This window comes from Populus euphratica, unplaced genomic scaffold (assembly GCF_000495115.2).
Source record: "Populus euphratica unplaced genomic scaffold, PopEup_1.0 scaffold49.1, whole genome shotgun sequence".
Taxonomy (NCBI): domain Eukaryota; kingdom Viridiplantae; phylum Streptophyta; class Magnoliopsida; order Malpighiales; family Salicaceae; genus Populus; species Populus euphratica.
This window is the reverse complement of record NW_011499875.1, coordinates 115,035-256,010: the sequence shown is the minus strand read 5'-3', so window position 1 is coordinate 256,010 and position 140,976 is coordinate 115,035. Positions and strand designations below refer to the sequence as shown.

The following is a 140,976-nucleotide window of genomic DNA, read 5'->3' as shown; positions in this document are numbered from 1 at the left end:
CAGCCTCACAATTTGGTTGAATAACTGAATACCGAATATGCAAAGACCTGCCACCAAGATCGGCACAAGGTTTCCCATTCAGTGCAGTAAGAGCTTGTTGGGCAGAATTAGCTTCGGAATAAGAAACTATAACACGTGTTCCGCTTTCATCTGCTGCGTAAATTCCTTTCACCTCTCCAAAGGTGTTAAACACGGAAGCAATTGTGTCATAAGAAATCCCAACCGCTGGTCCACAGTTGGCTACGTAGAGATAAGGACTCGGTGAATCGGTTGCCGGTCTTTTGGGCCGTGTGAATCTTGGGACGCCCATGTTTGGAGAGACGGCGGATGTCACGGCGGCTGGTGAAAGAGGAGACGGCAGTTTAGGCCAGCTGACGCTGATGTATTAAAAAAAAAACAGCTAAAAGAGAAGCCAAACTCTCACTATTTACTGTAATAGTAAAGTGAGCAAAAAATAAATTGTCTTTTAACTAGGATTATTTTTGTTTTTTTTAACGCGTGACATTGTTCATTATATATTTATTTTAGATTGTTTTATTTGTTATTTTAATGAACAATAAAATTACCAACAAAAATAAAGTTGGAGGGCATGGGTGTTCTGAACTTTTCCTTTTAATATATAATAAAATTACAAATATAACTTTGGGTTAGAGAGTTTAAGTCATTGAAATAGGGGTCTTGACATCTTTTAACTTTGGTTTTCTGTAATTGCAACGGTCAAAAATAATAATATAATTTATTATTTAATTTTTTTTTAAATTAAAAAAACACGTATCATGTGGACGGCATCGTGTGCTTGGGATGGCATACACGGTGTTTCCACTCCATTGATGGGAAATATTATTATGTCATTTTAATTGATTCCTCGTCGAGTTCTTTTTTTTTTTTTTTTCCTTGTCGAGTTCTTTTCCTTGTCAAGTGATGTATGTCATTTTAGGGCTTGTTTATTTATTTTTTTTATTTTTTTCTTCTACTCCAGGAAATGAATTGGTATTTTAAATTTAGTTATTTTAATTTTAATTTTTGAATTTTATCTTATTTATTTTTTAAAAATTTCATTTATTTTTATTTTAATCATTCAATTCAAATTTGTATTTTTTAATTCTGTTCTTTTTTTTATTACTTTTATTTTTTTCTTAGTTTTTTTGTTAAAGTTTTTATGATTTTTAATTTCATCCTTCTAATCAAGTTTATTTTCTTGATAAAAATAATAATAATTTTAATTTGATTTATTTTCTTTTAATTTCTGATTTTTTATTTTATTTTTTTGCTAAAGTTTTTATAGTTTATAATTTTATTCTTTAAATTAAATTTATAACTTTTTTTATAGCAACAACAACAATGATAATAATAATAATAATAATAGTATTAATAATTGTGATAATAACAACAATAGCTATAATATCAACAATAATAAAAATAATGATAATAATATTATTAATAATAATAATAATAACAACAATAATAATAAGTTAAAAGTTATATAAAATTTGAGTCGGTTCGTGTTTTGTTATCCAATTTATATATTTAATGTGTTACTTTAAATTTATTAAATCCTAATTATTATTATTTTTACCCAATCATATACCTTCAAATTTTTTTTCCATCGTATCGTGTTTTTTTATTTTATTTATTTATTATTTTTATCAATTTTTTTATAATTTAATTAAAATAAAACCAACTTATACGTCAGGGTTCTAATTTAATTAATTAATTTTCTAAAACTCAGTTGCAGAATCCAGGAATTATTTTTTCAACTGAGAAGAAAAACGAACCAGCGCGTGCCCATATGGAGTCCATCACTATAAAATAGACTAGAACAGCCATGTCCAGACTGACAACGAAGCTGAATGGACCGATGGGTTGGTTCCAGCCCATTTAGTTTTACTGGGCTGGGCTTTGTCATTAAATATGTTGGTGTACGGGCTGGAATTTTTTTGTAATTCTCAAATTTTCGGTACTTTTTATACACAGTATTCTTGTTTTATTTTCTACAAAAACAATTACTGCTTGTTTAGATTATTTTTTTCTGAAGCATTTTATGTTTGGAAATTGAAGAAAATGTTCATAAATTAATCAGATATAATTCCCTGAAATAATCGGTTTCTCAAACAATGTCAGGTTTTTTTCATGCTTTCAAAACAAGATCAATACTAATTAATACATGTATTTCATGATATAATATCAAATTATCATGTAAGAGCTTCTAGTTTAAATTATAAAATTTAAGTGACTATTAATTTGAAATTTTTTAATTAATTTATTTTAATTTAAGAGCTTTAATGTTTTTCAAAATAGTTTTAAAAAACCTAAATTATGATATTAAAACTATACTACAAAATATCAAGAAATTAGAAGGGAAAAAAGGTATTTTATTTTTAAGATAGTTTTATTTTTACCAAAATAGTTATAGATAAACTATGACATAATCTTAAATAACTTAAAGTTCAAGTTGGACTGCTCACAATCTAATAATTAACAATTAAGAAAAAAAAGTATATATTATTTTACTGTTGCTTTATTGGTGTTCATGACACAATTGTACAGTGGCTGTGGATGTGAAACTGTTGTTCATAAACAGATACCTGTAGCTTTATTTTATCTAATTATATAATTAGATATTAACTGTTTTTTTCAAGTATTTTTATTTAAAAATATATTGAAATAAAAAAAATATTTTTAGTATCAACACATTAAATACTATAAACATTAATTTAAAATGAAAAATGAAAAAATTAAATTTAAAAAAAAATTATTTTGAATCAAAAGCAAAGGGTTAATTTTTTTTTAATATGATTGGTTATTTTACCTAAATCATTTTTTAAATTGAGCTATCCTTTTTTACCCTTTTGTTCTCCCTCTTTGTTGTTTGGTTTTTGATTAGTAATGGCTTTTTGGTCAATTGACAGGCCATCTCGACAGTGCATTTAATGGACTGCCTTAGACACGTGGATAACGCAGAGGTTTTCTTTGATTTTTTTTTCCCATTATTTCAGTCCTTTGAATTTGCAAACATTCCAACTCGGTTCTTTTTCTTATAATGTTCTTATGACATAAATTATGAAGTCATATGGAAGCATGGGATGCTGGCATGACATCATACAAATGCAACGCAAGGTATCAGTTTTTTCGGATGTCGGGTATGTTAATAAAAACCACTTATTTTATTAATTTCAAAAAATGTTTATTTTAATTGTTATATTTGATTTTTAAAAAAATAATGATTGAGTTCTTCCAAATAATTAGTCTATCAGAATTTATTATATTTTTTTATTATTATATATATCTTTTGTTGATGTCTTGTTAATAATGTATAGCACGGCAATAAAACTAATATCACTTTTTCTCCTAATCAAGTTTAACTTGTAATTCTGTTATTATTCTGATTATTTTTTAAAGTGTTTTTATTTAAAAATATATTATTAGTTTTTTAAAAAATTAATTAAAAAAAATATGTAAACACACAACCAAAGAAATAAAAGGGAAAGGGCTCCTAGCCAGGAAAATATTCAAATATTTTAGGATGAACTACGCTGGAAATAAACCAGGTTCGGAATGAAATTGTGTATATTAATTAATTTCTTGAGTAAGTCCAGGTCTTGATCTTTAAAAGAAAAGAGAGAGAATAATAAGAACAAAAAAACGGAAGGGGGTCGACTTGCTTAAGTTAAACTATAATTAGATTTATCAATTTAGCTAATTCGCCATGGTTTTCCCTGGCAATTCATGTTCTTCGACAAGAGTACACTCATGACTGCCAAACCAACACTGATTTATTCATATGATTAATTATGTTAATGCATGAGGGAGAATCAAACACCTCTCATGCTATTTCAGTGAACATTATAGCAACACAATTTACAGAAACCTGCATATAAATATCAAAGCTTTCTTTCCTTTTTTAATTTTTTGGAGAATTTGTAGGGGACAGACTTCTACAAGCATCTCCACCAATGCACCATACTCGAATTCGACTTGGTGTTGCAATTACCGAGCTTGTCCTGGCTTCGCTACAAGAGAGTTTCTGATCAGAAATATGACTAGCATTGGATTTTCGATGCTTCACATCCACCTTATTCATCTGATTCGATGAGTGAGTGTCGGACATGTAGGACATGGCTGGAGTCTCAACATATCCTGATGAATTTATTCCTGGAAAGCAACAAGTAGCCGCAGGAGAACTGGGATTGGTCAATGAATCTTCTTGCATAATGTCTGCTATCCTAGACAGTATGCTGAATGCCAAGTTTCCAAGAACCCGTGAATATGCTTCCAAGATTGCATGTCCCACGTCCTGCAGAATTAGCAACCACATTCATACACATTATTGTCAGGAAACAGTGCACTTTCTAATCAACTGGAGCTCACCTTGCCAAATTGGATTTTTGTAGAATCTAGAAATGTTTGAGGAAGATTTGGATATCTGCTCTTTAGCTGCTGTAGAAGGGATTCTGTTCTGTCCAACAGTGACTCCATCTTTTCAAACTCTGACTCTGGGTCCTTAACAAAGGACCATGATGTTAGAACAGGAGATTTACCACCAACTTGTGCAGTCATTCTATCTTTCCATGCAAAAACGGCAGCTTCCAGCTTGTTGATGGCTTCAAGAGCACTGTGTTCTGATTGTAAATTAAGAGAATCGAGCATTTCCTCAGCTGTGTTTGGCTCTGCAGTCAACAACTTGTACAGTTCCTCACCAAGGTTTGCCTTTCCAGACTGTAAGAAGGACAACTGAAGTTATAGCATACAAGGATGGCATCATTCAAATTGTCAAATTCATCCGTCACAGTGCTAAACCAGAACCATGCCGAACAAACTATTTGTCAAAGGTTGACAGTTGACTAGCTCATAACAGATGTCCCAAATTGCTATATTTGTTTCACTTCTATTTCAGGTTTCTAAGCCATTCATGGCATGGTTTAAATACCAAAAATAATTAACAAATAAATGCCTTAATCGGTTATATGACAGGCAATCCAAGATTTAGTGAAAATGGCAGGTTCTCTTCAGCTAAAATGACCTGAAATTAAACTTGGATTGGAGCTATTTTTAATTTCCACCAACTATAGCTTTCTACAAGCTTAAGTATCACTTTTGACGAAATAGAGACCAATCTCACCTTTGGTAGTGCATCCTTAATAATGGTTGGCACAGGCATTTCAAGCAAAACAGTTTCGTTGATTGATTTGGCAGCCTTGAATACTTGATAGACCACCTTACTCTGATTGAGCAGTTTCGTTCTTCCCGAGTCAGAAAGCCCATTTGTCGGTACTTGCGGCAGTGGGAGCCACCACCTCTTGCTCTCCTTTGCGCTCTTGGTTCTGCCTTCTGCCCGGCTGCCTACTTCTGAGTACCAAAACTCAGTATTCACCATTGAATCCAGCGTGTCCTGTTTAAATTTGAAAATTCAATGCACTTGATAAGAACAATCTCTCTGCAAATGAATCTCAATTTTAAGAATGAAGAGATGGCCTACAATAAGCATAGAGTCCAACTTTTGAAGTGCTGGAAGATTCACATGGATATCTGCACGGGCTTTTGGTGTCATTATCTGCTTCAATATCAGGAGATTAATTATATATCTCACCAAATAATACAAAACATAGTATTTTATTCCTCATATTTCAACAAAAACAAAGAGTACCTCTAGCGCTCGACCATTGGCACAATTTTGCTTAGCAGGAACTAACTCAACCATGTAGTTTGTAGGGGACAACAACCAGTCCATTTCTCTTTGCCACTTGGTCTTCCTTTCTTCAGGCAATGGCTGCAATTTCCACAGCTCCCCGAAAACCGTCGCTACAGCACATTTTAAGCATTTTAAGAGTTGATTAATGATAAAAACAAATAATACACAAAACACGATCCGAGATTATATCAACAAAAATCAAAATCTGATTAAGTTTAACCGAATATTATTCACGACACAATATAAGATTTAAATCAGACTCGGAAGTGAATGCTTGTATGTCATGCATCTAATCCTGTAGCAACAGCACCAACATAACCACGTTTCTATTTCATCTCATAAACTTAATATTGTATCACTCTCTTTATGTGTACATAAAACATCACTATTGCTTCTTTTTTTCCCTCACTGATTTAAAGACTCACAATGAATGAAATCAGTATGGATTGAAATTTTGACACGTCTTATTTTACCAATTCTCCATGTATCTCCCCAATTAATGAAAATCAGTATGAATTAGTCCCTCGCAGTTTTAACAGAGAGTAAGATGGCATGCTCAAACATTAAATGGCCTATTCAAAAAAAAAAAAAAGATTGTGAAATAAAATCATAAAGTGAAAGGGTTACAGAAAGCAAGCAAACCAAAATAGGCAACGCTTGAACAAATGGATATATATTTTACCTGCAAGATTTGTTATAGCATTGGATAATGCCAACGCAGGGCTGAGGCCATTACGCCCTCCTGTGATATCTTCACCCAATAACAGCTTTGCAAATTTCTCTTTCATTGTCTCCACATCTGAATATTGCAGGGAGTAACATGGTTTCTCTTTAGCATAAAAGTGACGAGGGCCTCCAGCGACCTCCCAATCATCCGAACCATGCTCATCCCTCTTCGTTCTCAACCATTTAGATGAAAATGACCCAAAAGCATCTTTGCTGGAAGAACAGCTTGAACAACCATCATCATCGAGAGATTCGCTTACACAACCCTCTCCTCTGCTTGTCCCGCTTTCATTTTCGTAAGATTGGTTGTTTATAACGCAACTCTCGAGGCCATTATACGTCATTATCCCTGAGATGCAGTTTACTATGTAGTTATCCACTAAAATGCATGATCAATAAGAAAAACATAGAACTGAAGCGAAGTGCGCTAAAGATCAGCACTTTTGGAACATGGGTGTTGTACAAGTTTCATGGATTTGGACATGTTAATATGCATCCGACAACTAATGATTCAAACAAGATGATAAACTCTTGTTGAGATACGAGTTCCCTGGTACAAAGGATAAAATTATATTCAAATTTCAAATATAAACAATATTTTGTAATATTACCTAAAAACTTGTTTATCTAAAAACTTGAAATTTTAGATTGATTTAATTTTTTAATATATATTAATATCTCAATGACCAACAATTACGAATATGATCCTTCATATTTATTTAATAAAAATTAAATATAAAATAAATACTATACTTATATAAGTTTTAAATCCAAAAATATTTACTTTAAAAAAATATATTAGAAAATAATATAAATTTTATTTAAAAATTTTAATTATTAAGTTGAAATAATTATTTATATTATAAAAACGGTATTTAATACCATATAAAAATTTATTTTTCCTTAAAAAGAAAACAAAAAAAACACGAATCCATGTCTCGTCATGGGATTTTCTATACGTTCAAATATGTAATCAGCATATATAATGCCCGAGATTTTTAGCTTAATTAAATTCCACTGACAAGATTGATCTTAAGATCCAAAATCTAAATCATTTCTTCAACACATAATACTATAGTAGCATCCAAATAAGGCTTCAATCAATCAGGTTGACACATTTATATACCAGGCTTTAACCAAAGTCAAGTCTCTTATCAGAAGTCACATGCTACTAGCTAGTTCTGCCAAGCTATTCCATTTTTTATCTTGTCATAGCTCAAAGGGATTAACTATTCACTACATTGTATGACTGTAAGCTGGACTCGCTACCAAAGAAGTGGCTATACTAAAATCAAGCGGCGTGCTAAAAAAATACACCATCTCTCTCTCTCTCAATCTCTAAAGATCTAGTAGCAATAAACCTTGAGATCTAGGCATATGAGTGGGGCAGGTAAGTTGCCAAATTTGTCTTTATTGTTTGACAATATAGGTTTCAGCACATGCAGATGCAAGTGCTTTTATTATTGGCTACAGTCCCTAATTTTGAATCTTTCCTTAGCTACAAGTCAAAGGTTCGGCTTCCACCAGCCACATATATCAGAACTTAATTTGTCGGTATGTAATAAGAGATGCATCAGCTACGTGGCTCGATGATGTTGACCATTTCATCCATGAACCACAAGCGAATTATATTGTTAATGCCTCTGCATTATAATACTGCTGTTTTGTCCATCAATAACAATTGTAATCATAAATATGTTAGCATATGGATGAAGCGTTAGGAAAAGAAGAAGACAAGAAGCATGTGCCTGCTGCGCATGCCGTTCTGAGAAAGAAAAGAAGGAACAAATGTTTGAACTTTTGGGTGGTCTCGTAGGGTGACAATTTTTAGCTTAGACAGGATGAATGAGTTTCTAGGAAAGATAACCACACTTAAATTGGAATTATGAATATGATTTCTCAAATTAGGGCTTTTGAAATTTCACTGACAACAAAGATGCGTAATCACTAAGCAGAAGCTTCCTATGTTATCATTATATGGGCCACAGTAAAAGGAAATTTCACAGAGTATCATTTGAGCGAGACCAATGGACCGCTAGTTTCAAACAACTTTTCTTTCCACGAACAAATCAAGAATAAGAGGACAGGCTCTTGATAGCGATCTGTCACTAGAGACCAAAAATGGTGAAACGCTGGATGGTATGGGTTCACAGGAGCACTGTGCAACATAAGACAGGTAAATATACGTTCATTCAAGCATATAAATAGCCAGAAACCAATAAAAAGGAGAAAAAGAAGGTTTCCCATGTGGATGCTGTCCAAGTAGAAATTAAACCATTTTTTTCCCTTAAAAAAAAACAGTGACTGGACCAATAGACAATGACATTGGTGTCCCCATTAAGTTACTTCATTGTCTCGTTCAGTGGGGATGGCAGATCTAATTAATCACGTAAGGGACTCTTCATATCAATCAAAGAAATAATAATAATAATTTGAGCAAAATATTTATTTTTAAGTACAATTAGTGTTACCAACAAAAAAATACTACTGTAAGAAATTAAAAAATCTTACTCTCTTGTTCATCGAAGTCGAGGCTAATCTCTGTGTCCCTAGCGCAGCAAGCGAGCCATCTTCTCATCATCATTCTCGCTGGAGGCCTTCTTGTTCCCCTTTATCCCTTTGGATAGGAAACAACTTTACTATTGTCAGGGTCGGGGATGGACCTTTTAAAAGAGCTCGAGATGATCAAGGACACAATCCAAAAGGCTTCAAACAAGGCCCTCTTCCTGAAACCATAAACATCAAATACGTTTCTTTAACATGTTCAGAGACATTTGTACTAAAGAGAAGTGATAAATGTTGCTGGGATTAGCGACACACCATGGCAGATGGAAATTGCTCTTTCGACATTTTAATCTCTAAAACAGTCTTGAATTGAGAGAGAGAGAGCCAAGATGCCCTTTTCCTTCTTCTTTGTTTCATTTCACAATAAAAAACCGAAGCTTCTTAGCCTCAGTTTTATGTTTAGACTGTTAGCTAGGACGTAGAATGGAAGGTAAGGGAAAAAACAAGGGAAAAAAAAAGAAGGAAAGAGAGAGAAATAAAAAGCTGCAACCTTTAAGTGAATTTTGGTTACAGTAGAGGTTGAAGAGTAAAGTAGTGATGATCATGTATGCTCTTTTGGATTGGCAGTCAAAAAGTTGAAGAAGAAAAAAAGACAACTGCCATGAACGTATGACTCAAGCTAGATTCACTGCACTGTTACCAGTTATCTTAAAACAGTAAGTGAGCAGAAAGTCTATGGGTATCGAAAAGGAAAGACCCAAATCCAAGTCAAAGATCAGTTCAAATCTTCAAATTGCAATCTGGGAAACACTCTGCTTGCTTTTTGTACACTTATATGTATGAAACCAACCCCATACAAGAGCAAAACAGGTGTCCTTCAAAATCCCAAAATATGAACCAAACAATGCCTTGGATGAAGCAAGAAGAGAAGAAGAAATCACATGATCCATAAAGAGAAAGATGAGAGGATAAAAACCTTTCTTAAAAATCATTGTAACATTGACAAAAACTAATGTGGCTTTAAAAAGGACAATTAAAACGAAGGAGGAGTAAATGGTTGGTAGAGAAACGTACCTTTGTCGAGGTGAATAATTCAAGAGCAACGTTCATGTGGAAGAGAGTTCTTCAAAGCTTCTTCTGCATTTGGAGAAGAGACACAAAACATGGCGCGTGTATGGGAGGCTTCTTGCTTGAAATTATGAGTAGAATAACAGTAATGAGAGTAACTACACTTATAATATGAACCCACCAAGGATATCTCACATTTATTATATGTGAAGAAGGCACATGCTACTAGTACTTATATGACTATTGACTTCAACACCAGAGCTGGACTCTCTTGCAGAGAGAGGAGAGGAAATCGTCAATGGAGACCGAATCATTTTATAACAAGGGAGATGGATAGAAAGAGGGGTTGTTTTTCTCTCTCTTTTATCTGGAGAATCCTTTCTTGTCACCAGTGACCAGACGCGTCCTTAATTGATAGTCGCTTACTACAACCGTTCCCTGACAGTCGCAGCAACATTTACTGTCAATCATAGCTAGCATGTTCCAGCATATTTCCGTGATTGATATAGAAATTAAAATAAATATTTACAAGAAAAATGATGATTAAATTTATATACATGTCAAGTTGTCTTCTCTCATTTACAAGAAAAATGATGATTAAATTTATATATATGTCAAGTTGTCTTCTCTCATCGCCCAAGCGAGCACAGTGAGTGTGTGTGTGTGTGTATATATATATATATATTCACAATAACATGCCTTATTTACTTAACACCATAGTTAATTGGAGGGAAAATTACCCTAATCTTTTTAATATTTAATAGTGATGATATTTTGCTTTAATTTTTTTTAAATTACACCTTAAAATAAAATTTAAATTTTACATATAATATAACTATTAAAGACCAAAACACACGACATATATGACATTTATTTTGTGTCTTGAAATCTTCTCTTCTCTTCTAGGAATGAGCAAAAGTCAAAGGATAACAAACCCTAACCCTAAATAATTGTTTGTACATGTTGAAATCCATGTCTGGTGCCGTTTTTTAATATCCGAACAAAACCCCTATCAAGTTCCTAAAAATAATATTTTTTTAATACCAAGCTGGTAGGAACAAAACCCTAAAAAAAACCCAAGTTTTATGTAAGCTATTTACTATTCACGAGATGTTTTAAACACTGTTTTTTAATCTTTAATTAGCTTTGTTTAACCTTTATTTGATTTTAAGTTAGTTGTTAATTTGCAGGATATATAATTAATGAAAATTTTTGCTGGGAGCAACTCCTACATAAAAAATAGCGGCACTAACCATACGTTGCACATAGACGACGTATTGTTACGACAAGTTTTTAATGTTGATTTTAAGGGATTTTAAATTCAAAACGATAAAGACAATGAATTTTCTTTTTTCATGTGTGACATTGATGAAGACCATAATGATTTTGATGATAATAATAATAATAGTGTTTATATATGGTATTAAGAAGAATATTCTCATCATAGATGTTATGCTTGTGTTTATATATATTTTATTGGTTGATATTGAGGTTTAAAAAAAATATAGAAATGGCGGTGGTAGATGCAGAAAAGTGAGAGGAGGAGGACGAAGATGATGTGATTAAAAGGATAAAGATGATGAAATTATGGTGGGAGAAAGAAGCCCTCCTCTCACTAATATACTACCACTTCTTGTAATAAAAAATAATAGCAATTAAAAAAAACACTCATCAAAGTTTTAATAACTTGAGTTAAAAAGAAACAAATATATTTTTTACAAAATCATGTTTTTATTATGGCTGTGAAAGTAAGTTTTAATAATAATAATAATAAAAAGATTATGATAGATCATTTTTAAGAACTTGTATGAATAGATATAAAAATAATAAATTTAAGAAAATTATATAAATATACTACAGTAAAAAATAATAAAATAAATATTTTATTTTTATTGAAATAAATTAAAAAAAATACATGGACTGATAAATAAGTAAAAGTGTTGATAAATAAGTAAAAGTGTTAGCACTAATTAAATATTAAAGCGGTAAGTTGATATTTCTTTTTTTCTCTCATTATTTAGAGAGAAATGTGAAGAAAAAAAAAAGAAGTTTAGGGCTGAGATATAAAAAGATAAAACAATTGGGGCCATGCAAATACATAAATTTAGACTTTAGGGACTAGATTAATTTTTTAATTCCACAATGAAAAGGGGTGTTTTTGGTTAAATTTGATCGTTGGTCTCTTAACTTTTTTTTAATCACAACCTAAAATTCTATTTTATAACATCAACTTTAAATTTATTTTCAAAATATTCATCGACATTTTGCATGTGAGAGCATGAAAAGGAAGAATTCGTAGAACTATGCTAATACGATTTAGAATGAAGAAAATACAAAAAAAGTAGTTCTATGACCGAAAGAAAAAAAAAAAAGTTGTTCATATGAATAGTGTAATAAAAATCACAAGTGTCTAGTTAACAATGCAAAGCACTTTCCTTTTTTCTATATCTTTTAGTTTTTTCTAGTATTTTTATAATTAATATTGACAATTGTAGGCAATGGCTAGCTATTTTATAATTCCCTAAAATTCTTGAGAGCTCTGCCCCATCCAAGTTGATCAATATTAAACTCGTAGATTTCAAGAAGTTCAAAGTGAACCTTTTATTATTAATATTATTATTATTATTATTAAATAGTAGCCGGCTGCAACCAATGACAGAACCAGTCTTTCAATTCATTTACTTTTTAGTGTATTTCCCACTTAATTTCAAGAATTGTTGTGAAACACGAGCTATCACATACACGAGATTCTGGGAGAAAACAAAAGGAAATATCAGGAAAAACATGAAGGATAAAGTCGCCAAAGGCAGGCGTCTTCTTATTTAAACTTTAGAAAAAAAGAGTGTTAAGAAATTTTAACTTAATTTCAGGGACCAAAGTGAAACTTTATTGAATACATATTGGGAGCTAAATATATAGTTTAACCTTAATAATTGCATGCCATTTGCAGGGACTCTTTTTTTTTTTTAGCCCCTACAAAAATGTTGCTTGTTTCTTTGTGACGTCGAGCACAATTCTCCAGAACAGCGGGCAGATGCATTGCTAGGTGGTTGTTTAGAAGGGAGATAGTTGGTTTTTAAAATATTTTTTTTATATAAATATATTAAAATAATATTTTTTTCAGTTTTTAAAAGTTATTTTTGATATTAGTATATAAAAATATTTAAAATTTTAATTTTAAATAAATATTTATTTAATTTTATAAAATACTATTTTAAATGTTTTTCCAAACACGCGGCTAAGCATGACCAGCTAATATACTAATAAAACATTTTATTTTTGCTATCAAGCGAAGAATTTTTAATTCATACTATAATGTTGCAATCTTGAATTTTGGACCGATAATATATATCCTTCATGCAATCATTTTTTCGGACCGATAAGACAAATCCTGCCTGCGCTCCATCCCATGATCAGAACCAATAGTAAATTTAAATTTCAAATTTCTACGTGCGATGGTGAAGGCGACGGTAAATTTAAATTTCAAATTTCTACGTGCGATGGTGAAGGCTACTGCATCCCCCACCGTTTCAGGGCCAAGAAAAGAGGCGGTAGCTGGGGATGTGCCTCTTGTCGCATCCTAGGCCGCTCGGTGCCACCATTATATGCAGCTCTTAGCCCACTTCCACTTCCATCACGAGCGTCTGTGCTCCCCCCCGCCGTTTTCATACCTAATCTTCAACAACATTTACGAGTAGTAAAATTCTCAAAGTTTAATTTTGTACTGTATAATTTAACTAGTAACATTTTAAATTTATTTTTTAAAAATTATTAATTTAAATTTTATAAAATTTACAGTTATTAAAAATTTATATAATTATTAATTTTAAAATTCATAAGATTAATTAAGATGTATATAAGTAACCTGTGTAACTACATTAATAAAAATAAAATAAAAAATCTGAAAGTCCAAGAGTGTAGCCTCACCCATACAGAATTCAGCCATAGGATGTCCATCAGGGAAGGGAGAAGACGTGCCTGAATTTGAGATTGTTGGAGGGTGGCGAGATGATTTGATCACCTGGGCTTCTTGGGTATAGATGATGTGACTGAATTCAAGCCAGTGGCTAGGGTTTCATATTTAGTAAAGATGAAGTCAGTTTTTTAAGTGGCATTTTTACTAACAATTTTGTTATTTTGCAACAGTCATTAAATGGAATATAATAGTAATGCTAAGAATAATTTTCCATTAAAATTATAATACAGAGAGGAGCCCATCATTCAAGCGAGGTGAAGCTTCAAGAGTATAGTTAGATGTCCTGGGATGTTTGACATTGAAATTTAATTTGTCTTTTGTTTAAATTTTAAAAAAATTATTTTAAATTAATTTTTTAATATATTTTTAGAATGTTTTGATGTTACGTTAATTGATGAGATGTTGAAAATAAATTTTAAAAATTAAAAAATATTATTTTAATATATTTTTAAACAAAAAAATATCATAAAAAACAATCCATATCTATATGATTATTCATTACATTATCCCTGATGTAAGTACCCAATTAACAGAGATTAGTCCTTCCGGAGCATAGATTCCCTAGCTGAAAAAATTACTCATGCTTGAAGTATTTCTTGCCATTACGTGACAAATGTATAACGAACAATATTCAAGCAACTCATGGCCCTATACTAGTTGAGTAACTAAAGTAGATTTGGTTTAGAATATAATTATAAATAATGGAGGAGGGTCACACAGGGGGATCCACTTCATGCTGGTTTAGTCGATTAAAATCCTGGTCTATTTAACAAATTTTTGAGAGACAAAAAAGAAGAAAAGAAATGAATAGGAAGTTTCTTATTTCAAATTTAATTTCAGTCATTTTAGATAGCACTCATTGTCATCAAAATCATAAAATGAACTTATAAAATAGTATGATTTTATAAATTAACATGTATCAATAATGTAAAATCAGATTAAAAACTTAAAAATCAATAAAAATAGACTTAATTCATGCAAAATTGATAAAATCAGTAAACTCAATCCGATTTTATAAGTTTACTAAATTTAAGATACAAATCAAATTATATTAAAATATTTGCTAACCAATTTTGTAAGAACAACATATTTCTCATATCATACATCAGATAGAGCTGAATTTGTATAGGAAAATACTAGAAATATAAAGTTATATTGTGGTAAATTTTCAAGTCAAATGAAGCTTAAAAATATATTATTTTTCAAGGTCAAAGTTATTAGATGAATATTATTAAATTTGTTAAACTAAACATTTATGTACAAGTGAAATTTTGTTGTAATTCAAGTTGAGTTAGAAACTAAACATCTTAAGACTTTCAATCATATATAATAGACCTAATAATTTATCCAGAAAAAAATAATAATATATTTGAAATTAAAATTAAAATCTATTAAAAATATATAAAAAATAAGTCGTATTTTAGTTAGGTTAGTTTCCTTTACAGAATTGAAAGGTATAATTTTATACGAGTAAATTACCAATGGAAATGACTAGTATAACATGTTAAATATCAAACTAAATTAACTAGATATAAGAAACGTTTGAAGAATGGGGAAAATTCTTGAGTTTTCTAAGGTTACATTGTGTGCTTCCTTCTGGAATTTACGTTTCATTTAACTTTTATTGATCAAAAACTCACTGTGATGAGAATAACTAAATTATCACCAGATTCTTATACACTTTTTATCATTCAGTCTGAATTTCCTCCTTATATTAGAAAGTTATATTTGAAATATTTTATTTTTTCATATTATTAATTTCTTAATTTATACTATTTATTTTTCTTATTTTATTTAAATTGTTTATTAATTGTAATATTGTTGATTTTTTTTATTTTAATGTAATATAATTTAATTTTTTAGTTTGAATCGCCAATATATAATCGGCCACAAAAATTTACTTATCATTCTACAATTTAAATTTACATTATATACATATAATTTTTAAAGTGGTGTTAAAAAAATATTTTTGAGAACCTTGATATTACCCACTGTCACAGCATACGACGTGTGAACTCACGAGTAGCCTAGCTCGGACTCAAGATTGAGAGCCCCCTCAAGCTGTAAAGAGGAAGGAAGAATGACAGCATCCAAGACCAGCTCTTCTCTAACGCTATTCAGGGTTTTTAGGCAGAAGAGGTTTTCTTTCTTTTCTTTTCATCTAATTTTATAAAGTTAAAACTTGCAAAACGTACAATAACAGCTCCAGTTTCACTTCTCGTACACCAAATATTTTCAAACTACTGGAATTTCAAAAGCAGAACTCTATATTGTTTATATTCTAATTCAAATCAAGTTCATTTATCGAACTCTTTTTTCTTTTGTTTTATTTATCATTTTCTTCTAAATTTTACCCTGGGTTTATAGCCGTATTAATCACACGGGAATCAAAGTTATGGAGGGGAAAACAGTACTTTAAAAAAAAAAAAAACCATGGGAATCGTAGCATAAAAAATACACAGTGATGATGAACTTTTGGGATCTCATTACTAGCATTTCTGATTCCATGAACAAAATGCAAAATCTTAAATTAAGATTATCCTCATGCCCGCCTAAGTGAATATGTCCTGCTTTCACATGCAGACCAAGATAGCATAATTTACAAAGACTTCGAAGGAATCTTACAGAATTCTGCTCTTGGAACCGCAGTTATGCTTTTATGCCCTTCATACTACCATCATCTGACCTACAGCCTGCAGTTGAAACTAGCTGCTGTGCTCACCCATTTACCAAAGAGAAAAATCCGCACCTTGTCAGGATACTAGATCACCCGTTATCTCACCTGCAGATATTGAATTAGGATTTAACATTACAAAGGGCTGGAAAAAATAAATGAACAAATAAAAATCACCACATGAACTTGAAGTAAAAATTGACATGATGTGAGCGATGTTCTTCATATTAAAGACTTGACAATTCTCTTAATTAATTACCAAGCAATGTGGTGTTGTTTCGCAAAAAAATTGATTCAGTTACTGACAAATCAAGAAAGATTGAACCTTATTAGCTTTCAAGACACGCAAGATCTTCTTCCATACAGGAATCAAATTACATGGATGTAGGCAGAAGATAAAGAGAAGCAACTTTTTTGCAATGGACTGTCTGACCACCCATTGACTAAGTTTTTAAGCAACAGTAATAGCTTTACTTTTCTCACCGTGCATGCATTTGATAAAGTAATCCAACTCTGGAAAGCAAATTGTTCCTTGAGCTAAAGCTGATGGCTGTTGATACACAAAAAATGAAAAGTGATGGTGGTCGGGATCATTCCTTGGCTTTGCCATCTCAACCACTCTCCTATACCCTTCTCTGTCATAACAGGCAAGCATATTTACACCAGCCACTGTCAATCCTCGGTCCCAAGCAGAATTCAGAACCTGTGGGAACAAATGACAGTTCATCAACTCCTTCAAACACATAGAAGTAACTCAAGCAGTTCATGAACATGAGCCAGAAGTTGCAAAGAATATCCACGATAGTAAATAGCCTGAGGAATAAACCAAGATAAGGGATCCCACAAACAACATCACCTGCCAACTCAAGCCTTCTGGATCAACAAGTGCTTCATCCTTCTCAAAACCTGAAACTTGCAATCCTGAGCAGACAAACTTCATTATCACCGAGTGTTTCTTCAAAACCTCAAAAACTGGAGAATATCCGTCCTGGTTTGTTGGGTTATAGTATCCTGCTGTTAGCTCTGCTGCATGGCTTGCTGTCCTGTACCACCAATAAACTGCAGGAACCTGCACATGCATCAACGTGATTGAAGTTCATAAGAAACCACATGTTAGTTTGGATAGAAGAGAATATAGATTCATTTTTTCACATAAACCACCTCCAAATCCACTACCCACTTGATTAGAGTTCTAAAATGCATAAAAAAAATCATCTCCAAAATCTACCATTTTTTATCAACTAGCTGGAAATGAAAGTTTGGTTAAATCTCACACACAACACAAACTTACAAAAACACTAATCCAGTTGGCCAGGGCTGCCCAACAAACATGTCAGTGAAATGTATCAATCCTATAAGTGTTGTTAATCAAACAGACAAAATGGTATACCAGAACACGGAAGCTGGGGAGCTGTGTTTATCAAGGCTAAGAAAATGTGTTTTTCTGGGATGGAAAATAAGGCAGGATGGCCAGGTTGGTGGCAGGCAGAGACTTGTGTGAGGTCCTTTTTGTCATAAGAAAACTGAGAGACCTAAATGATTTTGCAATTGCAGTTCCCGGGAGGACTCTGAGGTTTTGTATGACAAATGAGAGATAAAATGAAAAGGAGACAAATTTATGGTGAGAAAGCTGTCTGGATTTATATGAAAATGCAAGATACAGATACTCATGAAGTCAGTGTTCAACCTTAATACAGAGCCCCATCAAAACCAAAGTGCAATGAAAGAAGAACAAATTCTCTACCAGCTTTGCTTTTTTGGCAAGGCAGATTGGACACGAGTCTAGTTGTTGACAATTTACAGAGGAGACAAAAGATCAAGGTGAGCAAGTTTTGGCACATTGTCTCGGCTTAATTTGACATATAGCAAGGTGAGCAAGTTTTGGCACATTGTCTCAGCTTAATCTTTTTAAGCTCATAGTTGTTGACATATGAGCTCATGGTTTGTTATACAGTTTATTAAATTTTTTGGTGCTAAAATTGTTCAAGATACAACATATCTCAACCCGCCCCAGTGTTTTGAGCATCTCTTTGGATGCATCTAGAATTGATCTAGGACATAATAGAAGTGGAATACCATCAGTGACACTGGAAGCAGGTGGAGCATGATGACGGTGGCAGTAGCAATTGTATCACCATGCAGGTGACGTGAAAAAGCAAGCTGGGCTGATTGTGGAAATTATTTTATATTATTTTATTCATTTACCTATTTCTAAATAGTATCTAGAGTCTAAAAAATATTCAATTTCTATTAGTTAGAAATAGAATATTTTGTAGACTCTAGATACTATTTAGAAATAGGAAAATGAATAAAATAATATAAAATAGAACATTTTTTTTTCAATTGTAAATTTCTAATTAAGAACAATACTTATTAGAATCAGGTATCAGGTCTCGTGTCAAATGCAAAATATCTTCTTCTTTTTTTGTTACAACACTTAATAAAGTTTGGATTGGAATAACTAAAAAAGGGGAACGAAGAAAGTGAATCAGTATACTAATTCCTCATCCCCCAACCAGTCCTTCTCGTTGTGTTATTGTCCTGATAAAAATAAAACGAAATAAAAGCAAAGCATACCAACATGGACCATGGATTTCTCTAGGATTGGATCATAACTATCTTTTAAGTGGATTAGTAAAAGACTAGCATTCTTAACAATAGTATAAAATCATTCTAAAATCCAGTTCAAGAAGTTCTAAATGCACAAACCTTGATGATGATTTTTGTATCCTCAAATGCAAAGCTTGCGAGAGACAAAACATTATCGGCATGGTCTATCAATGACTGGGAATACCAATGGAGGAAAAAGCGACCAAAGTAGCTATCATAATCACCTCGTTCACAGAAGAATCCAGTTTCATGTGGCCTTGAATTATACTGACCAGCATTATCAGGCCCCCTAGCCCAAAATGAATGTCCACGCAATTTAGCTGCTTTGCGAAGATTTTGTTGTGAATATTTATCATAGCACTGTACAGAAGCAATCAGCATTGGTCATGCACGATGAACATCAACTAAAATCAAACTATAATGAAACCATATGCAATAGAAGAACCAGTAATAAAGAGCAAGAATATAAGGAGCAAAATAGATAAACAATGCACAACATCAAGCTAGGGTTTCCAAGCAGGAACATCGCATATTAACAGAATATGGCATCCATGACGCAGCACTAGCTAAAGTTGGATAGATTCTTCTTTCAAAACTAAATCCCAAAATTAAAAACTATACTGCTATACTTTAAATAAACAATATAAGTAGGTAACTCCAACAGGAATACTTGAAGGCAACCAACAAAATGCTGATAGCTCACAGGCTGTTGGTTGCATAGAGTAAGTACTCTTAAGGATCAAGTCTCTTACAGACAATGAGGCCGCTGATAAGCTGATATATTTTCTAAAGGATTATCAAATAGCACATAGCCGCTGATAAGCTGATATATTTTCTAAAGAAGGATTATCAAATAGCACATGACCAATTGCATGAGACAAAACCCAAAACCACTTTCACTTTACCACAAATAAACTAAAGAAGTTTTAAAAAAAAAACTTTACCACAAATAAACTAAAGAAGTTTTTAAATTTTTTTCTTCATTTTTCAGAACTGTAGGTTGTCATCAGCACAAGAAACCTACATGACATATACAGCCTTCATGTTTGTTTTCCATCAGTATTGGTGGATGAATCAAACTTGGTATCTGATCCCATTCAATATGACAAAGATTCAGTTTCTAAATACACAATAAAGATAGACTTCAAGCAGTAGAAAAATCTCAAGATAAAATTTCTCCAGCCAATTTTCCATCACAGTCAATGTACAAGAACCACTAAAAATCAAAAGCTTCGCAATGAACTTCGAACAAATACAGCACAGGAGAGAGACATGCATATCATGGGTTAACATAAAAAGATACCTGAAACTCACCGATGCCAGGATACCTCCATCCTATCCTTTCTGAAAAGGATGGGTACTTTAGTTCCCCAGACGGTCCAAGTCCAATTTCAATAGCAGTAATAAGGCCCTCTGTGAACAAGTCATTAAACTCCGTCCGGAAGCTTCTCATGAAGTCAAAATAAACCTGCATATAATTAAGAATCACATTATGAAATACAAATAAAAAAAACTGTGAAGGTGCCATAAGGTACAGAGAGTAAGTTCAATGGCTCGAGTTTGGTGTACTCAGCATAGAGCTAAAAGGCCGATGAAAGCATGCTTTAAAGTCTTTCTTTCAAACCTTTCTATTTCTTTACTCTTTTCACATAAGTTATGCCTATCCTATCACTCCCTCATGGAACCAGATACGATGAAATCTAGTTAGATTCATCAAGTTAGCTGAAAAGTAAAAGAACAAGAACAACCTCCTACTCTAACATGAAAATGCATTATTTTGCATCATACGACCTAAGGTGGCATTGATAGCACAACATTAGGTTCTATTACTAAAAGCCTACATTTTATAATTACTATTTTGAGAGAGACAGCAACAGTGGCAAGTGGAATAAGAAAAGTATAGAGACAATAATGTAATAGATGCTAGATGAAAACACCATGAAAAAAAAAAAAAGATGGTGGCTACATGGAAATTTTTTTATATATACCTCTATACCAGTTCTTCCCTTTAGAACTCGCTCTTTGTCAATGCCCCAAGATAGACATTCAGTGTTCCTCCTTCCTTCACGATCTGTGAAAAATATATCCTGGTTATCTTTCCCAATTTCTAAAACCCATTGGGGGAGGGAGATCAAAACATCGCCAGAATCAGTTCCTCCATATTCATGAAATGCCATTGCAACCTTCAAGATTTAAGACAGGTTTGAGATTTAAATACCATTCAACAACCAGCAGAAAGATGTTTTCCATATAAGAACAGGGCATTTAATGAGGGAAACAGTGAAGAAAGTTTCTGATAAAATAAATACATATTCTCATAAGAAAAACAAAGGAGCATAAGAATTCAAGGAAAGAATTGATGCATGCACCAGAAAGGTCCTCAAAGCCATGCTTTGCCATAGTGGAAAAAACTATTTGTTTAAAAATGAAGGAGTTTAAGAAATTCATGATCATATAGAATAAGCAATTTATCGATGAATGTTATTTTGATGAAAGTTTCATGCTTTATGATGGTCTCCATTGGATTCCAGTTTCCATCCAAAATAACGGGTCCATTCCATTTTGACAAAAACGTATAAGGTCATTTTTGCTGGGGAAAAGATAAAAATACGTGTTAAAAAAACCAGAATGGAATGGTTAAGTGTGTTAATCTTCAATAACGGGTCCATTCCATTTTGACAAAAATACGTGTTAAGAAAACCAGAATGGAATGGTTAAGTGTCTGTTAATCTTTATTTTATTTTATTGTAGTACACACACATACAAGTCAAATAAATCATGAGAACTCACCTGCAACTTCAACTTGAATTCTAGGATAATGTTAAACAATTCCCTATAGCCAGACCACGCATACTTCTGAGGACTCCATGCTTCAACAACTCCCCACCAGCACTCCACGACCACACCATCCACATCTAAAGACTTCATGTGACTTAACTCCTGTCTAACTCCTTCCGGGTCAATCAACTGGCAGCAATTGTTGATAAACCCATTCTGCTACCATGATTCAACAAATTAGCATCCACGGAAAACATTAGAAGATCAACAAAAAAGAGGAAGCCAATCCTTGCACAAAATGTTAAAAAAATGATACGAACAAATAAATGCCACTACATCAACAATTCAAATCAAGCCAGACACTTACTGCAAGCATTACATAAACAGGGACATAAGAATTCTCCGTGAAATCGTTTTGGTGCATGCCAGAATGAACATCTTGTATAAGCTGCACCACAAGCACACCCAACAATCAACCACACTATCAAACAAACATATTCCGATAACATCAAATTCAATAAATCAATCAATTACCTGATCAGCATCCAAGCATTCAATGACAGAATTAATGGGACTCGTACTTGTGTACTTCTCATTCCTCGAATTCTCTCTCTCGCTAATCACCATCGAATCAAGCGACCCCGGTGACAAGCTCTCATCAATTCTAAGAACCGACGGCTGACACTCTTTCACCGCACAATGCTTTAGCAATGGACTTTCCACTGGCCTCACTCCAAATGATCCCTTTTCAAACACAGTAATTACAAATTATCAATCAAAACCCTAATTTTCAACATCACGAAACCCTAATTCAAGTAAACGACTAGCATACTAACCGTATGTGAAGGAGGAGGCGATTGGCGATAAGTGGTGCCATCCGTTTCAACAGTCCAACCAGCCTCACGCGCTAAAGCAGCGAGAACATCATTCATATCAGCACGCGCAGGGAGAGGGAAATTACCGTATTGTCTAAGACCAGTGAGCATTCTACTTGTAATAGCACGACGGTGTCGTTCTCGAAGCTTGGTTCTCTCCTTTTCTTTCTCTCTCTCTCTCTTACCTTTACCCGAGGCATTCGGAGATGAAACAGCTGAGGTGTTATCAGATGATGCAGCTGCGGCGGCAGTGGCGGCGAAGCCTCGAGGACGGCGGGTTTGAGGGTGAGGGTGAGGACTAGGGCCTGGCTGGACGGGGTGGGGTAGGTGAGAATATGGGTCGGGTTGGGGAATTTGGGTTTGCTGAGGGTTGATTAGGAGATCTTGATTATTGTTGTTTGTGTTCATTTTTGTTGTTCCTTTTAAATTTGGAGTCAGTCCCCGTGTAGATTTTAGAGCTGGAGAAGGTTTGGTTTGGTATTGTTTTGTATTTTTTATTTTTAATTACAGTTTTGGTTCATGGCGTTTGTTTGTTTCTTTCTCAGGCAAGACGAAGCATTCTCTGCAACTTATCTGCTTTATATCTTTCTTTGTTTGTTTGGTGCGCAAATTGGAGTTGGGCTTTTTTATTATTTAAAGATCTTTAAAATGAACGAGGGAAATAATTAGCATTTTTTATAAATTATTTTTTTAGTTATTATTGTATTATTTTTTTAGTTATTATTGTATTATTATTATACTTAGATAGTTGTGTAGCTTTTTTTTGAGCTTGAAAAGTATTTGACTTGTATAAGCAGCATGGTGATATTGGTGCGTTAAATACTTTAAAAGTTTACATTTTCTTTTCTTTTTTTTTTAATTGGATTTTTTTTCTACTATGTAATTTAGGGAATTATTGGATTTTCTAACATAACATCAGCTTAAAAAAAAAATATTAAGAAATAATAAGCTTGTATAACTAATTTTCACATTTTAAGAGTTAGGTTTAGCAACATCTATTCTCATATTTTATTATTTTTGCTTTTTTAATAATTGTATTATTGTTATTTAGTAATTAGTTGTCTTGCTTTTCTTTCAACTTTGAAAATTACTTAATTTGTATAAACAAGATCATAATAATACATTAAATACTTTGAAAAGTTACTAGTTTCTTTTCTTCTACAATTGAGTTTTTTCTTCTTCTTTGTAATTGAAAGAGTTGCTTTTCATATAGGTTTGAAAAGGTTTTTGATTTCCTGAAGGAATTGTTTTGCCGCTAATTGGCTTAGATCGAATATTTTAAGCAGGTGTTGACATTTGATTTACTCATATTTCATTTCTTTTCTAATGTTGTTTTTATTTCTTTTCTAATGTTGTTTGTTCTCTTTTCTATTATGTTGTGAGCCATTTTTTTTAATAATTATTCATGTTTGGTCTAGTTTTTTTTTCTGGAACCAGTTTGGTAGAGGAAGCTTGGTTTGCTGTCATATCAAGCCTTACATTGCAAATTTCTAGAGCCAAGCATGCTATTCATTTCCTTGATTTTCTCATGCTTAAACATCATTTTTTTCTTATTTCTTGAAAATACAAGTGCTCTTCATTGCCTTTAGCTTTGGTTTATTTTCAACAACTTTTCTGATAGCTATGAGTTTTTTCTTTTTTTTTTGTTTTATTTTCCCTGTTATTTTTCTACTTTATCTGGTTTTAAAGACTATTATTGTGGTTTTTGTGGCTTTTTAATTTAATTTAATTTTAACTTATGGGTTGTTTGGTCTCTTCCTAATTAGTTTGAAGGGCTTGCTTTTTCCACTGCACTCAAGAGAACACTTAGTTTCCAACAGCTTTTTATTTGGCTCTTAGTGATCAAAATTGCTAGGTTATGTCATTGTTCTTCATCTTTCTTTTCATGCTTTTTTTATTGATTTTTTTTTGTGCGCATGTATTGTTCATTTAGTTACTAGTGATCAAAATTGCCTACTTATTGCATTGCTCTTTGTTTTCTTTTCATCTTGTGTTTTTAAAGTTAGTTTTTTTCTTCTTCTTCCTGGTTTTAATGTGCTCTCCATATATTTTGTAAGACTGTCTTTTTTTCATTACACCCTAGACAATATTGGATTTTGCTGGAGCCATTTTGGTTTAATTTGTAAATAATCTATAGTGCCAGGTGTTTTTCACTTCTGTTGAGTTCTTTTACTTTGCCTCAACATCATTCTTTGCTATATTTTTTTATAGCCATCTTGATGTTGTTGAAGGATTGTTTTGCTGCCTGTGTTGTATTTTTGGTATTTTTGTTCATATTTGGCTTTGTTGTTATGCCAAGGATAATTAACAATATTTCTTATAATGATTTTGTTATGTAAGGTTTTTGCATGTTGAGGATATTTGTTATTAGTGATTTCATTGTTTTTTTTTAGTTGTTACTGAAGTCTGTCAAAAAAATAAATTAAGAGCAACAACTTTCATGTTTCAATTTTTCTCTATTATTTCATTGTTTTGTATATGTTTGGTTTCATATAATGGATTAGTCTTGATGAATGGCCTTCAAAATATTTTGTTCACAAGTTTTTTTTTCTTTTCACTAGTCTTGGTTGTTGTGTTAAGGATAATTAACAATTTTTTTTGTAATAATTTTGCTATTTAGGCTTTTTTTTCCTTTTGATATTGTTTCTTATTAGTTGTTTCAATGTTATTATAGTTCATTGTTATTGAGTCTGTTAGGAAAAAAATTAAATTCAGCAGCTTCCATGTAGTTTTTCTTTATTGTTTTACAATTTTATGCATGTTTAGTTTTGTGTGAAAAGCTTACCTTGCTGGATGGTTTTTGCATTATTCTATTGATAGGTTTTTGGCTTCATTGTTGCTTGATCTTTTTTGCTTTCTCTTAGGGTTGCTTGATCTTTTCATTGCCATTTTATTTTTTTATTTTAATATATTTTTATTCTGAAATGCAATTGTTTCTTCAGCTAGCCCTATTTTGTGTGCTTATTTCTGCCTTGAAGGGGTATACATATGTTGTATTCTACAGCTTCTTGATTTTTTAAACATGTTTATACTTTTAAGGTTCATTCTCTTTCCTTTCCAATCAATTCCCTATCATGTTTTTGTATGCTTTTCTCTAGTTATAAGCTTTTCTTTACTGGCTTTTCATGCTATTATTTAGGTTGTTTTCTCATGCCACCATTTGAGTAGTGATTTTTGCTGATGTCTCAATTTATAACTTGCATGATTTTTTCTTTAATTTTTTAAGTATAGTTTTGTGTTTTTGTAATATGGTTGTTCAGAGGTAGATTTTGGAACAGTTAGCTGTAATATTTTGCTTTTTTTTTTTTTTATCATGTATTAGTTCCTAGGTTCTTTATCATTTCTTCCTTTTTTTTATTTCACATATAGTTGTTTATTGTTTTGTTGTCTGCATTCCTCTTTTTCCTATTTTTCTATTATTTATCATCGGTTTTTCTTGGTCATTGCAGTTCTTCATTTTCTCTTTCAAATTATCTTTCAGGATATAACTTAGACTTCAAGGTTAGAACATGCCTCTGTTGCTTTTACGACTATGTTATGATAAATTATTGTATTCATATTGTTGTTTACATCTCAAATTATTATGCATTAGTGGGCTGAGATGACACTTTGTAGCGTTTTTCTTCCATAATATTTGATACGTGGCTTTCGACTTTTAACACGTAGAAGCTACTGGTCAACTATTTGTTTAGCGCATGAAATAGCCGTGTTTGTTTAGCGCATGAGGCACCTATTATGACATACAAATGTTGCAAAGATTTTATCTTGCCTAGAAAATGTTGGTCATTTCTTTTGTCAAGCACTGGATTTAAATCATTTATCAGATATAAGAAAAATAAATGACCAATTATAATTTTTCAGTTTAATTATTAAACCAGTATCGATACTAAATTTCTATTCTATTTTATAATTTTTGTAATCTAGATATATAAGAACTTGAGTTTTGAGAGTTTCATCAAAATGTAAAAAAAAAGAAATAAATTAGAATATACCATGTAATGCTAAGATATATTAAGAATTTAGATGCAATAAAATTATAACAACACTATTAATAAATAAATAAATTGTAGCACTCAAAATGGTATAAAAAAATTGTCTACCAACACGAGACAACCCCAACAAGATAAAATTTAAGTTGCTACGTTATTCTGCTTAGATTTAACTAGATTTACTTAACTTTTACAATCTAACACTAATTTTATGAATGCCATGTTTTTTTATGCAAAACATTTCTGATTATTTTATCACTTTTTATTATAATAACTAGAATTAAATTTCACTTAAAACAACCGTAACATTGTGCGGGCATAAAAACTAGTACATAAAGCTAAAACATGCGAGGGAAAATATTATAGCTTTCCTCACATGTTATTGTATATTGCTACAATACTTTTTCTTTTCTTTTTTTTGTTTTTTTCTATAGTACTTTCCCCTTTTTATTTTTCTTTTTCTTTTTGTAATTGTTTTTTTCTCTAAAATTATCTTTGTCAATTTTATTTTTTTTAAACTGCGCTGGTTAAAATTTTAACTTTGTAATTTTTTTCCTTTAAAATACTGTGGATTGCTACTATGTTTTTCCACATAATTTTTCTGTTCTATTTTTTATATACTTTTTAAATTATATGTGTCGATTTTATTTTTTTAATATTGAGCTGATTGAGAATTTAGTTTTGTAATTTTTTTCCTTTAAAACATTGTGGATTGCTAAAGTATTTGTCAACATAGTTTTTTTTGTTTTTTTTAATGATTCTTTTGAAAATTATCTTTATCAATTTTATTTTTAATTAACAATTACAGTTATAATATATGAGGAAAGCACTATAGCTTTCCTTGCAAATCACTGTGGATTGCTACGGTATTTTTACAACATGGTTTTTTTTTGTTTTTTCTCAAATTATATTTGTCAATTTTATTTTTTTAATATTGAGCTGATTGAGAATTATAATTATAAGTAAATACAAATAAGGTTAAATCATGTAAAGAAAAAATTGTACCTTTCCTTACAAAACATTATGGATTGCTACAGTTTTTCCTCGCATGACTTTTTTTCAATTTCCTTTGTGTTTTTTTGTAATAATTTTTTTCAAAATTATTTTTGTCAGTTTTAGTTTTTTAATATTGAGCTGGTTAGAATTTAGCATTTTAATAAATCTTAATCATACGAGAAAAGCATTGTAATTTTTCTCATTAAATACTCTGGATTACTACAGTATTTCTGCACATGATTTTTTTATTATGATTTTTTTAAAATTATCTTTGTTAATTTTTTTTTAATATTAAGTTGGTTGAGAATTATAATTACAAATAAAGCTAAATTATATAGGGAAGTACTGTAGTTTTCATCACAAAACACTATGAATTGCTATAGTGTTTCCAACAAGGTTTTTTTGTCCTATTTTTTGTGCTTTTTTTTGTTATGTTTTTTTTCCAAAATTATCTCTATCTATTTTATTTTTTTAATATTGAGTTGATAGAGAATTTAGCTTTGCTATTTTTTTTCTTTAAAACACCGGAATTGCTACAGTATTTTCTGATATGATTTTTTTATGATTTTTTAAAAAATTATCTTTATTGATTTTATTTTTTGTAATATTGAGTTGATTAAGAATTATAATTATAATAAAGCTAAATCATATGGGAAAAGCGTTGCAGTTTTCTTTATAAAGCATTGTGAATTGTTACAGTATTTCTCTAAATGGTTTTTTTAATGATTTTTTTAAAATTATCTTTATTGATTTTATTGAAAAAAACACTGTAGTTTTTCTCATAAAACATTATCAATTGCTACAATATTTTTTCTTGTGGTTTTTTTTTTCTTCCAAAATTATCTTTGTCGATTTTGTTTTAATATTAAGTTGGTAAAGAATTTAGCTTTATAATTTTTTTTATTTTTTATTAACAGCAAAGCTAAATCATGTAGGAAAATTATTGTTTCTTTCTTCACAGAGTATTATGGATTATTATAAGTTATTTTGTTTATTTTCTAAATTTCTAATCACCAGCATATTTTTTTTTCACTGTATAATATTGGTTTTATCATATTTTTAATTTTTATTATTTATTTAATACTGATTTATAATTATAATATTATTAAATATATTTATTTTATAAACTCATGGTGGCATATAGGCATGGCATTTTTATTTATTTCATGCTGGGCTTCTTAAGTAATAAATTACTGTTATTTAAAGGTCTATGTTGTGGCCGACAAAGAAGGTGTAGCAAGAAAAGCTCAAAGTTTTTTTGTCTTTTTATAAAAATAAAAGGTTATTTTAATGAATTGATATATTATTTTAATATATTAAAAAGAAACATTTTAAAAATTAAATTTTACCATCGTCCAAATACTCCTTGAATATTCAAAAGAATTGAAGGGTGGATGGATGATTAGGATGAAGAAAGTTGAAGGAAGGGCTATATTTAGGAACGGGCACTCTGAAAGGAGATCAAAGACGTTTTCTTATCAAGGAGAAAATTATACCCATAATTGCAACATGGTTTGGATCTTTTCAAATTCAAACCCAATGTATTTGAATTTCAAATTGATTCATTTTGTTGTTATTTAAGAAATAATAATGGATCGTTTTTCTTTGTTATAAAACTATTATCGACTATCTTGTTAGTTCTTGGAGGCCTATATTACCTTGAATCAACCTAGAAATTCTAGGTCTTATTTAATTGAGTCCTTAGTTATAGTTAATTGAATCCTTTTTCCCATTTCTAATCCAGTCCTTGAATTCAATAAATTTTCATTATTATCCTAAATTCAATTTGAAATTTATTCCAATTTGATATCAGAGCCAGGTTTTCCCTGATTTGCAATATTTGGTGGAACCCAAATGTTCCGATTATTGAAACCGTAACCAACTTGGATCATCAGCAAGAGGAGGAACAACCAATTTATTGAATGAGACCGAGCCACCAAAAGGCCAGCAACAGATTCAATGGAGACAAGTGAAGTTGGATTTTCCACAATTTAACAGCGATAATCTCATGAGTTGGTAATATAAACCTAGCCTTCTTCTCAATTATCAGAACACATCATATGTTATTCACGGCAAGCATTCACATGGAGGGAAAGGTGATAACATGGTTTCAGGGGATTAGGGGCTCCAGAGTCCGAGATTGAAAATCTATTGGTTTCATAACCTTCATGGAGAAGATATCTGATTGAATCAAATACTGGGATCACTAAATTTTGAATTACTTTCGAAAATAAAATACACGGTGGTGAACAAGAGAAATCGTTACAAGTTGGATCCCTGTGAGAATAAGCACCAAAAAAATGGAAGGACTGATATTAGATGCTTGACGTTTCAATATGATAAAAGAGCCTCTTTGCTGAATATATCATTTGGGTTTCTAGGCCAAATGAAAAAAATGGAATGAGCAAAAATTCCACCCCACATACAGCCGACCACCTCAAACCATGGTTCAGTCCATTTCAGCCAGAATTCAACGTTAATCAGCTTGCACTGAAACCACAGAAAAATCAACTGTGCTGTTAGAAAAGGACTGAACTTTTGAGACATTTGTCATGCTGGAGAACTTGGTGATGGCAGGAGTTCCTGAGGTCATCAGGTAGCTGCTTGTAAACTGGTCGCCTTAGTTCTCAGCAGGCGATGATTCAGATCTACAAATATCACCACGACAAAGTGGACATACCCTGCAAACCATTAAAAAGTAAGTCAAACGACTAGATAATACACTGCCAATATAAAATTAAAACTTAAAAGACGAGGGAGCAATCTGACATTACACCAGCAGCTAGCATGCAAAGCATTCAATCTGCATAATAATGTTCTCATGGGGACAGACAGCCAGTGGTTATAAGTCGTAACTTTTAAGACCCGGTGTTGTCATGTTAGTAACAAATTTCCTCTTGCGGGTTACAATTTGCACTCAATTATACAAGTCAGGCAAGCCATTGGGTATAAACAAAGATATAAATCAGGCCAACCTCGAGGTTGCTATCAAACAAATCCCAACAAAAAATCTGTTGCTGCATATTTGAAAGACATGCAGAACTCACAGCACCAAGAAAAACCCAAAAGCCCAGATCCATTTTAAGATTTCTAGTGATTCAACAAGAACAAAGTCAGATGATACAAATTTGATAAGCCTTATGATATGAGGAGTTATGTAGCGCTTCCAGTGAAGAGCACCTTCTGTTAGATCATTTGGGACCTACTTACAATAGACAAGGACCCCACATGAAAGTACAAAGAGTGAAAATATACTGGAGTTCTGCATAGCTGCTCTGATCTAGCAACAAACGAAATTTTGGAGCCATTCTGATAGTTGTGCTTGGCATTCTAATCAACATTGTGTAACCTTCGGTCAGTTTTATCAACTTATATTAGCATCACTAGTCAGTGACCCAACACATGAGTCATGTGTACTGCAAATACAAATTTGACAATCTCAAATTTTCTGCAGAGCTGTCCTTTAACATTACCAAAAAAAAAAAAAAACTTAAGCAAGGACAAATAAGAATTGTGTACTTTCACAACAGAAGAGTTTATTTTAAACATGCATGTGTAGATGCATGTATTTATTGGCTGTTAGTTATAAATTCAGGGTTCAAAAAGAATACCTGTGAATCTCCTTAAGCCACTTGTCCACACATGTTCTGTGGAATTCATGATGGCAAGGCAACACTCGCATGCTGTCTCCTTCCTCATATTCCACAAGGCATATGTAACATCTGTTATTTAAATGGAAAAAAGGGAGAGGAGCACAAGTAAAAAGACAATCATGATAAAGAGACAGTGATGCAATATGAAAATTCAATCAAACTTCATTGACTTGGATAAGAAAAGCATAAAACAATGTAATGAAAATAACAAGATTATGAAAACAGAAGAAAGACTGCTAGGTGAACCTTCTAACCTGGAACAAGCATTAAAAACTTACACAAAAGATTGCAGATAATAAAAAATAATGCTTACACACAATATGACACCTTTTCATGACAAGAAGAAGAAGAAGAAGATCACAAACTTTATTTAAGTGAGCTTTATGTGGTACTTAATATGAAGGTAACTAACTGTACACTGAATATGTCGACTGCTTAACTACATAATACATTAGATGGTTTCAATGTAGCTGCCTGCATGTAGAATAGGAGATTTGAGGAAATGGAGAAGCAATTATATATCTTATCACAATACATTGCTCAGAGTTGGCAATTTCCTCAAGACACCTGCGTGCCCATGTCAACACAATCAGACATGGAACATGTGTGAAATCCACAAGTTGCAAAGTGGAGGATAAGAATAAACAAGGCATCCCTTCAAGGCATTTATTCAATGTACCATTCAAATCAGGTTGAAGGGTTCCTATTAGAGCGCAAAAGACATAATATTGGCAAAATTGAAACTGGAGAAAATCAGTGCTTAATTACTGGGACAGCAGGCTGATTAGGAAGATTGAGGAGATTTAAGTTACCACGTGGAGGAGCTAACAGGAGATATGGTTCACAAGGTATTAGACTAACACTTTGTCGCAGCAATGGGATTTCTCATTTTGTGAAGGTATGCTCAGAGCCTGGCAGGCACTTTAGATACTTGATCCAAAACAGTCTTTGCAGAATTTTTCACCAGCAGTTAACCAGATTGCAATTTTTCTAGATGTAGCTGATACAAGCAGTTAAAGTTTGTGGATTGAGGAAATATATAGAAATCCTCACTGTCAACTGCCAACCCTAAAATGTATCTACACAGAACCTTCACTATATTGGCCCTGATGTAAAATCAGAAGCCAGGAATACAAATTATTTGCATTTAAAAACCCTATACATGCATAGATACACATTCATTGTTGTATTTTAGTTATTCAAACAAAAATTTAGTCACTTCCATTTGAGAAATATAACACACTAAAATCTGATCAAATATGGCTACTTACTGAGCTGTATCCTCATTCTGATGTTTCTGGGACTTGGCATATAATTTAACTGGCAAAGATTCCACTATTTCATTAGGAGCAGGTACAGATCCAAGTGAAGATATGGAAGGACGAGAGGATAATACAACTGATTGCTGGTGAATTTCATCCAGAACCTGATTATACAGTATGAAAGATTCAGCTTACAAAGATCTAAATAAAAAAGGAGAAAAAATGGAGATAAAAACTGGAGGATAAACAGCACAAAGTTAACGGTCTATTACCTCAAATAGAGCTTCAGCTAACATGACAATTCTTGATATGCTAGCCCTTGCACTTGTGTCATCATTTAAGTTTGCGTCTCGATTATTTACACGACATGTACAGCGACCTGTTCTGTGTTGACCAGATAAAATACAAGACCTCTCATGTCCAGAGAGGTTTTCGAAACGGCTTCCCAACCTCTGAAGAGCACGAACCTAAACCCTTCGATGCGATGGTCAGTAATTTGTTCAATTTCAAGCACTGGAAAGGTAAATGAAGTACAAAGGAAAGCAAGGCTGAAAGAGACATGAGATTTAGCCCAGATATAGATGGGTCCCTTTTATTGCCTTTCAGGTGAAAACTGTTCCAACAGCAGGTAAGCACAATGCAGGAAATGTTAATTTTATATAAGCAACAGGAATGGCTTTGGCCCAAGTCAATCCCAAACAAGACCATCAAATGGTCTGCTCTACATGTAGAAAGCATTCACTACTTCACCACATACTGTTCGACAACATATATAATACTCAATGTTCAACATAAAAAGGTACAAGCCAGGCACAATGTGTTCTTTAGATGAAAATATGTCCTATGGAAACTTTCAATAATTATAAAGTATAGGGAATTTACATACCTGAGATCGTATTCTTCTCCTCCGTTCAAGGAAATTTGATCTATGCTCCAGCAAGTCACGATACCTGGCTTCTCTTGTTCTAGAAGTTTCCAACTCATGATCTTGAATGCTGAACAGTGAGCTAGACATGCCAGATGGAGGATAACCCAGTGCAGTTGTAGAGGTTTGAGTATTCCCTTCAGATTCTGACACCCTCATCTCCCCACCCACTCCCTGTCTCCCACTATCCTGGCTAGAACCTCTCATTTCTCTCTCTTGTTGCAAGGGACAAAATGTAAGTTCTGGCAGTGATGACCGACGAAGAACTCTATCACGAAGTCTTCCAACACTTAAGGTTCGGCTAAAACGAACATTACGCTCAGCAGGTTCTCGTGCTCCAATTCGCCTATCGGAAAGTCTGGTCTCAATCCCATCCATGTCATTGAACATTCTAGGAGAACGTAAGTTTGCATCAACCTCCACTCTATTTCCACCTCCATCTCTTCCTGTATTGCGAATTGAAAAAATATTCTGGTTTTCTTGCATGTTGTCCAAGAGATCAGGTGCTTGACTATGCAACTGCAAACCAGCAGCCGTATCTTCATGATGATGTGCAGCAGTTCTACTCACCAGGGATGTAGCCAATAAATCACTAATTTGTTGTATTTCATTTCCATTTCCATCAACAACAGAATTGGCGGACTGTGGATGATGGCGAATCTCATCTTCACCCTCAAACATTCTGGGACCGGTAGAATGGGTGTGATATGCCCTTGACGATCCTAAACTCACTGCTCTGCTCAACCTAAAACTCACATTACCGGGAATAAAACTCAAGCGAGAAAGAAGCCGACTTGGAAGGGTCAATGACTGTGTAGGAGCAGCAGCTCGAGCAGAGCTGCTACCTGTTCTAGAGGAAGTGTTTGTGATACTTGCGTGATTCCATTCATCAAGCTCAACATCCGACGATATACAGGGCGTTTTATCAGATTGCTCCACTTTAACCTTTCCATAACACTCAATTTTAACCTCATCGGAGTCTATTTCATTCCGGTTAGTAGATGAAGCATTTCCTTCACAATTTTCTTTATTCCCATCATCACAAACCTAAAAGAGCATGGGTAAAACAACTTTAGTCCTTCAAAAACCTATAACCAGTAAACTCTCGCATCATTCTTACAAATCAATGATAGCACCATAACAACAACAATGATGATACTTAATAAACACAAGTCCTCAAAAGATACGTTAACACATTTTCCACGATTCGAGAAAAGAAAACATGCATTTTCCATTGACATGGCACACGAGTGAGTGAATAAACAGAAGAACTAAAATGCATTAAAATTTAGAAAACTAAAAGTAAGACAGCCAAAGAAGTCAAAGATGGAGCAATGATAGAGCGACTGACATGGTCACCACTAGTACTATCGCGAGATCCACAAGAAGTACCCAAACAAGAAGACTGGAAAACCTTACTCCTCCCTTTAGATTTTCCCTTCCGTCCACTTCCACTTGATGACGACGACGACGAGGCACCAACACGATATGCCTTGCTTCCACTGGATCCCATCGCTCCTCTTTAAATATCACTCGCAACAAAATGCCACCCGAATTACATCACTGGCCCCTCAACGCTTCAACCTTTCAGATCTCAAACCGAGAGGCATTACATTTATAGGAAACTAATGAGAGTTTGGTGAAGTGGGCTTTTAAATTTGTGTAAAAAAATGAAATGGGTTCTTGTAAAGTTTATATCTTTGAGAAATTTGTAGATCTAGAGAGAGAGAGATAGTGAAAATCACATATGGTTCTGTTTTCTGAGGGATTATACTAGTATTTGTTAGTAAAGGGCAATTTAAAATGCAAATGTTGATCGAAATTAGATGCAGGAATGAGACAAAGTAACTACTTGCAGAGAGAGTGGGGAAGTAGACTGGTTTTTCAAGGAAGTGCGTCTGTGTGCGTTTCAGCGAGGGTCTTGACTGTGCATTTTGAAAGGAGAGAGAGGAGACAAAGGTGAATGAACACGGGCTCCTTTACTGATTTGCATGCGGTATTTTAGGTATAAAGTGTTTGACGGGAAGCCACGTGGGAATGATGAGGCTTCTTTTATATTTATTTATTATTTTCAATTTTTGAGAGATAGAGAGAGAGAAGGGGGTGGGAATGATAGGGTTTTTTTGGGTGGTAGGTATCATTTGAAATTATAATAGCTTGCATTTTAAAAATATTTATTTAAAAATATATTAAAATAATATTTTTTTTATTTTAAAAAAAATTATTTTTAATATTATCAAATCAAAATATTAGAAAAAAAATAATTTTAAATAAAAAAATTAAAATTTTTAAGACTACAAAAACAAATAGTCTACAAGTAACTTCATGTTTTAAAACATTATTATACTAATGCATTTTAAATTATAGGATTCAACTGCCACAAGTTTTGATTTTTTTGTGCTAAATTTTTTTAAAGAATATTTTAACAATTGTTTTTTTAAATGATTTTTATTTAAAAATACATTTACATTTATAAATTATAGAATATTCATGACAATTATTTGAAATATAAATCTTTTGCTAGAGTCTAAAATACTAGACTTCACAAAAAAATAAAAAATAAAGAGATGGCTCACCTTAAAGTCCATTACCAGAACGAACTGGAAGACTTTGAGAACAATATAGCTTTAATGACTAGTTTACTTGAGCAGTTATTGTACAACACCTTTTTTTGGAACATGTAAAATAATCATTCAAAAGCTAAAATAATATTTTATTTATTTATTTTTAGCCTTTTCATTTAACATTGACGATGCTCTTAACACATTATACTTATACTTGATGGCGTTGACCTCACTCAATTAATTTGGATTAATTTAAGTTTTGATTTTTTAAAATAAAAAAAAAAGTTTGCAACAATAATGTTTTAAAGAAAATGACTTTTAAATAGGTTAATTGGCTTAGAGGACCATGAATATGAACTATTGATTAAACCCTTGACTTTTTAATTTCCGAACTTTGATCCATTGAACTACCATATGTCGTAGCAATACACCACCACACCGTCTTCATTGAAGTTCGTTGGACTTCCATGTATTAAACTCTGTTAAATAGCATGTGGCCTTCACGTGTGTTGTTATTACATCTCAATTTTCAACTGTGGTAGCTCAAGGAACACTAATGAAGATGATATATTGCATCGACATAGACATGATAGTAGAAGATGTGAAGGAATATATAGCTATTTTGTTTTGTTGTTTATTCATGATAGAATAGACTTTATATTTTTATTTTTTTTAGTTTCCTTTGTTTAGTGTATATATAGTTTTTTTGTATTCAAGTTAAATGTATTTCTTTTGATTATTTTAATTGCATTATACAATATCAATAAAACTCTAGCTTTTTTTATTTTTTTTATTTATTAGAATTATTTAAAATGGTATCAAAACCAGGTTTTATGAAATGAGACTTAATTTTAAATACAACTTTCACAAGTTTTTATATGAAGTGACTAAAAAATTTTAAAAAAATATTCGTTTAGTTTATGCAATATGGTATTTTGCTAAAAAATTTAAGTTCTATGATATTTTTTAAGTATTAAGGTAGCCTACCCACTTAGAAGTTATTTCATTTTCCAGTCAAAATATTTTGTAGATATTTTTAAATGGGTTAAACTTATTGATAATAAGATTGTGGATACTCTCATTGAGGTTAGAGTAAAGTATTATTCTTCTAATGATTTACTTTTGTCAAATCCTACTTTATATCGTACTGTTATTGAGAGTTTGATATATCTCATTATTTCATTCAAATATTGCTCTTGTTGTTTATGTTGTTAGTTGGTTTGTTTTTTCTTCTATTATTATTTATTAGGTTGTTGTTCTTGCTATTTTACAGTATCTTCGGAATACAATCTTCCAGAGTCTTTTATTTTTATCCATCTCTTCCTAGAAGTTGTGTGTATATTATGATGCTAATTATGACAATGATCTTACAAATCATAAGTTTGTTATTGGTTTTTGTATTTTTTTGAGTGATTTTCTTATTTCTTGAAAGAGCAAGAAATAATTTATTGTTTCTCGATCTTCAGCCGAGACAGAATATTATGCTATGACATCTAATACCAAAGAGATTATTTAATTATGTTGGTTACTTGCACATATAAGAGTTTCGCTTTCTCATCTCACTCCTATATATTGTGACAACCAGAGTTCTATTCAGATTGCTCATAACTTGATTTTTCATTAACAAATTAAGCACATTGAGATCGATTGTCATCTTACTCGTCATCATCTCAAGCATCGTATCATTACTTTGCCCTGTGTTCCTTGTTCTTTACATGTTATGGATTTTTTTTACCAAATCGTATTCTTTTTCCCACTTTTGTTTTTTACTTGGCAAATTATTGATGCTTATAGTTGCCAGATCATGAGTTTGAGGGGAGATATAAAGAAATATAGAATTATTTTGTTTTATTGTTTATTAAGAGTAGCATAGTCTTTACATTTTCTTTTTAGATTCCTTTGTTTAGCCTTATATATAATCTCTTTATATTTAGATTAAACCTATTCATTTTGATTATTTTAATTGTATTATGCAATATCAATAAAACTCTAACCTTCTCTTTTCTTATTTTCGTGTTTCTTTTTAATTAATTGGAGTGTGTTTAATAGGAGAAAGCAAAGCAAATAAATAAAAAAAGACAGGGATGTAGTTGGATTTGACCAAAACTTCAAGGGTCTCTCAACCAATTAACCTTGTGAGCAAGCATTTCACTCTCCAAGCAATGGATATTGGATAGCACGTTGTTCTTATTAGTAAATATAATTTGTAGCAAATCGGTTAATTCAGCATTAATTTTATTCATGTAAAATATATTTATTATGAATAAAAAGTTTTTTTATTTTTAATATCTAATCATATTTAAATAATAAATCTAATGCTTGATTAATAAATCTAGAGTAAAAATAAAGTTCGTGCAACAAAAATACTTTACATAAGAAATTATAAAATTATTATAATTATAACATTTTTATTGCATCAAAGTATTGTTTATAAATGTTATTAGTTAATATTCCATTAAGATTAAATATTAATTACAGTTATTGAGACTAATGCATATCATATTCATTCTTTTATGAAAAAAAACAGTTTTTCTTATAAACCAAAGTACAAGGAATACTTTGAACTAATATGCAGATAATCAGATGATGTATAAACTGAATTGACCCATATAAGAATTCTATATGAAAAGATCCCCTATTTATATGGAAAGACTCATGTGATAGTTATATAAGTGACCGTTTGACTTGATATCACTAATTTATTTTATACAAAGAGTGTTATGTTTTGATTTTAACCAGATGTTGTTTTAATGAAATGTAACAAACAGACAAATATTGAATATAATATAAAATATATAAAGATATTTTAGTCATTAGAAAATAATTCATCATCCTAAATGAATTTAAAAAATATTTTTATTTGTTCTCACATAGTATTGATTGTAAAATTTCTGATTAATATGAAATAAGATTTGAAAAGAGTTTCAAATATTATTTAAAGATTTAATGACTATAGTGTTAAGAACTAAAATAATTTAACAAAATAAACATATTTCATTCTATAATGTCTAAATTAGAATATTCTTTATGAAAGGATAATAATTACACCAAGAAACTCATTAGATTAAGCAAACTCGGTTATGATTTTTCTAATATTTAAGGAATAATAATACATAACTAAACATTATATCTGATCTTTAAATATAAATCAAATGATTGTTTAATTAATAATAAATTTAATTATTTAATTTATTTAATCATATTTTATTTAAAATTATTATTATATATAAATTAACTTATCATGAAATTTAACGGGTCACTTATATAAAAATCATTGGTTAAAAGTTAAAATGACATGATAAATAAAGTGTGACTTACTTGTAAATAAATTTAAAAAAATGAGAGCTGAAATATAATTAATACAAGAAATTACAATTCTAGACTTAAAAACAATCAAGTTAGGACTTGATTGAATAATTTATAAAATAAATATAAAATAATATATGTAATATTATTTAAAAAATAAATTGATATTTTGACATTAACAGAAAATCATACCTCTTATTTTCTTTATTTTCTTTACATTAGATTAGATGACAATACAAAAATACAATTCAAAAATACCTAAACACACAAAAGAATTAACATTCAAAAGTATAGCAAGGGGCTATTAAAAGAGTTTAAGAGATTTTTTTAATATAGTCCATGTAAATTATCCTTACATTATCGTCGAAGGCCAGACAATTAAATGGTCCGTGACTTATGACAATTCAGCTTTAAAACAATTATTCAAAACAAAAAAAAATATAATATTCAGATAATCTTAAACCTTAAATTACTATATATCTGTTCAACGGGATATTTGGGATTTTAAAAAAAAATATATACCGTTTCCATTACTGAATAACCCAACAGTTCCCTCATCTGGGAAGTTATAACCGTAGTCATTGATGCAGCAAAAGCAGGACACTGTTAAACCACTACTGACCCAGCTAATCCAGCACATAATTTACCTTTGCATAAGCATGCCTTGTCCAACAGCTCAACAAATTATTTACATGCCAATTTACCCAGGCATGCGAGAAAAACAGCATCATTTCCTACTGTACGTCATAAGAAAAATTGAAAGGAGCAAGAGTTTTGACATCTTCGATTTCTACCACTGTCACCTTGCGGAATGGAGACAATCCTTGAAGGAAATCTGATGTAATTACTTAGAATAAAAGGCAGTGCTCAGATTTGAAGGAAACTGGGTAGCAATGATTTCTGTCACAAACCTGGAGTCCACATAACCAACTAGACACAGATAACACCTGCATTTAATGATTCAGTAAGCCAATGATAAAAGATTCTGACAAACAACAACATCAGGAACTAAATTTACAAGATAAAAACCAAAACCCATTTAAGGAACCTCTAACAGGGCAGGAGACTTACACTAGTACCGTTGTATAAAATGAGTTACAGATTTCTTCGCCCAAGCTGCCAAGCAAACTGATCAACAGCCACCATAGAACGGGATGCTGCACCAATGGATCCATCATACCTGCCAGTGCCACGTTCACAGAATGAAAGGACAAGATGAAATTCAACTTCTTCACATTAGCAGCCCAACTCTGTTCAAATATGAAAGTCAAAACTAAAAATATCGAAACAAACAGAACGGGGATTACAATGCAACCAAGAGGAATGCTGAAGTCTGCATGATGATGGCACCTTCACCAGCAGGTTTTGATGAAGTCATAGACCTTGCACAGAAACAATTCTCATGAATGGATGTAACCACATCTGTCCACCCAATTCAGGATCTGTAAGATAAATATTATAAAGAGAACAAGAAAAAATGTACAATGATATGGTGCAAGACAAAATTAGTGGGATGTGTGATGTTATAAGGAATGCAAGTCATGGGGCATTTTCCAAGCAATTGCAGTCAGGTCCGCAAAAATGCTAGCATCAAGGAAAGTTGCAATGACTTGCACGAACAGCATGCTTTGACTTTAGAAGATCACAATTCTGACTGAAGATTGTTCTCATCATTCTAGTCAAAAGAAAACCTTAATTTTATTGAAACAAAAATAACAAAAAAATTTCACTCAGGTTTGTCTTGGAAACTAATGAATGTTCTCATTTGTAACTGCTAGAATGTCTATGAAATTATAGTATTACACATGACAGGGTTGTAAGTGTACCTATCTACTTCTTTGCCAAATACAAGAAACAAGAGTGATTGGTATGTTCTTTTCTATCCTGCTTGTGTAATGAGAAACAAAGGTACTGGGAAGGCAGAATACACGTCTATTGATCCCAAGCACAACAAAAGCAAGCAGAAATCCTATTTGATTCAGTCGATAATGCCCAAACTCTGAAGGGCAGAAAAGAAATGTTCTGAAAACACATTTTAAGGTTCGATCAGTCATCCATGAGGTACATTTGCGAGGAGGGGCACATTTGACAAGTCAAAAACACAAAACCAAATATCCTCAATAATTCTTCTAAGCTGCGTAAATTGAGCTACAGGCTGCAGTATAAAAGCACATGATCTTAACTGAGACAGATTTCTTTTCCAAATCAAGAAAAACAAACTTGGTTTCTAAAAAAAAAACTCTGCATTCACTAATATCAACACTTCACTATACTTGTAAGCAATAAAAGTCCTTCAGTAAGCAACCACAGCGAAACTTACATTGATTTTGCCCGATTGTAAAGTTCTCCAAATGAAGTTTATTCCTTTTAACAAAATCAACAAACTGGCTCACTTCAGTGGGAACAGCGTTGATACCTTCTTGTTCTGCACTAAAACCACCACGCCATAATCAAGACTTTAACAAACATAACAAAACTAAATCATATGTGGGTTTCAAATTATAATTTCTTTTCTCTTACATGATAGAAAGCAAGCGAGACGGTGCATTTGGATCATAGTTAATAAGCAAAGCAGCCTTCAATGGTTCACCTGTAGAAGAGCCAACGTTAATGGAAGCCCATTTCTCCCAAGCTTTGTGTACAAAACCCCAGTCCATTTGTTTCACCAAGCCCTGATCAGACACCGGAAAAAATTAATAACTATTTGGTAGGAAAAAGAGCAGACATCGGAATAAATTGAAAAAACCCTAATTTTAACTTGTTGATTTTGGACGGAAAGGGCCAGAAGTTAACGGCTGTTTGGTATCGCCGAGCAAGCAGGTTTTATTTTTTATTTTGGGGTTGGGCGGAATGATAATTAAGTTTTCAACCATTTTTTTGTTTTAAAATTAAAAACAAATCACCCTAAAAACATAAATGAACTGTTAATACCTTCAAATAATCCAAAAGCTTCAAAAATAAAAAATCAACCTGAAAGTTAAAAATTTACATATGTTAGATCTACTCTTTCAAATAATTTGAGGGTGAAAGAATATCCAAGTTGGACTTTCATAGTAAAATAAAATTTATTAATATCAGAAATTATTTTGGTATTTAGAATTGGTGTAAATTGATTTATGTTTTACCAAAATTTGATAACTTTTTTTCTTCCATCCCAAACCATAGACTTGCAAATAAGAGAGATGAAGTTATAGGTAAATAAAAAATAAATATTGAAAAAACTAAAAGGACTAAAAATAGGTGAATTGCAAAGTAAGAGGATCAAATTCATTTTTTTAGTCAAGTTTGAAACAACTATTTAGTTTTTTTGTGTTTTTTACTTTGATCACCTGTCTTTTAATTTTATTCGTAATTAATAAATTAAAAAGTAATTGATCTTCAATTTGGCTAATTAAATCACTATAAAAAATATGATCAAAATAAATAAATAAAATTCATTGCTCCGGTTCATAATGAAATGTGAGGGGATCAAATCACTATAAAAAGTTTGAAAGATAAAATTAAAATAAATTTATTTAAAAAAAAAACAAAAAACATGAACTCATGCTAACCTTTAAAACTAGTGATCATAATCATGAACCCGACACCAAACTTGTACGAGTCAAACTAAAAAAAATAACAAAACTAAACTAAAAACAATAGATAAAAAATAAGAAAAATCAGTTTATAAAGGGAAAAAAACTAGGTAGATTAAGACGAACCTTCTAAACCTGATATAAATTTTAAAACTCGCAATCACTAGGATTATAGACCCGAGTTTAATTAAGAAATTTAATTCTTAAATAATTTAATTTTAAATATTAAAATCATAGGAAAAATATTGATAAAAAAACTTGCAAAAAAAAAAGACAGCAACAAAAAATACAAGGATAAAACTCAATAGAAAAAATCCAAGTATGATAAAATTGTAAAAGAAATAATAAAAAAAATAAAAAAATAGCAATCAAAAGAATGATAATCAAAATTAAAAAATAATATGAGTAAAAATAAAAAAATATTTGTAATTTTATAGATAATTTAAAATTAAATAATAACAATCAAGAGAACAATAACTAGCTGTGAAGAAAAAATAAATTTTAGGGACTGGTTTGAATTTTTAAAAGGACTAATATAAAATTTAATTTGAAAAGAAAAAAATAAAAAAAATAGTAGTTGATGCCGAGCTCAATAAGCAATCGAGGCTCATGCCACCCTATCTCGCGAGGGAGTCAAAATCTTTTAAATGTTATCATAAAAAGTAACATTTGATAGCCTGACATTCTTGCATGCACTATTTAAATGTTGTGAGGACCTTTTACATATAGCACATGCCTACAAGTTTTTTTTAATAATACTTAATAGATATAAAGTAGAACAATACCTTTAAGCAATCACGAAATTTACAATAAAAAATTAATATTGGATAATCTAAAAGTTCCTGTAAAAGAGTTATGCTAGTTTTGTTTTTAAAAATATTAAAGTATTTGTACTATTTTAAAAAAAATAGAAAGACAAAAACACCTTAGTAGGCATTAAATAATTTAACGCATGGTTAAATTAATAATTTTATTGTTAAAAATATAAAATAACTAATTTAATCTCACATAATTTATAAAAAATAATTGTATTACAGTGGAAATACCATCTTATACCCAGTATCCGGTCATAATGTTTCATGACTTGGAAGCAATTCATCGTTGCATCGCTACAATAATAGTATTTCGAGTCTTCGTATAATGTAACTTTCCTAGGAGAACATGTTTTTTCCTAGTACTTGGTTCAAATGTTTCAAAACAAAATCAAGAAAAGCAACAAACATTAATAACTAGTCAGTCGATGCATCTTTCGAGATCGAAGGCCCGTAAAATTACAGCATTGATTTGAGCATTTATCTCCATCTGCGAAACAAACGCAAAATCCAGAATCCCGTTTCTATCATCGGTTCATAAGGATTCAAATCCAACGAAAAACCCTTGCCTTTTCGTTTAAATTTAAAGCTTTAGAGGTTCGGATTCCAGCGATTTCTGGAAAATCTACTTTAGTTCTTGACCAGTCCCTTCAAACCTTTAAGAAAATCTGCCTTTCTCTGCTCCTCTGGGCTCTGTGTTCCTCAGCAGGCAATGACGTTTTTCCAAAAAATATGAAATCACCGTAAGTTCTCTGTTACGTTAGGCTTTGATTTTATTTACTATAGATACATATCTAGTTAATGTCATAAATTTAAATTTTAATATAAACCTAATATAATTTTTTCGTGATAATTTTTAATTTAAATAAAATAAAATAAATGCTCTACTACCAGATTATCACAAGTATAAAATATTAATATGACTATTATAAGTTATAGTTTTAGATAATATAGAAAAATAGTTATAATCTTGATGTATTTTTTCAAAAAGGAATAAGTTTCTTTTCTTTTGACTATAAAAGAAATGGCTTCATCGTTTCAGTGCTGCATTACCCCTTTTAACATCTCACGGTGTTATTTTTCTAGACAAACGTCTCTTGGGATATTCATATAAAGCTTAATGTCTCTCTTAGCCATTACCTCTCCTTCCCTCCTGTGATATTATATCCAAAGAGGACAATTTTGACTCTCTTGAACGTTTGTGTTTGTAACTGTAACGTGGTTCAGTATGTTTTCCAAACTGTTTTTTTTTTATACTTTAAAAGTTTACATTTTCTTTTTTTCTTTAATTGGATTTTTTTTCTGCTATGTAATTAAGGGAATTATTGGATTTTCTAACATGTCATCAGCTTAAAAATAATAAAAAAATATATTAAAAAATAATAAACTTGTATAACTAATTTTCATATTTTAAGAGTTATATTTAATAACATCTATTCTCATATTTTATTATTTTTGTTTTTTTAATGATTGTATTATTGTTATTTAGTAATTAGTTGTCTTGTCTTGTTTTTCTTTTAGCTTTGATAAGTAATTAATTTGTATAAGAAGATCATAATAATGCATTAAATATTTTGAAAAGTTACTAATTTCTTTTTCTTCTTCTTCAATTGAGTTTTTTCTTTTTCTTTATAGTTGAGAGTTACTTTTCATATAGGTTTGAAAAAGCTTTGGATTTCCTGAAGGAATTGTTTTACCGCTAATTGGCTTGAATTGAATATTTTAAGCAGGTGTTGACATTTGATTTACTCATATTTCATTTCTTTTCTAATGTTGTTTTTATTTCTTTTCTAATGTTGTTTGTTCTCTTTTCTATTATGTTGTGAGCCATTTTTTTTAATAATTATTCATGTTTGGTCTAGTTTTTTTTTCTAGAACCAGTTTGGTAAAGGAAGCTTGGTTTGCTGTCATATCAAACCTTACATTGCAAATTTCTAGAGCTAAGCATGCTATTCATTTCCTTGATTTTCTCATGCTTAAACATCATTTTTTTCTTATTTCTTAAAAATACAAGTGTTCTTCGTTGCCTTTAGCTTTGGTTTATTTTCAACAACTTTTCTGATAGCTATGAGTTTTTTCTTTTTTTTTTGTTTTATTTTCCCTGTTATTTTTCTACTTTATCTGGTTTTAAAGACTATTATTGTGGTTTTTGTGGCTTTTAATTTTATTTGATTTTAACTCATGGATTGTTTGGTCTCTTTCTAATTGGTTTAAAGGGCTTGCTTTTTCCATTGTACTCAAGAGAGCACTTAGTTTCCAACAACTTTTTATTTGGCTCTTGGTGATCAAAATTGCTAGGTTATGTCATTGTTCTTCATCTTTCTTTTCATGCTTTTTTTATTGTTGTTTTTTTTTTATGCATGTGCGCATGTATTGTTCATTTAGTTACTAGTGATCAAAATTGCCTACTTATTGCATTGCTCTTTGTTTTCTTTTCATCTTGTGTTTTTAAAGTTAGTTTTTTTCTTCTTCTTCCTGGTTTTAATGTGCTCTCCATATATTTTGTAAGACTGTCTTTTTTTCATTACACCCTAGACAATATTGGATTTTGCTGGAGCCATTTTGGTTTAATTTGTAAATAATCTATAGTGCCAGGTGTTTTTCACTTCTGTTGAGTTCTTTTACTTTGCCTCAACATCATTCTTTGCTATATTTTTTTATAGCCATCTTGATGTTGTTGAAGGATTGTTTTGCTGCCTGTGTTGTATTTTTGGTATTTTTGTTCATATTTGGCTTTGTTGTTATGCCAAGGATAATTAACAATATTTCTTATAATGATTTTGTTATGTAAGGTTTTTGCATGTCGAGGATATTTGTTATTAGTGATTTTATTGCTTTTTTTTTAGTTGTTACTGAAGTCCGTCAAAAAAATAAATTGAGAGCAGTAACTTTCATGTTTCGATTTTTCTCTATTATTTCATTGTTTTGTATATGTTTGGTTTCATATAATGGATTAGTCTTGATGAATGGCCTTCAAAATATTTTGTTCACAAGTTTTTTTTTCTTTTCACTAGTCTTGGTTGTTGTGTTAAGGATAATTAACAATTTTTTTTGTAATAATTTTGCTATTTAGGCTTTTTTTTCCTTTTGATATTGTTTCTTATTAGTTGTTTCAATGTTATTATAGTTCATTGTTATTGAGTCTGTTAGGAAAAAAATTAAATTCAGCAGCTTCCATGTAGTTTTTCTTTATTGTTTTACAATTTTATGCATGTTTAGTTTTGTGTGAAAAGCTTACCTTGCTGGATGGTTTTTGCATTATTCTATTGATAGGTTTTTGGCTTCATTGTTGCTTGATCTTTTTTGTTTTCTCTTAGGGTTGCTTGATCTTTTCATTGCCATTCTATTTTCCTATTTTAATATATTTTTATTCTGAAATGCAATTGTTCCTTCAGCCAGCCCTATTTTGTGTGCTTATTTCTGCCTTGAAGGGGTATACATATGTTGTATTCTACAGCTTCTTGATTTTTTAAACATGTTTATACTTTTAAGGTTCATTCTCTTTCCTTTCCAATCAATTCCCTATCATGTTTTTGTATGCTTTTCTCTAGTTATAAGCTTTTCTTTACTGGCTTTTCATGCTATTATTTAGGTTGTTTTCTCATGCCACCATTTGAGTAGTGATTTTTGCTGATGTCTCAATTTATAACTTGCATGATTTTTTCTTTAATTTTTTAAGTATAGTTTTGTGCTTTTGTAATATGGTTGTTCAGAGGTAGATTTTGGAACAGTTAGCTGTAATATTTTACTTTTTTTTTTTATCGTGTATTAGTTCCTAGGTTCTTCATCATTTCTTCTTTTTTTTTTATTTCACCTATAGTTGCCTATTGGTTTGTTGTCAGTTTTATGCATTTCTCTTTTTCCTATTTTTCTATTATTTATCATCGGCTTTTCTTGGTCATTGCAGGTCTTCATTTTCTCTTTCAGATTATCTTTCAGGATATAACTTAGACTTCAAGATTAGAACATGCCTCTGTTGCTTTTAAGACTATGTTATGACAAATTATTGTATTCATATTATTGTCTACATCTCAAATTATTGTGCATTGGTGGGATGAGATGACACTTTGTAACGTTTTGCTTCCATAATATTTGATATGTGGCTTTCGACTTTTAACACATAGAAACTACTGGTCAATTATTTGTTTAGCGCATGAAATAGTCGTATTTGTTTAGCGCATGAGGCACCTGTTATGACATACAAATGTTGATAAACCAACCGTAACATTGTGCGGGCATAAAAACTAGTACATAAAGCTAAAACATGTGAGGGAAAATATTGTAGCTTTCCTCACATGTTATTGTATATTGTTACAATACTTTTTTTTTTCTATAGTACTTTCCTCTTTTTTATTTTTATTTTTCTTTTTGTAATTATTTTTTTCTCTAAAATTATCTTTGTCAATTTTATTTTTTTTAAACTGAACTGGTTAAAATTTTAACTTTGTAATTTTTTCCTTTAAAATACTGTGGATTGCTACTATGTTTTTCCATATAATTTTTTTGTTCTATTTTTTATATATTTTTTAAATTGTATGTGTCGATTTTTTTTTTTAATATTGAGCTGATTGAAAATTTAGTTTTGTAATTTTTTCCTTTAAAACATTGTGGATTGCTAAAGTATTTATCAACATAGTTTTTTTTTGTTTTTTTTAATGATTCTTTTAAAAATTATCTTTATCAATTTTATTTTTTAATTAAAAATTACAGTTACAATATATGAGGAAAGCACTATAGCTTTCCTTGCAAATCACTGTGGATTGCTACGGTGTTTTTACAACATGGTTTTTTTTTGTTTTTTATGTTTTTTCTCAAATTATATTTGTCAATTTTATTTTTTTAATATTGAACTGATTGAGAATTATAATTATAAGTAAATACAAGTAGGGCTAAATCATGTAAAGAAAAAATTGTAGCTTTCCTTACAAAACATTATGGATTGCTACAGTTTTTCCTCACATGACTTTTTTTCAGTTTTCTTTGTGTTTTTTTGTAATAATTTTTTTCAAAATTATTTTTGTCAATTTTAGTTTTTTAATATTGAGCTAGTTAGAATTTAGCATTTTAATAAAGCTTAATCATATGAGAAAAGCATTGTAACTTTTCTCATTAAATACTCTGGATTACTACAGTATCTCTGCACATGATTTTTTTATTATGATTTTTTTAAAATTATCTTTGTTAATTATTATTTTTTTAATATTATCTTTGTTAATTATTTTTTTTTAATATTAAGCTGGTTGAGAATTATAATTACAAATAAAGCTAAATCATATAGGGAAGTACTGTAGTTTTCATCACAAAACACTGTGAATTGCTATAGTGTTTCCAACAAGGGTTTTTTTTTCTATTTTTTGTGCTTTTTTTGTTATGTTTTTTTTTTCAAAATTATCTCTATCTATTTTATTTTTTTAATATTGAGTTGATAGAGAATTTAGCTTTGCTATTTTTTTTCTTTAAAACACCGGAATTGCTACAGTATTTTCTGATATGATTTTTTTATGATTTTTTAAAAAATTATCTTTATTGATTTTATTTTTTGTAATATTGAGTTGATTAAGAATTATAATTATAATAAAGCTAAATCATATGGGAAAAGCGTTGCAGTTTTCTTTACAAAACACTATGAATTGTTACAGTTTTTCTCTAAATGGTTTTTTTAATGATTTTTTTAAAATTAGCTTTATAATTGTTTTTTATTTTTTATTAATAATAAAATTAAATCATGTAGGAAAATCATTGTATCTTTCTTCATAAAGTATTATGAATTACTATAAATTATTTTGTTCATTTTCTAAGTCTCTAATCACCAACATAATTTTTTTCATCATATAATATTAGTTTTATTATATCTTTAATTTTTATTATTTATTTAATACTGATTTATAATTATAATATTATTAAATATATTTATTTCATAAGCTCATGGTAGCATATGCATATCATTTTTATTTATTTCATGTTGGGCTTCTCTCTGGTTAAAATTTTAACTTTGTAATTTTTTCCTTTAAAATACTGTGGATTGCTACTATGTTTTTCCATATAATTTTTTTGTTCTATTTTTTATATATTTTTTAAATTGTATGTGTCGATTTTTTTTTTTAATATTGAGCTGATTGAAAATTTAGTTTTGTAATTTTTTCCTTTAAAACATTGTGGATTGCTAAAGTATTTATCAACATAGTTTTTTTTTGTTTTTTTTAATGATTCTTTTAAAAATTATCTTTATCAATTTTATTTTTTAATTAAAAATTACAGTTACAATATATGAGGAAAGCACTATAGCTTTCCTTGCAAATCACTGTGGATTGCTACGGTGTTTTTACAACATGGTTTTTTTTTGTTTTTTATGTTTTTTCTCAAATTATATTTGTCAATTTTATTTTTTTAATATTGAACTGATTGAGAATTATAATTATAAGTAAATACAAGTAGGGCTAAATCATGTAAAGAAAAAATTGTAGCTTTCCTTACAAAACATTATGGATTGCTACAGTTTTTCCTCACATGACTTTTTTTCAGTTTTCTTTGTGTTTTTTTGTAATAATTTTTTTCAAAATTATTTTTGTCAATTTTAGTTTTTTAATATTGAGCTAGTTAGAATTTAGCATTTTAATAAAGCTTAATCATATGAGAAAAGCATTGTAACTTTTCTCATTAAATACTCTGGATTACTACAGTATCTCTGCACATGATTTTTTTATTATGATTTTTTTAAAATTATCTTTGTTAATTATTATTTTTTTAATATTATCTTTGTTAATTATTTTTTTTTAATATTAAGCTGGTTGAGAATTATAATTACAAATAAAGCTAAATCATATAGGGAAGTACTGTAGTTTTCATCACAAAACACTGTGAATTGCTATAGTGTTTCCAACAAGGGTTTTTTTTTCTATTTTTTGTGCTTTTTTTGTTATGTTTTTTTTTTCAAAATTATCTCTATCTATTTTATTTTTTTAATATTGAGTTGATAGAGAATTTAGCTTTGCTATTTTTTTCTTTAAAACACCGGAATTGCTACAGTATTTTCTGATATGATTTTTTTATGATTTTTTAAAAAATTATCTTTATTGATTTTATTTTTTGTAATATTGAGTTGATTAAGAATTATAATTATAATAAAGCTAAATCATATGGGAAAAGCGTTGCAGTTTTCTTTACAAAACACTATGAATTGTTACAGTTTTTCTCTAAATGGTTTTTTTAATGATTTTTTTAAAATTAGCTTTATAATTGTTTTTTATTTTTTATTAATAATAAAATTAAATCATGTAGGAAAATCATTGTATCTTTCTTCATAAAGTATTATGAATTACTATAAATTATTTTGTTCATTTTCTAAGTCTCTAATCACCAACATAATTTTTTTCATCATATAATATTAGTTTTATTATATCTTTAATTTTTATTATTTATTTAATACTGATTTATAATTATAATATTATTAAATATATTTATTTCATAAGCTCATGGTAGCATATGCATATCATTTTTATTTATTTCATGTTGGGCTTCTCAAGTAATAAAATACTGTTATTTAAAGGTATATGTTGTGGCCGACAAAGAAGGAATAGCAAGAAAAGCTCAAAGTTTTTTTGTCTTTTTATAAAAATAAAAAATTATTTTAATGAATTGATGTTTAAAATATTATTTTAATATATTAAAAAAAAACATTTTAAAAATTAAATTTTACCATCGTCCAAATACTCCTTGAATATTCAAAAGAATTGAAGGGTGGATGGATGATTAGGATGAAGAAAGTTGAAGGAAGGGCTATATTTAGGAACGGGCACTCTGAAAGGAGATCAAAGACGTTTTCTTATCAAGGAGAAAATTATACCCATAATTGCAACATGGTTTGGATCTTTTCAAATTCAAACCCAATGTATTTGAATTTCAAATTGATTCATTTTGTTGTTATTTAAGAAATAATATTGGATCGTTTTTCTTTGTTATAAAACTATTATCGACTATCTTGTTAGTTCTTGGAGGCCTATATTACCTTGAATCAACCTAGAAATTCTAGGTCTTATTTAATTGAGTCCTTAGTTATAGATAATTGAATCCTTTTTCCCATTTCTAATCCAGTCCTTGAATTCAATAAATTTTCATTATTATCCTAAATTCAATTTGAAATTTATTCCAATTTGATATCAGAGCCAGGTTTTCCTGATTTGCAATATTTGGTGGAACCCAAATGTTCCGATTATTGAAACCGTAACCAACTTGGATCATCAGCAAGAGGAGGAACAACCAATTTATTGAATGAGACCGAGCCACCAAAAGGCCAGCAACAGATTCAATGGAGACAAGTGAAGTTGGATTTTCCACAATTTAACAGCGATAATCTCATGAGTTGGTAATATAAACCTAGCCTTCTTCTCAATTATCAGAACACATCATATGTTATTCACGGCAAGCATTCACATGGAGGGAAAGGTGATAACATGGTTTCAGGAAATGGAGGAGACAAGAGCATTGACCAGTTATGAGTTGTTTGTGAAGGCCATACAAATACAATTAGAGATTTCAGCACATGCAATGCTGGGAAGCTTAAACCCTAAAGCGAGGAGGGTGAAGGCAAGGATTAACAGCCACTTCCTCGTTTTTTTTATTGATACAAGGAGCACTCATGATTTTCTCTACCGAAGCATGACTAAGAAGGCTAGGTTGGGAATTTTATCGCAGTCATCCGTAGGGGTAAAGGTCAATTACAAATATAGGCCCCCGTAATCTAGTTAGGAAGGTGTGATATGGTATTAAGAGTTCAGTGGCAGAAGGGATTAGGATTCATTTTGTGGGATTTTTAGATTTAACCATAAAAATTAGACTAATTAGGCTCAAGATGGAACTAGAAGGATTAGGGGCTCCAGAGTCCGAGATTGAAAATCTATTGGTTTCATAACCTTCATGGAGAAGATATCTGATTGAATCAAATACTGGGATCACTAAATTTTGTATTACTTTCGAAAATAAAATACACGGTGGTGAACAAGAGAAATCGTTACAAGTTGGATCCCTGTGAGAATAAGCACCAAAAAAATGGAAGGACTGATATTAGATGCTTGACGTTTCAATATGATAAAAGAGCCTCTTTGCTGAATATATCATTTGGGTTTCTAGGCCAAATGAAAAAAATGGAATGAGCAAAAATTCCACCCCACATACAGCCGACCACCTCAAACCATGGTTCAGTCCATTTCAGCCAGAATTCAACGTTAATCAGCTTGCACTGAAACCACAGAAAAATCACCTGTGCTGTTAGAAAAGGACTGAACTTTTGAGACATTTGTCATGCTGGAGAACTTGGTGATGGCAGGAGTTCCTGAGGTCATCAGGTAGCTGCTTGTAAACTGGTCGCCTTAGTTCTCAGCAGGCGATGATTCAGATCTACAAATATCACCACGACAAAGTGGACATACCCTGCAAACCATTAAAAAGTAAGTCAAACGACTAGATAATACACTGCCAATATAAAATTAAAACTTAAAAGACGAGGGAGCAATCTGACATTACACCAGCAGCTAGCATGCAAAGCATTCAATCTGCATAATAATGTTCTCATGGGGACAGACAGCCAGTGGTTATAAGTCGTAACTTTTAAGACCCGGTGTTGTCATGTTAGTAACAAATTTCCTCTTGCGGGTTACAATTTGCACTCAATTATACAAGTCAGGCAAGCCATTGGGTATAAACAAAGATATAAATCAGGCCAACCTCGAGGTTGCTATCAAACAAATCTCAACAAAAAATCTGTTGCTGCATATTTGAAAGACATGCAGAACTCACAGCACCAAGAAAAACCCAAAAGCCCAGATCCATTTTAAGATTTCTAGTGATTCAACAAGAACAAAGTCAGATGATACAAATTTGATAAGCCTTATGATATGAGGAGTTATGTAGCGCTTCCAGTGAAGAGCACCTTCTGTTAGATCATTTGGGACCTACTTACAATAGACAAGGACCCCACATGAAAGTACAAAGAGTGAAAATATACTGGAGTTCTGCATAGCTGCTCTGATCTAGCAACAAACGAAATTTTGGAGCCATTCTGATAGTTGTGCTTGGCATTCTAATCAACATTGTGTAACCTTCGGTCAGTTTTATCAACTTATATTAGCATCACTAGTCAGTGACCCAACACATGAGTCATGTGTACTGCAAATACAAATTTGACAATCTCAAATTTTCTGCAGAGCTGTCCTTTAACATTACCAAAAAAAAAAAAAACTTAAGCAAGGACAAATAAGAATTGTGTACTTTCACAACAGAAGAGTTTATTTTAAACATGCATGTGTAGATGCATGTATTTATTGGCTGTTAGTTATAAATTCAGGGTTCAAAAAGAATACCTGTGAATCTCCTTAAGCCACTTCTCCACACATGTTCTGTGGAATTCATGATGGTAAGCCAACACTCGCATGCTGTCTCCTTTCTCATATTCCACAAGGCATATGTAACATCTGTTATTTAAATGGAAAAAAGGGAGAGGAGCACAAGTAAAAAGACAATCATGATAAAGAGACAGTGATGCAATATGAAAATTCAATCAAACTTCATTGACTTGGATAAGAAAAGCATAAAACAATGTAATGAAAATAACAAGATTATGAAAACAGAAGAAAGACTGCTAGGTGAACCTTCTAACCTGGAACAAGCATTAAAAACTTACACAAAAGATTGCAGATAATAAAAAATAATGCTTACACACAATATGACACCTTTTCATGACAAGAAGAAGAAGAAGAAGATCACAAACTTTATTTAAGTGAGCTTTATGTGGTACTTAATATGAAGGTAACTAACTGTACACTGAATATGTCGACTGCTTAACTACATAATACATTAGATGGTTTCAATGTAGCTGCCTGCATGTAGAATAGGAGATTTGAGGAAATGGAGAAGCAATTATATATCTTATCACAATACATTGCTCAGAGTTGGCAATTTCCTCAAGACACCTGCGTGCCCATGTCAACACAATCAGACATGGAACATGTGTGAAATCCACAAGTTGCAAAGTGGAGGATAAGAATAAACAAGGCATCCCTTCAAGGCATTTATTCAATGTACCATTCAAATCAGGTTGAAGGGTTCCTATTAGAGCGCAAAAGACATAATATTGGCAAAATTGAAACTGGAGAAAATCAGTGCTTAATTACTGGGACAGCAGGCTGATTAGGAAGATTGAGGAGATTTAAGTTACCACGTGGAGGAGCTAACAGGAGATATGGTTCACAAGGTATTAGACTAACACTTTGTCGCAGCAATGGGATTTCTCATTTTGTGAAGGTATGCTCAGAGCCTGGCAGGCACTTTAGATACTTGATCCAAAACAGTCTTTGCAGAATTTTTCACCAGCAGTTAACCAGATTGCAATTTTTCTAGATGTAGCTGATACAAGCAGTTAAAGTTTGTGGATTGAGGAAATATATAGAAATCCTCACTGTCAACTGCCAACCCTAAAATGTATCTACACAGAACCTTCACTATATTGGCCCTGATGTAAAATCAGAAGCCAGGAATACAAATTATTTGCATTTAAAAACCCTATACATGCATAGATACACATTCATTGTTGTATTTTAGTTATTCAAACAAAAATTTAGTCACTTCCATTTGAGAAATATAACACACTAAAATCTGATCAAATATGGCTACTTACTGAGCTGTATCCTCATTCTGATGTTTCTGGGACTTGGCATATAATTTAACTGGCAAAGATTCCACTATTTCATTAGGAGCAGGTACAGATCCAAGTGAAGATATGGAAGGACGAGAGGATAATACAACTGATTGCTGGTGAATTTCATCCAGAACCTGATTATACAGTATGAAAGATTCAGCTTACAAAGGTCTAAATAAAAAAGGAGAAAAAATGGAGATAAAAACTGGAGGATAAACAGCACAAAGTTAACGGTCTATTACCTCAAATAGAGCTTCAGCTAACATGACAATTCTTGATATGCTAGCCCTTGCACTTGTGTCATCATTTAAGTTTGCGTCTCGATTATTTACACGACATGTACAGCGACCTGTTCTGTGTTGACCAGATAAAATACAAGACCTCTCATGTCCAGAGAGGTTTTCGAAACGGCTTCCCAACCTCTGAAGAGCACGAACCTAAACCCTTCGATGCGATGGTCAGTAATTTGTTCAATTTCAAGCACTGGAAAGGTAAATGAAGTACAAAGGAAAGGAAGGCTGAAAGAGACATGAGATTTAGCCCAGATATAGATGGGTCCCTTTTATTGCCTTTCAGGTGAAAACTGTTCCAACAGCAGGTAAGCACAATGCAGGAAATGTTAATTTTATATAAGCAACAGGAATGGCTTTGGCCCAAGTCAATCCCAAACAAGACCATCAAATGGTCTGCTCTACATGTAGAAAGCATTCACTACTTCACCACATACTGTTCGACAACATATATAATACTCAATGTTCAACATAAAAAGGTACAAGCCAGGCACAATGTGTTCTTTAGATGAAAATATGTCCTATGGAAACTTTCAATAATTATAAAGTATAGGGAATTTACATACCTGAGATCGTATTCTTCTCCTCCGTTCAAGGAAATTTGATCTATGCTCCAGCAAGTCACGATACCTGGCTTCTCTTGTTCTAGAAGTTTCCAACTCATGATCTTGAATGCTGAACAGTGAGCTAGACATGCCAGATGGAGGATAACCCAGTGCAGTTGTAGAGGTTTGAGTATTCCCTTCAGATTCTGACACCCTCATCTCCCCACCCACTCCCTGTCTCCCACTATCCTGGCTAGAACCTCTCATTTCTCTCTCTTGTTGCAAGGGACAAAATGTAAGTTCTGGCAGTGATGACCGACGAAGAACTCTATCACGAAGTCTTCCAACACTTAAGGTTCGGCTAAAACGAACATTACGCTCAGCAGGTTCTCGTGCTCCAATTCGCCTATCGGAAAGTCTGGTCTCAATCCCATCCATGTCATTGAACATTCTAGGAGAACGTAAGTTTGCATCAACCTCCACTCTATTTCCACCTCCATCTCTTCCTGTATTGCGAATTGAAAAAATATTCTGGTTTTCTTGCATGTTGTCCAAGAGATCAGGTGCTTGACTATGCAACTGCAAACCAGCAGCCGTATCTTCATGATGATGTGCAGCAGTTCTACTCACCAGGGATGTAGCCAATAAATCACTAATTTGTTGTATTTCATTTCCATTTCCATCAACAACAGAATTGGCGGACTGTGGATGATGGCGAATCTCATCTTCACCCTCAAACATTCTGGGACCGGTAGAATGGGTGTGATATGCCCTTGACGATCCTAAACTCACTGCTCTGCTCAACCTAAAACTCACATTACCGGGAATAAAACTCAAGCGAGAAAGAAGCCGACTTGGAAGGGTCAATGACTGTGTAGGAGCAGCAGCTCGAGCAGAGCTGCTACCTGTTCTAGAGGAAGTGTTTGTGATACTTGCGTGATTCCATTCATCAAGCTCAACATCCGACGATATACAGGGCGTTTTATCAGATTGCTCCACTTTAACCTTTCCATAACACTCAATTTTAACCTCATCGGAGTCTATTTCATTCCGGTTAGTAGATGAAGCATTTCCTTCACAATTTTCTTTATTCCCATCATCACAAACCTAAAAGAGCATGGGTAAAACAACTTTAGTCCTTCAAAAACCTATAACCAGTAAACTCTCGCATCATTCTTACAAATCAATGATAGCACCATAACAACAACAATGATGATACTTAATAAACACAAGTCCTCAAAAGATACGTTAACACATTTTCCACGATTCGAGAAAAGAAAACATGCATTTTCCATTGGCATGGCACACGAGTGAGTGAATAAACAGAAGAACTAAAATGCATTAAAATTTAGAAAACTAAAAGTAAGACAGCCAAAGAAGTCAAAGATGGAGCAATGATAGAGCGACTGACATGGTCACCACTAGTACTATCGCGAGATCCACAAGAAGTACCCAAACAAGAAGACTGGAAAACCTTACTCCTCCCTTTAGATTTTCCCTTCCGTCCACTTCCACTTGATGACGACGACGACGAGGCACCAACACGATATGCCTTGCTTCCACTGGATCCCATCGCTCCTCTTTAAATATCACTCGCAACAAAATGCCACCCGAATTACATCACTGGCCCCTCAACGCTTCAACCTTTCAGATCTCAAACCGAGAGGCATTACATTTATAGGAAACTAATGAGAGTTTGGTGAAGTGGGCTTTTAAATTTGTGTAAAAAAATGAAATGGGTTCTTGTAAAGTTTATATCTTTGAGAAATTTGTAGATCTAAAGAGAGAGAGATAGTGAAAATCACATATGGTTCTGTTTTCTGAGGGATTATACTAATATTTGTTAGTAAAGGGCAATTTAAAATGCAAATGTTGATCGAAATTAGATGCAGGAATGAGACAAAGTAACTACTTGCAGAGAGAGTGGGGAAGTAGACTGGTTTTTCAAGGAAGTGCGTCTGTGTGCGTTTCAGCGAGGGTCTTGACTGTGCATTTTGAAAGGAGAGAGAGGAGACAAAGGTGAATGAACACGGGCTCCTTTACTGATTTGCATGCGGTATTTTAGGTATAAAGTGTTTGACGGGAAGCCACGTGGGAATGATGAGGCTTCTTTTATATTTATTTATTATTTTCAATTTTTGAGAGATAGAGAGAGAGAAGGGGGTGGGAATGATAGGGTTTTTTTGGGTGGTAGGTATCATTTGAAATTATAATAGCTTGCATTTTAAAAATATTTATTTAAAAATATATTAAAATAATATTTTTTTTATTTTAAAAAAAATTATTTTTAATATTATCAAATCAAAATATTAGAAAAAAAATAATTTTAAATAAAAAAATTAAAATTTTTAAGACTACAAAAACAAATAGTCTACAAGTAACTTCATGTTTTAAAACATTATTATACTAATGCATTTTAAATTATAGGATTCAACTGCCACAAGTTTTGATTTTTTTGTGCTAAATTTTTTTAAAGAATATTTTAACAATTGTTTTTTTAAATGATTTTTATTTAAAAATACATTTACATTTATAAATTATAGAATATTCATGACAATTATTTGAAATATAAATCTTTTTACATTTATAAATTATAGAATATTCATGACAATTATTTGAAATATAAATCTTTTGCTAGAGTCTAAAATACTAGACTTCACAAAAAAATAAAAAATAAAGAGATGGCTCACCTTAAAGTCCATTACCAGAACGAACTGGAAGACTTTGAGAACAATATAGCTTTAATGACTAGTTTACTTGAGCAGTTATTGTACAACACCTTTTTTTGGAACATGTAAAATAATCATTCAAAAGCTAAAATAATATTTTATTTATTTATTTTTAGCCTTTTCATTTAACATTGAAGATGCTCTTAACACATTATACTTATACTTGATGGCGTTGACCTCACTCAATTAATTTGGATTAATTTAAGTTTTGATTTTTTAAAATAAAAAAAAAAGTTTGCAACAATAATGTTTTAAAGAAAATGACTTTTAAATAGGTTAATTGGCTTAGAGGACCATGAATATGAACTATTGATTAAACCCTTGACTTTTTAATTTCCTAACTTTGATCCATTGAACTATCATATGTCAAAGCAATACACCACTGCACCGTCTTCATTGAAGTTCGTTGGACTTCCATGTATTAAACTCTGTTAAATAGCATGCGGCCTTCACGTGTGTTGTTATTACATCTCAATTTTCAACTGTGGTAGCTCAAGGAACACTAATGAAGATGATATATTGCATCGACATAGACATGATAGTAGAAGATGTGAAGGAATATATAGCTATTTTGTTTTGTTGTTTATTCATGATAGAATAGACTTTATATTTTTATTTTTTTTAGTTTCCTTTGTTTAGTGTATATATAGTTTTTTTGTATTCAAGTTAAATGTATTTCTTTTGATTATTTTAATTGCATTATACAATATCAATAAAACTCTAGCTTTTTTTATTTTTTTTATTTATTAGAATTATTTAAAATGATATCAAAACCAGGTTTTATGAAATGAGACTTAATTTTAAATACAACTTTCACAAGTTTTTATATGAAGTGACTAAAAACTTTTAAGAAAATATTCGTTTAGTTTATGCAATATGGTATTTTGCTAAAAAATTTAAGTTCTATGATATTTTTTAAGTATTAAGGTAGCCTACCCACTTAGAAGTTATTTCATTTTCCAGTCAAAATATTTTGTAGATATTTTTAAATGGGTTAAACTTATTGATAATAAGATTGTGGATACTCTCATTGAGGTTAGAGTAAAGTATTATTCTTCTAATGATTTACTTTTGTCAAATCCTACTTTATATCGTACTGTTATTGAGAGTTTGATATATCTCATTATTTCATTCAAATATTGCTCTTGTTGTTTATGTTGTTAGTTGGTTTGTTTTTTCTTTTATTATTATTTATTAGGTTGTTGTTCTTGCTATTTTACAGTATCTTCGGAATACAATCTTCCAGAGTCTTTTATTTTTATCCATCTCTTCCTAGAAGTTGTGTGTATATTATGATGCTAATTATGACAATGATCTTACAAATCATAAGTTTGTTATTGGTTTTTGTATTTTTTTGAGTGATTTTCTTATTTCTTGAAAGAGCAAGAAATAATTTATTGTTTCTCGATCTTCAGCCGAGACAGAATATTATGCTATGACATCTAATACCAAAGAGATTATTTAATTATGTTGGTTACTTGCACATATAAGAGTTTCGCTTTCTCATCTCACTCCTATATATTGTGACAACCAGAGTTCTATTCAGATTGCTCATAACTTAATTTTTCATTAACAAATTAAGCACATTGAGATCGATTGTCATCTTACTCGTCATCATCTCAAGCATCGTATCATTACTTTGCCCTATGTTCCTTGTTCTTTACATGTTATGGATTTTTTTTACCAAATCGTATTCTTTTTCCCACTTTTGTTTTTTACTTGGCAAATTATTGATGCTTATAGTTGCCAGATCATGAGTTTGAGGGGAGATATAAAGAAATATAGAATTATTTTGTTTTATTGTTTATTAAGAGTAGCATAGTCTTTACATTTTCTTTTTAGATTCCTTTGTTTAGCCTTATATATAATCTCTTTATATTTAGATTAAACCTATTCATTTTGATTATTTTAATTGTATTATGCAATATCAATAAAACTCTAACCTTCTCCTTTCTTATTTTCGTGTTTTTTTTTAATTAATTGGAGTGTGTTTAATAGGAAAAAGCAAAGCAAATAAATAAAAAAAGACAGGGATGTAGTTGGATTTGACCAAAACTTCAAGGGTCTCTCAACCAATTAACCTTGTGAGCAAGCATTTCACTCTCCAAGCAATGGATACTGGATAGCACGTTGTTCTTATTAGTAAATATAATTTGTAGCAAATCGGTTGATTCAGCATTAATTTTATTCATGTAAAATATATTTATTATGAATAAAAAGTTTTTTTATTTTTAATATCTAATCATATTTAAATAATAAATCTAATGCTTGATTAATAAATCTAGAGTAAAAATAAAGTCCGTGCAACAAAAATACTTTACATAAGAAATTATAAAATTATTATAATTATAACATTTTTATTGCATCAAAGCATTGTTTATAAATGCTATTAGTTAATATTCCATTAAGATTAAATATTAATTACAGTTATTGAGACTAATGCATATCATATTCATTCTTTTATGAAAAAAAACAGTTTTTCTTATAAACCAAAGTACAAGGAATACTTTGAACTAATATGCAGATAATCAGATGATGTATAAACTGAATTGACCCATATAAGAATTCTATATGAAAAGATCCCCTATTTATATGGAAAGACTCATGTGATAGTTATATAAGTGACCGTTTGACTTGATATCACTAATTTATTTTATACAAAGAGTGTTATGTTTTGATTTTAACCAGATGTTGTTTTAATGAAATGTAACAAACAGACAAATATTGAATATAATATAAAATATATAAAGGTATTTTAGTCATTAGAAAATAATTCATCATCCTAAATGAATTTAAAAAATATTTTATTCGTTCTCACATAGTATTGATTGTGAAATTTCTGATTAATATGAAATAAGATTTGAAAAGAGTTTCAAATATTATTTAAAGATTTAATGACTATAGTGTTAAGAACTAAAATAATTTAACAAAATAAACATATTTCATTCTATAATGTCTAAATTAGAATATTTTTTATGAAAGGATAATAATTACACCAAGAAACTCATTAGATTAAGCAAACTCGGTTATGATTTTTCTAATATTTAAGGAATAATAATACATAACTAAACATTATATCTGATCTTTAAATATAAATCAAATGATTGTTTAATTGATAATAAATTTAATTATTTAATTTATTTAATCATATTTTATTTAAAATTATTATTATATATAAATTAACTTATCATGAAATTTAACGGGTCACTTATATAAAAATCATTGGTTAAAAGTTAAAATGACATGATAAATAAAATGTGACTTACTTGTAAATAAATTTTAAAAAATGAGAGCTGAAATATAATTAATACAAGAAATTACAATTCTAGACTTAAAAACAATCAAGTTAGGACTTGATTGAATAATTTATAAAATAATATATGTAATGTTATTTAAAAAATAAATTGATATTTTGACATTAACAGAAAATCATGCCTCTTATTTTCTTTATTTTCTTAGATGACAATACAAAAATACAATTCAAAATATAAAATAATATATGTAATATTATTTAAAAAATAAATTGATATTTTGACATATATGTAATGTTATTTAAAAAATAAATTGATATTTTGACATTAACAGAAAATCATACCTCTTATTTTCTTTATTTTCTTTACATTAGATTAGATGACAATACAAAAATACAATTCAAAAATACCTAAACACACAAAAGAATTAACATTCAAAAGTATAGCAAGGGGCTATTAAAAGAGTTTAAGAGATTTTTTTAATATAGTCCATGTAAATTATCCTTACATTATCGTCGAAGGCCAGACAATTAAATGGTCCGTGACTTATGACAATTCAGCTTTAAAACATTGGCCCAATTAAATGGTCTGTGACTTATGACAATTCAGCTTTAAAACAATTATTCAAAACAAAAAAAAATATAATATTCAGATAATCTTAAACCTTAAATTACTATATATCTGTTCAACAGGATATTTGGGATTTTTTAAAAAAATATATACCGTTTCCATTACTGAATAACCCAACAGTTCCCTCATCTGGGAAGTTATAACCGTAGTCATTGATGCAGCAAAAGCAGGACACTGTTAAACCACTACTGACCCAGCTAATCCAGCACATAATTTACCTTTGCATAAGCATGCCTTGTCCAACAGCTCAACAAATTATTTACATGCCAATTTACCCAGGCATGCGAGAAAAACAGCATCATTTCCTACTGTACGTCACAAGAAAAATTGAAAGGAGCAAGAGTTTTGACATCTTCGATTTCTACCACTGTCACCTTGCGGAATGGAGACAATCCTTGAAGGAAATCTGATGTAATTACTTAGAATAAAAGGCAGTGCTCAGATTTGAAGGAAACTGGGTAGCAATGATTTCTGTCACAAACCTGGAGTCCACATAACCAACTAGACACAGATAACACCTGCATTTAATGATTCAGTAAGCCAATGATAAAAGATTCTGACAAACAACAACATCAGGAACTAAATTTACAAGATAAAAACCAAAACCCATTTAAGGAACCTCTAACAGGGCAGGAGACTTACACCAGTACCGTTGTATAAAATGAGTTACAGATTTCTTCGCCCAAGCTGCCAAGCAAACTGATCAACAGCCACCATAGAACGGGATGCTGCACCAATGGATCCATCATACCTGCCAGTGCCACGTTCACAGAATGAAAGGACAAGATGAAATTCAACTTCTTCACATTAGCAGCCCAACTCTGTTCAAATATGAAAGTCAAAACTAAAAATATCGAAACAAACAGAACGGGGATTACAATGCAACCAAGAGGAATGCTGAAGTCTGCATGATGATGGCACCTTCACCAGCAGGTTTTGATGAAGTCATAGACCTTGCACAGAAACAATTCTCATGAATGGATGTAACCACATCTGTCCACCCAATTCAGGATCTGTAAGATAAATATTATAAAGAGAACAAGAAAAAATGTACAATGATATGGTGCAAGACAAAATTAGTGGGATGTGTGATGTTATAAGGAATGCAAGTCATGGGGCATTTTCCAAGCAATTGCAGTCAGGTCCGCAAAAATGCTAGCATCAAGGAAAGTTGCAATGACTTGCACGAACAGCATGCTTTGACTTTAGAAGATCACAATTCTGACTGAAGATTGTTCTCATCATTCTAGTCAAAAGAAAACCTTAATTTTATTGAAACAAAAATAACAAAAAAATTTCACTCAGGTTTGTCTTGGAAACTAATGAATGTTCTCATTTGTAACTGCTAGAATGTCTATGAAATTATAGTATTACACATGACAGGGTTGTAAGTGTACCTATCTACTTCTTTGCCAAATACAAGAAACAAGAGTGATTGGTATGTTCTTTTCTATCCTGCTTGTGTAATGAGAAACAAAGGTACTGGGAAGGCAGAATACACGTCTATTGATCCCAAGCACAACAAAAGCAAGCAGAAATCCTATTTGATTCAGTCGATAATGCCCAAACTCTGAAGGGCAGAAAAGAAATGTTCTGAAAACACATTTTAAGGTTCGATCAGTCATCCATGAGGTACATTTGCGAGGAGGGGCACATTTGACAAGTCAAAAACACAAAACCAAATATCCTCAATAATTCTTCTAAGCTGCGTAAATTGAGCTACAGGCTGCAGTATAAAAGCACATGATCTTAACTGAGACAGATTTCTTTTCCAAATCAAGAAAAACAAACTTGGTTTCTAAAAAAAAAACTCTGCATTCACTAATATCAACACTTCACTATACTTGTAACCAATAAAAGTCCTTCAGTAAGCAACCACAGCGAAACTTACATTGATTTTGCCCGATTGTAAAGTTCTCCAAATGAAGTTTATTCCTTTTAACAAAATCAACAAACTGGCTCACTTCAGTGGGAACAGCGTTGATACCTTCTTGTTCTGCACTAAAACCACCACGCCATAATCAAGACTTTAACAAACATAACAAAACTAAATCATATGTGGGTTTCAAATTATAATTTCTTTTCTCTTACATGATAGAAAGCAAGCGAGACGGTGCATTTGGATCATAGTTAATAAGCAAAGCAGCCTTCAATGGTTCACCTGTAGAAGAGCCAACGTTAATGGAAGCCCATTTCTCCCAAGCTTTGTGTACAAAACCCCAGTCCATTTGTTTCACCAAGCCCTGATCAGACACCGGAAAAAATTAATAACTATTTGGTAGGAAAAAGAGCAGACATCGGAATAAATTGAAAAAACCCTAATTTTAACTTGTTGATTTTGGACGGAAAGGGCCAGAAGTTAACGGCTGTTTGGTATCGCCGAGCAAGCAGGTTTTATTTTTTATTTTGGGGTTGGGCGGAATGATAATTAAGTTTTCAACCATTTTTTTGTTTTAAAATTAAAAAAAAATCACCCTAAAAACATAAATGAACTGTTAATACCTTCAAATAATCCAAAAGCTTCAAAAATAAAAAATCAACCTGCAAGTTAAAAATTTACATATGTTAGATCTACTCTTTCAAATAATTTGAGGGTGAAAGAATATCCAAGTTGGACTTTCATAGTAAAATAAAATTTATTAATATCAAAAATTATTTTGGTATTTAGAATTGGTGTAAATTGATTTATGTTTTACCAAAATTTGATAACTTTTTTTCTTCCATCCCAAACCATAGACTTGCAAATAAGAGAGATGAAGTTATAGGTAAATAAAAAATAAATATTGAAAAAACTAAAGGGACTAAAAATAGGTGAATTGCAAAGTAAAAGGATCAAATTCATTTTTTTAGTCAAGTTTGAAACAACTATTTAGTTTTTTTGTGTTTTTTACTTTGATCACCTGTCTTTTAATTTTATTCGTAATTAATAAATTAAAAAGTAATTGATCTTCAATTTGGCTAATTAAATCACTATAAAAAATATGATCAAAATAAATAAATAAAACTCATTGCTCCGGTTCATAATGAAATGTGAGGGGATCAAATCACTATAAAAAGTTTGAAAGATAAAATTAAAATAAATTTATTTAAAAAAAAAACAAAAAACATGAACTCATGCTAACCTTTAAAACTAGTGATCATAATCATGAACCCGACACCAAACTTGTACGAGTCAAACTAAATCTATTTAAAAAAAAAAACAAAAAACATGAACCCATGCTAACCTTTAAAACCAGTGATCATAATCATGAACCTGACACCAAACTTGTACGAGTCAAACTAAAAAAAATAACAAAACTAAACTAAAAACAATAGATAAAAAATAAGAAAAATCAGTTTATAAAGGGAAAAAAACTAGGTAGATTAAGACGAACCTTCTAAACCTGATATAAATTTTAAAACTCGCAATCACTAGGATTATAGACCCGAGTTTAATTAAGAAATTTAATTCTTAAATAATTTAATTTTAAATATTAAAATCATAGGAAAAATATTGATAAAAAAAACTTGCAAAAAAAAAAAGACAGCAACAAAAAATACAAGGATAAAACTCAATAGAAAAAATCCAAGTATGATAAAATTGTAAAAGAAATAATAAAAAAATAAAAAAATAGCAATCAAAAGAATGATAATCAAAATTAAAAAATAATATGAGTAAAAATAAAAAAATATTTGTAATTTTATAGATAATTTAAAATTAAATAATAACAATCAAGAGAACAATAACTAGCTGTGAAGAAAAAATAAATTTTAGGGACTGGTTTGAATTTTTAAAGGGACTAATATAAAATTTAATTTGAAAAGAAAAAAAGAAAAAAAATAGTAGTTGATGCCGAGCTCAATAAGCAATCGAGGCTCATGCCACCCTATCTCGCGAGGGAGTCAAAATCTTTTAAATGTTATCATAAAAAGTAACATTTGATAGCCTGACATTCTTGCATGCACTATTTAAATGTTGTGAGGACCTTTTACATATAGCACATGCCTACAAGTTTTTTTTAATAATACTTAATAGATATAAAGTAGAACAATACCTTTAAGCAATCACGAAATTTACAATAAAAAATTAATATTGGATAATCTAAAAGTTCCTGTAAAAGAGTTATGCTAGTTTTGTTTTTAAAAATATTAAAGTATTTGTACTATTTTAAAAAAAATAGAAAGACAAAAACACCTTAGTAGGCATTAAATAATTTAACGCATGGTTAAATTAATAATTTTATTGTTAAAAATATAAAATAACTAATTTAATCTCACATAATTTATAAAAAATAATTGTATTACAGTGGAAATACCATCTTATACCCAGTATCCGGTCATAATGTTTCATGACTTGGAAGCAATTCATCGTTGCATCGCTACAATAATAGTATTTCGAGTCTTCGTATAATGTAACTTTCCTAGGAGAACATGTTTTTTCCTAGTACTTGGTTCAAATGTTTCAAAACAAAATCAAGAAAAGCAACAAACATTAATAACTAGTCAGTCGATGCATCTTTCGAGATCGAAGGCCCGTAAAATTACAGCATTGATTTGAGCATTTATCTCCATCTGCGAAACAAACGCAAAATCCAGAATCCCGTTTCTATCATCGGTTCATAAGGATTCAAATCCAACGAAAAACCCTTGCCTTTTCGTTTAAATTTAAAGCTTTAGAGGTTCGGATTCCAGCGATTTCTGGAAAATCTACTTTAGTTCTTGACCAGTCCCTTCAAACCTTTAAGAAAATCTGCCTTTCTCTGCTCCTCTGGGCTCTGTGTTCCTCAGCAGGCAATGACGTTTTCCCAAAAAATATGAAATCACCGTAAGCTCTCTGTTACGTTAGGCTTTGATTTTATTTACTATAGATACATATCTAGTTAATGTCATAAATTTAAATTTTAATATAAACCTAATATAATTTTTTCGTGATAGTTTTTAATTTAAATAAAATAAAATAAATGCTCTACTACCAGATTATCACAAGTATAAAATATTAATATGACTATTATAAGTTATAGTTTTAGATAATATAGAAAAATAGTTATAATATTGATGTATTTTTTCAAAAAGGAATAAGTTTCTTTTCTTTTGACTATAAAAGAAATGGCTTCATCGTTTCAGTGCTGCATTACCCCTTTTAACATCTCACGGTGTTATTTTTCTAGACAAACGTCTCTTGGGATATTCATATAAAGCTTAATGTCTCTCTTAGCCATTACCTCTCCTTCCCTCCTGTGATATTATATCCAAAGAGGACAATTTTGACTCTCTTGAACGTTTGTGTTTGTAACTGTAACGTGGTTCAGTATGTTTTCCAAACTGTTTTTTTTTTTTAAAAAAAAATCTTCATTTTTTTATGATTTTAATATACTGATATTAAAATATATATATATATATATATTTTAATGCAGCTTAATAATTTTGTCTCATGTAAGCTGAGAAATTCTAAAGTACACAATAACTGATAGTTTTCCTCCCATGCATGGTTAATTGAACTACAGAAACTTGAATCCACTCCACCGAGAGTCAGTTTCAACCCTTTTTTTTTTTAATTTAAAATAATTTTTTATATTTTTTTAATGCTAATATAAAAAATAAATTTTAAAAAATAAAAATAATATTTTAATACTTCTCCCAATTTTATTTTATTTTTTTGAAAAACCACCGCTCCTATTCTTAAACAACCGAGGAGTCATTTTTATTCCTTAAGCTAGAAATAAGAGACATTAGAAAACAATAGCTATGAATCTCACAACAATGATCAAAAGTATATTAATAACAAGAAACGTGAATGGTTAGTGTTATCGTTTAATTTCCCCCCGTGAAAAGAAAACAATGAGCAAAAAATAAAGTTAAAAAAATAAGTGAAAAGAAGATACAAAGAAAGAAAATCAAAGAAAAAAGGAAAAAAGTGAGAGAGAAAAAAAATCAAAGAAAGGAAAGGAAAAGAGGTAAGGGCCTGAACGTGCACGTTGGGGCGCGCACTTGACCTAGACGCGCCACGCTCAAGGCCTGGTAGTCCAGGCTTGTCCACCGGAAAACAACATAGAAAGAGAGAAAACGAGATAGGAGATAACGTCACCAGCACCGCCACTTCTGTCCTTCATCGATGACACACGTCGGTCGCTCTTGATCATCCGATCGAGACGATCCAGACATCGCCGGACTTGGCTTTTTTTGCACCAGGAATAGTTCCACGAGCCACGAGAAGATCCTTCGTTCTTTAGTGCTTGTGCCTCGCAGCAATCCCCTTCATGCCTCCTTTTACGTTCGCTAAGTCCTTGGTTCTGATCAACATGTCCGATTTAGTTTCTAATATACCAAACAAGATAATTAAGTTATTTCTAATTTGATAACCATCCATGTTTTTGTTTGTTTCTTAGGTTTTATTTAAAATTTATTATGTTGTAATTTTTAAAGTGATTTTCTTTATACCAGACAATTTATCAATATTAATTTCCTGTATATCATGGAGGGTGGAACAAGCTTGTCCAGAACCACGAATAAAAATTATTATTTCTTAAAATTTTCATTTCAACTATTATTTATATATTTATCAATCATTTATTTTTAATTTGGCAGAGTCAATTTTTCCCAATTTTTTGTAAAATGAATATTTACATGTAGGGTTTTAATTGCAAACAACTTTTTTATTAAGGGTTTAAATTATACAAATCATAAAATTAGAATATTTCCACTAAGGACTAAAATGTCATAAAAATAAAATATGAGAACTAAAAAAAACTGATAAAATTTCAAATACTGTCTAGTGTGTTCCGGACACAAGACACGTAAATGTATTTTGTGGTGTATTCCAATATAGTCCAATCCAATCTCATCTATTATCATGTTCAATCATGCCCTGCCCAGTACATTTTCAATTATATTGTTCAATCTAATAATATGATATTTATGATCATGGTTGTTTTTAATTTGTAATTTTATTTTTTAAAATTTATTTTTGATATTATTATATCAAAATAATCTAAAAATATAAAATATTAATGTTTAGCAAAAAAATATCTATTTTTTAAATTTTTTTATAAAAACACTCTTGAAATGCTAAAAGTAATAGGCTATTATAAAAAAAAAAGAAGGTAATTGACAATAATTTGATAACAACATTCTTATTTTTGTGAAAAAACTCACGAGGAACCTTTTTGATCGACGACGAGGCTATCATTGACTGGTTGTTTTTACTGCTCAATATTTGTGCACTTTTTTTTATTTATTTTTTTACCACTAGCAATTTTCTCTTCGCGGACTTGTACAACAAAAAAACATGACAAGGCATTGAGCTCGATTTTTATGTTTGGATGCATCCAGTGTGACAGATGGACAAGGCCCGTATCTTGACTACTGTGGTCTTTTTATAATTGAAATTTAGACTCATATTTTGTTTTTATGATTTAATAGACTGGTTTAGGTTTAAGATCCCAATTCAAGCTTTACTTTTGGACACGAACTTTTAATTGGTAAACAAATTTCAAGCCCTGACATTTCTGTCTTTTGAAATTGGGTTTCAATGGTGCCATGTCGATTCAGGCGAGAGATCGAGACCTTCTCATTTTTTTATTTTTTTTGATTTATATGGGGTGTTCGGACCAGCTTACACGCACCACGGCTAATCCACACGGCCCATTGAACATCCTGCAAGCCCAGTGAGCAGGTAAGACACCGCGAGGGTGACAGACGTGCAAGGTAAAATTCGAATCCAGGTGTGGAGAAAGGAGACAAGCCCCTTCTACCGCTAGGTCAGAACCTTACTTGCAAGACCTTCTCATTTCTTAATAAATCACTTCATTTAGGATTCTTGTGAAAAAAAACTCAGAGTCAACGCGTAAATCAGGATGGAAAACAGACATTAACATGGACGAGGGCACGCAGGATGGCCTTGATTCTCCCCGGTTGTGCAAGCAAACCTTTAGCCGGAACTCTTATGGTTAGTGTTATGTTTTTCTTGGTTTTTATCTTTTAAAAACAATGAATAACAACTTTATCTTTTTGAATTATTTATTTTATAAATTTAAAAAAAAGCTAAAGGTGACAACGAAATTATTGCACTGAGATATTTCACTATTTATTGAAACAGTAACATGATATGATTGCTCCTGGTGAAAAAAAAAAAACTTCGAATTATGTACTGGGGACGAGATATTATCCTCTCACCATGACACCAAAAAACTTTTACAATTTGTATAGAGTTAGATTAATTATTTAATTTTTATATTGTATAGTCAAGTCATTAATTTAACTATGTAATAGATAACATAATGCCTGAAACACAAGGGCATTTTGGTTTTGTTAATTTTTTTAATAGTACAGTTACTTTTATACTTTTAATAACAAAACCAACATAATTATCTCGTAAATATCTTTTCTTGTTATTCTATATTGGTTTTGTGTTGTAAACTTGAAAGTCATTCTAGCCACTAATTGCAATTTATTTCTCCTTTATCTTTTTCATTTGATTATTTTTTTAATCTTTAAATTATCTATAAAATTATAAATATCTCTCAATTTCATTCCCATATCACATTTTAATATATAAATAATTTATTAAATTATAAATATTATTTTTTAATTTCACCTCAATGATTTTTTAATTTTTTAAACCTGGTCTTCATTCTTGTTGTTTAATATCTTTTTTGCTTTTATAAAAAACAAATTATCAATGTTTTTCTTATTTTATTATTTAAATTAAATTGATTAAAAACTTGATTGAACTTATTCATAACATTTAATAACTCATGAGTTTAAAAAATTAAATTAGATTTATAAGGTTTATTTGAGTTTTTTTTTAAACTAATGTTTTTTTGTTTTTTTAATTTTATTTTAATATTTTTTATGATTTTATTTATGGAGCTAGCCCCCAGTTTCATGATCAAGATCATTAATTTTAAAAGCTAGTATGGATTTATTTTTTAAAATTAATTTATTTAAATTTTATCTTCAAGTTTTGTGAGTTCACTTGATTTAATATGTATTTTTTTGTTTTTCTTTTGAATTATTAATTTTTTTTATTAATTAATTTTTTATTATTTCTTTTTTTTTTAAATATTTAAATCATCAATTAAAAAACTTGAATCTCAATTTTTTATGCCCAAGCATTTCGTATGATTGCTCCTGGTGAAAAAAAAAAAAAAACTTCGAATTATGTACTGGGGACGAGATATTATCCTCTCACCATGACACCAAAAAACTTTTACAATTTGTATAGAGTTAGATTAATTATTTAATTTTTATATTGTATAGTCAAATCATTAATTTAACCATGTAATAGATAACATAATGTCTGGAACACAAGGGCATTTTGGTTTTATTAATTTTTTTAATAGTACAGTTACTTTTATACTTTTAATAACAAAACCAACATAATTATCTCGTAAATATCTTTTCTTGTTATTCTATATTGGTTTTGTGTTGTAAACTTGAAAGTCATTCTAGCCACTAATTGCAATTTATTTTTTCTTTATCTTTTTCATTTAATTATTTTTTTAATCTTTAAATTATCTATAAAATTATAAATATCTCTCAATTTCACTCTCATATCACATTTTAATATATAAATAATTTATTAAATTATAAATATTATTTTTAATTTCACCTCAATAATTTTTTAATTTTTTAAACCCAGTCCTCATTCTTGTTGTTTAATATCTTTTTTGCTTTTGTAAAAAACAAATTATCAATGATTTTTTTATTATTTTATCTTTCAAATTAAATTGGTTAAAAACTTAATTGAATTCATTTATAATATTTAATAACTTACAAGTTTTAGAAATTAAATTAGATTTATAAGATTTATTTGAGTTTATCTTTTTTTTTAAACTAATATTTTTAATTTTTTTAATTTTTATGGTTTTTTTAATGGAGCTAGCCCCAGTATTATAATCAGGATCATCAATTTTAAAAACTAACATGAATTTATTTTTTAAAATTAATTTATTTAAATTTTATCACTCAAACTTGTTTTCCTACTTTTATTATATGAGATTATTCTGATCTTCAAGGTTTGCGAGTTTACTTGATTTAATATTTTTTTTTGTTTTTCTCTTAAATTATTAATTTTTTGTTTTTTATTAATTAATTAATTTATTTTTTTATATATTTAAATCATCAATTAAAAAACACGAATCTCAATTTTTTATGCCCAAGCATTTTTACCCCGGCAACAATCTAGCGACTGTCTACCGGGTGCGACAATTAGGAACAGAAAATTGATAGCCATCTCGCCAATCGGAATTATTTTTTTTTGGCACTTTCTCGTCAAATCTAGCGTACCCTTTTCCGTTATAACATTCACTTCCAAACACAGTTTTCTATTTGAATTGTTGTTTTGAAACTTCTAGAACTCAATTAGAAACCCAACATAAATTGAAGTTTCTCATCTATCAAAACCAGAGCCATGAACAAGAACATAATTCATCCCCAGTCCGTTAGTCATGGCCAACGGAGTTACTGGGCCTTACATGCATCCACAGACCAGGTGCTGCAGTGCTGGTGCAAAACCAATTTATTGAATTTCTGAACAATTGGAGACGAAATAAATGCACCATACAGTTATTGTTTTTCTTTACTTCTTCAAACCCTTGATTTAAAAGTTTATTGATTTTTTTATTCAAGTCTTAGAATTAGTGGCTTGAAGAATTTATTAAATAGATAAGAGGGATATACCCTTAAAATCGTCAAAAATAAATCTCAATTTACTTATAAATTGAAGAATACCTTCTTAAATAATAAAAAAAAATATTGCGTGTCATCCCTCTTTAGTAGATTTTGGCGCTACTCGTGTTTAATTTACCTATAAATTGAAGAATACCTTCTTAATAAAAAAAATAAAAATATTGCGTGTCATCCCTCTTTAGTCTTTAGTAGATTTTGGCGCTACTCGTGTCGTGCGGGTACAGAGAAGAATATTATACACCCGAGCTGGAACTGAAAGGTCACCCGCCATATCCAATGAGGCTATCCCGAACCTGTCCCACAAGCAAGCATACGCCACGTGGTCAGAAGCTACAGAAGTTATGGCTTGGCTAAACGTTATTGGCTCCGGGAACCAATGGCTCCTCAAAGGCCATACATAAATAAATCTAAGAGCCCGTTTCTTTAGCTCTCAACCCTCTCAACCATAAACAACATTTCCAGAGGCAACAAGACTCGGGAGGGGTAAAACGGTAAAACGGGAGACGTTACTGTAGAGGAGGGAGGGAGAGGGGGGACCAGAATCCAGGTCACGTGAGGCGCATCCCGTCTGGTAATAATCATTACTAATTTTCTCTCTCTTTATATCAGAAATGCACCACCATTGTTAGTTTCACTACAGAAAAAACTCCCTCCCCCTTCTCTCTGCGTTTTCTCTCAAGCTGTTTTTTCTTTCTCTCAAACAATCCATCACAAGTAGCTTTTGAAACAGAAATTGAAAAAGAAAAAGGTCTCATTTTATACTTGTTTTTTCTGTTTAATTTTCTACTTGATTTTTTCATGTGCATTAATTAATGCTGGTGTAGTTACTCTTTGGCTGGTTGAATCGGTGCTGGTACTGGATAAAAAATCTCAAAAGGAACGACCCATTTGCATTTCATTAAGGATGAGTTTGAATGAGGAATTCAAACAAGTCCTGACAGAGTATGTATTTTCCCGTGGTTAACAGATATAGGTTGTTGGCTTCTGGAAGATTCTCAAAATTGAGATTTCTAGCTCAAAAGTGTTTTTGATACACTTTCCAATCTTCATGATCTTTAATTTACCAGTGGTGTTTTTCCTAGTTAGTTTACTTTAAAGTTCGCACAATGATCAGTAGTACTGAGCTTTGATTTTGCGTTCCCGTTCGTTTCTTCTTGTTTTCGGTCTCTGAGTACCAACAATATAGAGATTCTCCTGCAGGCTGTTCTAGAATCACTACATATATATCCGTCAGGCCTTAATCTTGCTTTCTTTTCTGACAGTCCGTGAGTTTATGATTGATTAATGAGATTAATTGTATGTTTGCTTCAAATGATTATCTTATATATAGTCTGATTTTCCCTTTCTTTAATCATGTCCATAATGTTTATTCGCCGGGGGGCCGTGGAGGACGAGAGATACGACTAGCTAGTATTAACTTGTGCAGTTGAAACGTTTCTCTATGTGCAGAAGATGACTACCATGGAGCTGGTTGATGTTGCAGTGATAGACCACCCATCGGTGAGTATGTTCTCTCTTCTCCTCACTCCCACTCTCCAACCACCACACCCCTTTCTTTCTGTTACTCCTCGATTTTTCTCCTCGTAACCCACGCGCTCTTTTATCTCTCAAATCAACTCGCTGATTACAAGTCTACTAAAGTTTTCAAATACTCAACCGAATTCCTGGTCTTTGTCTCACGCTCACACACATACCAAACCACGCGCGCGTCTCCTGCAATTTGTTATGCAAATCAAACCCCGCTCTACACATCCTTGGTGCCCAAGTAAGTGAAATGATGATATTACATAACAAAAACCACATAATTATAATGCTATGTAACGGTATATTCTAAACATTCTCTATCGCGAATTGCACACGAGGGGCTTATGCATACATAAATTCTCACCCCTTTTAAAAGAGAAGGTTAATACTGTGATTTTGCCTGCGCTTGTGAAAATGCAGGAAATAAAAAGGAGGCAGAACTCCGAGGACGCCGATAGAAGGCTTTCTTTGGGCGGACAGTGCCTGCATCACCCAACATTTACCACAGCACCACCATTTGGTAATATTTGTAACACACTTACACACACTCGCCCGATCAACAATCTCTCCCTCTTTTTATCGCTTTTGTTCCTCTCTCTCTCTCTCTCACTTGATTTCTCTCTTCTGATTTGCTGTTTTTTTTTTACTGCTCGTACTAGCTAGCTAGCTCTCACGGTACTGCAAGTACGTAGTGGTACTGCAGCTGCTGCTAGTACTAGTAGTAGCTATGTCGTTTTCCACGCTAAGAGCTCTTCTTTCTGATCAAAATAGGGAATTCTCTGATTACTCTTTGTTTTCCATGCTTAATAATGAAGACCCAGCTGAGCATATTAAAGTGAGCTCTTTTTATGAAGTTGATCACTCCAAGCTGCCTCATAAATCCCCTGATCAACTCAACAAAACCCGGGTTGTCATGGTATTTTTTATACAACTCAACAATATTCTTAAACCCGGCTCGACATTTGTTTCTCTCTGCTTTAAAATATACTGGTGTTTGTTTCTGCTTGAATAAATATCTCAGGTGAATGAAAAGACCAGGATGAGAGTCTCGCTGAGGTTTCCAAGCATCGATTCTCTAAGATGTTACTTCAATGAGATTGGAGCTATTAATTACAAGAAAGACATGAAAACGAAGAAGAAGCAGCTACCAGCATTCGATGAGAAATATACTATAGGATCAGAAGTTGCAGCGGAAGCTCTTTATAGGAGAATCTCTTCTCCAGAAATTGCAGACAAGAGTTACTCATGGAGTTTCTGGATGGTTAAACATCCTTCGGTTTCACCTCGAAAAGTGTCATACCCACCTACAAGTACTCATGTTAATAAATTTGTTGGTGCAAGGAAGGTGTCTCTCATGTCTGAGCTCAACGGGACAGGCATGGTTAAGTGGGGTCAGCGCCGGCAGGTCAGGTTCTTGGCTAAACACGTAGAGGATAAACGTGAAATAGTGACTGCATCGAAGGATTTGATTAAAAGCGAAGAAGAGAAAGACAGTGATGGTAGTGATGATGATACAGACGAGAAGGACGAGGAGGAGGTCGATGTTAAGCTAGTAGTAAACAAGTCAAGTGAAGCTAAAAGGAAATTACGTAAGAGGAAGTGTCAAGGTGGGTCTGGTATTAGCAAATCATCACCGAAAAAGAAAAGGCGTAAAATTGAAAAGAAGAACCAGATTGTGGTTTATAGGCAAAAGAAGAACAAACTCATCAAGAATTCTATTGACAGATGGTCTGCGGGGAGGTAATAAAGCTTTTATTAGTTAATAAACTAAATTCAGATCGTCATTTGTGTTAATATATTTTTTTGATTAGTGTCTATATGTAGCTAGCTAATTTGGTTGGTTGATTTCTGTGAAGATATAAATTGGCTGAGGAAAACATGTTAAAGGTAATGAAAGAGCAAAATGCTGTGTTTCGACGCCCAATTTTAAGGCCAGAATTGAGAGCTGAGGCACGGAAGTTGATTGGGGATACTGGGCTGTTAGACCACTTGTTGAAGCATATGTCAGGGAAGGTGGCTCCGGGAGGAGAAGAGAGATTCAGAAGGAGGCATAACGCAGATGGAGCAATGGAATATTGGCTGGAGAAGGCTGATCTGGTTGATATCAGGAAAGAGGCTGGCGTGCAGGATCCTTATTGGACACCTCCACCAGGGTGGAAACCTGGTGATAATCCTAGTCAGGATCCTGTTTGTGCTAGAGAGATCAAGGAGCTCAGAGAAGAAATTGCTAAAATTAAAGGGTACTGGTCCTTCTGTTTTAACTAGGATTGATTGTCTTTCAATTTTGTGGTCTTTTAGCTTGTGATCAGTGCTGTTGATCTGGTAATGCCCAACAGTTTTTCTCCGTTACTCTTGGGGTGAATTGTGTGCGCTACTGATTGCATCTCTCGCGTATGTGTTGTTCTTATGGAGGGCAGGGAGATGGAGGCAATGGTGTCTAAAAAACGCGGGGAGGGATTAGCAATAGTGGCAGCACCGAGTTATTCTCATACAAGTCAGGACATGGCGCACGACAACTTATTAATTCCACTGAAGGTAATAGATATGTAAGTTTGACCAGTTTTTTGGACTGACCCAAGTTCTTCTCTTGACAATCCATGTACTATTTTTGCAGGAAATGTACATTGATTTGGTGAATAAGAAGGTAAAGATGGAGGAACAACTAAAGGAAATTTCAGAATCTTTGTATGGGATGAAGGTAGGAGAGTATGAGAATTCTTCCTAATAATCATCATTTTCTTTTCAATTGGAGTGTGTAAGATTTGATGTGAATGATTCTTTCCACGTTATGACGTTCTGGGTGCTACTGGTGTGTAGAAGATTTGTTCAAATAAGAAATTCCTGGGTGATTGCATGATCCACACCATTGAAAGATGGTAGTAACACGCTGACCATCTGATGTATGTATCTATTCTAGATAATAAGTTGATGCATAAATTGCCATGAAACCATTTGAGAAGCTGTTATCTTTAGAGGCTTAATATGGGAGGGTTGCTTATTCCATACTAGATGTTTGCAATTAGTTAGTTCAATTTAAAGCTCAAAATCCCACGTTAAATAGTTTCATAAATGATGAATGTTCTGGCAGTGGATTTCCGTTGTCCTTGGCGGTACTTTCTAGTCTGGACAGCATTTATATTGTAACAATGATACGTTTAATGATGATCTTAGGATGGATTGGTTAGTTATGAATTTAGTTGTCCTTAGAGTGCAACGGGGAGGCTTGGCTGCATTTATTGTCGTAGCATTTAATTATGCATTGAACACGGTCATTATTGTGATGATGGAAATATTTAATTAATGCAGGAAGAAATGGAGAAGCTAAAAACCAGAGTGGAGAAATCAAACAGAGCAGAGTCAACAGAAAAGCCAGCTTTATTAATGGGTTCAACAGAGTCAATCACGCCCGCAGGAACTGGAAGAAAGGGGAAAGGAGTAATGCATCAGGAAAAAGAAGCAACGGTTTTAGGGGAATCAGCACAAGAACAATGCAAGCCATCATCAGGAGGCATCATAGTACCAAGAACAGAATCACCAGCACCAACAGAGGACAGGGCAGCAAGGATAGAGAGGCTGAAAAGTGGGTTTAGAATATGCAAGCCCCAGGGAAGTTTCCTGTGGCCGGATATGACTACCTTAACTCCTCACCCTCAGGTTGTGGTCCTTCTAGAAGACCTCATTGCGGTACACACACCTCCCTCAGTGTCCTCCACTACACCAAAACAATCTCACTTCCTCTTTGCTCCTCCCTCTCAAACCCATACACCCCACCGTACTTTCCCTGTGAAGCCATTAGCTGAGAGAAGGCCTGTCACCATTCCCCAATCCACAGCTGCCACGACTCCAACTACCTGTCCTCCCCTTGATCAAATGACTCACTCCCAGTATGAGAATAGCAGCATTTCCACTTCTACTACCATCACCACCACTACCAAAACCCCTCTCATCAACCTTAATGAGCCACTGAATATCAATCAAACTGATGATTATGGATTGTTTTGTGGATCCCAGACTCATGCTGAAGCCTCTCCTCACCCTGTCACTTACCAAAGAAGACATCATCAAAATGTGACCACCAGTATTGCCATGCCAAGTGTATGTGTACTAATCAAATCTCTATTTCAATTCATCCCCATATTTTAGTGACACTATCATAGTATACATGTTGACTCCTTTCTCATTTTCTGTATGTTTTGCACAGTTGGGACCCACAAAGAAAGGGATGATGAGCCAATGGGAGGAAGGTGATCGGAGAAAAGGAATGATAAGGTTCTGTGAGCAGTGTGAGCAGCAACAGGGTTGCTCCTCTGCCTCTTCCATTGCATCTTCTTCCTTGCCAATGGGAAAGGCGACTTGGTTGGCTCTGGCTACTTCTAAGGCTTCCGTGGAGCACAAATCTAAAAGGGGTTAAACAATCTATGATAATAATAATAATAATAGTAATAATGGCTAGTTTATTATGCTAGAGTAGTTATTAGTTAAACACCTGAGAAAACATTGATTAGGTTGGGTTTCACCCAATGCTTTCCTTGTCTTTGGGCAAGGAATCTTCTTAACATAGTTACATACGTATTGCATATACAAGGCACAAAGAGCTTTTAGCGCATAGGAAAAGGAGGAACGTCTGGAATACGATTTACGCGTAAGATATTATTTTGGTTACTCTGACGTTCTCTTTATCTACCAGGAAATAATATAGGAATTATTATGTTCCACTGCCTTTGTTGTTCATGTTGGTGGGCCAATTTAGCTTTTGATTGATCGCATTACAAATTGACTAATAAGTTCACAGAATGCTGTTATAGTTTTGAGAAAAAAAATCCACAGCTACGCATTAGCAAACAGGCTTCTTTAAGCAAAATAATGTCAAGAACAGATGCAAAATTTCAGAATGAATGCAGTTATGTTCGGACCTCTTATGGCGATATGATCCGGTCTACATAACTATCTCTCTCTCTCTCTCTCTCTCTCTTGTGCAAGTATGACGTAGTATATGTTCGGTATTATAATTTATATTGTTTTTTAAAAATAATTTTTATTTAAAATACGTTAAAATAATTTTTTACATTAAAAAGGAATATCAAGTCCTGTGTAAAAAGAATAAAAAAACAAAAAAAATCATCATATAATAACTAAAAACTCTAATTAATATTTAAACATCTTGGTTAAAAGACTAACAATATAATAAATGGTATATTATTTAGATATTATTTTTATTATCCATCAAACAACATTCAAGAAAACAAAACCGGACCTTAGTATGTCATTGTCATTTAGTGAATAATAAGGTTCTATTATTTGGGCCTATGGTATATTAATTAATATCAAAAGGAAAAGGCCCTAATATTGTACTGTTTTACCATGAGTTATTTAACATATAATAAGATCATTTAATACACATAATTTAGTATCTACCGTTATGGTTTAAATGACTATATACTAAATAACTTTCAAAGAACATGGTCTAACATTGGACCATTCCATCATGTGTTATTTACTACGTAATAATGGTTTGAAAATCTCATATTGTATATTTATTATAGTTTTTTGTATTATCTTAATCTTATCGCCTATATCACATAATTAGAGGGTTAATTTAATTAATTTAACTATTTTTTATTTATTTTTTAATATATATATATATATTAATTTTGTTATTTAACATCTTTAATGTCTGGTTGATTATGAATTAAACTTTGTTGTTTATTTTGGTTTATTTTTTATGAAATTATTTTAACTTCATGACTTAAATCATGGGTTTTGCGAGTTAACTTGAATAAACTTATGTTGTTTTATTATTATTTTTTTAATTTTATTATTTAATAATAAGTTTATTGAAAATTAAGCTTTATAATTTATTTAGTTTTTTATATGAGGTTATCGTAATTTTATTATTTGAATTGTAAATTTAAAATATTATATCAGATCGATAAAATATATTATCATCTTAATATTTTTTTAAAAATAATATTATAAATTATTTTTTTAATTAAATTATTTTTAAACCTATAAAATTGATGAAATCACTTTATATCAACTCCCATATTATCTCATTCAATATATACCTAACACAAAACTAACAAATTGGAAAGTCTAGTTAAATTTATATGCATATCTAACACAAGACATGACAGATAGCTATGTCCAGTCAAACTCAATTAATATCGTTTGACTTACCCAACATTATCTAAATACTTAATAATCATCCCCCTCAAAAAAATGATTATTGTTTGACTTACCCAACATTATCTAAATAATCATCCCCCTCAAAAAAATGATTAACCCCCCCCAAAATAAATAAATAAATAAATCAGAATCTGTAGGAAATGCATTTAGGTTATTTTCAATCTCTTTACCTTTTTACCGAACATGTTCTCAATGTAATTGATATTATTATTATACGCTGAATGAAATTTCTATATTCTTTCTTTAAAAAAATATAACCTTGAGTGATGAATGAATTCCCAGTCAAGCAAAGACATGACTATAGGTATTAGTGATGTGATGACTACAAAAACAATACAAGAAAGATAATAAAAATAAATATCATATAATTATGTTAAATAGAGATCACATCCAAATTATAATTTAAAATTTTATTATTAAATATTTTTTTTCAAGTAGTTTTCTAAAATGCATGATAAATAAATCTATTTTATATATTAAAAAAATCTTAATTAAATCTTAAAAAAACAATAAAACAACTCTAAATAAAAAAAATCATAAATCAACTAAGAAAATATTGTAAATACTAAATAGTAACTTCCGAGCCTCCCTTGAATGTCTTACTGATTTCTAATAGCCATGTAATTTTAATCTTATAAAAAATAAAATCTCTAAAATTTTTATTAAAATCTCATCCCAATCCAAGAGATTGTGGGTTGAATTTGAGAAAATTATATCCATTGACATAAATTCATGTACCAGGGAAAAAAAAATCCCATGCATCAATTAGTCAGTCATATCATCTCCTGCAGGATTCATGAAAATGCGACATGGAGACAGGGAATTCGGAAGCAATATGTCTTATTTCGAACATCAATCTCACATGAAATAAATTGCTAATTAAATTGCCCGAGCTAATAAAATGACTCATTTATTTTGAGAATAAACAGAGGTAAGGTACATGTGTCAAGGTGTCTGATCCTCTAATTAGTGAAGTTATTGATCCAAAAATGTCTCTCAGTCCCGCAGCAAATTCACGCATGGAAGGCAGAAGATCATATCAGCTAGTTTTAGGGTTTTGTTATGAAGTTGTCAACTGGTTCGCACAGAGTTTTGCTCAACTGGTAATTAAAACTTTGAGAAAAAGACATCTATGAATCTGCTAGCTGCTTTCTATATCGTTAAATATTTTATTCACTTGATTCTCTTTATAAGAATAGCTACCTAGAGCAGAAGTACTAATATTTTAATCTGAACTCAAGTTGACCTACTTGATAAACACGGTAATGCAGATGGTACTCAATATATATTCCCTGTAAAGAATCTAAGCTCAAGAACTTGTGCAATGGTCTGACAAAGTATAAGTGACCAGCACACCTCCTTCATTCCTGCCTGCTGCTGGCCACCAGCTTACAATTTAAGAAATTCAAGTTTCTGCTTGTTGACCTTACTGGGGATACAACTATAAGAAAATAATTACTTTCCTTCCAAGAACAGCCAGGCTGCGGTGTTGACCTTGATATTAACTTCAATCTGTTCTTTTTTTTTTTTGTCTTACATGCGGGGACAGCTGTAAACTTGTCCTTATCAGGTGATTCAATTAAGAATATAAACATATAAATGAAGGCGTGCCGCCGTGTGTGGTGTTGTCTTTGCTTGCTAAACATACCAATCAAACTGATTTTTGTTATCTAGCCCTAAATGATGCCTGAATCCCATGGTTCTATAGAGCTTCCCGTTTTTGACATCTCACAGCCCATTAGTCCATCCTGTCTCTCCTCCCTTTCTCTAGCCTGCAACGAATGGGGTTTCTTCCATATTATTAACCATGGAGTTTCGAAAGATGTTTACAGGAAACTCTACTCCCTCTCAACACATATCTTCAGCCTGCCTTACGAGTCCAAAATCAAGTTAGGTCCATCATCATCGGTAAGAACCTACACCCCTCATTTTATTGCATCTCCATTCTTTGAAAGTCTTCGTGTTTCCGGACCAGACTTCTTTGCTTCTGCACAAAGTTCCACAGGAATTCTCTTGGACCATCCAAATCCTGATGAATTCAGGTAATAAATAGTAATTCACCAGTCAGAACTACTATTTTCACCTATTTTTCTCATTCCTTTAATCAGTTGAGAATGAAGCATGAAGCCAAGCAATAAAATGAAATCTGTTATATTCTTATTATAGAGCATGTTTCTGATGAATATATTTCTGTTACCTTGTGTTTACACCAGTGAGACCGTTAAAGAATACGGGATCGAAATGTCTGAGCTTTCGAGAAGAATAGTGAGGGCAGTGCTAATGAGCATGGGAGGAGATTTTGCAAGGAAGTTTTATGAATCTGATTTCAATAACTGTCACGGATACTTGAGAATAAACAGCTATTCGCCAGCAGAAATTAGTACTGTGGAAGGAAAAGAAGTTGAGGGGCTTGGAATGCACACGGACATGAGCTGTGTGACAATTGTATGTCAAGATGAGATTGGAGGGCTTCAAGTAAGATCCAGGGAAGGGAAGTGGATGGACATAAACCCACGTGAAGATACTCTTGTAGTGAACATTGGAGACTTGATGCATGCGTGGAGCAATGGGAAGTTGAGATCATGTGAACATAGAGTTGTTTTAAAAAGAAACGTACACAGATTCTCTTTAGCCTTCTTTTGGTGCTTTGAGGATGAGAAGGTGATTTTTGCCCCCGATGAAGTGGTGGGAGAAGGAAGTATGAGGATCTATAACCCATTTGTTTGCAGAGAATATTTGAAATTCAGAGAGAGCAGTGAGAAAGGTAGGTTTGATAAGGTTGGGTTTACTGTTAAAGATTTTGCTGGAAATCTGTAACGATAGGGAGGTACGTGGTTGACCTGCACTAGTTATTGTTGTATATGCATTTTCTTTTTGTCTATGATTCTTCGACTTTCCTTTTGCTGTGGAGGTGCTTCATTTGAGGTTATGAGAGCTAAGAGAAAATGATGGTTTAATGGTTAAGATTGTTGCTGTTCTTATGTTATTGGCAAAGCCAACTTAAGCCACCCAGACTAGAAAATAATTGAAAAGACCTCAGCAGCAAAATCTAGAAACGAAGAGATTATTTGCAAGATGCCACAACACCGGATCTTCTTGGCATCCCCATGTCTTCCTGAAATAGAGCTTGCTGAAATGGTCCGGCCAGAATCTGTAGAGATGTGAATTTTCAATGATGAACTGTGCGTAGGTTGCAGTAATCGAAGACGCCACAGTAGTGGACTTCGACGTTATAATTCATGCCAACTTGTCTGGCAACAGAGCCTCTTTTCGTTGCAGACTCGGGGTGTGTTTATTTAAGCATGCGACGCGGAGCTTATCTCTTTGAAAAACGTGAAATTCATGATTTATGTGAGCTGTGTTGTATCGTATACCTCGTAAATAAATAAATAAATTTTTTTGAGTTTGTTGTTTAATATTATTGTAATTTTTATTTTTTTAAAATAAAATAAAATAAATTTTTTAAAATTTATTTTTGATATTAGTATATTACAATAATATAAAATATAAAAATAATTTTTTTAAAATAAAAAAATAAAATGGCTTTAGTCTTGAGAGTGAAAGTTATGGTTATAAGTCTAGAGAGATTCTTTTGCTAATAGTTATTAAAAATAACAATTAAAAAGTAATTATAAAAATTTATATCCTAATATTGAAGTCTCTTTTACTATTTTTGATTTTTATTATTGAATTAGACTTAATCTGTCTAATCTAATCCAAATTTTTAAAAAAACTACTAAAAAAAATTTGTTTCCTCTAATTATATATATAAAAATACAATCCACATGAAAAAAATAGTTTTTATTTGTTGAATAATAATTTCCTTTCTCTTTTCTGATTTTAGATTCTTTATAATACTTTGACAAAATTTATAAAATCATTCATATTATGAAATATCATTTTGGTTATAGTAATTAAAATATACTAAAATAAAAATAATAAAAAAATAAATTTTTACAAGAATCTTTTTCTTTGAATCTACATGTATAAATCATCTAAACAATAAAAGAGAAAAAAAAAAGAAGAAAAAAAAGAGGGCTGTTGGAGCCATGCTAGCAACACATGCTCATGTTAATGGAAGATATGCATTATAAAAAATGAATTTTAATTTAATTTATAATTTAAAAATTATTTTTCACAAATAATTCATGAAAAAAATGACTTTCAGGTTAGCAAATAACTACAAAAATGACTTTGAAGTTAGCAATATTTTTTTTAGGAACGGATGAAGTATGGTAAAAAATCACAAGCGCAAAGTTAAGTTTTTTAATTTTGATTAAATAAAAAATACTGACTTTATTTAATAATAAATTCTATATTTAAGTCAAATACTATTTCCAACCAAATATATTTATAAATCGAGAGTTTAGAAAAAGAATCAAATTACTCTGTAAAAACCATATATATCCGATTAGCTTCTAGATAGGCAAATCCGTAGTGCTATTTACAAGAATTTCTTTCAGGCAACTTCCACTCGGGAGGACGATACAAGGACGAAGATGAAGTAAAACCAAAAGAATTGGGGTCATAAAACAGTTTGTACATAACCATGAAAAAGAAAAGTGCTAAAATCCGAAAACGACTTAAATTTCAGGGGCCGAGATAATAGTTTAGACCAAATATTTCAAACAAAAGACAAAATAAACTCGACAAGCACGCCCCTCAACCCCCGCGCTCTCTCCCTGTCTCTCTGCAATTTCCAGGGTTTCCTGTTTTCGATTACCCCACTCGATTAAAAAATCGGAGAGATGGTTCTATCACAGAAGATTCACGAAGCATTCAAAGGAACAGTGGAGAGAATCACAGGTCCACGCACTGTTTCTGCCTTTAAAGAGAAAGGCGTTCTTAGTGTCAGCGAATTCATTCTGGCCGGCGACAATCTCGTCTGTAAATGCCCCACTTGGTCCTGGTAATTTGCTTCTTCGCCACTTCCCCCCTTTAAAAAGCCTCCATCTTTTCATTGTGTAAAATTCTTCGGTTTTTAATCATAAAGTATATGCTTTAATTCTGGTCTTGATTTTATTCTGTTTTTAATAGGGAATCTGGCGAGCCGAGCAAGAGGAAGCCTTACTTGCCTGCTGAGAAACAGTTTCTGATTACTCGAAATGGTGAGTTCTGCCATTATCAGCAGTGTTCTTATTTGTTTCTTGCATCTTCAAATATGAAGTTATTATTTTTATATGGCAACTAGCAATTACATAGACCTGTAATGTTCTTGTTCAGTGAAGAAAAATTACAGAGGGAAATCGTAGTTCACATTGTTTTGAATGTAAAGAAAGATGCTAATTTATACTCATTCAATTTGATGAATACGTTTGCAGTTTTTGCTTTATTGTATATTGTTGATGCAAATTGTGAACTTCACTTTTAGTTCCTTGTCTACGAAGAGCTGCGTCTGTAGAAGAAGAGTATGAAGCTGCTGGAGGTGAAGTTCTACTTGATAATGAAGATAATGATGGATGGCTAGCAACTCATGGGAAACCTAAAGGTATCCATTCTTGCTGGAGCTCGATATCTTCAACCAATGTTTAGTCTTCTCAGCTCTGACTTTATGATTTGCATTTGGTCTAGAAACTAAAGGTGATGAGGATGAGAATGTGCCTTCAATGGAGGCTCTAGATATCAGTGTTAAAAGAATTCCTATCCAAACAAACCCTTCATACTTTGGGGAAGAGGAGGAGGAAGATATTCCTGACATGGCAGACTTTGAAGACCCTGACAATCTAATCAAATCAGATCCTGTAACTTGCTATTTCTATTCTTCACACCCTTGTTATTTTCTGGTTAGAAAGGCGGAAATATTTTTATAGTTATCTATTCAAATCTGAGTGATGTAGGCAACACTTCAGACTACATATGTAGTGGCTCACGAACCTGATGATGATGATAACATTCTACGCACTCGAACATATGATGTCAGCATCACGTAAGATGAATTTTGATTGATAGTTTTTTCTTAAATCTGGGTTTGATAACACAGCTCTAGAGCATTTGCCATGTTCTGTTGAACTATGTGATTTAGCTGTGCTACAATTCTCATAGCTGAGGTCTTCATACTTCCTTTCAAACACCAATGTAATAGTCCAATGATGGTTGCAGGAAATTCAGAAACTCGATGCAGTTTTTTAAGCCTATCATAACATGGTTTTTTTCCTTGTATCTGCAGGTATGATAAATATTATCAAACTCCTCGTGTATGGCTTACTGGATATGATGAGGTTTGTTGCCATTCTATCAAATATTTTCAACCCTTTTCAGTTGGGTAGTGAGTATTAGAACAATATATTTTATCAATCAAAGATATTTTGGTGCAATGAAAATGCACATGAAGGTTGTGATCTCCTTTTATTGTGGTCTGTGAAATTGATTTCTGAACATGGTTATAGGCAAGGCTGTATTGTATTGAATTGAACTTGTTCCTGCACATCATCTATGCAGTTTGACTCATTTGCTGACTGTGTTCTTTTCTTGCATGGCAGTCAAGGATGCTTTTGCACCCAGAGCTTGTACTTGAAGATGTTAGCCAAGACCATGCACGCAAAACGGTGCTGAGATTTTTATGCTGTTTACCAATCGATATTGTGCACATTGGATGTGTTGTACACACACACAAATTGTCCCCTTTTGCTTTGGATCTGCTATTAGTAGACTGAGGAACTGTTATTTGGCAGAGTCATGATGTTGTTGAATAAAATTATTGTGGTGTTGCGTGCATGCCTGCATCTTAGTGTGGGTGCCTGCATGACTTTACAGTACAAATAGGTCACCATGGCTCACCAATGGCGTCATGTGGTTGTGACCTTAAGATCCATAAAAGGGGGGGAATGTGAATTTACATTTTAATGATTTCATGAGAAAAAGGGGGGCAATGTGAATTTACATTTTAATGATTCATGAGATGTCGCTTTAGAATCAAAATTCTTAAAGTAACACAACCCTCCTTGCATTGCAATGGAATTTTAAGGTTGTGGACCTTGAGTGGCATCATTTTGAACATGTGTCAGTTTTTACAGAACCATTTTGCATGTGTCTCCATCACCTTGTGCTTCTAAATTTTTTTCCCCTCAAGTTCAAGTCAGATTGAGAAACTGGGTAGTTTTCCATTGGTCATTTGTCTGCTTGATGTATCTCCTGACTTTTGTGTGTCATTTCATAGAGAATAAATTAGGTGTTGCTTCATATAGTCTTTTCTCCTTGTATCTAAATTGATCCTGCACAGGTAACTATTGAAGACCATCCTCACTTACCTGGGAAGCATGCATCAGTGCATCCTTGCCGACATGGGGCTGTAATGAAGAAAATTATTGATGTTCTAATGTCTCACGGAGTTGAGCCAGAAGTTGGCAAGTGAGTTTTTTTTTTTTTAATCTTATACCAATAGAGGGAAAAATGAAATTCAATGAAATGCCTTTAATTGTAATTATGTCCTGGACTCTTCTCATGAGAACCCAGTGAGATGAGGTTGGAGGCTTAAAGATAGGTCTGAGTGGAGCCCATATAGTTTTATCCAGAGCTTGAGTAAGTTTCTTAATAACAAAATAGAATGTTCTCTTCCTAAATCAGATGAATTTCTTACTCTGGAAGTCAAGTATAGTCACCAGATTTTGCCAGGTTAAACTATCCTTGTCCAAGGCAGTTCAATTATTTGTGGTTCCCATACCTCTCTTTGATGGGATACACTAGTCACCAGTAATCTGCTTTTCTTTCTTTAATTTTTTTTTAAAAAAAGAACAGAAAAAAGAAGCTGCTTGTATGCAATAAGACATGCAACATCTCTGGATTATTTAACCTCGATCCTGTCACAGACTCATAGCTCCTGGCCTGATGTCTCATAGTCTGTGTACTATTCAGCAACATCTGTGGATCATTAATAGTTTTATTTGCTCAAGTTTGATTCGTTTGTGTTTTGTACATTTAGTTTATGGCATTTTATTCTAGTGTACATGTCAACAGATCTTTAATGAATACATCCTTCCTTTCATTTTGTAGATATTGTGATTGCGATTACATGTCAATACATCTTTCATAATCTCCTACTTCTATTTTCCCCTTAGTTTATGGCATTTTGTTCCAGTGTACAATTTTCCTGTCTTGGTTACTATCTATGTTTCTCTGTTATTTTGTAGATTTTGTGATTGCAATTACATGTAAATACATCTTTCATAATCTCCAGCTTTCATTTTTGTCCATCTCTGTGTATCTTACAATTGCAATTTCTTACTTCGTAGGTACCTTTTCTTATTTTTGAAATTTGTAGCCTCTGTAATTCCAACCATTGAATATGACTACACCATGGATTTCGATCTTGGTAGCTCAAGTAGCTGATGTGAGGTAATTTCCATAATTAATCTCTTTTCCCCTCCCGGCATTGTTCCAACATTGTTGAATTTTTTTTGCAAATTTTGTTCTTCCCTTGTTGTATTAAAATGCTATGCTTTGTAACATGTGCATGTCAAACAATTTGCTTTGCCATTGTTGCTCCTGCTCTCCAAATGAAAGAATATGCTTATAAAAAGTTTGTCAACCGGCCTGGTTGGATTCTTATTGTTGATCTACTCACTAAGCATTACCTTTGGTTTCTTGGTGTCAGTTGAGCAGATCCTTTTTAATTCTATTTCATGGGCTGTTTTCTTTTCTTCCTATACCACCCAGATCCTCCATTTAAGTGCACCTAGACATCTATATAACTATTTATTGAGTTTGGTGATGATTTTTAAATCATGTTTGTTTACCCTTGCCAGGCTGAAACTGCGGTAAATTCAAGAAAAATCTTCTGGGGTGTTTGCAATCATTGCACTGTACAACTTCCATAACAATTATTATTGTACATAAATCCTATAAACAATTTCTTACTGATACGCCTCAATAACTGTGAATCCCTTGTGTTCTTATGATCATATATAGTTGTTTATTTATACAATGTAAATGCACAGTTTTATTTGAATTGTTTATCGTGACAAGCCATGTTCAGTAAGCTTGGGGGGGGAGGGGGGGTTCCTTGCTCACTGCAGGCATGGTTATGATGATCTTAAGTCAGCGAAACAACGGAATCTTGTTGTCAATCATTTGATATAGAAACAGCTGTTTATCTTGAAGTTTTTTATTTTCCCATCTTGGAATGAGGGGTGAAATATAAATTCTACCAAGAATAGGTGCAATGCAATTCTACTAGCAAATGCTTTACATGTCAGCTGTTTTGGTACATGTCACTGACTTTCTTAAACTCTGACATCAATTATTTGGTACTAGCAAAAGCAGCAGAATTATTTCAAGGTTGAAAGATGCTTTTGGCCTGTAATAACACATTGCACATGCAGAGGAGGCAACCCATCATTTTGTTGCATTTTTTGGGGACAAATTTGGTAATTAGTATACAAAACAAAAGGAAATGGGAAACATTAATGTTTTTTTTTTCCTTTTGGGTAAAATAATTCACTTTTGAATGTTATGATTGTAAACTTTGATATTTAATTAAATGTTATGTTTTTTTAAGTTCTGTAAAATTAAATGTTGTGGTCGGTAACAGAATGTTGCATGTTGAGTAAGATGAATGGTAGTGCGATAAGTTTAAAAATGCGATGTATTAAAAAATTAATATTTAATAAATATTATATTCTTGAGGTATAATAAGATAAATCTCAATATTTTTTTTTAAATAATTTTATTTTGCCAAAACTTAAATACCAATATCTTTTTAAAAACATTATGGAATCTTCTTGTTGTCAATCATTTGATATAGAAACAGCTGTTTATCTTGAAGTTTTTTATTTTCCCATCTTGGAATGAGGGGTGAAATATAAATTCTACCAAGAATAGGTGCAATGCAATTCTACTAGCAAATGCTTTACATGTCAGCTGTTTTGGTACATGTCACTGACTTTATTAAACTCTGACATCAATTATTTGGTACTAGCAAAAGCAGCAGAATTATTTCAAGGTTAAAAGATGCTTTTGGCCTGTAATAACACATTGCACATTCAGAGGAGGCAACCCATCATTTTGTTGCATTTTTTGGGGATAAATTTGGCAATTAGTATACAAAATAAAAAGAAATGGGGAACATTAATGTTTTTTTTCTCTTGGGTAAAATAATTCACTTCTGAATGTTATGATTATAAACTTTGATATTTAATTAAATGTTTTTTTTTTGTTTTGTAAAATTAATTAACTGTTGTGGTCGGTAACTGAATGTTGCATGTTGAGTAAGATGAATAGTAGTGCGATAAGTTTAAAAATGCGATGTATTTAAAAATTAATATTTAATAAATATTATATTTTTGAGGTATAATAAGATAAATCTCAATAATTTTTTTTAAATAATGTTATTTTGCCAAAATTTAAATACCAATATCTTTTTAAAAACATTTATTGGAGTGCTAACACGTACCATATCCACACCAAGATCTACATTGTAATGCTACGTGTTAAGCAAAGCACCATCTTATAGAAATGGTCAAGCACCAGGTAAGCCAACGGCAAGTATTGGTTGTCGTTTTAACCGCACCCATCAATCCAGTAGAATATATAAACACATTCTACAAGCCCCTGCCCTCTCAAATCACATTCTACAAATCTCAATCTCACTAAGGTCAGCATTGAGAAAGAGAAATGAAGGGAACTCTCTGCTTATCAATAATTTTCATCGCTCTCTTCTTCTCTGCAGATGCTAATGGCTTCTATGTAAGTACCTTAAACCCCCCCGTAACTCCAAATTATTTTCCTTTCCTTCCCCCATATTATCTGCCATTGATCTTACGTAAATAAATCTATGTATCCATCCATTTAGACAAGATTTGATCATGTGGAATCCACATTATAGTGGATATTAAGTTTTTTATTTATTTTAAAATTAAGCTATTTCTGTTTATGCCTTTGATATGCTGGCTAGATCTAGCAAATATTATTATCAACACCACCTTTGCTCTATTAAGTAATTGAGTTTTACATAGTATTTTCCGAAATAATTTCCCGGAAAGTCTCACCTATTGGATAAATGGAATTCACAAGTCCAATGGTTGAGGTTATATCTCAAGGAGTGATTTCGGAAAGATTTTCAATAGTTGAGATTCAATATATTTTTCGTCATTATTACTAACTAGAATCTAAATATAAGAAAACGAGAATATCAGACATTTAACAAAGATTCTATGTGTTGATTGTTCAATTTTTTTTTAAAAAAATTATACGTATCTTAATCTTTGGTACAAACAGGGCGGCGGCGGCGATTGTGTATACGCTCTCTACGTCAAGACTGGATCAATAATGAAGGCAGGAACAGACTCAAAAATCAGCCTGACACTAGGAGACGCACAAGGCCGATCAGTGTGGGTTCCGGACCTTCAATCATGGGGTTTAATGAAGCCCAAACATGACTACTACGAGCGTGCTAACCTTGACATCTTTAGTGGCCGCGGTCAGTGCATCGGTGCACCCATATGCCGCCTCAACTTGACCTCTGATGGCCAAGGGTCTCACCATGGCTGGTACTGTGACTACGTGGAAGTCACCTCCACAGGACCACACAAGGAGTGTAGCCAGACTATCTTTTATGTTGATCAATGGTTGGCTGCTGATGTTCCACCCTTTAAGCTAACTGCCTTGCTTGATGGATGCAGAATCGGGGATGATGCCTTGAAGAAGGGAAAAAATGGGAAGTTCGCTGTGGAGAATGTTAGAGGATCTGCTTTTTCTTGAGATCAGTAGGAGAGCAATCCAGTCTACAAAACTGGATTCCTTGTAGGTCTTCGATGAGTTGGAAGACCAAAATATGCCCCACTTTGATTAACAAGAATAATTAATCCTGGTGCGCGCACACGAGAGTCGCCCGGAGACCCACAGGAAAAACCCACATTAATCTAAAAAAAAAGAATAATTATAATTCCTCGGTTAGTATCCCTAAAACACCCTAAAGGGTTTCTGTTATCATCGGCAACAATGAGGAGCAAAACACGAGTTATGGAAATGTAATCTGTTCATAAGAATTCCTGGGTTAGTATCCCTAAAACACCCTAAAGTGTTTCTGTTACCATCGGCAACAATGAGGAGCAAAATACGAGTTATGGAAATGTAATCTGTTCATAGTCACATGAATATTGGAAGAGAAGAACTGCCAAGTATGGCGGCGGCCACCAAAAAAAAAAAAAGGCTTCTAAGTGCTAACAAAGTCAATAACTGATAGAAAAGAGAAAGTCAAGAGAAACGCTTCTGGATCACTGCATCCAGTCTAATCACTGGACATTTGTTCTTCTTTGAGAGGTACACTTCGGATATTGAAAGAATGCTAGCTCCAACAATTGCGGGGGTCTCTGCGTGCATGACCTCGCAGGGTGTGAATTAGCATTGATTTTCTCCTGTCAAGTTACTCTCTCTTGTGAAGATTTTTCTTCGGACTAACTACAAATATTCCTCCCTCCTTCGAGCTAAAATCATTTTAACCTTCGCTTTTGGTTTCCAATCCTTAGTTTTTAGTATTGATGGCGATGATCAACCAGTAGAAAACATCTATCTATCTATCTACATCTATCACCATCAAAACTAAAAACGAAGGATTGGAAACCAAAAAAACAGGTTAGAAATGATTTTAGCTCGAAGGAGGGAGGAATATTTGTAGTTTTAAAATATAGAACTATATATATATATATATGGAATCTCTCGATAATAAATAAAATTCATCCAATAAAAATAAACGAAGGAACTAGCACTACGTACTCCACCTCAAGTGGAAAATCGGAAACCACAAAAACTGGTAACGTCTACGCGCTCTCTCTCTCGAATGACCTTCGCGCTCTCTCTCTGAACATAAATGGAATCTCTCGATCAAACCCCCAACCTTTATTTTCAAACCCCACAAGACCAATCCAATCCACCTCCACCACCACCGGAAACCCTAGATTTCATCCCCGTTTGCCCTAACTCACCCTCTCCTCCTCCAGCTGAAGATGCTCAATTTCCCGATCCCCAAAACCCACACAAAACCCTAATCTCCAATCCTCCCCAAATTGCTCCTAAAAATGGCCACAATCCCCAAACTACCACACCAAAACCCGAGATCCCGAAGCCCTTACTCTCCGAAAATAGCGTCGTTAACACAAACAGTGGTGACAGAGACTACTCTGGTGGAGAGGAGGAAACCACCAGCCGCCGCCGCCGCCGTTGCAGTCGTTGGGACCCACCGGCGGATGCTGGTGCCGATGGTAGTAATAATAATGATTCGGGTAGCGGCACGAGGAAGCGAAAATCGAGGTGGGCTGACGACGAGCCAAAGCCCGTGATTCAGTTACCTGATTTTATGAAAGATTTTACTGGAGGTATTGAATTTGATCCGGAAATTCAAGCTTTGAATGCTAGGCTATTGGAGATTAGTAGGATGTTGCAGTCTGGTTTGCCTCTTGATGATAGACCTGAAGGAGCTAGGTCTCCTTCGCCTGAACCAATTTATGATAATATGGGAATTAGGATTAACACAAGAGAGTATAGGGCAAGAGAAAGACTGAACAAAGAAAGACAAGAGATTATTTCGCAGATTATTAAGAGAAACCCGGCCTTTAAACCGCCAGCAGATTATAGGCCCCCCAAGCTTCAAAAGAAGCTTTATATACCTATGAAAGAGTATCCAGGCTATAATTTTATTGGGTTGATTATTGGGCCAAGAGGGAATACCCAGAAGAGAATGGAGAGGGAGACAGGTGGTAAAATTGTTATTAGAGGTAAGGGGTCAGTGAAGGAAGGGAGATTGCAGCAGAAGAGGGATCTGAAACCAGATCCATCAGAGAATGAGGATTTGCATGTTTTGGTCGAGGCGGAGACACAGGAGGCATTGGATGCTGCTGCAGGGATGGTTGAGAAGTTGTTGCAACCTGTGGATGAAGTCTTGAATGAGCATAAGAGGCAGCAACTTAGGGAACTTGCTGCTTTGAATGGAACAATTAGGGATGAGGAGTATTGTAGGCTATGTGGCGAGCCAGGCCACAGGCAGTATGCATGCCCTTCGCGGACCTCTACGTTTAAGAGTGACGTGCTTTGTAAGATTTGTGGTGATGGTGGACATCCAACCATTGATTGTCCTATGAAGGGAACAACTGGGAAGAAAATGGATGATGAGTATCAGAACTTTTTGGCTGAGTTAGGTGGGACTATGCCTGAATCTGCAACTAAGCGAACTGCTACCTTAGCTTTGGAGTCAAGTGGTTCCGGAAAAAATCCTCCCTGGGCTGGTAGTAATACCGGGGGTCTTGGTAGTGCGAATCAAGCAGGGCTGGGAGCAAATGGGCTCACACCTAAGGAATATGATGATACGAATTTGTATATTGGTTACTTGCCACCCAATCTTGATGATGATGGGTTGATTGGATTGTTTTCTTCTTTTGGTGAAATTGTGATGGCCAAGGTCATTAAGGATCGGATTACTGGATTGAGTAAAGGCTATGGTTTTGTGAAGTATTGTGATGTTCAAATGGCTAATAATGCAATCGCAAGCATGAATGGTTATCGCATTGATGGTCGAACCATTGCTGTGAGAGTTGCTGGTAAGCCACCTCAGCCTACTGTCCCGCCAGGTCCTCCAACATCAACCATGCCCGCATACCCGGTCTCAACTCAACCACTTGGAGGTGCTTATCCCTCGCAGCAGTTTACAGCAGGTGGTCCCCTTCCAAATGGTCCACCTACCAGCTTTGTTGGGGCGCACACCAGCTATACAGGAACTCGGGTTCCATGGGGACCACCAGTTCCCTCTCTTTATGGTTCTTATGGTCCTCCTGGATCAACCATGTACCCTCCCATTCCTGGACAGCCTATACCTCCTTATGGTGTGCAATATCCTCTACCAGTGCAGCCAGTTCCCTCGGGCACACTGACTCAAACTGTGGCATCTAGTGAGGCTCAACAAAGCTACCCACCAGGAGTGCCATCTGAAAACAGCTTATCTGCTCCACTTACAGCCTCAAATGTGTATGGGCACTCGATAGGTTATTCATCTTACTACAGTGCAGTTCCTCCTCCTGCTCCCTCCCCAGCAACGGACCATTCACATGGAATGGGTAATGTGCCTTGGGCTCCAAACTCGACCATGCCACCTCCACATTCTTCTTCTGCAGAGAAAGCAAGATATGGTGCAGATGCAGAATATGAGAAGTTTATGGCAGAGATGAAATGAGGCCAGTTGCTTTCCTAGTTACTTTCAATTGAAGAGGTAAATGGAATGTCCATTTTCTTGTTACTTGTTATGATTCCTTTGGGTTCTTAACTGTGGGCATCTTACACTCGTGCATAGAGTTAGACATGCCTTTTATAGGACTAGAGACAGTATAAATCCTATCAAAATCTGTCCATCCAACTGTTTTGTTGCATTGCTTTTCTGATCATAGAGTTCTCTTGCCTTATGGTATTGCACTTTTGCAAAATTTTGAAGTCATTGTTTCTTGGAGTCAAGCTCAACGGAAGTTCTATGAAACATCAGCCCTTGCAGATATTGAGTTTCATGTTTGGTATCCGTGACAGAGTGTTATGTGTAGGAGTTGTTGTATACTGTAGTTATTATGAACTATTTATACTAGAACGTTATTTCTTAAAAAGATGGAAAAAAACATACAACGTGGCTTTCTGTTCTTTTGTTTTTGCTAAAAAGTTGTTGTAACTAGAAAAAAATTACCATCAATGTAAGTTGACTCAGGGCAATGGAAGTTTTTAGCTTTGCATTTCACTTTTGCATTCTGGATTCTCACTTGGTGTGTTTTTTTTACATCCAAAGGTATTTAAAAGGAAGGAGGTTATAACTTTTTCAGTATGTAAGTCTACCCCTTCTAAATGCAGATGAGATTGTAGATTATTTATGATTCCTTATTATTATATAATTTTCCATTTGGTTTGTTTGTGATATTCTAACCATTTACCTTCTTTGCAATGGTATTGTATGCCTTGTCATCTAGCAGTGGTAGATCGTGTGAACAACCTCTCCTGATTTATCTTTCTTTATTAAATCTAATTGCTTATGAAATGATGTTTAATCAAAACAGTTACTAAGTCAAATATGTTAGGACTAATCATAGTTTTGAGTTGTCTCACTGAAAGGAAAAAAATCTGCACAGTCCTCTTATCAACATGTTTTTTTACATTTCTTAATCCTTTTTTGCCGTTATTGAATGATTTTGACAGGGCTGATGTTTCTTGGCGCAGCCTGATTTCTTACCTCTTGCCATGACTTTGTTGGAAGTTTGGGACTCACATCTTTAACCTTGCTGTACTATTATCGCATTTGCAGAGATATTGGCTAGCGAGTTCATACAGGCACATTTTGGAGAAGCTGCTCAAATCTTATTGATATTATTATTTCTTGTTTTCTTATTGAAGTTAACATTGTTTTCTTATCAATGTCTGTTTCCTCCTATATGATGTCTTATTGCTAACTTCTACTTTTATTTGCTTAATTGAATTTTTTTGGAATATCTCACTGACGGTTTTGTGTTACATTTGACCATCTTTGGTGTGCTTAACCATTTCTTGTCTTGGCTTTAATGTTATTTTTTATTGTTGTTCACCTTTTACTTTGAGGATAGTTGAGTTATCCTAGTTGCTATGCTGTTGAAGCTTCTTCAGGTTTGTTCATCCTATCTTTCAAGATGGTGAGTGTCTTAGAATATGAATGCCTTTTGGGTATGTGTAAGAAGCTTTCAATTCATTCTTTTTGCTTATTTGTTTTTCTTTCTCTCCCGTTTGCTTGTAAGGTTGTTCTGATGTCTCTTCCTAGCTTTTACATGGCAGTTAAAAGATCTCAAATACATATTTAGTTTTGGTAGTGATTTTTTTTTTTATCAAATACAATGCTATGTGATTTAGGATATAGTTGAATATGGAACCTGAGGGAGCTAACTGTTCGTGTGAATTAAGAGAGTTATCAATTTCCTGTTTAGCTGGTCAATGAAGTGTGATTTAGGACCCATTTAGAGCTGCAGTGTGAAAACTAGTTGCGATACAAGCATATGCTTCTGTGATTGCAGTGCCAAAGTGGCACATAGTGGTTTACATAAGAAAGTCTGTTAAACATATTGCATGATGATTTGAAAGCATTATTATCTTGTCAGTGGTATTTCAGATTGTTGGTAATTTCTCGAACCTTAGCCTCCGTGGTATAATAAACAAAACATTTTAGCTTTGTATTTTTTCTAAGATGAAATTTGCCACCCACAGAACTTTCTATTGACCTGTTCTTTCATAGAACCTTCCTAAATTTCTGTCATTTCTTCTTACCCATTTGTACCCTTCTTGAATGTACATTCACAACTCTTTTTTTAATTACTGGTGAGCTGTGAACAGCTGTAGGTATGTTTTTGATAATCTGTTTTCTCCAACTAGATTCTTTTGTAAAGCTTTGACTAGCAATCATAGTTCCAAATAAATAAATATCCAAAATAAAATAAAATTGAATTTTCCTTCTGAAGGAAGGATTGGTGTTTTGCTCGGATAAATTGACATGTAGCGACTTAAATATTAGTGGCAAGGAAGACTTTAGAGATGACATAATTTTGCTCAATTATTCAGTATTTCAGCTATTTTATGTTCAAAACCTAGCACCCTGATTGTTGGGAAGTTGAAGAGTTCGATGTTTGCATCTATTCATTTTGTTATTGCATCAGCTGCAGGTCATAGGCACTAAGTTGTCTCATGGCGTGTATATGCATTTCTGGTGGTAATGGCATTGTGGTCATTTTTCTTGCGGCGAGGATGTTATACACCTCGATTAATTTATTAATATTTTTCCTGGTCTATTTCATTTTGCGTGCTAACTTTGTTGTGTGCAAGATGGTCAGGATTTAGTTCCATGAGACGAAAAGAACTTGCTATCATGGGCATCATGGACCTTGTCAGATATTTGATGGTCAGCTCCCAATGTAGTGCTTAACTAGATGGTTTTAGGGATAGTAGAGGTTTAGTTCTGTCATCAAAACCTGATTCTGAAGTGGATATTGCTAATTAGCTAGCAGTCATATAAATTTCTGTATACTGCCACTTCTGAATGTATTGATATTTAATGGTTACTGCTTCTTTGAGTTTATATTTTCCATTGATCACATCATACTGCATTTTGTAATGGTTCATTGATATGGGTTGATGTTGGTGGTTGGATCTCTGCTACAACTTACATGCAGGCCTCATTGCATGCATCACCCCGCATAATTTTCATTGCCTGTGGCCCCCTGTTTGCTTTCTGTGATTTTTTCCCGTCCCCGTGTGTGCTCCTTTGGGGAAGGTGGCTATGGGGGCTGGATTCGTTTTCCCCCTTGCAATGCTTCATTTTTTTTTTTAATTGATATGGTTCTCTGACTGATGGTGTTCTCGAGTATGCCATGGGCATGGAACGTTCTTGATGACTTCTGCTAGATTGTAGGGATGTTTAGATTTATTGATGGGTTTTTTTTTTTTTCTATTGGAACTTGCCTTCTTCAAACTGGTTATATGGTATTTTGAAGTATGGCTGAAGGAATTAACAAAAATCCTATTAAACATCTTGACCACACGAACAATAAACAAAAAAAAAAAAAAACACAATGGCTGAAAGACCATGATATCTTTAAACCCAATGAATTAAATGTCTTGGATTCAAGGGTACATGTGTGGTTATATTGTGTATAAAAATATCAAAATAATCTCAGTAAAAAAATCATGACATTATGATGATGGATAAGAAAACATCAGGAAAATGAGAGTAGGTTTTAGTGAATTACCTATTTTAGTATATTTGTTTTTTCAAATTCACTAAATGATATTAAATAAAAAATATTATTTTTCTATTTTAAAAAATTAAATCAAATTTTTATAGATTATTTTAAAAATAATTTATGGGTTTTTTTTTGTTATTTTTTATTTGGGCTTATAAGTTGATTCAGTTGACTTATAATAACTTCATACAATCTTTTAGTCCTTCAATTCTTTTTTATATTTGAAAAACAATTTGATTCGACAACAATATCACGTGGGGAATAATCTGGTTCATACTATTACACCTTTTGATTTATATTAATTAATTTTCTAATAAAAGTTTTTCTCAATCCTATTGCTTTTAAAACTTTCTCCAATGAAAATACTAGGAATTTATTTGAGAAGGTAAGTGTGATTATTTTTTAAAATATATTTTATATATAAATATATTAAAATAATTTATTTATTTTTATATTAGTGTATTAAAATGATTTAAAAATATCAAAAAAATATTAATTTAAAATTAAAAAATTTAAATTTTTTAAAAATATTTTTAAAACACAAAAATAAATAATATCTGCACATATATATTCATGGTGAAATCATAATGAAATAATGACTTTCAGTGACAATATTCAATTCCATTACTAAGTTCCTTCACATTTTTTTTCTATTGCAAGATTGTAGAGTAGATAAACCAAAAAATTTAAAGTTTTTTCTTAAGTATTTCCTCCCTGATTGAGAGATGTATAAAAAAGTCATGTGACAGTTGTATGACTATAAATGGTCCTACATAAAACTTATTTATTTTTATCTTATTAAAGTTAATTATCATGGTCGAAATTGTATGTTATATGGTTAATATTTTTTATCTTAAAAAACTTTAATTATAACAAATGAAGAATGGTGGATCGTCATGAAGACTTTTTGAAGGGTATCTGTTTAGCTTATCCTCTTGAGGTCGAATAAATATATAAATAATAAATATTATTGTATAAAATGATATTACTATTATATTTAAGGGAAATACAAAGATTAAAAAAAATTAAACTGAAATCAAGAATTTTTTCCATTAATGGATGGATACGAGGGTGTTCGTATTAAATTCCCAAAATTTTAGTTTAATTTCTGATTTCATGCAAAGACAGATCACAAATGGTTGTATGATAAGAATTTTATAATATAATGATATATATATAAATGTGAGCACGAGTCAAATATGTCTTATAGCCTAGTGTGTAAGATATTGTAACGATATCGGCGAGGCCTCGAGTTCGAATCCTACGGTTTTGCGTTTTGAGTCCTTTTCCTTTCCATTTTCATCTTCTCTTCTGCTTCATCGTCATCATCAAGCTTCCAGCCATGGACGATCAAGTAGATCCATCTTCTACTTCTCGCACAAAGGTATCAATCAATCATTTTACTGATAATCAATGATTTCGCGTTTGATTGTTTAGGATTGTGTTGGATGAATAGTTCAGATCTGAAAGTAATAATTCTTAACAAAACGTGAACTGACTGCAGCTTAAGTTCAAGCCTAAACTTCCGCGTAGACAGAGAAGACCCTCCGTCCCCAAAACGTAATTCCGTTTCTATTCTCTGTGTAGTATTTGATTGAAATCCTCTTCTTCTCTTTGTCATAAAACGTTAGATTAATTTTAGTTTTAATATGTGGTGTTGGATGTGGAAAATGCAGTGAAGAGATAAATGATGAAAGGAGGAGTAACGAGGATGAAGAAGCTGCCCAGGCTCAGATGCTCATCCAAAAATTCAATGTATGTGTGCAGATCATGTGCTGTGTTCTCTCTTTGCTTCAACCTAAATATGGTGTTTGGGTTTTTCATCTTGGTCTTATCATCTACCATTTCTTTCCTTTGCCCTATAGAATTGCAGCGTCTTAAGTCAACTTACTGATTTTTATTTAACCATTGCGACCCACCCAAAAGACAAAAGATAGATTAATTAATTATACCTTGATGCGCCTTAATTTTTCCGAAATTCCCAATCCGAAACCGGACCCACCCCGTTCATTCAACCATTCGGATCTTTCGGCATGGTCGTGCCTTATGACTAGTCAGTCAGTCAGTCATCTACACCGCAGCCATCCTTGTTGCTCTTCTTCTAATTATGTTAAACAATTACTGTGTAATCAATTTAGTAGTAGCAGTCGTCGTAGGAGTCTAAGAAAAATAACCTCTTTTTAACTGATCCACAAAAATCTCAGGACAGCCTGCATTTGTTTTTGCTTTCAAAAAATGTTTTTGAAATTTTTTTTCTTCAAACTATTATTTCTTATTTATTTTAGATTATTTTAATGTGCTAATATAAAAAATGAATTTTAAAAAAACAAAAACAATATTATTTTAATTTATTTTTTATTAAAAAACATTTTAAAAACAACCATCATCACAGTTCTAAATACTATCTTGCTATTCTATGCATCCCCCCCGTGGACTAATTTTATGCAGTATCCTAAGCTTAATAAATGCTACAGTCTAATATGGCAATTTATTTATTTATGTTCTTAGCTCAACTGTGATTTGCTTGTGCAGGAAAATCTCAGAAGACAAGTCCCTAAAGAAAAGAAACGTAATCTCTCTTCAGCTTGGACATTCTATTCTGTCGCATCATTTGCGTTTCATCTTTCTTCTGTTTTGTTTATGTTAACTAAGTTTGCTTACATGGACTAAGCTTCACTGTCCAACGTCATGTTGATTTGGTTAAAGCCCTTTCCGTTGGGAATTCAGTTAGCAACTGGAATATGTTAGCAGCAATATGTGTCTCATGGGATTTAGGGCACCTTGCTTCTACTTAGTGTTCTCTCTCAGTCCATGTAACTTGCTTCCTTGCATACTAAAGCTTTAAGATGCTAAAATTTTATGGTATCGGTGCCTATATTCAGAAAAATTAGTGCTGCTTGTAATGATTGAGTCTGCAACCTTGTGGTTCCAAGCTTTAGGCTATACCATCTCAATAAGCATTGACCCCTAATTGTTTGTGATTCTATATGCTTCACAATTTCTGATTAGAAACTCAATAACAGTTAAATGAAAATAATTTGTGTCCTGTTACTCGATAGCTTTTGTTGACGGTTTAACCATCCTTGTAATAATTGGAATAAGATATACAATGCTTGAGATGGGCCAGATTTCCCAGTCAAATCTGCACTACTAGATGAATAATTTTGGGATGGGTTAATTTAAAATATTGTTACTGTGATATCAATCATCGTTATCCACTCATGTTTGAAGTTCACACCTGCAGCACAAGTGCAAGTTGCTTTCGGGCCAGGTGCCCCATCACCACCTCTTTTGATAAGGAAATATAATGTTCCTGTGCATGAGAACACTGGTAGCAGCTGGTCAGGGACAGAAGATACCAGGGATGATGATGGGAAAATTTTTGTGCCTCCTTCAGCTGCCAGAGTAGATGGGGCTATCAATCCGTTATCCCTGAAAGGGAAGAGACGGTATAAAGAACCTTGGGTAAGGGTTCCATCAGTCCCTCTCTCTTTCGGTCTCTCTTCCATCGCATGGATACTAAGATCTGGTTTTTGTGATGCTATTGCAGGATTACCACCATATCTATTATCCAAGTACTCTTCCTTTGAGGCCGCCTTACTCTGGCGACCCTAGTAAGTTTTTGGATGCATCTAGAAGAGAACAATATATTCTTAGCATGCTTTTGAACCGAATTTCTCTGTTTCCATTTCCCTGAAGTTCTAAATTAATAAACTTCCTTGATGTTGTTGTTTTATGACACATGTCATGTTAGACTGTTCCATTTTCTTTTTGCATAGCTTTAATTGCTAATATCAACATTTTGATATTGCTGGAACATTGTACCAGTGAAAATCTTTTTATTGTTGGGATCTCCTCAAAATTATGGTAAGAAAAGACAACGAGCTTAGTTCTCAAAACCCCAATTGGTTCTATCTCATGCAATTAATTAATGCCATGACTACTCACAAGACCTAGAATTTTCATAAGTGCAGAGATAGCCCAAGAATTTTCTGTTGCCTTTTATCTTTAATGCCTTGTTGTTAGGTGTCATTCTGTAATGCTGAGTACAGTATGCTTGTTTTTTGCTTTTAGAGCTTCTTGACGAGGCTGAGTTTGGGGAGGAAGCAAGGAACTTGGAGTATGATGAGACTACTATTAATCCTGCTTCTGATCTTGGGCTGTTGGTTGGTGTTCGCATTTATATATTCTGCTTTGAAATTTTATCAGTTTTCATTTTTGTTACTAGCATCCTAGTTAAAATTAACTGGTGATTGGTGACAGGAGGAGTGTGACAATGAAAGGTTATTTTTCTTCCAAGTTCCTGAGAAGCTGCCCTTTTTGAAGCGATCAGCAAGTGCAAAGGGAAAAGAGAGAGCTGATATGTCAATGCCATCAGAAAGCAAGAGTGCTGCTAGGAAGACCAGTTTTGAAGAATTGCCAAAGGGATATATGGGCAAAATGCTGGTTTACAGGAGTGGAGCGATCAAGCTTAAGCTTGGCGATGCACTATATGATGTAAGTCATGTTACGCATTCTCTTTGCACATGTACATGCAAGTGCATTCTCGCAAACAGACTTATTTGGCTACTCGTTACATAAAGATAATGAATGGACTTGAGTTATCTTGCATTGTCTCTGTTCACCTGGTTTTTGAGACCTCAAATCAGATAGATTCTATAGGACATTAGGACATCATACTAGATTTGCATCACAAATTTGCAATCCTGAAAAGAGTTTCAAGTCAACTACTCCCAGTGTTCGTCAATATACTGGAAGGAAATCTATTTTCATCGTTTATTGAATTTGCAAGTTTTGAATTTAATGCTCATACTGGTTATAACTTATCAATTAGGTGGCAGTTTTAGGTTCTTATTGTATCAACCAGATTTGGCACAGTTATCCATTTCTTATTGTAGCGGCCAAATTTGGCTCAGTTCCTGCTGGAATCCTGCTTTAAGAATCAGAAATGTTTTTTTTTTTTTTTAATTCGTGAAACTGGTTATTTTTTTCATAAATCAATGTGTGAGTTCTCAATTCTTCATGCATGTCATTTCATGAAGTGAAAAGGCATTGTGCATCCTTTATCCTCAAACTAACAGGGATAGATTTCCATTACCATCTATAATTACGAGTTTTTGCTCTAGACATTCAAAAGAGCGACCACTTTATCAGAGGTCTTCAAGGAAAGCGGAATACAACATTTATCTTTTGTTTTCATTACACTAGATTCGCTGCTCTTAATGGGTACCGCAGAAGATGTTGATGCCTCTGCTCTAAATTAGAAACTGCATCAAACCATGTGTTTTTCTCTTCGTTCTCAGTTTTAACATTAGATTTACTATGAGCAGGTTTCACCAGGCTCAGAGTGTATATTTGCTCAAGATGTTATGGCGATCAACACTGCAGGTAAAGATTGCTGCGCTATTGGAGAGCTTGGGAAACGTGCTGTTGTAACTCCTGATGTTGAATTTAACTTGAACTCTGTGATCAACTTGGACTAGAATGCAAATAATAGACGCATTAGCTGTAGGAAGGGTACATACAGCACGGTAGAGGAATATGGCAGACCTAGCAGCAGTATGTGTATAAGAAGTAAGGAATTAGGGTTAGGGTCTTTCTGACCGGGTAGCAAATGAATCGATCTTGGGCGTTTGCAGGATCTTTCTTTACCTTTATGTCCTTCATGCATTCTTAAGGTCAATAGAAAAAATTATCCCTTTTGCATAGGGATGGAATAATCCATGTTGAATGCATTGTGTGTTCATGTTGCCTCCGGTTCCGCACAGAAATTGCATGTTCTTCTGTATCCAAAGGTAAGTTGCCAGCGGTATCCAAAATAACCTGCACAAAGAACCAAGTGGTCATTTTGAAGTAGGAGAACCCTTGGGTAAATTCACAAGTGTTTGATCACATAAAGTTAAAACTTTGGGAACAAGTAAGTTTGTCCAATAAGGAGGAAAGACGAGGTAACAAGGCACCTCGGGCAAGGTGGCATTCTTCATCCTTTTGTGAAGATTTAGGTTTAGGTTTGGAATTCTTATACGGTAGGTCTGTTGCAATGTATAAACCTTTGAACACCCATTTCCCATCACTGGACACAGACTCTTGCTGGTATGTTATCTAAAAGAATCGTGCAAATGGGTGATTTATAATAGTAAAGCAAATATTCTTTCTTCACTTTTCTTTCTCCTGCTCTTTGCAACAGCAATCTCCAGCTCGCATGGCCTTGGCTTCATGGTTTTTCATGTTAGCCCTACTATGTTCACGTAGTTCCATCTAAGTAGCGTCAGTTTAGCAACTATAGCCTTGACGAAGCTTAGTATCCTTACTCTCCAAGATGCAGATATTTCTCGTATTTCTTCCTTGAAGATACGATCGCCATCCACCTTTTACCCCATGGAAACCAGTCCTCCGCTACAGTAGTGATTTGGCTGCGCTGTTCGTGCTATGATCTCCAAATCATGTCATCCCGCCAGCGGAAATAATTTACAGACATGCATAGACAGGCACCAATAATGAAAACACAAACATCAATTCAACGAAACATGAATCTGGCAACACCAACCCGCTTGACAAGCTATGGTTGCTTAACAAGACCAGCTTTAAGTTTCACAAATCCAAAATATATACACATGACCTGCCAAGAGGATTCAAGTCTACTGGGAGTAACTCTCTTGGCGAACAACTGTATAATTCATTACATAAGGATATACATATACCGCCAAATCCACAAGAATAAATTGAGCTAATGGACTCAAGTTATGCAACCCAATCGGGACCTTCCACAACACCATGGGGAGAACACTACTTGTCATGTCGTCAAATTATGGTCACGCCTTCTGGGCTCGAGTCACAACCACAATCAGCAGAACCATTATGGAAAGCAGGAATGAGATTCTCAGCTTGTCCTCAAATGGATCCTTGGTGCCTCCTGAAGTCTTCTCACCAGTTGGTGGCTTAAAAAACTCGTTCACCAGTTTTGTAATTTTCTCAAATACTTCTATGGCTCTCGCTCTTGTGTTATCAAAAATCCACTTGACAAAATTCAAAGCTGGATTGGATTCTTCACCAGTCTCATTCAAGCTCTCAGAAGTTGGTGGATCAGTGTTTTCATCTGCAGGTATCATGGAAATTACAATATTAAGTGCAAGAGCATTACTTCTAATAATCCTGAATATGACTCTGTAAGAATGTCATAATTGCTCTGTGTGTTGTGCATGGAAAACAAGCATGCATCTGGATGCAGGCCTGCTGTGAGCCTGTGATAGGCATTGATGTGTTTGCAGATCATATATATAATACGAGTGCCTTAACCTCCAAAGACATACTTCAAGTACGAAATGTAAGTTTTAACATACAATGACACAGATCCTAAATTTGTTAGGTCACCACCAACTATTTTTTGAAGATCAAATAATAGAATTGAGTATGAGCATAGTCCGAGTTGAAGTAGAATTTCTAAGAGCTGGTTTTTCATCTATATATAATTTACACTATTTTATGACAGATACAACTTCTCTTAGCTCCTGCTTAGAATTAATCTTGAGTTCCAAAAGAAAAGGAAAACAATGAATAATTCCAAAGCATGAAGTTCTAATGAGAAGTTCTGAAGCCAGATAAAGGTTCATCTTAAACTGCAGGACAATACTTCATAATGTAAGCATATAAAGGTTAACCCAATACATTGAACACAAGACAATCGAAAGTGTTGCTTCAAAGTGTGAAAGACCCCCTGGCATACTTTTGTTATTATCAACTAGGAAAGACATGACTTCAACTCAAAAGTTCTAAGTTACCAAACCCCACACCAACCTGCATAGTAGGTTTCCCGCAGCTCCCGAACGGCAGCATTATTCAAAACAGCATCCCAAACAGCTTTATCAGAAGATAATGACACAACCATTTTCTGCACAGAAAGTTGCATCCTCAAAATATAGATAGTAGATCAAACTATACCAAAAGATTAAATAAAGGTAACATGCTACCGCTTTTTCCACTACTTCTCTTAAAAGGAAAAGGATTTCTTTTAGACTGAATAACCATGTTTCTACTTTGCTCGATACCAGCAAGTGGATCTGCTATGCACCATGCTTGAACAAAGTGCACAAAGTTGACCTTTGCTTATGAAATTAAAATTCATGCAACTAAACTTCTGATATATAATTGTCAACAACATTAGGCACCTGAACAGATGGCTCTGTCTGCAACAAACGGAAAGCTTCATTAACTCTCTGAGATCCACAAGAGAGCAGTGCTCTTGGATCACACAGAACAGGAGAAGGCTCCTTCCAATCTAACTCTGACCCAACTGAAGAAACTCGGTTCAGCAAAGTTGGGCATGAAATTTGATAGGCTAAATCCTTGTCCACAGTGCATGAAAATTTATCTCTAATAAGTTGGGAATGCGAGGGAGCATCAAATAAACTGCAATATAACAAGCCGAGAAACAGCTTACACATTCAGCTTGTAACTATCAAGGAAACACCAATTTTTCACAAATTTAAAGTTGATTTGCCTCTCCCTCTAGAGAGGAGATAACATTTAAGTGATAGAGCACAATAATTTCATCTATATCACAGCAATTAGAAGCTTATGGTGGCAAAAATGAAAGGTTTATTTTAAAGCCAGAAACCCAATTAAGTAAGTGAAATGAAATTAAAAACACATTCCAAAGTTTAGATTGTTTTCAAAGTTGCTGAAGATAAGCATCCAAAGCTCAACCAAGAAAGACAAAGGGTGAAACAGTATCTTGCACAGTCGCAAACAAACTACATTCACATAACATTTAGAAGCAGCGGCACAACATGTAAGAATATCTTTTTCTACTATATTAAAGATTTAATCTTCTAAGGCTCTACTATTCTGTTGCTTCCGAATACAGGCTGCTGCCTTTTGGTGTTGGACTATTACAAGGAAGTTCTGGGTCACGGTTTTGTTAGGCTATTTCTAATTTTCCGTCACGAAACCAGATCAGCATGGCATTTTCTAAGCATCATAAAATACATGATACTTTCTGAACTTTTTTATTACTTTCTTTTTGTTTCTGCATTTTGACACTTATTGTTCCTAATTCTCATTTCTCTTGGAAAAATCAACCTCGTAAACAAAATGCAAACAGGTGTAGCAACCCAATCTTATTTTTTTTAGGGGAGACTTGGGTCAAGTTAAGCAGATGAAACAGGATGAGAATTAAATAATAGAAGCACTGTTTTACTGGTCTTGACACATCACATAGCAGCAGCTTGGTTATAAGTATCAACGTGCAAATAAATTTTGTAAACAGTGCCGTGACAATTCCAATAGCCCAAGTTTTCTTTTGAATCTTCCTTGGGTTTTCAGAAATTTTTCTGACTAGGAAATATAAGGTGTAATCTAGTAGATAGCGTTAATATTTAACCATAAACATCTCTATCACCATCTCCATCATCACCATTATAAGAAGAATGACTGTGATATTACATTTGAGGCAATCATGCTAGATTTCTTACACCTGTTCCAAGGAACACTTGTTGAGATGGGCTGGGGGACTTTGTCAAACCTATCACCATCACCAAACGCCACATCACCAACCAAACAACCAACCATTTAACACCGATAATAAAACTTGATTCTTACGGGTTCGACCCTCAAAATTATCAATTACGAAAAAACAATAGTACCTAAATTGTAATTGCATCCCCCACAAACCGAGTAATTGTTCTATGGACCACGTCAATCACATTTAGTTCAGTCTACAGACTGTGCAAGAATTTTTCCCTCTAGAACTGCTAAGTCATGACTGCAAAAATCCGGGCCAAGCATGGCCCCCTGTGGAGTCTGCCGCGCATGGTTTGGATTATTTCGGCTGCGGTTTACCATCCTTGCTTTTCCCACATAGTAAGAAATGAAACAGTGTGTGTGTGTGTAAGTAGTAATAATCAGAAATTTCTTCTATCGAATTTAGCACACTAAAGCAAAGATAGCAAAAACTACATGAATAAATTACAAAAAACTAAAATCAAGAGCATTGCGCTTATATATGATGAAACCAAACATACAGTGAGCGTGATGAAAGAGAGCAACCACACAATTAAACTAAAAAGAGAAAAGAAACTCACTGGGTAAGGGCTGTGACAGCTCCATTAACTTCGTCAATGGAAGGAACAGGACCCAAAACAAAATCATCATCAAACCCAGCAGGCCTCTCCTCTTCACTCCAGTCATCAACAGAAACCCAGTCGTAATCATCACAGTGGGAGACAGAAAAAGGAGACCAGGAAGTGGGACCGGGTCCACCAGAATTAGCGGGTGCTGGAAGACTGAGAGCGGAGCCAGAAGAAGAAAGAGACAAATTATTAGGGGGGATTAGCTTTCGGGTTCCCCTGGGTGAAGTAACAGTAGTAGTGGTACTAGTGTTAGGAGATGATGAGTTGGTAGTAGAGATGGGTTCCTGGAGATTGGTAACACCAGCCCTAGCAACAGCACGACCAAAGACCCTTAACACGCTGCCTCCTCCGCTTCCACCGCCCATGCCTGTGCCTCCACCGAGCATGAAGGTTTAGTTTAGTCTGAAGTGTGTGTGGTGGAGACAGTGAAGTCGTGTTTGAGATTGGATAGAGTAAGGAGTTTGTATGTGAATGTGTGCAGGTAAAGTTATCTTGGCTGCCTATCCCTTTAGAATTTGAATTTGTGGAGACTTTTTTATGGATGCCATTGTGCTTAGTTGGGCATTCCATCCGGCAATAAACAATGCCCAAGTCTCCTTTTGTTTTCTTTCCCTTCTTTATATATATATATATATATAGAAAGCTTCTGAATTTTATCTCTTTTACTTTATTCTTTCTTTTAAATATTCCTTTCAATCGTTGCTGTTCAAGTCTTTTTCAGCTTCTTTAAAAAAGTAATAATCTAAATTTTATTGAAATAAAATAATTTTCTAGTTTAATTTTTTTTTTAATAGATATATTTAAAAAAAATGTCAGCAAGAACAACTAGTAGCCCCTCTCTCTCGCCACCCTCCACCTCAGCCGACTAGCCTCTCAACTCCAGCAGCACAGTCCACGAACCACCAAGATAGCATCCACCAAATCCAAATCAAATAGCCCGGACCCGACAACCCTTTCTCCTTAGTTTTTTTATCACCGACGACGAGCACAACCGGACCACCCACCACAAATGCAACAACTCGTCACAATCCGGGAATGCCCATGCCGAAAGGAAGACTAGGAATAGGAGCACCGGGCAGAGTGATTTGCACGCCGCCACTGCTTCCCGTTGTTTCAACCTTCTCTGAGCCACCTCATCCACTTCAAAAGATCAATTTCAACCCTGATGCATTGATTTCTCTATTTTGGATCATCTGTATTACGTACGTCTTTGGTTTAGGTGTGTTAATTAACGTGCGTTGCAGTGGTTTCATGTGCCGAATGATTTGTGCTTACGTTATAGATCTTACATTGGATGTTCTGATTTTTATATGCAGGCCCTTTCTTTCTGTGCGGTGATTTTTTTTTTCTTTTTTTGCCATGTGCGTAGTCGTTGATTATGATTGGATGCAGGCGATAATACTTGGAGTAGATCTGTCGTAGCTAATTAGTTATTTATATATGATATTCATTTTATTTGTGTGAATATATTTAATTTTAATAAAAATATATTTTTATTATTATTGATAAGATATTTTATTGATAATTTTAATACTTAGTTAAGAAATTTAGAATAAAAATATTTTATAAAAAAATTATTATAATTATGAGATTTATATTACATCAAAATATTATTTTTAAATATTCTTAGTTAATATTTTATTAGGATTAAATATTAATTAAAATTGTTAAGATTGATATATATTATATTTATTATTTTATAAAATAAAGCAATTACTCACATAAACTGAGGTATACTATATAGAATTAATATGTAAGTGTTTGTCAAGTGTCATGTATATTAAATTAATTTGTTTACATAAAAATTTCATAAGAAAAAATTACGTGTGTTTATAAAAAGTTTCACGTGATAATTGTATAAATGGACTTTAAATTTGAAATCATTATATTATTTTATATATAGAATATCATGCTTTAATCTTACTACATGTTATATTAATCAACGGTAACAAACGAGTAGATACTGAGTATAACAAAAAATATATAAAGGTATTTGAATAGTAAAAAAGGGATTTATTATTCAAAGTAAACTATAAAAAATATTTTATCTCGCCTCAAATATTATAGATTGTAAATCCTTGCACAAAGTTAAATAAAATGTGAAAATAACTTTAAATTTTATTCAAATAATCAATAATTATAGTGTTGAGAATAAATATAATTTAACAAAGCAAACATGTTCTATGCTATAATATTTATATTAGAATATTCTTTATGAAAAGATAATAATTACATTACAAAATTAGTAAATGTCAAATTATTGATAATGTTTTTAACATTTCAAAAATCATGATAAACTACTAAATATTGTTATAACATCTAAATCAAAATATTTTTAATGATAAAATAATAATTATATTAGAAAGTTTATTAATAATATGTTAAGTCAAATCAACAGTAATTTTTTTAATATTTTAAAAGTTATAATAAGTTATTAGATACTGTATTGGATATTAAAATATAAATTATTTAATTAATGAATCAATAATAAATCAATTAATTTTATTTAAAATTATTATTTTTGGAAGTAAAGAAGAAGAGGTAGCCATAGCATCATCTTCATCTCCTTTTATTTATTATCTTGTGCCATTTAAACGAAGTTCCATCTACGCCAAGCAAAATCCAATGGGACCCTCATTTTGTTGTTTTCGCCCTTGATCTTGAGTGCCCTCCTCTTCCATTATTATTATTTTTTTACGATCCTTTTCATGAGTAGATCATCTTGCCACTCAAGCTTCGTGTGATACCATGGATCGGTAGAGTGCTATTCTCAGTAAAATAATAAAGCGGGTTTGTCTAAGGCATTCATGTCCGGCTGAAAGCTGTGGTTTAGTGTTTGAAAACATGGTGCAAGTTATATTTTAAAAAAATTTAATTATTTTTTATTTAAAATAATTTTTTTAATTTTTTAAAATTATTTTAATGTGTGATGTAAAAAATATTTTTTAAAAATTAAAAAATTTAATATATTTTTAAGTATAAAACACTTTAAACCATTGATACCATCACAATCCCAAATAGATCTCATATCTCATTTTATATCTGATAAAGAAGTAATATAGGAATACATTTGAAATAGTATTTGTTTTGAAAATAATTTTTTATATATTTTTTTATTGTTTTGATGAATTGATATTAAAAATATATTTTTAAAAAACTTATTTTAATTAAAAAATTCTTTAAAAAATAACTAATATCAAATTAAATCATTTCATTCACTCAGAGCGATTTATGATTTTTTTTAAAAAAAAAAAAAACTTGATCAATGAAACATTCACCATAAGAGGTTCAAAACTTCTTCTTCTTCTCTGAATTGATTGAAAGCTCAATAATCTTTTTTTGCCTGCTAGAATATCCTCAACAGATCTGGACAGAGGGGGCATAAAAATTAGAGTTTAAACGTGTGTGCTTGTCTTTTGTATAATTAATAACTTTAAATGGCATTTGAAAAATAATCAGTAAAACGACGCAAAGATTTGAATTTGGGCCAGCCTCAATCCCAGCCCTGAATTTTGGTACGTGGCCCAGATCCAATCAATCAGCAGTGTTTTCTTTTTTTTTAATACTCATAGTGGTGAGATACAAAGTGAGAAAGTATATAGTAAGAGCTATAAAATAATTATACCGATGTTTACAAACTATATTAAAATTATTAATGTTCGGAACAATTTTGAACTCTATCAGACTTAACTAACTGGGCTTTAAAACTATTTATTGAACTCTAACATGAAACTTGTGATTCAGACCTTGATTCGCGTTTGCCTTGATGTAGCTTGGTTCGTGGGCCGCACAGCAACACCAATGCTGACTGGGCCCCGGCCCAAATGGCTACACGCGGCATTACAAATATATTTTGGGTTCCCGCCACACGCTTTTTTCAGTTTCGAGTAGTCAGAGTACGCTATACATTAAAATATCTAAAAATATGTATTAATTTAAAACAAAGAATAATTTTTTGAATTTTTTTAAAATATTTTTAAAATATAAAAATAATATAAACACTAATTCTTGTGCATGATGAGCACCGTAGCTTTAACCAATGGTGACAGCGCGGGCAACACAATACTCTTTGTACAAAGTACGCGTCTCTTTCGTGGCCATGACTATAGTGTATCATCAAAATTTACTAACTTATCCATTGATAACAGTGTTAGATGCATCCATATTTTTATTACTCAATTATAACATCTTTTCATAATATTTTTTTTAATCTCTTTACTTATCATTAATATTTTTTATTTATAATGAAAAATACTTTTTATTAAATTATAAAAAATAAAAAATATTTATTCATCTGTTAATTATATTAAATTTTATCCTTAGTGTTTTTATTAGGATATATATTATTTTGATTTTATTTCTCTATTTGATTTTATTTTTTTTACTATTTTTGTTTTTTATTTAACTTTTATTTTTTATTTTATTTATTAAATAATTTTTAATTTGATTTTATTATCTTATTACTATTTATTTTATCTAAAATAATTTATGAAATGATTTTTTAATTATTTTTATTTTTTCTACAGTCTTCAATTTTTTAATGCTTGTTTTATTCAAAATAATTTTTTTTAATTTTTTAATTTTTAATTTTTTTATCTTTAACTTATAAAATTTTAACAAATTTCATAAAAAAATTAAAAAATTAAAAATTCTATTTATGAATATATAACGTTGGGTTTCTGCTTCTTCCGGCTTTTCTATTTCATTTAGCAACCTAGTTTTTGTCGCAAGGAACCCCTTTTATTTTCAATTCCTGGATCGTCAGGCTCCTCACAGATAGGACTTTCTTGATTTTGAAAACCGCCTCATGGATTTGTTTTTTTTCTTTTAATCTATTTTATGAACTGAAATCAATTCTCTTTTTTCATGACCATTTGTGACATGCGTGTTGTTTCTTAGTTGGGAAGGATTCCGCCGAGTCTGCACGAGGGCTGACATTGAATGGTATTGTTGGCTCGTTTAGTTATATTTGCTTATTTTGTGCAGAGCTTTGGACATGCCTTTGCAAGTTTAAGTGACTTATGTTTTTATTGGGCTTCGATTTGTGGAATTGCAAGGTTTAGTATTAAACTATTTGATAGGGTTTCCATTTAATATATATTTTTTTGCATCAAAACATGACTCGATCATTGAAAGTCTCGTTGAATTTGGTTCAATGTCAGACAAATACTCAAATTGTGAAATGGATTATTGAGTTCTGCAATTTATGCATAATCTCCTATATGGGTTTAATTGATCGTAAACCCTTTAATTAGCTAGCATGTGGGCAAGCCTTGGTTCGCAGTTGAACTTCTATCTGATGTATTGCAAAACTGTGCTATATATGCTGCGGTGATGGTGCATCAACTGAGGAAAATGCGGCAAAGTAATTAAAAATAGCTTGTATAACATCCCATCCTGGAATAGTTACTACGATCGCAGCTTGTGTTTTTGTTTTCTGGTGGCAAGGACTAATTTATTCAAATCCACATGCACAGGCAATCTTGATCAATGGTAAAATGCTATGATAGCCTCTTAACATTAATTTTGTTCGGACAGCTGTTCAAACTGTTCTCTTATCATTCTTTGTTGCCAGCAGCATGCTCTAAAAAGTTTTAGATCTCCTAAACATGGTATAACTTGTGAATTGAGACTTTCATTTTAGTTCCTTTAGAAATGGATCATAGGCGGTCCAAGGAACACCTCGGTAGTTGCTTAACTTACAGAAAGTTTGAGAAAGCAGTAGAGTTGTTGAATTTATGAGATGAATATAAGAGTAAAAAATCGTTTATGTATTGATAATTCTCTAGTTTTCATTAGCTTCATCATCCATGATCAATGATCAGAGCTTCACAATACTTTACTGTAGCTAAGCATATATATCTCTCCTCTCCCCGGCCCTGGGACTCTTTTACAGGCTTCTCTTGTTTGCTTTGTGAATTACATAACCTCAGTTACTAGCTTACTAGTCCCTTTATAGTAAACTCGCGTCTTTTATTGCAATTGAATGTACTTCATCTCATCTGCATTATCCTTTTCCAAATAACATAAACAATGATTATCAGTTCACTTTATGTTGCAGGCTGTGCAAGCTTTTAGCTGAACCCTTGTATATCCTCTCCCAAAATTTTCTCTTGCTTAAAATGTGGTTGATTGTTGAAACAGCAGCTACCTTTTTGCATTGTCTGACAATGTACATCATTCTTTCCAAGCAAAGGTAAAAGTTTATTTGGACTATTTAACAATCTTGAATGTTATAAATTGTTGATCTGACTAATGGCATGTGGTAGATACACACTTGAATTCTTTTACAGCTTGAAATAAAGCATCATCATCTGTTTTTGAGATAATTCAAGGATGTTAAGTGATGCTACATGCATCAACAACATCCCAATTTGAAAGTTTGATGAGCGTACATGTTGTACTAATTGCATCATATAGATTCTACTTTTCAATGTGTTTGTATTAGGTAATTTGATATGCAGATTTGGGGAGAATGTATTCCTCTATGTGGTGGATATTGTGCGCTAATTAGTAAGCTTCACTGTCTCTTTCCACCTTTTTTTAACAGAACTTGACTGTTTCTCCTCATCTTCAAGATCTTGGAATTTTTGTCACTTCTGTTCTTGTGGAAGTCTTGGGCTACTTTTTATGCAAGGCACAAAATGTTACTTCAACTTATGTTCACTTTTTTCTTTTTTTGGCATATGAAATGCATTCCTTGAAAATCAGCTGCAAATGGCAACTTGCAGACTATTTGATTAAAAACAAGGTTGGATAAATGTATCTATACCTGTTTCCGTATCTATTTTTCTAAGTAATCTCTTTGATCTGAATTCCTAGTTGTGAGACTTGTGTACGTGAAACTTATTTCTTGCTATATAGCCTTGTTCACTGACAACTTTAACATAAAACTTATAATTCTCGCAGGACAAAGGAATTGTTTTTGCATTGTCACAAACTGCATATGAAGCTTGCTTGTTCTTAGGATATTGGAGTTATTTTGTTCTTTTCCATGCATTTAGAAGTTCTGATCTTTTCCCTTTCAGGAATGATTTTTTTTTTTTGTGTGTGAGCGAAGTTTCTATGCTTTTTATATTCATCCCTGTCCCTTCAAAAGAAAACAAAGGAAGGAAAAATTGCTTAAACTGGTAGTGTGATGGAAACCTGTTTTTTTTGTTAATGTTTGCAAACTGTAGAGCTCGATAGTGTCTTCAATTTGATCATATTAATTCGTTATCAATTTATGGCAATGTTCTTTAGCAACTGTGTGCTATTCACAACTATTTTGTTAGTATATTAGTTAACACCATGTCTTCTCACACACTAGGAACTATAATGGATCGTGATAAGCAGCTGCTAGCATGTGTTTTCTGTTCACTCATCTATCCTCTCACAAGCTAATTCTTCAAAAAGAGGAAAAGATTGTTCTTGTATGGTTGGATACCCCATACAACCAGGCTGTATATGGACTTGTTCACAAGTTAGGTATGTGGCTGGTTCAGATATTATGTGCCTTTTTGAGTTATAACAGCAATTTTTTTTTTTAATCAAATTGAGTGTTTAAATAAACCAAAATAGTATATTTGAATCTTTTGCTAATTTAGAGAGTTTGATTAATATAGCATGTTTATAATTTGGAGCTTGTTATAAATGTTAATTTTTCATTTCCAGGGAGCTTAGTTGTGAGATTGGTGTTTCTTCCATTCAAGGAAAGTTCACATGCTACATTTTCCAGGTTTATTTCTCTCCTCATTTGTTCTCTTAACATTGTTCTGATTTCAACAGATTTGATTATGTTGTTTAGATGGTTCTGGTCTCTTCATGTGTTGTTTTGCATTTTCTTGCTTTGTGGTTTCATCATTTTCGACAAATTTGCTTATGTTGTCTTGATGGTGCTGGTCTCTTCATGTTTTATTTTGCATTTTATTGCTTTGTGGTTTCATCATTTTTGTTATGTATTTGAATCTAGCCTATGCTTTTAGCTAGAACTGTATCGTTTTTAGTTAAGAAACATAGTTACAAACTTTGTTGAGGGCAGCAAGACAGGACATGCAAAAAGAAATTTTCCCATCTTCTGTATTATTGTGCCATTACACTTGCCTGCTAATGCCACTACTACTACTAGCTTATCTTGTGTGACGAGGCATTTTCCCTGGAATAGTGTGTGTGATTAACTCCTTTGCTTGCCAGAATGGTTAAGAATCCCCTTTCTTTTCTTTTGAGCTGAAAGATTTACATTTGGAAAGCATGCAGTAAATGCATTTCAACATCAATTTGAAGTCACAATATTTCTGTTTACCTTCATAAGTAGCTGAATGCTTCTCCTCTCATGACAGGGCAAGATCCAACAAAAGTGGGAAATTGATGACATATTCTTTATTAAATTGAAATTCTCTGGTCACTGGTTTCTTGACTATTCTGAGGATATGATTTCGAGGGTTATATTCTCTGCATTATTCATCAAACACTATTTCCAGGTATGGATTTGATGCTGTAAGTCTTCCATATTTGTGGGTATTTACATCAGCCTTGTACTGGATTTGTGTTTTTCTCTGTGCGGGATTCTTCTGCATTTTCTTTTACCAGCTGCTTACCTTCAGGTTGGACAGTTCTTTTGTTTTCTGGTGTAATTACTCTCATATCCGAGAAATTATTTCTGGACCACAAAAATTTCTGGCCAGCATTTAAAATCCACTTCTCTATCGGCTTAAGTTGCTTCTGCATAGCATCTTTCATCATGTGAGTGTCCCCTCGTCCTTTTATTTCTTCAATTTATGCTATAACCATGTGAACTGATTGAGGTGCGAATATAATTGATCATTTAATTTTTTCATATGCTCTTTGAATTTTGCTTTAAGTTTCCTGTAATTTTGTCAATTATCATTAACAGTTACCGCTGTGAGAGGCCTTTTATCAACCAATTATCCCTAACAAACAAGGGCCTTTGAATGCAGCACAAAAAACACAAGGGCAAGGGAATTAAGTTAAATCTTGATTTGAATTGCTCTGTTGAAGTCCATTTCATGTTACAATGGGATTATTAGTAGCAAGGTAACTAAAAAGCAAAGTTATAATGTTGTGATAGCCATTTGTTACTCACAAGCTGGCTGTATTACTAGCAACCCTCCATTCCTCAGTTAAAAAATGTCATTTCTCCTCTAATTTTGAAAACATTGTTTTCAATACCATTAAAATTGACTAATAAGAAAGTAGAAAAGCTAGAAACCATTTGAGAATTCTCTAAAGTACAATTTTTGAAAGGTTGCAATTTGCATTGGATTGGATTTGATCTCAGGACCCCTGTTCTGGCTTTCGCTGCATATGCTTGAATTTTCTTTCCCTCTTGCTCCCTTCATGTCAAAGTCATGTAGGTCTCAAGTGAGCATAATGTAGTGTCTCCAACATGTCACTGTGAATGCCACTACGTTCTTAAAGTTATTCTTGACATGCCTTTATAATGCTTGGCAGGCGTTATAGCTGCATTTGTTGAATCTAAGCCAGAGCCAAACGAGTGAAAAGGTTCCTTCTCTTGCCAGAATTACTCGATACCCAACAAAGAACTACGGATCACTTGCCCCTCAATGTGGCCTAGAACTTCACGCTTCAATAACAGCGTTGCTAGTAATGTCGTTTATTTTCAAAACAATAATACACTGCATTGTTTTAGCTTACGAACTACATTGCAATTTTATTTTGCAATTTTTGTGCGCTAAGAAAGCTTTTCCTTTGTGTCAAAAAGCATGAAATTTGGTAATATCATATTTTAGTAGAAAAAGGTGGCAAACGTTTAAACAGCCATAATAACCCGTTATAATGCTTGTAGTCAATGATCCCTTCGCTATATACAAAAGCAACTTTGCTCATCATAAATGCCCCATCCTGCTAGGCGCAACGATTTGAACGTAACAAGAAATGTGACGCTTCACAATCTCTAGCAAAAAAAATTCCTTGACAGGTGAGAAAATGGGCAAGTGAACAAAATAATTTCATTAAAAGCAAGAAATAAAGTGATAGAAGGAGGCCACTAGCAGAATGATGATTCATAGGACATCCACGGGTGTGTTGGGTTGTCTTCTTCCAGTGTCACTCCAGGAGCAGTGCTTTGTAATTATAAGCTTTGAAAGCTTGAGAAAGAAAAGGTAGACAGAGAGGGAAAAATGAAACTCATGATGATTAAGACGAAGACTATGGTTAAGAGTTTGGACAAACATCCAACAAACCCATGAACATAAAGTTGCTTCTATCTTCTAAAACAAAATGATGGCAGTTTGAGTCTTGCTTGGCAGGTTAGATTCCTAGTGAGCTACATTACAAAGTCCTTTGCTTCAGAAAGCAGGAGTGAAGTGAGGGGATGTCACTTGCACATGTTGAGTGGAAATATGAGAGTTATACGTTGACTGGAAATATGAGAGTTATACTGCCATTTTTTAATATCGAAAAAACAAGGAGAATTGAGGAAAAGAAAAGAGGAGGAAACCACCAATAATTTTTGGCAAAAAACTAAAATTATTCCAAGCTTGTGATTTTCAAAGAAATAAAGCAACCGAAGTCGCAAGGCTTAGGAACACCGAAGTCTCCAGTTGATCATAGAAAGAACCCTTCCTCTGGGAACTTCTCTCTTTTGTGTTTTGCCATGGATATTAATGAGGCTTTTAACTTTCATGGGACATGCTTGTTCAAAAGCAGGGCTTCTCCAGAAACATGCATGTTGCCTTTCACGAACCCCAGAGCTCTAATTAAAGCACAAAGGAACAAAAAATTTGCATGGTTTTGTTAAGATTGTATGTTCTGTTCCCTTGCCATTCGAACCAGCAATTTACATTTATGTAGCAGCAATCCTATCCTAGCTCGACAATTTACTTAGGCAGACAACATGCTGATTTTAATATTGGTTTCAGGTTTCAACACGTCGCTGGATTAAGAAAAAAAATTATATGATAGTAAAAAATCATTTTGAGTTCTTATTAGGGAAAAAAATATGAACCGTCTTGAGTCCCTCACACTCGTTAATCTGTTGCCTATGGAGAATGGCATGTTTAACTATCTGTATCCTTGCTCAAAGTTCCCAAGAAAACCCTCCTTCCCATTAATTTAAATCCTCCACGCCTCCCCTTTTTCGCCTTATATATCTAATTACTTTAGAAGGTCTAAATCATTTGGTTGTCTATTCTAATTTCCTCGCACAATACTCTCAAAATAAGCGGCGGTGCCCTCTCAAATCTTCATGTCAAAGCATCTTTATTTTTCTTTTAAAACAAAAACCAAATGATAGAACATGACATGTAATGATGACTGGGGACCCTTCTTTTTTATTTTTATGTCAATTATCTTGTTAAGTATCTTGCCAAATCCTCTTGATTAGGCCACGGAGATCAATATCAGCAATGAAAGGTCTCAAATGTGTGGTCATTGCAATAGTTTCTTGATCACATGGATCTCCTCTTAATTTTCACCCTTTTACCTTTCTACTTCACCCCAAAAGCTTCACTATTTTTTTGAAGATTTCATCATAAACAACAAAACCGTATCGCCTGTTCATTATGCCCCAAGTAACTTTCGTTTTTGTTGATAATGCACATTGTTATTAGAGGGGAAAAAAAAGATTAATTAGGTGAAACAATTTTTATAACTATTAAACAACTGCACCAAGAAATTTGAAGAGGATGTCTGAGTTTCGTCTCCAACAGTACTAAACAGCTTATGGAAGATCATGAATTAAAGTGACCAGAGTGATGTGATCAGACAATGCTTCTCGTTTGAAGAATATATATCGGAGTGTTGTTAGGAGTGGATAATACCGGGTTGAGCTGTTGAAGTCTACGATTGGCGCTTTTAAACTAGAAGAGGTCACTTACATGCATGCCCCCAATATCTCACGCATCCTTCAAACCCTAATGATTTTGTTCTCCACTCAGACATTACAAAAGTTAGAATATGAACAGAAAAAGAGGATTGTGGTCATGAGAGAAGACTGTTCATGACTCATGAGAAAGATGGCGGGGTGTGACTGTGAAGTCAAACGCTAAACACGGTATGTTTTTTTTGTTTTTTGAAAAATCCCCCATGGACCCAGTTTTCATATCCACCCTTTTGTCTTGCCAATCTTATTCCTGAGTGTGTTCAATTCTTTCATCATTCTCCTGTGGAACCCTCCATCTCCTTTTCTTTACCTTTCTATTACATCATCTTGGATCTCTATGATTCCATATATTGCACCACTTATTTTGATTTTCTTTTAAAATCTGTCATGTTTATATATTTGTTCTAATTTCCTATATATTTAGACACGCACCAGCAGCTCAGTTCAAGGGTTTGATTAATTAATAGGTCAATCCACAGCTTTGCAAGTACTTGAAGAAGTGCTTGCATGCCGGATGCCAGATTAACGAGAGCAAAATTATTCTCTGCCGGGATTAATGCATAAAAGCTCATTGGTTGACTTTTATCTACTAAGAAGTGGTTTGATCTGATGCTGTTAATCCCAAAAAAAAACGTAGGAATAGTTTTTTTTTTTTGTTAAAAAATAATATAAATTATATTTTTGTTAAATTCAATCTTAGCAGAAGCATGTGCACGCTGAAATACTCTGCAGGAACCAGATAAATTCGAGCATTTTCGAGCGTCCCTTGTCCTGCATTATTATTATTATATAAAAAAAGTACATTGTAATTTCTGATGTCGAACAGTGAATTGGATGGAGTAGAAACTAGAGGCCGTGTGTGTGTGTGTGTGTGTGTAGCTCCTCCACATGGCATTGAATTACTTGCCAGGTCCCAGCAAGCAGGCAGCTAGTGAGGATTATTCATAAATGCCTTGCATTTGGAAGATTGTTCCTTGTTATTTTTTTAATGGGGACATGGTACTGTAGTACCTTACTAGTTGTGGATCCCCACTGCTCCTCGGATTCAAACTATTTATTTTTTTATGTAAATATTCAGGTACGGAAAATACATTTTAAGAAAGGAATAACAATTCATGACTTAAGTTACACTAACAACCGTATTAAATTTGTTTTTATTTTAATTAATTAAATAAATAATATTTGTAGCAGTAGATATAGGGAAAAAATTATAAAAAGTGATCATTATAATATGAAAAAAAAAATTAAATGAGAAAAACAATGTATTTTAATTTTTCAACTCAACAAATACATAAAAAAAACTTAAAAAATTAATCTTGATCTACCCAGGTTATCATGATAAATTTGTAACCATAATAATCAAGGTTGAGTCAACTCGGGTTATTCCACCACATATGCGACTCACGTCACGAGATCAAGATAATTAAAAAAAAATCATAAAAATCATGAAATCTATTTTTTATATAAAAAATCAATGTCAACCAGCATTGATTTTTCAAATATGTAACCCAGATTATTAGACTCGAAGCATCATATTTTAAAAAATCATTAAATTCAATTTTCAATTAATCAAATGTTCAAAGATGAAGTAGAAAAAATAAATTTAATTATACAAAAAGGATTAAAAAAACAAGCAATTAAAAAAATCAAAATTAAAATCGAAACATGAAATAAATTTTATTTTTAATTGAAGGGTAAAACTAAAAAAAATATTAATTTTAAAAAATAATTTAACAAAAGGATCTCAAAAAATCAAAATCAAAATTGATATAAAAATATATATTTTTATTAAAGGGTAAAATTAAAAAAAATTAATAGAAGAACCTAAGAAATATCAATAAAAAAATAAGAATCAATTATAAAAAATAATATGTTTCAAATTGAGATTGAATAATAAAACTAAAAACAAATCTAAGATTTTACAAAAGGCTCAAAAAATTTAAAAAATAAAAACTAACATGGAAATACTTATAAATCAAATGATAACTTTAAAATTTTACATGGCCGGTGCAAGAATCAAGAGGAGAAGAAGAGAATGAGAGCAAAGCTAGCAACAAACCGTGCCATCATCAACTACCTTAATCATCCTCTAAAAAAAACAATACAATGCTTACAACGACATGGAAGGAATGAGAATTTGACCAGTAGAAGACATTGTAAAGGGCATTAGCACCTCCTAAAAAGTGCCAAACATGATAATAATAGGAAAAAAATATTATGAAAATAAAAAAAGATATTATTATATTATTTAAGTGAACAGTATAAATGGATATGTGTCTGTAATGTTTTTAATAATTAGCTTTCGTTAGTTTTATGATCTTTCCATGGAGCATAATTTATTAAGAAAACTATCTATCTACAAGGACGTAATTGTTGTCCCATAAAGTAAAAGTTTGTTTGTTTTTGTTGTGTGTAAGCGATTTTGACAAATAATAATTTTTTTTATTATTATTTTTAAATAAAATTAAAATAAAATTAAAAAAAAAACAATTATTATTACACTTACAAATATTCTCGGGTAAAAAGCCCCAGCTCAGGCACTCACACTTGTGGGTCACTGGCTGCTTTGAGATTGACTGTTTTCAACGTTAGTGATGTCAACATAACCCTGGTGAAACTGAGCCACCCTTGAGACTTCTTCATCCCAACTAACTAGTCAGACTTGTCTTCTAACAAGCTTGACTTCTTTCCAAATCTATTGGTTCTCATTTGTACATGTAGGGACGAACCAAACTCAACGATTAATCAAGGCCATTTGCTGACTCGATGACTCAGTAATTTGATCCCTTCTCGATTTGATAACTATAGTTTCGACGCAAACTTTTTACTAGGTGGATTCCGTTTCATCCAGCAACAAATAAAAAAAAATTCCGTTCAACTGTTCTTTTTCTTCTTCTTTTTATCCACTGGCACCGGGTTGATTTTATTGAAGTGTAGCATGCAGGAAAAAGTGAGAGCTTTATGGCAAGCCATGCCACAAGCTTACAAGATAAGATGATGGCTGCTTGCTTTGTTTTACGGCTTTTGCTCCTTGTTCTCTTCGTCTAGTTTCCCTTGCTTTATAGACTGCGAAGTTTTAGCTCCAAGATTCTGCTTTGTGTGCGTGTCTGGTTGCTTAACAGATTTTACCCTTTTATGAGACATGCAATCCTGGAATCCAAATGGTCCTGAATGCATGCAGTTTATAGCCTCAACACCAGCACCTCTTTTGCGTTGTGCATATTCATTTTAGGACCACACCACAGGCACGTACAGATAAAATTAGTGATGATTTCCTTAGGATTTAGCAGCTTCTGTGTATTCAGTGTTCTTGGAAATTTTGAAGACCCAAAAGTGGTGAAGCCCTGCAACTGTTATGATCATCAACATGGTTATGGCACAATGTCCATTGATGGCTTCTAATGTCTACACTGCATGTTTGTGGGAGTGAAGCATGCAGCTTCCCCCTTTCCACGTTTAAGTTGCTTCCAATATTCCGAGAAGTGATTATTAATTTCCTTAGAATTACACAATTTGCAATTCCTTTTTGTTTTACCTTCTAAGGAATCTTCTCTAACAAATGTAGAATCTCGGGATATATTCTCAATATGGATATGGTACAAATGAGTGTATCGTTTATATACGAACAATTGAGTATATGGCATGTATAAGTAACCTTATGTAAATTTCTTAGTTGAAGCAAGTGGCTGGTTATGCAACGATATTATAGATATGCTCTCGACAGAAGTCCATATTACTTTACTTGATTTAATTTAAAAGTGATTTTGATTGAGAAAATAAATTAATGTTCGTTCAATCTTCTAAATTGTTATTATAATAGGGCTAATCTTTAATTGGATCATGAGTATATTAATTAAATAATAATTCATTTAATATTTATATAAAATACTTGAAGGTGTCACATTGAATTCAAAAATTATATTTGAATATATGAATACAATGAATCTAGCCACGTGTTAGGCTTATACAAACATGGAATATCCGAGTATGTTCGGGACGTTATGTCAAAAAACATTGGACTCGACACCCATAAAAAATACATAATAAAATACATTTTATTGGCCCGACAAAGCACTAGATTCAACAGCGCTTGGACTTGATAACATGCTAAGCCAAATACACCTAGTGTTAAGGGTGTTAAAGGTTGGTGCGTGCCGGTCTATTATGCTTGAAAGTATGAGAAAATTATATCTGTATTTTTTCAATTCAATATATTTTAGATAAAAAAATATTTAGATAAAATCTTGATTCATTAGATTCAAAATGTGTTAGCAACTCGGATCAACAATTAAATTTTAACTAAAATTATGTTTGAGTTTCTATTTTATTAAGATACATGTATATACATACATACTTGTTTTACCAGGGAATTCAATGAAATATGTAGTGTGAGAAAATTGCACTCCCGACCAGTATTTTAATTTTGTATTATAGCAAAAAAATATCAAGTTTATAATCATTAGTTCAAGTGTATGTACTGTAAACTTATTTTAATTCGAGACCTGAGAACTAATTTGAAAAAGAAAATTGACTATAATCATAAAAACAAAATTTATACGTATATGTTGATTTGGTGAGATATATACAGCTTATTTTCATGAAGACCACCTATATCAAGAGGCTTGGAAACTATCTCCTGTAAATAAAAAAAAATCTTTATACCTTCATCTTAATTTGACAGAGAAATTTAAAATGACTATAACCTCAATTTGACCGAATTCAAGCAGAGATAAGCTGCATTCATTCAGTCGCTGCTGGTATATGATGAGCGAGACATTTGATCATTTGAGTTAACTCTTTTCTTTTTCTTTTTTTCTTTTTTGAGGAGAAAGAGCAACAGTAAAGGGCGGAAACTGAGACAGAATCACGCGTGGGCATGGGACGCTTGCACCCCCTGTCCAGCACCATCCATCGCCACCACCACCATCCATCATCATAGGATGTTTTGGTGTAGGGTCACGCGAAGGAACCCTAAGACCAATGAGTGCAAAAATTGCAAAATGGCAGGCACTTTGCCAAAGGCAAAGACAGAAGGACCATACATACGTCCCCAGCAAAACATACTGTTACTTCTACAATAATCCAAATATAATAATAACAATCTCATGTTCTGTCTATCCATACAATGTCAATGGGGTCTCATTTAAAGAGGAGGGGTTTGGAGGGGACAAAGTGAATGTGGCACCCACTTGGGCATTTCTCTCATCTGGACCCCACCTCCCCACCTTACCCTACCTACCCCCTAGGTTTTCCTCTGCAGTTTGAAGAAAAGGAGAGAAAAGAGAGAATTGTCTCTTGCGAGCGCACTCGTTTCAATTCAGGGGTATTTTGGTACATTCACTTCTTCTTCTTTTTTTTCAAGATGGTGATGAGTAATATAGTTTGTTTTGCAGATATAAATGGCATCCCCGCGCCCCCATTAACTTGAAATAGGGTGCTCAAGACAATACTTTTAATTAATCTTAACATGCTTAATCATACTGAAAGCCCCTTTGGTATTGTCTTTTAATAATTTGTGGTTTTAATTTGGGCAATTAGGTTCTCGTATTTTGGTTTATTAGGGGATAATGGTCCTCCCATTTATATTATAGGTTTCAATTTTATTTTTTAACTTTTATTGATTTTTTCGTTGTTTAATACTTGTATAGTTTTATATTTGCTTTTGAATATTTGTTTTTTCAGAGAGTTTCATTGACTCAGACTCCTTTTTGTATATTTAAATACTTGCAACTCAAATAATAATAAACAGAAAAGACAACCTTCATATAAATTAATCATCCTTTATATATATAATGGGGTTTCGCGTATGAAATTAGAATACAGAATTATAGACAAGCTATATATGATCATTGATCGGGTTTAGAGTGGATCTCGTATTCCCCACCTTCATTTTTGTGAGACTGCGTATATGTTATTGTCTTTATATTTGAATATGTTTATTTCTATTTATGTGAGTCAAAACTTTAAAACAGTATAAGTACTTATTATTTATATTCATGTAGTTGTACTTTTCAATCTTATAATTATAATTATGAAGCCCTCTACATGGTCTTTTTATATCAAAGTCTTCCTTATTACTTTTTATTTATGGTATAGAATTTTTAAAAAAAACACAAAGTAAAATAAATTATTCAATACATACCGAACACGAAATAAGATAACCATGTTCTATCCAGTTGAATCAATATTGTCCAGCATAATCATTAGTAAGTGGTTAAGTTGGTAAAGTAAATAAGAGCCATAAGGTATTTTACTTATTGTAAAGGATGGTTTAAAAAAACATTTGCTAATATTATAAAAGGAATGTTATAATCTTAATAAAAAATAAAAAATAGAATGACATTTAGTACAATAAAAAAAAAATCTTTGATTAATTTATTCCAATGAATTGCAAAAAAAAAAAGAAACTAGGCCTCGTTTAGCCATCATATCGAGCCCAATAAAAGAAGAGCAAACATACATGCCTGCATCTAAAATGGAGGGACACCGCTTTATCCATTTTTTTTTTTAAAAAAAAAGAAGAAGAAGTAGGTAATGCGTCACATGTAAATGTAGACGATGTATCACCGAATGGCGCATATTTGGCCACCTTAAGTGGCTAAAACGATTAGGCTATGCCCTTTTTGCTCTCGGTTCAATTTCTTTTACCCACCAAAACTTATGGTCATGGACGTGGAGTATAAATTCTATTTTACAAATTTTATTTGGAATATAAAGATACAGTTCAATCAATATAAGCTGACTCGATGTATACACGCGCACGCGCACGCGCACTTTGATATATCCCCTGAAAGAATTACGTGGCGTTGCATACGGCGTGCTCTTTAGGCCCACCGAGTGTCGAGAACGCGCTGCACGGAAGCATGCGCCTAGCAAAGTCATAGAACACGCCATGATTCCTATAATGCCCTCGCAGAAGGACACCGCACAAGCACTTTAATTTTTTTTCTTTTTTTCTGGATTTGTTTCTTATTGTTTGATCTGCTGCTCCATTATCGAAAACTCTTTAGAATATCACAAAAATATAAAAACATAAAATTCTGTTGGTAAGAGATACTGTTCCTGTCGGGTGACGAGAGCATTGCCTGTACTTCTCCAAGATCTATGTGGTCGTGCCTCCTTTCCGAACTCATGAGTTGCCACAAACCGTCAGTTCATGATCACCTGTTCAATTGTTTTTGTTTTATGGTCAATGATTCGGGTGATTAATTTGATATTCTACTGATAAATGCACGTCAATTTTTCTTTTTATATTTATCACGCTCCATGTGTTATTTTTTTACCACGGCGTGGCCTTGCAAAGCCAGCAGGGGAGGCGAGCCATTGGTCCCCAGTAAAAAAATGCCAGGGAAATTTAAAATCAAATTACGGCTTCACCTAATTAATTTCTCATTTTAAAAGAAATCTGATTAATATTTATGATTTATCAAAAGCTTAGAGTTACGACAAAACTTTACTGGGAATATAAAGCATGTTATGAAATAATTCACGATAATAAAATTAGATATTTAATAATCTATTGCCAAAAAAAAGCTAAAGAAGCATTCAGTATTTTATTTGTTTATTGAAGTTCGAGTCCAGCATGAGTGGCGAATGATTGTTTGTTGTATGATTATTCAGTTTTGAATCTTAAAAGAATAAAAGAAAAATATGAAAATTTGAAGAATGAACCAATTCAGATGTAAATGACCTCTCGAGACTCCATTGTGATAAAGCTTGGTCGCATATTTGAAAGTTAAATTATCCTAATCTCCGTGCTTTATCATAGGGGTCGAGAAACTAAATGAAATGATCCGTAATTCAGGATACCATCAATGGCTCTGGTTGATCCACTGATTTCATCCGACGAAGTTAAAAATTCACCCTTCAGTGGACTAAAACTCCTCATTATTAATAAACAATAATAACTAAAAGATGTGGTGAAATAACAGTTCACTATGTTTACCGCAATGAATTACAAATATTAATTTATAATTCTTTTTTATTGAATTTTTGTTATATATGTATTATCAAATTTATCTTTTAATATTAATACTAGACTAACTAATAATTTAACTTCATTATTTTTTTATAAGATTAACATGATTTATAGATCTATTAAGATAATCTGAATTGTTTTAATTTGTGATTTTGAAGAAGCATTTTTTTTTAATTAAACTTGTTTTTTTTAATTTTTTTTATATAGTTAAGAAAATAATTTCGAAGAAAAATCATGTTATTAGATTTTATAATCACTAAAAACTAAAGGGTGCAGACAAATCATTGTTTATCCGTGCATATTACACCATGAATCACAATGTTTTGCTTCTTCTTTTTTTTTCTTTTAGTTATTGAATTTTTTTAACATTATTTTTATTGATTTCATTATTTAATATTAAAATGATTAAGAATTTAGTTTTATAATTTATTCATTTTATTTTTTCTTTTTATAATTCTAGTATTATTTTCAAGTTTGGCATGATAACTAAAGTTGTTTCTAGTTTTAAGTTTTGATGGATTTTTTTTATTTTCTTTTCTATTTGAACTTGAATTTTTTTTTGTCTGATTTTTTTATATATGGTTAAAATGATAGTTTTAGATAAAAATTATGTTATTGAACTTTACACAGTTTATGGACATGTTTTAAGGTTTAACTAGCTGTCCTGGTTTATGGGTCTATCGAGGTTTTTTTTTAATTTTATCCTTGGATATTAAATTATTTGAAAAGTTTACTTTTAAGTTGGTATTTAAGTATGTATGCATCTATTTTTATTATATAATTAAATAAAAATATTTTTATAGAAAAATATCAAACCCAGAGAATTTATGACCCGGGTCGTGGGAGAACCGAAATCGATTCAATATGTCATCATCTCAATATATATATAGTTAAAATTATTATCTTGAAATTTTTTTAAAAATTAAGTCATGTTTTTATCAATTATCAATGTTTTATTTAGACTCATAAAATCAATTTATTTAAATTAGGCTAACTCTTACATAATTTAATTTAAAAATCAAGTCATGCAAAAAGCTTAGCTAAAAAACTTTAATATTAACCTGTTTATAAAAAAAATCTATACTTTTATTTTTTTAAAAAAAATTAGGCTTGCGTGCCTCTAATTTTTACGTACTCTTTACTTATTGTATGTTTATTTTTATGTTTTAAAAATATTTATAAAAAAATTAATTTTTTTAATTAATTTTTTGAGATCATTTTAATAAATTGGTATTCAAAATAATTTTTATAAATAAATAAATATTTTAATATATTTTTAAATAAGAATTATTTTAAAAATTAGCTAGTACTATATTTTCAAACATTCCATGAAAAAGAGTAGAATAGACAGGCACTTGCGTTTTTTTATTAAACGACGAAAATAAACAATCTTTAACTGGATGGCTGGAACTGTCATTCTCACAAGCTGCAGTACCTTGCCATATTCTTCGCTCCTCCGACGAGAGCTATCATTGTATTGCCAACCCCATGCACCTTTAACAAGCAAAAGACAAGCCTCAATGCCTACATCATAGTCTCTAGTCCGTACTCAATTAATTGACGACACGTTTGTGGATAATGTCAAGCCATTTTTGAACAGCCCTTCCATTAAAAAATATCACCGGTAAAACGACTACGTAGAAAGATGCTGGATCTAACTCAAAAATACTGAAAAGTTTCGAGCATCAGGCGACTTGGTTCCAAGCTGCGTCTTCATCCTGAGAATACTTCGGCAACAACACTGATGATAGACTGAGTTTTAGATTAATATTTTATAATTATTTTAATGTTCAGCTCTCAAAAATAAATTCTAGAAAATAAAAAATACATATTTTAATATCTCTTTTTTTAAAAAAAAAAACACATCACTCACAGGCATCCTCGAAGTCAAAAGAATCACAAAAAAGCAGCACAGTTTTAGTATACTGTGCGGTTATTATTAAGTGCACATTCATGGCCATACACAGTGGAATCAAATTACTGGACATTGTGGGCAATTCATGGAATGTGAAAACATCCCCGTCAGTTTGTTGAAAACTTAGGATACCAAAATGTGAAATCACACAGTGACAGGCCGCATGTACCTTGCTCGAGCATTCAAGCATGCATGTTGCAACTTTATACGGTCATTTGGATATAGTGAAAATAAAAATAAAAATTACATGTGCATCAAAACTGTTTTAATTCGTTGGTGCAGTGACGGACTGCTGTTATATTATTATTTGCTAGATAATAATATAAATTATATTTTAAAATTTTATTTAATATTTTAATTTATTATATTGAAATAATTTTTTGATATGCTATTAGAACTTTAATGATTAAGCGGTGATAGAATAAATTTTACCATTCATATTTATTTAATAAAAAATAAATATAAGATAACTTGAGCATGTATAAGTTTTAAATTTAAAGAGCTTTCATATGAAAGAATATGTTAGATAATAATATAAATTATATCCTGACACCTTATTTAATAACTTAAACTATTAAAAAAATATAATATAAATGTTTTTGATTGTGTATTTTAATAATAAAATTAAAATTTTATATTTTTTAAAATATAAGTTATTTATTATGAGTAATTATATCTTCTTTACAAGATCCGCTTATCACTATAAAATTGATGGGAAATAGATTTTTTTTTCATATCTCTTTTACATGATATAATTACTTAGTTATTCTAAAAAAATATATATTTTACGTTCAAGAACCCTTTTAATGTTCCACTCTTCAAAGCATATTAAAAGGAATATATTTCTTTTAAAATCAAAATTTTCTTTCGTGACCTCTCGAGGCTTATTTATATTTTGATTTTAATTTTTTTAATTATCATATTATATCATAAATAATTTGATATATCAAATTATTGATGACATGACATGATTTATAAGAAGAGGGAGGTAGTGTTGAACAACAACAGAAGTCTCCCTCATGCCACCATACTTGAATCCCCGGGTTGGGATTCGCGAGGGGGGGAAAAGGAGAATTAATTGGGGAAAAAAAGCATTTAAAATAACAGTTTCAAGAATATGGTGGGAAATTGAAATGACTTTCTTGGATCCTGCGAGGAACAATGGCAACAACGTAATTTTGATCAATTTGTTAGCGAAAGAAAAAGGAAACAAGGAATGATGAAAAGTGGTAACAAAGGAAAAGAAAACCCATAGTGGTATGTGGAGAGAGCAGACAAGGGAATAAGACTGCAAAAGAAGAGGTGTGCGAGAGAGTGTAGATACGCAAGAATTGGAGACTGGAAATAAAGAGCGGAGGAGGTCTCTCTGTGTGTATATAGCAGCAGTAGCAGTTCCTCGGTTTCTCTTTCTTTCATATATGATTTACCCTCCACTGCCACCATCGGTCATGGGCACCAAGAGAACCCACTGAAGCAAAAACTATGATCATGAAACACCCTCTGCACCCAGCACTATCAAAAAGCATAATCATCTCTCCCAGTCAAAACCTTCCTTCCCTTAAATTTACCTCTCTTAACTCCACATTTCTCTCAACCAGATTTCTCACCTCCCCATAACCATGAAACTCCCTTTTCTTTTCTTTCTACTTGCTTTCTTCTTCTACTTGTTCGAACCTCCTCTTCTAGTCTTCTCTGATACGGCCCTGCCTCCCCCCCTCCAATCTCTTCTCTCCATTAAGACCTTCCTCAAAGACCCTTCCAATACCTTCCATGATTGGAACTTTCCCAACACAAGTGGCTTAATCCAAGAACCAGTCTGGTGCTCGTGGTCCGGCATCAAGTGCAACCCAGCCACTGCTCAAATCACATCTCTCGATCTCTCTCACCGGAATCTTTCTGGTGCAATCCCTGCTGAGATTAGATACTTGACGAGCTTGGTTCACTTGAATTTGAGTGGAAATACTTTTGATGGGCTTCTTCAACCTGCCATTTTTGAACTGAGTGACCTTAGGATTCTTGACATCAGCCACAACAACTTCAATTCAACATTCCCACCTGGGATTTCCAAGCTCAAGTTCTTGAGAGTCTTCAATGCATACAGCAACAACTTCACTGGTCCATTGCCTAAAGAATTCGTCTGGCTGCGCTACCTGGAGGAGCTCAACCTTGGTGGGAGCTACTTCACGGGAGAGATTCCAAGGAGTTATGGAAGTTTCCTCAGATTGAAGTACCTGCACTTAGCTGGGAATGAATTGGAAGGACCATTGCCACCCGACTTAGGATTCTTGAGTCAGCTCGAGCACCTGGAGCTTGGCTACCATCCACTCCTATCAGGCAATGTACCAGAAGAATTTGCTTTGTTGACTAATCTCAAGTACCTAGATATCTCGAAGTGTAATCTATCAGGCAGTCTCCCACCACAACTTGGAAATCTTACCAAACTCGAGAATTTGCTCCTTTTCATGAACCGGTTTACTGGTGAAATCCCGGTGAGCTACACAAATCTGAAAGCTCTAAAAGCACTTGATTTATCCGTTAATCAGCTTTCAGGGGCAATTCCAGATGGGTTATCTTCCTTGAAAGAGCTAAACAGGTTGAGCTTGCTGAAAAATCAGCTCACTGGCGAAATACCACCGGGAATTGGCGAGCTACCATACCTTGACACGTTAGAGCTCTGGAACAACAACCTAAGCGGAGTTCTTCCGCAAAAGCTTGGATCCAATGGGAATCTACTATGGCTGGACGTCTCAAACAACTCGCTCTCCGGCCCAATTCCTCCAAATCTATGTCAAGGAAACAAGCTTTACAAGCTGATTCTGTTCTCCAACAAGTTTCTCGGTAAATTACCAGATTCTCTAGCAAACTGCACCTCTTTGTCCAGGTTCCGAATTCAAGACAACCAGCTCAACGGCTCAATCCCTTATGGATTAGGGCTCCTGCCTAATCTTTCCTATGTGGATTTAAGCAAGAATAACTTCACAGGTGAAATTCCTGACGATCTTGGCAATTCAGAACCACTTCATTTCTTGAACATCTCTGATAACTCCTTCCACACTGCTTTACCAAGCAATATATGGAGCGCGCCAAATCTTCAGATTTTTTCAGCCAGTTCATGCAAGCTCGTGAGCAAAATACCAGATTTTATCGGTTGCAGCAGTCTGTATAGGATAGAATTGCAAGACAACATGTTCAATGGCAGCATTCCATGGGATGTTGGCCATTGCGAGAGGCTCATTTCTCTTAATTTAAGCCGCAATTCTCTTACTGGTATTATTCCGTGGGAGATTTCTACACTTCCTGCTATCGCTGATGTCGATTTGTCCCATAATTTACTCACCGGTTCCATTCCTTCAAATTTTGGTAACTGTTCTACGTTGGAGAGTTTTAATGTGTCCTATAATTTGTTAACTGGACCCATTCCTGCATCGGGTACAATATTTCCAAATTTGCATCCGTCTTCCTTTTCGGGCAATCAAGGATTATGCGGTGGCGTTTTGCCAAAGCCTTGTGCTGCGGATACTTTGGGAGCTGGAGAAATGGAGGTCCGCCATAGACAGCAGCCCAAAAGGACTGCTGGGGCTATAGTGTGGATTATGGCGGCTGCTTTTGGTATTGGATTGTTTGTGCTTGTTGCTGGGACTAGGTGTTTCCATGCTAACTATGGCCGCAGATTTAGTGATGAACGAGAGATCGGACCGTGGAAATTAACTGCCTTTCAACGGCTGAATTTCACGGCTGATGATGTGCTCGAGTGTCTATCAATATCGGACAAGATCTTAGGGATGGGGTCAACGGGGACGGTCTATAAGGCGGAAATGCCAGGTGGCGAGATCATAGCGGTGAAGAAACTGTGGGGCAAGCATAAGGAGAACATCAGGAGGAGGAGAGGGGTACTAGCCGAGGTGGATGTTTTAGGTAACGTGAGGCATAGGAATATAGTGAGATTGCTAGGATGTTGCAGTAATAGGGAGTGTACAATGTTGCTGTACGAGTACATGCCTAATGGGAACTTACATGATTTGCTGCATGGGAAAAATAAGGCAGACAATTTGGTGGGTGATTGGCTTACAAGGTACAAGATTGCACTGGGAGTGGCACAGGGGATTTGCTATTTGCATCATGATTGTGATCCTGTGATTGTGCACCGAGATCTTAAGCCTAGTAATATATTATTGGACGGTGAGATGGAGGCTAGAGTGGCAGATTTTGGGGTGGCAAAGCTGATCCAAAGTGATGAATCCATGTCAGTCATTGCTGGGTCTTATGGCTACATTGCGCCAGGTACGGTTCTGGTCCTATTGCTGTTTCTCTTTTATTTTTATTTTTATGAGATTTGTTTGTGCCCTTCAATTGCATTTCACCTTACGAGTAGTAAACAGAAAACGTGGGTAATTTTGAATTGAAATTTGATCGTCAACAGTCGACTTTTGTGAGAATACAGAGTCCCTGTCTCGTACTGCAGTGAAGAACTGGATCGATTAGTTATGGTCGTGTAATAGAACAAAACAAAACAAAAGAGGAAAGGCAATTGTGTGACAAGTGGGCGGTTGATTTTAGGACGGAAAGCACAGAAATTATATTTTCTTGCTTGGAGATCCTCAATGTATCTTCTTCGCTTGCTTTTCTTTCTTTCTGCCGTATTTGCATACACAGGACTAGATCGAAGCCGGTCTCGTTTGAAATTCTTGGATACCTTTTGTCTATTTTTGCATAGTTCGTTTGGTGGTATATCTAGAACTTGGAGTGTCAAATCTTGAAACAGGACATGGGAATTAGAGATGGTGACATACCGAAAACACTTTCTATTTTTTTTGCTTTTCTTTTTTTTTCTTGATTCTTATGGCATGAAAGACATCCATCCATAATTGATTTTCCAAATGCAAAAAAAAGGAGTGGTAAATACTACAGTACAGAGTGCAGTGGTGGGGTGGGGTGCGGTGGGCGTCATTTCTTCTTTTGGGCCGCGAGTTTGCAACTGTTCGAGACCTTTGAGTGCGTGGGGCAATCACTATTGCGCGTGAACGCTCTCATTATTTTTTTTCCTTTTAAATTCTCCTTTTCCTTTCACGACCTTTTTTTTTTGTTTGTTAGATTTACCATGTACAGTTGGACCCCACGAATAATTTCTTTAGATCCTCTCATTCATTGCAGTTTTTGACTTCTCGATGCATTTGGCATGATTTCTTTCTTTGTTGGATTGAGTTGGGTCACTGAAATCTTGCTTTTACCGTGCAGAGTATGCTTACACACTGCAAGTTGATGAGAAGAGTGATATTTATAGTTATGGGGTGGTGTTAATGGAGATTATAAGCGGCAAGAGGTCGGTCGATGCTGAGTTTGGGGATGGTAATAGCATTGTTGATTGGGTAAAGTCGAAGATAAAGGCTAAGGACGGGGTAAATGACATTTTAGACAAGGATGCTGGGGCATCAATTGCATCTGTGAGGGAAGAAATGATGCAAATGCTTAGAATTGCTTTGTTGTGCACCAGCCGGAATCCTGCGGACCGACCGTCAATGAGGGATGTCGTGTTGATGCTGCAAGAAGCAAAGCCCAAGAGGAAACTGCCTGGAAGTATAGTTAGTGTTGGTAGTGGTGACCACATTGTTACTGTTGATGGGGCTACTGCACAAAAGCCTGCAGTTGAATGTTGATATAAATTAATTTTACTGGTTTTTTCTTTTTCTTTTTTTTTCCTAATGTTATTTTTCAAATGGTGGGGATTGGTATAGGAGAAGTGATTTTTCTTTATTTATTTTCAATGGAGTGTTCTTGTTATAATCTCTTTAATGTTGGGTTATGACTTTTTGTTGTTTGATACTTATAATTAAGTTGGAGTGTTAATGGTTGTTCGTATGGAAATATATGAAGAGTGGGATCAAAAGTAGCTAAGACAAAGGTTTATAGCATGAAAACGCTCGGACCCATGATGCCATGGAAGCTAGCAAAAACAAGTTTCAAGGCTCCCGACCAAATGTGTATTTATCTTCTTGACCACCAATTACTCTTACCAGCTCAAATTTACTATATCCAATTTACCTGAAAGGGGAAGAAGTAAAGAGGAAGAAAATGCAGGTGGAGATTCATAGGGGCACCTGCGATATTATAGAGCTCTCGGCTAGTGTGTCTTCGATGAACAGTATTGATTAGACAGGACTTGATGGTGCAATCAATTATGATAATTTATTTTATTTTATGTTTATTCTAGACTAGGAAAGACTTCATCGAACTGAGCTATAAACTGTCTTGAGTTTAAGAAAATAAAAGTAAGATTAATTTTATCTGTCCAATCAAGATATCAGGTTAATTTATTACCCTATTATTATAAAAAATTAGTTAGTTTTTTTATATATATATTTTTTAATTAATTTATTTCAAGTTGACGTTTCCATGAAATGATTCAAGTTTTATTTAAAATATTGTAAAATTTTAAAATTATAATAATTTTTATTTTTATATTATTTTAGATTATTAGTCAACCCGATGACTTAAATCTGACTAGAGATCATGTATATAAAATTTTAAAATTATAATAATTATTATTTTTATTTTTATGTTGATCTAGATGAATAGTTAACTAAATTTGTAACTTAAACTTAGCATGCATTGACTATTGAGTCAGATTTTAAAATTATAGTATCAATTATTTTTATTTTTATGATGACCCGAGTTAATAATTAATTTGACTTAACTCAATATTGAGCATTGATTAGATTTTAAAATTATAATAATTATTATTTTTAGCCTTGTGTTGACTTTGATCAATGATTAACTTGATCAATAATCCAAGTCTTGTCCTGATTCAATCCATATGATAAATTTTAAAATTATAATAATAATATCTTTTATTTTTTTTACCCGGATTAATAGTCAATTCAACTCATAACTTGAGTTTTGCACATATTAGGATTTTAATTAAATTTAAAAATTATAATAATAATTATTTATATTTTTACACTAACTTGAATTAACTAAATTAACCCTTTCATATATAATTTATTCCACAATCTTACCCTGCTTAATATAGTAAAAACTTCTCAATTAAATAGGATAAAAAATAATTTTTATATTTTCTAAAAATACAATAAGCAACTTCAAAAATAAAAAAACAAAAATATATTCTGTTCAATCCATCATTTTCCAGCCTACCAAGTACTATCCAAATAATGCCTGCAGGCGAATTTCTTTGAATTTGAACATTCGAAATTGAATCCCTTAAGAAGGGGAAGGCGGCATTGTAAAATCCATCAGTTTTTTCATGTAAATGCCGAGAGTACTTCTTGCTTTCTGCAACACCTCCATAGCTGGAAAAAGAACAATTCTCGAACGAAATTAGAAAAAAAGCACCGTAACAAGCAGGAAACCAACCCAGTATTTTTTTTCTTTCTAGTTCTTGTCATATTCATGGATTCTCGAGCAACACCGAGAAGGAAAACTTTGCAAAATCTTCCCGCCAAAGTGGTTTAACTTTGCATGGGTCCGCTACTGAACTGGAATGTGGATAATCCAAACGGCCTGCACTGCACCAGCAATTGGGTGACGCAGCCGCTAAATATTTCAAGAACATGCCCGTTTTAGCAGCCCCTGGCATTTGCAAGGTTAGGCTGACGATTTTGTCATCTGCACACAGCACATAGACATTAAAATTAAAAAAAGAAAGTCTCAATGCTTCACTACTGGCCTTTGAGTGAAAACATTGTGCATAAGCAGTGTTTTTATTCTTTTAGTTCTTCAATTTTGGTTTTTCTTTGGTTATCAAGCCTTTTTTTTTCAATTTAATCCTTGTGCTTTGTCTTAATTGGTGATTAGCCTTAATAATTTGTTTTGTGTTGTTTTCTTTCATACTCTCTCAGTCTCAAAAATGTCCTAGCATCACGTTGCTTCTTGATTTCACAAAAAAAGAAAAAAGAAAAAATAGTTTAATTATTCGTGGAAAATAAAAAAATGAGAGGACTAAGGTTGAAAGTGAAGTAAAATGGTAGCCTTTTGTTTTAAAAAATTTTGTTCCTTTGTTTTTTTCTTTAACTATCAATTTTTTTAAAAAAATTTATACTTATTGATTGATAATTTAGCTTAATAATGTGTTTTGTACTTCTTTTTGTCATATTATCGCAATATGGAAAAACATCTCAATGTTAGGTTAATTCTTGATTTAAAAAATAATAATTTAGTCTATTGTTTGCAAAATAAAATAAAATTGAGGGGACTAAATTAAAAGACTGGTAAAATAGTAGCTTTTTTATATAAAAAAAATGGTGTCGGGCTTTTCAGCCTTCAGATTATGCTCAATATCTATTTTGATCTCCCTAATTTGAAAATTACACAATTTAGCGCAAAACTTCATCTTGCTCACGTTTTGGTCATTGGGCTTGAGAGGGGAGAATGATTCATGGAAAATGACAGATGGAGGATAAAAAAAGTCGGCTACTTTGATTTTGTTCATGAAGATAACCAAAAGTGATGTCAAAATGTTCAACCGGGTAAAAGGAATGTCGTTGTGGTGTTTTAAGGTTTTCATGTCACTGTAAAAGGTAAATCGGTATTGAGAGAGGTTTCTTCCGGTTTGATCTGGTCTTTCTAATTAGATTGAGGTATACATATATATATATATATATATGTATATATACATATATGTATATGTATGTATGTATATATATGTGTATGTATATGTATGTATATATATGTGTATGTATATGTATGTATATCAAGGTCCGGTCATGCAATTAGGCTCTGTTTTTAAAGGCCCTGGGATGCTTGGCCACAAGGCCACGCTCCTTGCATTTTTTTTCTTTCAACAATTAGTGTTTGCTTTAAAAAAAATAAAAAATTAAACATATATAATTTATTTAATATTACTATAATAACTAAAAATATTTTTAGATGTTCTTTTATTAAATTTCATTAAA

General features: G+C 32.7%; 16 protein-coding genes and 1 long non-coding RNA gene across 54 annotated transcripts in view; 8 read left to right on the top strand and 9 right to left on the bottom strand.

Moving 5' to 3' along the window:
* Positions 1-420, bottom strand: part of TRM9 (RNA-binding (RRM/RBD/RNP motifs) family protein) — a 6,852-nt gene extending 6,432 nt beyond the window's left edge. For all 11 annotated transcript variants that reach the window (XR_842798.1, XR_842797.1, XR_842799.1 and 8 more), the window contains exon 1: positions 1-420. This exon is cut by the window's left edge and continues 107 nt beyond it. Coding sequence is in view for 4 of the 11 variants with exons in the window: in XM_011029680.1 (XP_011027982.1) it covers positions 1-310 (310 nt within the window). In the remaining 7 variants the exon portion in view is untranslated.
* A 3,331-nt stretch (positions 421-3,751) lies between these two features.
* LOC105128145 (rop guanine nucleotide exchange factor 14-like) lies at positions 3,752-10,381 on the bottom strand. Of its 3 annotated transcripts, XM_011029676.1 has the most exons (9): positions 9,995-10,381; positions 8,927-9,141; positions 6,372-6,764; positions 5,645-5,799; positions 5,477-5,551; positions 5,120-5,389; positions 4,369-4,716; positions 4,030-4,294; positions 3,912-3,995 (listed from the first exon to the last, which is right to left on the bottom strand). In XM_011029676.1, exons 2-9 carry the CDS (start codon positions 8,997-8,999, stop codon positions 3,988-3,990), a joined length of 1,587 nt encoding a protein of 528 aa, XP_011027978.1. In that variant the 5' UTR covers positions 9,000-9,141; positions 9,995-10,381; the 3' UTR covers positions 3,912-3,987. The 3 variants fall into 3 exon arrangements, with proteins under 3 accessions (XP_011027976.1, XP_011027977.1, XP_011027978.1); XM_011029674.1 differs by having other exon boundaries at positions 3,752-4,294; positions 9,995-10,380; XM_011029675.1 differs by lacking the exon at positions 9,995-10,381 and adding an exon at positions 9,236-9,955 and having other exon boundaries at positions 3,752-4,294.
* A 6,019-nt stretch (positions 10,382-16,400) lies between these two features.
* Positions 16,401-23,505, bottom strand: BMY2 (beta-amylase 2). Of its 2 annotated transcripts, none has more exons than XM_011029677.1 (10): positions 22,863-23,505; positions 22,561-22,770; positions 22,394-22,474; positions 22,039-22,245; positions 21,237-21,431; positions 20,552-20,716; positions 19,348-19,608; positions 17,495-17,707; positions 17,122-17,341; positions 16,401-16,746 (listed from the first exon to the last, which is right to left on the bottom strand). In XM_011029677.1, the coding sequence occupies exons 1-10, from the start codon at positions 23,307-23,309 to the stop codon at positions 16,718-16,720; spliced, it is 2,028 nt and encodes a 675-aa protein (XP_011027979.1). In that variant the 5' UTR covers positions 23,310-23,505; the 3' UTR covers positions 16,401-16,717. The 2 variants fall into 2 exon arrangements, with proteins under 2 accessions (XP_011027979.1, XP_011027980.1); XM_011029678.1 differs by having other exon boundaries at positions 22,039-22,242.
* A 6,627-nt stretch (positions 23,506-30,132) lies between these two features.
* LOC105128143 (uncharacterized) lies at positions 30,133-35,727 on the bottom strand. The gene is made up of 6 exons (XM_011029671.1): positions 35,078-35,727; positions 33,688-34,773; positions 33,074-33,268; positions 32,811-32,965; positions 31,498-31,608; positions 30,133-30,567 (listed from the first exon to the last, which is right to left on the bottom strand). The coding sequence occupies exons 1-6, from the start codon at positions 35,237-35,239 to the stop codon at positions 30,507-30,509; spliced, it is 1,770 nt and encodes a 589-aa protein (XP_011027973.1). The 5' UTR covers positions 35,240-35,727; the 3' UTR covers positions 30,133-30,506.
* A 4,346-nt stretch (positions 35,728-40,073) lies between these two features.
* LOC105128144 (uncharacterized) lies at positions 40,074-42,429 on the bottom strand. 2 transcript variants are annotated; one of them, XM_011029673.1, is made up of 6 exons: positions 42,355-42,429; positions 42,117-42,268; positions 41,917-42,026; positions 40,904-41,018; positions 40,668-40,776; positions 40,074-40,543 (listed from the first exon to the last, which is right to left on the bottom strand). In XM_011029673.1, exons 2-5 carry the CDS (start codon positions 42,251-42,253, stop codon positions 40,692-40,694), a joined length of 447 nt encoding a protein of 148 aa, XP_011027975.1. In that variant the 5' UTR covers positions 42,254-42,268; positions 42,355-42,429; the 3' UTR covers positions 40,074-40,543; positions 40,668-40,691. The 2 variants fall into 2 exon arrangements, with proteins under 2 accessions (XP_011027975.1, XP_011027974.1); XM_011029672.1 differs by lacking the exon at positions 42,355-42,429 and having other exon boundaries at positions 42,117-42,348.
* Positions 42,430-52,913: 10,484 nt separating this feature from the next.
* Positions 52,914-58,569, bottom strand: LOC105128142 (uncharacterized). The gene is made up of 6 exons (XM_011029670.1): positions 57,919-58,569; positions 56,529-57,614; positions 55,915-56,109; positions 55,652-55,806; positions 54,339-54,449; positions 52,914-53,409 (listed from the first exon to the last, which is right to left on the bottom strand). The coding sequence occupies exons 1-6, from the start codon at positions 58,078-58,080 to the stop codon at positions 53,349-53,351; spliced, it is 1,770 nt and encodes a 589-aa protein (XP_011027972.1). The 5' UTR covers positions 58,081-58,569; the 3' UTR covers positions 52,914-53,348.
* Positions 58,570-63,165: 4,596 nt separating this feature from the next.
* LOC105128141 (uncharacterized) lies at positions 63,166-65,521 on the bottom strand. 2 transcript variants are annotated; one of them, XM_011029668.1, is made up of 6 exons: positions 65,447-65,521; positions 65,209-65,360; positions 65,009-65,118; positions 63,996-64,110; positions 63,760-63,868; positions 63,166-63,635 (listed from the first exon to the last, which is right to left on the bottom strand). In XM_011029668.1, the coding sequence occupies exons 2-5, from the start codon at positions 65,343-65,345 to the stop codon at positions 63,784-63,786; spliced, it is 447 nt and encodes a 148-aa protein (XP_011027970.1). In that variant the 5' UTR covers positions 65,346-65,360; positions 65,447-65,521; the 3' UTR covers positions 63,166-63,635; positions 63,760-63,783. The 2 variants fall into 2 exon arrangements, with proteins under 2 accessions (XP_011027970.1, XP_011027969.1); XM_011029667.1 differs by lacking the exon at positions 65,447-65,521 and having other exon boundaries at positions 65,209-65,440.
* A 9,639-nt stretch (positions 65,522-75,160) lies between these two features.
* On the top strand, positions 75,161-79,734 carry LOC105128140 (protein DYAD-like). Of its 2 annotated transcripts, XM_011029665.1 has the most exons (9): positions 75,161-75,285; positions 75,730-75,829; positions 76,125-76,225; positions 76,331-77,049; positions 77,166-77,549; positions 77,727-77,844; positions 77,924-78,007; positions 78,616-79,404; positions 79,511-79,734. In XM_011029665.1, exons 1-9 carry the CDS (start codon positions 75,238-75,240, stop codon positions 79,718-79,720), a joined length of 2,553 nt encoding a protein of 850 aa, XP_011027967.1. In that variant the 5' UTR covers positions 75,161-75,237; the 3' UTR covers positions 79,721-79,734. The 2 variants fall into 2 exon arrangements, with proteins under 2 accessions (XP_011027967.1, XP_011027968.1); XM_011029666.1 differs by lacking the exons at positions 75,161-75,285; positions 75,730-75,829 and having other exon boundaries at positions 75,985-76,225.
* Positions 79,735-83,130: 3,396 nt separating this feature from the next.
* LOC105128138 (gibberellin 2-beta-dioxygenase 7-like) lies at positions 83,131-84,459 on the top strand. Its single transcript, XM_011029664.1, has 2 exons — positions 83,131-83,538; positions 83,710-84,459. Exons 1-2 carry the CDS (start codon positions 83,176-83,178, stop codon positions 84,310-84,312), a joined length of 966 nt encoding a protein of 321 aa, XP_011027966.1. The 5' UTR covers positions 83,131-83,175; the 3' UTR covers positions 84,313-84,459.
* A 1,664-nt stretch (positions 84,460-86,123) lies between these two features.
* LOC105128137 (autophagy-related protein 3-like) lies at positions 86,124-90,465 on the top strand. Its single transcript, XM_011029663.1, has 10 exons — positions 86,124-86,404; positions 86,533-86,603; positions 86,867-86,983; positions 87,067-87,236; positions 87,333-87,421; positions 87,662-87,713; positions 87,975-88,040; positions 88,715-88,842; positions 89,724-89,826; positions 90,237-90,465. Exons 1-9 carry the CDS (start codon positions 86,244-86,246, stop codon positions 89,818-89,820), a joined length of 951 nt encoding a protein of 316 aa, XP_011027965.1. The 5' UTR covers positions 86,124-86,243; the 3' UTR covers positions 89,821-89,826; positions 90,237-90,465.
* Positions 90,466-91,975: 1,510 nt separating this feature from the next.
* On the top strand, positions 91,976-93,292 carry LOC105128136 (uncharacterized). The gene is made up of 2 exons (XM_011029662.1): positions 91,976-92,175; positions 92,707-93,292. The coding sequence occupies exons 1-2, from the start codon at positions 92,104-92,106 to the stop codon at positions 93,187-93,189; spliced, it is 555 nt and encodes a 184-aa protein (XP_011027964.1). The 5' UTR covers positions 91,976-92,103; the 3' UTR covers positions 93,190-93,292.
* An 874-nt stretch (positions 93,293-94,166) lies between these two features.
* LOC105128135 (branchpoint-bridging protein-like) lies at positions 94,167-99,544 on the top strand. The gene is made up of 2 exons (XM_011029661.1): positions 94,167-96,685; positions 97,648-99,544. Exon 1 carries the CDS (start codon positions 94,298-94,300, stop codon positions 96,647-96,649), a length of 2,352 nt encoding a protein of 783 aa, XP_011027963.1. The 5' UTR covers positions 94,167-94,297; the 3' UTR covers positions 96,650-96,685; positions 97,648-99,544.
* Positions 99,545-101,423: 1,879 nt separating this feature from the next.
* LOC105128134 (DNA-directed RNA polymerase III subunit rpc4-like) lies at positions 101,424-106,335 on the top strand. Its single transcript, XM_011029660.1, has 9 exons — positions 101,424-101,592; positions 101,713-101,768; positions 101,885-101,963; positions 102,741-102,777; positions 103,453-103,673; positions 103,759-103,822; positions 104,283-104,374; positions 104,472-104,705; positions 105,539-106,335. Exons 1-9 carry the CDS (start codon positions 101,551-101,553, stop codon positions 105,689-105,691), a joined length of 978 nt encoding a protein of 325 aa, XP_011027962.1. The 5' UTR covers positions 101,424-101,550; the 3' UTR covers positions 105,692-106,335.
* A 368-nt stretch (positions 106,336-106,703) lies between these two features.
* On the bottom strand, positions 106,704-110,944 carry LOC105128133 (uncharacterized). Its single transcript, XM_011029659.1, has 4 exons — positions 110,288-110,944; positions 108,374-108,614; positions 108,003-108,096; positions 106,704-107,304 (listed from the first exon to the last, which is right to left on the bottom strand). The coding sequence occupies exons 1-4, from the start codon at positions 110,719-110,721 to the stop codon at positions 107,021-107,023; spliced, it is 1,053 nt and encodes a 350-aa protein (XP_011027961.1). The 5' UTR covers positions 110,722-110,944; the 3' UTR covers positions 106,704-107,020.
* A 4,243-nt stretch (positions 110,945-115,187) lies between these two features.
* Positions 115,188-120,055, top strand: LOC105128131 (uncharacterized). 22 transcript variants are annotated; one of them, XR_842795.1, is made up of 10 exons: positions 115,188-115,279; positions 115,591-115,828; positions 116,397-116,531; positions 116,784-117,086; positions 117,645-117,802; positions 117,989-118,053; positions 118,765-118,771; positions 118,875-118,917; positions 119,272-119,368; positions 119,786-120,055. XR_842795.1 is itself a non-coding variant. In XM_011029656.1 (7 exons), exons 2-7 carry the CDS (start codon positions 115,826-115,828, stop codon positions 119,830-119,832), a joined length of 447 nt encoding a protein of 148 aa, XP_011027958.1. In that variant the 5' UTR covers positions 115,188-115,279; positions 115,591-115,825; the 3' UTR covers positions 119,833-120,055. The 22 variants fall into 22 exon arrangements, 2 of the variants coding, with proteins under 2 accessions (XP_011027958.1, XP_011027957.1); XR_842791.1 differs by lacking the exon at positions 118,875-118,917 and adding an exon at positions 118,918-119,056 and having other exon boundaries at positions 117,989-118,056; positions 118,563-118,794; positions 119,208-119,368; XR_842781.1 differs by having other exon boundaries at positions 116,784-116,848; positions 117,047-117,086; positions 117,989-119,056; positions 119,208-119,368.
* Positions 120,056-133,335: 13,280 nt separating this feature from the next.
* On the top strand, positions 133,336-137,932 carry LOC105128128 (leucine-rich repeat receptor-like protein kinase TDR). The gene is made up of 2 exons (XM_011029650.1): positions 133,336-136,351; positions 137,306-137,932. The coding sequence occupies exons 1-2, from the start codon at positions 133,690-133,692 to the stop codon at positions 137,722-137,724; spliced, it is 3,081 nt and encodes a 1,026-aa protein (XP_011027952.1). The 5' UTR covers positions 133,336-133,689; the 3' UTR covers positions 137,725-137,932.
* The window catches only part of LOC105128129 (uncharacterized), a 20,260-nt gene continuing 12,710 nt past the window's right edge, over positions 133,427-140,976 (bottom strand). Inside the window, exon 3 of the long non-coding RNA XR_842771.1 lies at positions 133,427-133,436. This is a non-coding gene — a long non-coding RNA (uncharacterized LOC105128129). The remainder of the gene's footprint in view (positions 133,437-140,976) is intronic.

Bases quoted from the DNA above. Each gene is read 5' to 3' on its own strand.
- LOC105128134 (XM_011029660.1), top strand. From the start codon at position 101,551: ATGGACGATCAAGTAGATCCATCTTCTACTTCTCGCACAAAG. The intron at 101,593-101,712 runs GTATCAATCAAT...AACTGACTGCAG, and splicing joins CTTCTACTTCTCGCACAAAG to CTTAAGTTCAAGCCTAAACT. The intron at 103,823-104,282 runs GTAAGTTTTTGG...TTTTGCTTTTAG, and splicing joins GCCTTACTCTGGCGACCCTA to AGCTTCTTGACGAGGCTGAG.
- LOC105128136 (XM_011029662.1), top strand. From the start codon at position 92,104: ATGAAGGGAACTCTCTGCTTATCAATAATTTTCATCGCTCTCTTCTTC. The intron at 92,176-92,706 runs GTAAGTACCTTA...TGGTACAAACAG, and splicing joins CAGATGCTAATGGCTTCTAT to GGCGGCGGCGGCGATTGTGT.
- LOC105128142 (XM_011029670.1), bottom strand. From the start codon at position 58,080: ATGGGATCCAGTGGAAGCAAGGCATATCGTGTTGGTGCCTCGTCGTCG. The intron at 57,615-57,918 runs GTCAGTCGCTCT...ATGCTCTTTTAG, and splicing joins ATAGTACTAGTGGTGACCAT to GTTTGTGATGATGGGAATAA. The intron at 53,410-54,338 runs GTATTCTTTTTG...AATGGTTTGCAG, and splicing joins TGGCTTAAGGAGATTCACAG to GGTATGTCCACTTTGTCGTG.
- LOC105128133 (XM_011029659.1), bottom strand. From the start codon at position 110,721: ATGCTCGGTGGAGGCACAGGCATGGGCGGTGGAAGCGGAGGAGGCAGC. The intron at 108,615-110,287 runs GTGAGTTTCTTT...GTTATATTGCAG, and splicing joins GCTGTCACAGCCCTTACCCA to TTTATTTGATGCTCCCTCGC. The intron at 108,097-108,373 runs GTGCCTAATGTT...CTTTCTGTGCAG, and splicing joins AGACAGAGCCATCTGTTCAG to AAAATGGTTGTGTCATTATC.
- LOC105128144 (XM_011029673.1), bottom strand. From the start codon at position 42,253: ATGGACTGGGGTTTTGTACACAAAGCTTGGGAGAAATGGGCTTCCATT. The intron at 41,019-41,916 runs GTAAGTTTCGCT...TTGGGTGGACAG, and splicing joins TACAATCGGGCAAAATCAAT to ATGTGGTTACATCCATTCAT. The intron at 40,777-40,903 runs GTAATCCCCGTT...TGGCACTGGCAG, and splicing joins GCATTCCTCTTGGTTGCATT to GTATGATGGATCCATTGGTG.
- LOC105128138 (XM_011029664.1), top strand. From the start codon at position 83,176: ATGATGCCTGAATCCCATGGTTCTATAGAGCTTCCCGTTTTTGACATC. The intron at 83,539-83,709 runs TAATAAATAGTA...GTTTACACCAGT, and splicing joins CAAATCCTGATGAATTCAGG to GAGACCGTTAAAGAATACGG.
- LOC105128131 (XM_011029655.1), top strand. The intron at 116,532-117,988 runs GTAAAAGTTTAT...TTTCATTTCCAG, and splicing joins ATCATTCTTTCCAAGCAAAG to GGAGCTTAGTTGTGAGATTG. The intron at 119,057-119,785 runs GTGAGTGTCCCC...AATGCTTGGCAG, and splicing joins TGCATAGCATCTTTCATCAT to GCGTTATAGCTGCATTTGTT.
- LOC105128135 (XM_011029661.1), top strand. From the start codon at position 94,298: ATGGAATCTCTCGATCAAACCCCCAACCTTTATTTTCAAACCCCACAA.
- LOC105128143 (XM_011029671.1), bottom strand. From the start codon at position 35,239: ATGGGATCCAGTGGAAGCAAGGCATATCGTGTTGGTGCCTCGTCGTCG. The intron at 34,774-35,077 runs GTCAGTCGCTCT...ATGCTCTTTTAG, and splicing joins ATAGTACTAGTGGTGACCAT to GTTTGTGATGATGGGAATAA. The intron at 31,609-32,810 runs GTAAGTAGCCAT...TTTAAATAACAG, and splicing joins CAGAATGAGGATACAGCTCA to ATGTTACATATGCCTTGTGG.
- BMY2 (XM_011029677.1), bottom strand. From the start codon at position 23,309: ATGAACACAAACAACAATAATCAAGATCTCCTAATCAACCCTCAGCAA. The intron at 22,475-22,560 runs GTAATTGATTGA...CTTGTGGTGCAG, and splicing joins AATGCTTGGATGCTGATCAG to CTTATACAAGATGTTCATTC. The intron at 20,717-21,236 runs GTATATATAAAA...AATTATATGCAG, and splicing joins AGGGAAGAACTGGTATAGAG to GTTTATTTTGACTTCATGAG.
- LOC105128137 (XM_011029663.1), top strand. From the start codon at position 86,244: ATGGTTCTATCACAGAAGATTCACGAAGCATTCAAAGGAACAGTGGAG. The intron at 87,237-87,332 runs GTAACTTGCTAT...TGAGTGATGTAG, and splicing joins ATCTAATCAAATCAGATCCT to GCAACACTTCAGACTACATA. The intron at 87,714-87,974 runs GTTTGTTGCCAT...CTTGCATGGCAG, and splicing joins GGCTTACTGGATATGATGAG to TCAAGGATGCTTTTGCACCC.
- LOC105128141 (XM_011029668.1), bottom strand. From the start codon at position 65,345: ATGGACTGGGGTTTTGTACACAAAGCTTGGGAGAAATGGGCTTCCATT. The intron at 65,119-65,208 runs GTAAGAGAAAAG...TGGTGGTTTTAG, and splicing joins TCTCGCTTGCTTTCTATCAT to TGCAGAACAAGAAGGTATCA. The intron at 64,111-65,008 runs GTAAGTTTCGCT...TTGGGTGGACAG, and splicing joins TACAATCGGGCAAAATCAAT to ATGTGGTTACATCCATTCAT.
- LOC105128128 (XM_011029650.1), top strand. From the start codon at position 133,690: ATGAAACTCCCTTTTCTTTTCTTTCTACTTGCTTTCTTCTTCTACTTG. The intron at 136,352-137,305 runs GTACGGTTCTGG...TTTACCGTGCAG, and splicing joins TTATGGCTACATTGCGCCAG to AGTATGCTTACACACTGCAA.
- LOC105128145 (XM_011029674.1), bottom strand. From the start codon at position 8,999: ATGATGATGAGAAGATGGCTCGCTTGCTGCGCTAGGGACACAGAGATT. The intron at 5,552-5,644 runs GTACTCTTTGTT...ATATTGAAGCAG, and splicing joins CCAATGGTCGAGCGCTAGAG to ATAATGACACCAAAAGCCCG. The intron at 4,295-4,368 runs GTGAGCTCCAGT...CTAATTCTGCAG, and splicing joins CAAAAATCCAATTTGGCAAG to GACGTGGGACATGCAATCTT.
- LOC105128140 (XM_011029665.1), top strand. From the start codon at position 75,238: ATGACTACCATGGAGCTGGTTGATGTTGCAGTGATAGACCACCCATCG. The intron at 75,286-75,729 runs GTGAGTATGTTC...GTGAAAATGCAG, and splicing joins CAGTGATAGACCACCCATCG to GAAATAAAAAGGAGGCAGAA. The intron at 77,845-77,923 runs GTAATAGATATG...CTATTTTTGCAG, and splicing joins ACTTATTAATTCCACTGAAG to GAAATGTACATTGATTTGGT.